Source organism: Fundulus heteroclitus, chromosome 13, assembly GCF_011125445.2.
Source record: "Fundulus heteroclitus isolate FHET01 chromosome 13, MU-UCD_Fhet_4.1, whole genome shotgun sequence".
Taxonomy (NCBI): domain Eukaryota; kingdom Metazoa; phylum Chordata; class Actinopteri; order Cyprinodontiformes; family Fundulidae; genus Fundulus; species Fundulus heteroclitus.
The window spans coordinates 30936212-31080390 of NC_046373.1; the positions used below are offsets into that span (position 1 = coordinate 30936212).

The window sequence follows — 144179 nt, forward strand, 5'->3', positions numbered from 1 at the left end:
TCCTCACCTTTGCAATATCTGCCAGTGTGTTGACCGTGGTCCTCTTGTATGCTTGTTTGATTATCCCAAAGCCACAGTCTGAGGCAAATTCGGTGTGGCCAGCAATCAAGAAGTAGATGCTTAGTGTGGAGTGAAACTTATGTCCAACCCGCTAGATGCCATACCAAAGCATAAAGTTGTTTTTATTTTGTCCAGTGCAGTTGTCACAGTGAAGATCCACATCAGTTTCTCCAACTCTGAAATGAGTGAAGAAGTGGTGCATGTAGCTGATGACGTCATTGCTCCACTTCCTCGACAACATGCCATCATCAATAAGGAACCAGGCTGGTCCAAGCTGAAGTGGGTTTGAGGGGCAGTGCATCTGATGAAGACAGAGAGGGCAAAAAAACAAGCATTAGATCAAAGAACAGCAGTGTGTTGTTAAAGCAGTCTATTGTCTTTATGAGGAAAAAATATACAATTAATGACACATACCCGCTGTGCAAAGTCAAAGCTGTAGTGCATCCTAATCTTACTTAAAAGTAGGGAGGGACCGATGGACAATTGATGGTCGTTGCAGGCCTTTTTGCAGGCAGCAGTCATCTCGTTGTAGACGGCTCTCTCTTTTTGAACGAGGTGAAGATGATCCAGTTGTTTCCGGATTGCTTCACAGCTGTCAATTTGCTCACGGCTGAAAAAACCAGGCCCCTGTGGCCGTGGGCTCTCTTTCTCAAGCATGGGCTTGCTCCGCTCTCATCAAAGTGTCTGATTATGTCAGTCAGCGTGACTGATCAATGCTCTCCTTACCTGGTCTGTAAGTGTGGCTGGATGTCCATGTCTTGGTACGTCTGCAGGTGACCCATCCTCTCTCCATGTTCAGAACATTCTCCCTCACCTGTCTACTGTGGTCGGTGTTCTTAATGAAGCTGTTTGTTCACTAATGTTCTGTAACAAATCTCTGAGAACTCCACATAAATGCAGGATCAGTACGTAGGTTACTTTACGCACATGTGGACTCCACCTTTTACCAAGGAAGACAATGGATAGTGCACTATTTTATTTAGGGGTGTCCGAATAAGATAAGACAAATAAGAAATCCTTTATTGTCCCACAATGAGGAAATTCGGGGGTTACAGTGGCAAGGTAGTAGTGAAAAACAAGCTAATCTACTCTCAAGTTAGTTCTAAGCAACAAAAAAGAATAAAGGCGGAAAAAAATAATTAAATGGATTTTTTTTATTATTTACATATATGATCCTCCTTTCACAATTAGGCAGTAACTTGGCTAGGTCTTTCACACAAGAGCCCAGTAAAATACTTTGAGTTTTGTCGATGCAACGTGACAAACTGCAGAGAGTGTGCATACGTTTGCAAGAGACTGTAAATTACCAGGTCGTGTATCAGGTACATGGTGCATGTTGCAATAACCACAAAGAACATTTGTTACCGTTAACAGTTCACCACGGTGTGCTCAGATCATGGGTAAGCTTTTAAATGAGATCAGAGTAAGGCCATTGTCGCTATGACCTCCAAAAGCACAGAGCACTGAACAGCAGGAGTGTGCATTGAAAGATGGCATGAAACAGAGATTGAGAGAAAGACAGGGAACAGACAGTGAAAACCAATGAGCTCTGTAGTATCCCAGCCAAGAGATCTGCTTATTGAATATGATGTCAAGCCCTTTAAGAGTAGAGATCCTGTCAGACAAACAGATGATTAGATTGGACACAGCCTCAAGTCATACATCTCTGCATCCCTGGCTGTCAGCTTCTCTCTTTGTTGTTTAGTGGTGGATGCACAGACTCGCGTTTTGCACTGCAAAACTGTTGTCGTTATTTAACAGTTAATTTGAATCTTTATTTAACAAACAAACAAAAAAAAAAGCAAATGATCATTTGCTTTTAGAAAACTTAAATATGGAATTTGGAAAGGCAGGGAGCGATGGCAGAGCAAACCATTCTGAAATGTTCTGCAGATAACATAGCTACTATGACTATAGCTACTATACAAAACTGACTTACCACTATTACTATGCAGTATAAGACATTGAAAAACGCCATCAAGGATCTTGCTCATACTTTATACTGTAGCATAGTGGTAATATTATGTTGTAGTATGGTCTTCATCCAGTTTGAAAGTGATAGAATTGACAGCCATTGATGTTGCAAGCAAGTGTGATATGGTTTTGTTGGAAAAAGAAAGCTTGGTGAGGTAATTAAAAGGCAGCTTTGGACGGTGAACTGTGCATTAAACTGAAAAGTTGGCTGAGAGACTCTGCTTCGTTCTCTGTGGCAGACAGGAGACATTGTCTTTAGAAGATGGATGAATAGAAGACAGGCTCTTGGCAGGGTACCTTGACCAGTTGATTGAAGAGGGATGGTGAAGAGTTGACCATCAGAGGCATGTTATCAGACACAAGGAGAGACGGTCAGAGAAGCAGGAATCACATGAAATGTCCTGGAAGACACACAAACCAGAAATTAGAAATAGATGCTTCAGGAATATGGTTACAACCAGTGGTGGCTTCTCAACAGTAGGTGCTTATGCACCGCCCATCTCAAAATTATAGGAAGAAAGAGTAGACAGACTAAACATAAATTATGAAATAAAAAGTAATGATCCATTCTCTTCTTTCATAACATGTCTGACTTTTTGTTCTTAAGCATTCTCATTCCATTTTGGCTTTGCTAGGAATTATTTGTTTGTGTACGTCATTCTTAAATGGTGAGGGTCGCTGGACAGATGAGTGTGTATGTGTGCTTTTGAACATTTGGTTTCCATGGGACTTCATAATGATCTCTAATCGGTTGCCTACAGATTCTCTTCAGGGTGCAGCTCTCTACGCCTGTGACCAGTCAGCGCCTTTTGTGTTGTTCTTTATCTAACCAGATTAATTAATGATATGTGTCAATCAAAGTCACATCCCCGGCAACTAAAATGCATGGGCACAAATGTCACTCAAACATAAAAGTGCTAACAAAATAGTCAGACGAGAACAGCAAGACATGAAAGAATTGAGCAGCAAAAGAACATTCTGTCATTTACCCACAAAATAATAATTCCACAAGGCTTTTGTTAGAAGAAATAAAAGAGAGTAAAGGAACTTGGACTGAACTGACCAGAGTTACATATCCAGGAGCAGGTGAGTGACTGTGGAAAGATTTCTTTTTAAGTAGGCAACAATTTAGTGTTGTACTCCCTGACCTCTATTGCCGCTACTGGGTATAACTGATGTAGATACAAAAACACAGGCTACACACTGCACTGAAGTAGCTCCAGACAGTACCTCTAGGTTTGAAAGGATAAAAACATGACTAAGATGTTGTTGATGGAGAGGACCAGTTGTTTATAGGGAAAGTTACTTCCATCCAAGGTAACAAATGAGAATGACGTAGGTTGATTTTGTAGTAAATTTCTTACTTTTTGCTCCTTTAAATTGTCTGTAAAGATTCTAAACAAAAACTGTTTTTTTTTTCTTTTTTCTTTTTGCATTTTGGGGACACTTATTTTCTGTTCTTATTTGTACAAAATGAAAGAGAATACTATTCTCACCCAAACTCATATACGTAAAATGGAATCAAATGTTCCACCATTAATTGATAACCATCAATTGTACACTGCCATAATAAGTTCTTTCTGCCTGATTTAAACCCATAATAATGCTGCAAGGTTTTTCAAAGCCGCAACATCAATTATTCTGCAATTTCTAATCTTCTGGAGAATTTTAGAAAACTATTTGCGAGAATGACAACATTCAGACTTTTTTCTGTAATCCAGAGAAATATTAAAGTCACTCATTAGATTTGGGAAGAGGATTTCTACTTTGATACCCGGGTTTAACTAAACTAATAATCAAACCAAAACCGATACCTTTGTTGCATGTTAGGCAATCAATAGGCAGAATCAGACTTCCCATGCAAAATTTCCAGAGCAGATTAGTGTCATGATTTGTAAACTGAACCCGAACACAACCCCACACAGAGCTAGTTTTGTGAGTTTTTATTGAAGAAGATGGATAGTGGAAGAGGAAACCAGCAATCAGCACTGGACCGGAGCTGGATGATGGAGATGGCAGGAGCAGGTGGACCGGAGAGAACTGGAGGATTGCGGGTGCTGCGCTGTGGAGCCAGAAAGCCTTCAGAACAGGTAGGTTGGCACTGGGGAAGCAGCAGAACCAGCAGCACAGCAGAGACAATACTTGCAGGCGGGCAGGCAGGCGCAGACGAAGGAAACACAGGCAGGCAGACATAGTGAACTCAGGCAGGACAAGGAAAAGATGAGGTGAGCAGTAATGAGCAGATGATCCGACAGGGAAGAGCTGCCTGAGGGAGGTTTAAATAAAATTGTTGGCAGGTGTGCTGAGTCCCGGCTTGATTGGGCATGACAGGTGAAGCTGATCAGTGGAGTAAGGAATCTGGAGGCTATGGAAGGAGGAAGGTGCCAAAAAATGCACATTGTGCAGCAGGCAAAGCTGCACCATGGGCTATTACTGTATCTCCCTCCCTGTCCTTGTACCTGAAGTGGTTAAAGGAGCAACGGCCTCCAGCCAACGCATAGGTGGAAAGGAAGGGACAGCCACCTGCAGTCACAAGATCCAAAACTGATAAATGACTGATCAGTGACCGAGATGGGGGGAAAGTGTCTGGGTTACAACACAATGTTAGCACAGTACAGGTGATTCATGTTACAGCCAGACAGCAGGATATGTTTCTGTAAGACTCTATCCTAAATCAATTCAGTTCAATCAACTCAATTCAATTTTATTTATATAGCGCCAATTCATGAAACTTGTCATCTAAAAGGCACTTTCCAAAGTCAAAATTCAATCATATAATACAGATTGGGTCAGATTATACAGATTGGTCAAAAGTTTCCTATATAAGGAAACCAGTTGATTGCATCAAAGTCCCGACAAGCAGCATTCACTCCTGGGGAACCGTAGAGCCACAGGGAGAGTCATCTGCATTGTACATGGCTTTGCTGCAATCCCTCATACTGAGCAAGCATGAAGCGACAGTGGGAAGAAAAACTCCCTATTAACGGGAAGGAAAACCTCCGGCAGAACCGGGCTCAGTATGAACGGTCATCTGCCTCGACCGACTGGGGGTTAGAGAAGACAGAGCAGAGACACAACAAGAGAGACAAAAAAGCACAGAAGCACACATTGATCTAGTAATCTGTTCTACATTAGATGGTAATAGCGGGTGATCTGTCTTCTCTGGATGATGTCACAGTTAACGCCAGACCAGGTGTACCTGCTATGAAGAAAAAGAGAGAGCAAAAAGTTAAAAGCTGAAATGACAATGTAATGCAAAACTGGAGAACAGTAGAATTCAGTAGAGCGAGAAAAATAAGCCCTGATATCCTCCAGTAGCCTAAGCCTATAGCAGCATAACTATAGAGATAGCTCAGGGTAACATGAGCCACTCTAACTATAACCTCTGTCAAAAAGGAAAGTTTTAAGATTAGTCTTAAAAGTAGACAGGGTGTCTGCCTCACGGACCAAAACTGGGAGTTGGTTCCACAGGATAGGAGCCTGATAGCTAAAGGATCTGCCTCCCATTCTACTTTTAGAGACTCTAGGAACCACCAGCAGACCTGCAGTCTGAGAGCGAAGTGCTCTGTTAGGAACATACGGGGTAATCAGAGCTCTGATACATGATGGAGCTTGATTATTAAGGGCTTTATACGTTAGAAGGAGAATTTTAACTTCTATTCTTGATTTAACAAATAAATTTTGAGAAATAGCACTTTAGTATTAATAATAAAGCATTACTACAAGTCATATCTGTACGAATGCATTCTAAAGGGAAAACAAAACAAATAGATTTAATTTATACACAGAAACATAAAGTCATTTCAACACAGACAGATTCAGAGTCAGTCACATATGTCCTAATCTATTCTAGTTACGGTGCCTTGCAAAACTACTCACTACCACATCAACATCTTTCATGTTTTATTGCTTCACACTCTGGAATGAAAATGGATTATTTGAAAGTTTGCAACATTTACTTTACATAACATGCCTACAACTTTGAAGATGTGTTTTGTTTTATTGTAAAGCAAGAAACAAATAGGACAAAATAACAGAGTGTGCCTCTATTATTTTAGTGTGCCTGACTTACTGCTTCACAGCAAAGTGGGGCGGATACAAGCAGGTTTTCAGTTTTTATGAAATTATATAAATTTTTCTCATTTCAACATTATATAAAATAAGACTTAAATGTTTAAATTACTGGTTGGAATGTAACTGTCAAGAAGCAGACAGCCAAGGAACCCAATACTCACGCCAGACATGCTGTTGTTTTAAAGAGCTTATTTCTGAAGAGATCGGGAGCAATCAGAGAGCCTCTGCGGGAGCAAGCAGCACACCAGGAAGAGATAAGTGGTGCACTTTTTTTTTTTTTTTTTTTTTAACCGCAGAGGAGACATGCAGGATGGCCGAGGCTTGGCCGGAGTCTGGGAGGCAGGGTTAGGTGGTCAGAGCAAATCGAAAGGTAGACAAATTGGGGCTCAAAACAGTCCAGGGTGTATATATATATATATGTATGTATGTATATATATATATATATATATATATATATATATATTTATTCGTCTTTCACGTCACTCTCCTTGCTCCAACTACACATCCACACTTTGTAGTAGCAGTTAACGCTCCATAACACAACAACCAGTCCTGAAGGGTTGCTGCAATGCGATTTGACAAAAAAGTTCAGATTTCTGAACTTCAGCAAAAGTTCACTCATGTTGACTGCCCCCCCTCTCACTGCACGGATCGAAGCGCAGGCCGCTTCACTGCTTCTGATCGTGCCTTTTGCATACAGATAATAAGTAAATCACCCGCTCAGACCACCTCAACCGCATGCGGTATGAATGCACCATAACACATGCAATGAAACACATAGCGTATTCCTGATGACAGGTTCCTTCTAAAGATGGCCTTGTTAGAGAGCCATCTACCAGAGGAGAATGGAGAAAAGAAGAGAAATGCTTGTGTTTCCTATGTTCTGTCTCTTTTGTTACTGGAGTTTGTTGAGGTAATCATTTCTCTACCGTATCAGAATAGATGTTTAAGCTAAGCTCTGAGGCTGAGTCATCCTTAGAGGCATTTTATAGTGGTAAGCTGCTTGGAGGAGTTAAATGGACCAGTGGGGATGTTCAAATACATTTGGGTGTACATAATATGAAAAACTTACTATATGGAACTTGCAAAGAGTCATACAGTTAATCACCCTTCCTTCCCCCGGGGAAAAAACCCTGACCAAAACCTGAACCATCTCCAACCTGTATATATCCCCCATACACAGAGAACCAGCTGTAACATGCACAGCAAAAGGTCTGATCATCATCCTCCACCTGAGGAAGATGTTCAGACCTTCTGCTCCTTGGAAAGCCAAAGCATGCAAAGAAGTTGTTTGAGATGTTAAGGAGAGCTGGGTCGTTGCTGTCACATACAATCTGTCATAGTCCTGATGCCTCTCCACATATTACGTGGGTTGGTACCATTCAAGTGTTCCTAGATGCACTGCTTGGACCTGTGCTTTGCCTTCTGAATGCCTTTTCTTCAGCTCACTCCTAGCCCTGCTGTAGGCCAGTTTGTCTCCTGATCTGTATGGTGCATCCCAGGTCTTCAGAAGGGACCGCACTGTGCTGTCTACCCACAGTTTCTGGCTAGGAAACATTCTGATTGGCACTGATGCGCTCCTACCTACAAAGAAGTGAATATAGAACAGTACACATGTAGTATGTATGTGTTTTCCACCAGATCAACATTATATTCAAACACTCCCCCTTCTATGTGTTCAAAACAATCATGGACAGGCCTCTTCAGTCCAAACCTGAATGGTTTTGATGATGGGCACTAGTTCTGCAAATCAGGGATTTGTGAGCAGGGATCAGGTCCATAGCAATGGGATCTGACAATCCAAACTGGGAAGCTGCTGCTGCCTTATATGGTCCTGGAATGCTGTAGTAAAAGAAACATGCATTTCCAAATCTTGCTTATTATAACGTAAAGCTTGCAAGAACCAAAGGTTGCAGAAGGTATGTATAAATGCTAGAAAAGTGCCTACAGTGACAATATATGTGGTTTACTGTACACTCACTTAACCTCCAAATGCCACAGCAGGCTAAGCAGATGTTACAAATAATATTACAACAATGAACACTGGGTACAAACAAAAGGTCTCATTCTAACATAAGCTGTAAGTGTGTTTCTGTGACTGGTGCATTCTTAGGTAAAATGTGTTTGTTCTTCTACATTCAGTGACATAATTAGAGGTGAGTAAAATATTCAGACATTTAAGTCCAGTAAGAGGAACAGTACTTAAAAATAATAGTATTCAAATGGAAGTAATATATCAGCAAAGCTACTCCTTGAGGTACAATTTTCCCCCAATTTAACTAAATGGAACTTGCCATACATGTTTCACTTCTGTATGCTGGAGCTTTAGCACTTTATATCAATGTCGTCTTGAGATTGCCTTTGACATCAAGACTGATCTTTAAAAAAAATGGTTGTGGCTATTCTATCCACCTCTGCCAGCATAACTAAAATAAATAAATAAAATTGAATGTGTCACTTATGGTTTTTAATAAGCTTTAATTCAAATTATCCTTTGTGATTCACAATAAGTACCAAGGATGACTGTTAAACATAACAATAAACTCAATAAACAAAATGTTAGGGAGATATTAATTGCTTAGATGAATCTTTAAATTGTTGATAAAATAATCACTAAATCAATCATTGATGGGAGTTCTAGAGAGGATTAGCAAAATGGTCTGTTCTCTTATTGTAATTTGTACCAAATTCTGTAAATCCTTTTACCGACTTTAAGAATAAATGCTTAACATTCAAATGTATGCTTTGCAGCATAAATAATTTTCATTCAGTGTTTATTTTACATTTCTAATAAGAATTGGGAAATTATCTATGAAGAATACATTTGTTAAACTCTGCGGGTGGCAAAATCCTCAAAACGTAATGTTTCTGAAATTTGCTAATAACAGTGCTGCTTCTATGGAATGTGGCGGTATGTCACACCGTACTGGAAATATGTTGACTTCAGAACTTGCCAATTGTGCTGTTTGCTCTATAAACCTCTGTTTTGCGTCTGTATTATTCTACATTTCACTCGTGGGAGCATGTGGCTCTTTGGAAGCCATTCGAGAACCTATTTTACCAACTCTGAATTTCTCGTAGATGATTGCATTTTCAATTCTTGTCAGCTCACTTCCAATAAATATTCTGAGCACCACCTGAAAAACGCACAGATCCACACAAACAACGAGAGTGGTGGCAGGGTGCCACTCAGCCTCGAATCCCGTTGTGTCACTGCACGCCTCTAAATTATTCAGTGTCACTCAAATATTGATATGGAAATCACAGCTGACTGAACTGACTGAGAGCAGGCAGAATGGCAAAGATCCCCTGTCCTTTTCTTTCAAAGCCTCTCAGCTCTGTTTGACTGATACCTTTTGCTAGGAGTTGATCATCCTTTTTTCATGTCCATCTCATACAGAATTAAATGAATTCTTAAAATGATGTCTTGGTCATCCTGGCTCTTTTTCTTGAAAAATGAAAAACATCTTCATGAGTTTGCTCAATTGTTTATGGAAAATGGTTATTGTAAGTGCAGCAGAATCAGCAGAGGCACATTCTGCAGCTATGTGTGTAAAACCATATTGATTCAGCACCATCAGACTCTGATTACAGAATCAGCCCTTTCTTCTCACACCTCCTGCCTAAATAAATACTGACACAACACAATCACTGCACAGCCAGAAGCTCCTCCATTGGCAAAATCAATTCTGCAATGTGTGTATTTAGCCTATGTTACACTGTCAGTGGTGTCTTGTCACAATTCCAGACCAATTAGCTATAAAAAGGTGGTAAACTAATCAAGGGTTGTAAAGTAAAGGCATACTAAGACTCACTGGCTATATTATTTGATAGACCATCCACTGTCCAGCAACCCACAAGGGCTAAGCCCTAGCTCTTGGTGTATGCTTAGGGTCATTGTCTTGCTAGAAGGTGAACCTCATCACAGTCTCTTGTCTTCTGCCTTTTTTAACAGCTCTGGCTGCTAGAAGCTGCAGCCAGTGCTGTCAGAAGCTCTATTCATTTTCCCGTAAACTCTAACCACCCTTCCTTGTCCCTGAAAAGGAAAAGTATTCCTACAAAGTGATGTTGCCAAGGAGTGGCAGCACCTGCCATTTTTTTAAATAATCATCTTTATTTTCAATGCAACATACATTCCATTTAAAGCTATTCTGTGCATTTTCTTTGTTTGGAGATCTCCAAAAATTGCTCCAAAAAGCAATAATGTGGAAACTCTGATATGTCATTTATACTACTACTATTACTACTGCTACTGCTGCTGCTACTTCTACTACTATTAATAATACATTTTATTTAAAAGCCCCTTTTAGAGCACTCAGGGCCACTGTACAAATCCCAACAGCATATCAACAATAAATCATGATAAAAACAACACACATTAAAAAGTTTCAATGAACTAACAATTACAGTGAGGAGGCATTCTCCAACATGTGTTTTGAGTTTAAACTTGAAGTGGAGAAAAGTGTCAGTATTGTGAATGTCCGGGGGAAGAGTCCTAAAGTTTGCGAGCAGAGCGGGAGAAAGCTTTGCTCCCCATGGTGCTGAGGCAGGCAGGAGGAACAGTAAAGTGAATGGAATAAGAGGATCTAAGGGTGCAGGACAGAGTAGCAATGTGAAGGAGATCAGAAAGCAAGGTTTTGCCCTGCTTCCCCCTACTAGCTCTATAGCGCATGCTTAATCTTTCTTTTGGAATTACTAGCATTTTGCGCAAGGCTTGACCTTTTAAGAAATTACTAGCATTTATAAAGCTTATGTTTCTCACCTTTCTTTTAAGGGAAATATGCAATTTAGCTTTATGAGCACGCCCTTTGCACACTAGCAGGGTGGCGCCTCTAATTAACTAGGAGTTAAATCTAGAAACAAATCTGTCCTACTACACAAAATAAGTTCTTAAAATGTCTTATTAGACACATATGTAGAGGGTTTTAGGTTAGATATTGGAATGTCTAATTCAATAATCTAAGTTAATAATCTAAATTAATTTTGAAAACGCATAACCGCGGACTTTTCATTTAAGAATTGTGGTTTATGCAAACATGAGAACAAGTCACTGCATCTGGACTCAGATGTGCAACAAAATTTGGTTCAGTCAGTAAGATCAGACTGTTGGTTAAATCAAACAACTTGATTGATTCAAGCATTTGAATTCATGCTTTTTGTAGTACAAAATGTGTTTACGATCGCCCACTCAGGGATGCCACTTTGTTGTGCCATTACACACTGTTTTGAGTTATTTAATGATTTTAATAAATAACTCTCAGTCTGTTAAGTATTGTCCGGTGAATATCAGCCAAAACAGCTGATATCAGGGCAATAGTTGAAAGGAATGATGCAAGCACAGCAAACTCTGCATACACATGGAATAAATGAGTGACAACTTCACTTCAAGTTCCTGAATATATTAACATAAATAAATGTATATCCAGGGAAGACAGTCATATAATGTGGTTTACCTGTATTAACAATAGATTTGAGGAAACAATTCTTCTTTACTAGGCTAGAGAAACTAAAAATACTAAACAAAATTAACAGGGCTTATACAGGAATTGCAGAGATAAATTTACTACCTTTTTTACTACCTCTATAATATTTTTGACAACCTACACAAAATTGAGAAGGAGCCTATTTTGGGGGAGCGATGGATATAGAGCACTGACCCATGTGTGATGATGGCCATTCTCTTACCCTCGACTTAACTTCATCTGATTTATTTGAAGGTGTTACTGTGACTTTCTCACACACACAAATATTCCAAACGCATTTCCAGTAGATTTAGGAAAGCATTTTTTTTCAGAATATAAACAAAATGCAATGACATTCAAATTTCACAAGCCAGTGTTTCCAATAGAATATTCATAACACAACAAATGCTCAAACTAGATAATTAGCCGGAAGAAAATCAAATAACTAATGTTAAATAACAACACCTGCAACGCAAATAACAAATGTACGACGGAGTATTAGGGCCACACATGAAGGGAATTTTTTTTTTTGCCATGACGAGATTAAACTCGACATGTCGACTTTAAAGTCGCCATGTCGACATTAAACTCAACATTTCGAGAATCTCAAATTCAGAACTGCGAACCCGGGTAGGCATCACTAGGGAAAGACGTTACGTTATTGGTAGGCCACCGCTTCCAGTGATGATTGTACAGTCACACCACGGCAAAGACTACCTTCACACTTAATTAAAATGCAGAGACTGCTGCTGTGGAGCGCGGTTGCTCTTTTCTCCAAACTTTGGAATGTCGAGATTAAGTCGCCACGATATATCAACTTTATTCTCGAAATGGCGAGTTTAATGTCGACAGGGCGACTTTAAAGTCGACACGTCGAGATTAAAGTCGACATGACATTTCAACTTTATTCTCGAAATGTTGAGTTTAATGTCGACATGGCAACTTTAAAGTCGACATGTCGAGTTTAATCTCGTCATGGCAAAAATATTTTTTTCTCTTCATGTGTGGCCCTAATACTCCGTCGTACAAATGGCAGTGTAAACATGCCCCAAAATGAAAAATATTCAGTGCCACTTCAGCGTAGCTGGCTGCCGGTCTCGCGGCTCTTGGGGGTTTCGGCATTGCGATGGCTGGGGGATTTCCTTGGGGTCGCCTCTCCTCTTTCCTTGGAGGGGGCAGATTTCCTGTGTTGGCCCCTCTTGGGCGCCCTGCTTTGGGGACCCCTTCGGGAGTCCGGTGTTATGGGTCCCCTGGTTCTTCACAACCACTACTCAGCATTTTTCTTCTGGATAAATTTCACATACACAAGTGCACTCTCACAAACACCCACAGGTGCTGGGTTCCAGGTACTAAGTGTTACAGGTACAGAAAGCCCGTAATTTATTTATTTATTTATTTACTTTCTTTTTTCAGGTATCACATTATACATGTCAGTTTAAATAAAAATACATATGACTTAGCAATGGTATGAGTAAAGTGTTACTCTATTGTATCTGTTACACTGTGTCCGTTGGTTGTGCTGTTGTTTTTACATCTCTCTTTCCAGGTGATGAAGCAGACGGAAGATGTTTTGTCGTTCTTTCCCTTTTATCTCTTCTTTCTTTCACCTCTTCTCTTTCTTTTTTTCTCTTCTTGTTCTTCCTTTGCTCTCCTACTTTCCCATTGTAGTGTCCACATAATTTAAAATTCTCCCCGCAGGAATCACAATAAAGCTATTTACATGCATAAATCACGCGGAGCACTATGGCGAAAGCTGATTGCTCCACTTGTGAAAAAACAACAACAAACAAACAAAAAAAAACATATGACAACATAGCACTTCGCGTCGCCTGGTTGATTTGCTACAAACCAGTAGATGGAAACACATGTTTTGCATTTTCTTTTTGCGACATTTGGTAGTGCTCCAGGAACAATCTGATCCTGAACACCAGTAAGACCAAGGAGGTATTAATAGATTCCAGGAGGACTGAACATGCTCCTCTCTACATACAGGGGGAGGTATTGAAGCGCGGGGGCAGCATTAGGTTTCTAGGCATACACATCTCCTCCGACCTCTCCTGGACTGTGAACTCCTCCCACCTGGTGAAGAAAGCCCAACAATGGCTCTTCCTCCTCAGGAAACTGAAACGGACTGGACTTCCCACTAAACTGCTAAAGAACTTCTATAGAGCTACCATAGAAAGTATTTTATGTATCAGCATAACTGTATGGTATGGGAGCTGCACAGTCCAAGAAAAGAAGGAGCTTGCACGGGTGGTGAAAAGCTCAGGGGATTGTGGGATGTCATCTGCTGGATCTAGACACAATTTATGCAGAACGAGTCCAAAGGGCCAGACGCATCTCCACTGATCCCACCCACCCAGGCAATGCGTTGTTTGCCCCTCTCCCATCAGGTAAACGCTTCAGAAGCCTGAAAGCCAAAACAAATAAACTAAGAAACAGCTTCTTCCCAAGAGCTGTGAGGGCAATCGCCCCCTGATGGGAGACTGCTGTCCAACGCTTTAAAATCACCACACTTTTACTAGCCCATTATATGTTACATTATTTGTTATCTGTGACTCGTGAAGGACTAGTTCATACAAACTTTTGAATCTTCATCTTTTTAATTTTTTAATCTTTTGAACATTGTAATGAAAAAAAAACCATTGTAACCCTTGTTCATTGCCTGTTTGTTTGTTTGTTTGTTTGTCCTTCTTATGTGTACTCTTAGCCTGGAGTGGCCAAAAAGAAATTTCACAATAATGAATCTTTGAATCAGAATTTTAGATTTTTTTTGTTTTTACTTTTTATTTTCAAAACAATACAAGACAATTCTCAGGAATTTACAGAACACAGTCTCAGGTGTTCAATGCCTTCAAAATGATTGACTAATTTTGTAATTTCTTATACATTGTCAACAGTGACATTTCTCCACAGCTTCACCCTATTTCAGTTGTTGTAGTCTTATATTGTAAGTAATTCTCTCCATCTTGCAAATCTCTTCCACAGATCATCCAATTGTGGGAGGTGTGGGGTTCCACTTGGTATCAATTCCTTGTAATGGCTTTCTTTGTAGCTGCAAGAGGATTTTTCATTAAAATAGATGTCGTGGGTTTGTATGTCTCCATCTGATGAATGTTCAAAATAGAGAAATTTACACATTTTGGGTAATGAGTATCCTACAACATTGTTTAACCGATTATAAATATCTTTCCAATAGCTTGTTAGATTTGCATATGGTCCACATCTTGAATCCACACATTCTCCAGCATGGATGCTGGGTAGTGAATATTCTCTTCTTCAGTTTTGGTGTAATAAAAACATCTTGCTATACATTTCCAACAAAAGGTTTTCCATATTTTAGAGCTAGTTGTGCTCTGTTGTGTTTCACATATTTTGTACCACATGCTGTCGGTTACTACCACCATTAATTATTTTTCCCATCTCGCTTTTTCCCATCTCGCTTTTATATACAGGGGTTGGACAATAAAACTGAAACACCTCTCATTTTAGTGTGTGAGGTTTCATGGCTAAATTGGACCAGCCTGGTGGCCAATCCTCATCAATTGCACATTGAACCAATAAGAGCAGAGTGTGAAGGTCCAATTAGCAGGGTAAGAGCACAGTTTTGCTCAAAATATTGCAATGCACACAACATTATGGGTGACATACCAGAGTTCAAAAGAGGACAAATTGTTGGTGCACGTCTTGCTGGCGCGTCTGTGACCAAGACAGCAAGTCTTTGTGATGTATCAAGAGCCACGGTATCCAGGGTAATGTCAGCATACCACCAAGAAGGACGAACCACATCCAACACGATTAACTGTGGATGCAAGAGGAAGCTGTCTGAAAGGGATGTTCTGGTGCTAACCCGGATTGTATCCAAAAAACATAAAACCACGGCTCCCCAAATCACGGTAGAATTAAATGTGCACCTCAACTCTCCTGTTTCCACTAAAACTGTCCGTCAGCAGCTCCACAGGGTTAATATCCACGGCCAGGCTGCTATAGCCAAACCTTTGGTCACTTGTGCCAATGCCAAACGTCGGTTTCAATGGTGCAAGGAGCACAAATCTTGGGCTGTGGACAATTAGAAACATGTATTGTTCTCTGATGAGTCCACCTTTACTGTTTTCCCCTCATCCGGGAGAGTTACGGTGTGGAGAAGCCCCAAAGAAGCGTACCACCCAGACTGTTGCATGCCCAGAGTGAAGCATGGGGGTGGATCAGTGATGGTTTGGGCTGCCATATCATGGCATTCCCTTGGCCCCATACTTGTGCTAGATGGGCGCGTCACTGCCAAGGACTACCGAACCATTCTGGAGGACCATGTGCATCCAATGGTTCAAACATTGTATCCTGAAGGAGGTGCCGTGTATCAGGATGACAATGCACCAATACACACAGCAAGACTGGTGAAAGATTGGTTTGATGAACATGAAAGTGAAGTTGAACATCTCCCATGGCCTGCACAGTCACCAGAGATAAATATTATTGAGCCACTTTGGGGTGTTTTGGAGGAGCGAGTCAGGAAACATTTTCCTCCACCAGCATTACATCGTGACCTGGCCACTATCCTGCAAGAAGAATGGCTTAAAATCCCTCTGACCACTGTGCGGAAACTTGTATATGTCATTCCCAAGACCAATTGACGCTGTATTGGCCGCAAAAGGAGGCCCTACACCATACTAATAAATCATTGTGGTCTAAAACCAGGTGTTTAAGTTTCATTGTCCAACCCCTGTATATAGCGTTGAAATTTTCCTGTTGGCCATTAGTCCCTGATAATTTTGATTTCTGTTTAGTATTAGTGTTACTATATGCACCACCAAGAATTTCTGCAATTGTGTTAATTTCTTCTGTTATATCTGGTCTCATTTCTTTTTGATAATAATCTTGAATTTGTAAATACAATAGAAGTCGCAGTTTTCTAAATTAAACTCTTTTTATAGGTTCTGAAAGTTTTGAACTATCCCCCCTTTATAAATCTGTTTAAAGTCTGTAATCCTCTCAGTGACCAGTCTTTAAATTTTGGGTTAAAGTTTGTTTAAAGTTTGTGTCATATGCCGGGCAACAAAAAAGTTTAATTTTGTTTTCTAATTTATATTTCTTAACTAATTTGAACCAGGTCTCCAAGGTAAAGTTAGTCAACTGATCTACTTTACATCTATTTGTTGGCAATCATTGCCAGTATACGGCTCCCCGTGGTATTTAATTCTATGTCTTCCCATTTCGTAGTCCAGTCTGTGGCACACCAGTTCAGTAAATGTTTCAGCTGTGCAGCAGAGTAACAATTTTAAAGATTTGGTAATGCCAAGCCTCCTTAATTCTTAAAAAATAAAACCCGTGTTTTCTCAATTTTAAGCTTGTATCCTGATAAACTACCGTATATTTCCATTAAATTTATCAATTCTGGTAGACCTTTATTTGGTTGATTTAAATATAATAGGATATTGTCTGCAAAGAGCCCTATTTTATGTTCATTATCCCCAATTCTAATCCCCTCCATATCTTCTGCTTGCCTTATTGCTTGGGCTAAAGGTTCAATAAGTATTGCAAACAGGTTTGGTGACAGACAACAACCCTGTCTGGTGGATCTCTCGAGAATTAAACCAATTTGAAAGGCTGTCATTTACTCTTATTCTTGCCTTTGGATTTAGTGTTGTAATGCATTGAACTGACTGTGGGTGGAACCCCAATCTATCCAAACTGAGATCGAGAAACTTCCAGCTAATGCTATCAAAAGCTTTATCTGCATCTAAACTTAAGACAATTGCATCTTCCTTTTTTCTGTAGTTCTTCAAATGCATGTAGGGTTCTCCTGATGTTATTATGGGCCTGTCATCCTTTAATAAATCTGGTTTGGTCTTCATCTATTAGGTCTGTTATGAAAGTCTGAAATCTGTTTGAAATTTTGGATGTATAAATGTTATAGTCACAGGTCAATGTTGATATCAGTCTGTAGTTTACACAAAATTCTTTGTTTTTTTTTACCTTCCTTTGGTATAACTGTGATTGTAGCCTCATTCCTTGATGGGGAAATATTTCCTTTCTTAATTGTGTGATTAATAGCTGACACTAACACTGGATATTGTTCTTTCTTAAAGGTTTTTTACTATTCTACAGGGAATTCGTCATTTTCAGGGCACTTATTTGATTTCATCTTCCTTATTGCCATAAATGTATTTCCTTTTTTTAAAAATTTGCATTTAGTATCGTGTTTTGTGTCTCTTCTATGCTTGGAAGATCTAATGAATTTAAAAAGGTTCTGACTGTTCCTTCATCTGTAGCTGAAGATTTGGAATATACATTTTTGTAGCATTTTACAAATACTTTGTCAATTTCCTCTGGTTTACAAAGCAATCTTTTAGTTATGGGATCCCTAATTTTGTTAACTGTATTTAATTTTTGTTTGTTCCTTAGGTAAATATTTAATTGTTTTAGGTCCACCCTCGTAATATTTTTGTTTTAAAAATCTGATTTTATTTTCTATCTCCTCTGATATTACGATGCATCACCTATTTTTCCTTAACCTCTTTAATCTTTCCCACTATGTCTGCCTCTCTTGTTCTTTTATTTAGTTTTTCTAGTATTTCATGTTCCTTCATCTTTTCCTGATACTCCTTAAATTTTTGTTTTTTCCTGCCTTCATAGAGTCCTAGAGTATTGTGGGGTCTATTCCTCCCTGGTCATTTCTTTTCCTGTATATGTTTATTTCATTTTTTATTTGCTCTACTAATTTTTGGTCAATTAAAAATTCCAAGGTTTAGTTTTCACTTCGTAGTTTTGGCTCTCCTATTTAGGTGTATTGTTAAATATAGAGCACAGTGATTTGGCAGATCGCCAGTCCCAATCTCACAATCAGTTATTCTAAATCTGTCCTCTAATTTCATTAGAAAATAATCTATTCTTAAATACATTGAATGAGGCCTTGAGTAGAATGTATAGCCTCTCTCCAGGGAATGACACTCTCTCCAAGTATCTACTAATCCCATCTCTTTCAGATGAATTGTCATGTATTGGACTGTATGTGCTTTACTGTTTTTTGTTCTGCTGGTAGTATTCAAAGTGTGATTCAGCACAATATTCAAGTCACCTCCACCTATTAATATCCCGTTTGATTTCTGGATGATCTTGTCTAACACTGATTAAAAAATAGCTTTCCCGATTTTGGAGGTGCATATATTTAATAGTGTGACCGGCTGTTTTTGTATTTGTCCTTCTTTGCCTTTTATTTATTTCAAGCATTCAAATCTGATTTTGTTAGATATTAAGATAGTTACTACACTTTTACTGCTCCCTGTAAAGGAGCTGTAACAAAGATTTCTAAAACCAAGACAGAATCTTGGCTCAGAGTCGGGAAACAGAATCAGGGTCGACACATGGGCAGGCTAACAGGCTACACAAGATCAGGCAGGTTCGGTGGTCAAGGAGCAATCTGGATCGGTACACAAGTCAGCAGTCAGAAACAAGCAGGAAAATCAGGTGAACAGGGATCAGGCTGGCTCAGATGCAATCGGCACTGATGACTGGTCTGTAGGCTGGTTAAATACTAACAGATCCAGGTGGATCAGGTGAGTGGTAATGAGAACTGGGCGGAGCTAAGCAGGTGTGTGAAATGAGTCATCAGATCAGAAACACCTCTTCCCAAACCTTTTACAACCCTCAATGAATTTGCCCAGAAATTTGGTTACAAATTTAATATAACATAAACACAGATACTGTGTAAAAGGACGAATACCTTCAAATGGGATCTGGAATCTATAAAGTATTTAGGGGTTAGGATAATCAGAGACACGGAAAACTATAGATATTTCAACATCAATTTATATAGAGATCTATCACAATGGTCAACAATAATTATGGATTTTAGTTCAAGAATCGAAGTGATAAAAATAATCAATATTCTCCCCGTACTCCTATATAGTATCTGTTCATTTCTCTAGCAAATCGAATTCCTGTCATGATTTAGGTTTTTATTTGATCTGTCAGTCTGGACTGATTTATTACACTTTTTGCTCCACTCCTCTCAGCAACCTGTCACTATCCAATCAGCCCAGTCCCCTCATTGCTTGGTTTCCCCCAGCGTATTCCTGCCAGGCTTAAGTCGTCCACTCGCCAGGCTATGCGTCATCTGTTTATTTTTAAGGCGTCATTGTGTTAGAGACACATAAAACGTCCTGTCCGGGAGAGAAACCTCCCGGTTGAAATACCTACGTCCACGTTGCATTCCACCTTCGCGCCCCCCACGCTCTACGGTACCGTGCACACTGCAACCCCCCATGCACCACAATAGGCCCATTTTTTTGGGAAAACCTGTCCCTGCCACCACTCAACTCCACCTGCTGCAACTAATTAGTGCTAACTCTGTTCACCTGTCACTCTGCCTTCTTATACCTACCTCACTTGTACACTCCCTGCCAGAACGTCTCATCTTGTTCCCCCGCCTGCATGTGTTGTTTGCTCCAGTGATTATCTTTTGTTTTTTTCCTGTGTTATCCCTGGGAGCAGTCCTCACCCTGCCCTTGCTAGTCTGCTTGCTAGTGCTTGTGTGCACTGGCTGGACGAAAGATTCCAGTTGGATTCTGTGTTTCACTCGGCTTACGCTCACGACGGCAGGTTCAAGTCAGAATCTATCTATAACTTCTGGTCACGTTTGGTGTCGCCTACAGCTCCTGTACAGCTCTGATTCTGACTGCGGCTCCGAATCAAGTCTGGTTCTGATTGCCACTTTGGGTCAGTCTGGTTCTCCTTGCATCTATCTGTTCAAGTCATCCACTACCTGCTCACTGGTTACAAGTCAGCCTCGGTCTGCTAACTCTGCCCATTCTCTGTTACCACCTTATCAATATGCTTTTTATACGCAACTCTGTGTTGGTTTGAATATTGAGTTTGCCACGTACAACACCTTTACACCTTTACAATTCCTGAATCCCAGTTCATACCCCAACATAAACAAATATCAAAGTTCATATGGGTAGGAAGGAGGCCTAGGGTTAAATTCAGAACATTACAGTTGGAGAGGGAACAGGGCAGCCAGTCTCTACCAAACTTAGGATAATATTTTTTACTCTGCACAAATGAGGTATAGTATGTGTTGGTGCTCTTTGGGGTTGGAAGGTCACGTGGACCGGGACAATGAATTGAACCTATTTTTCAATAGGTTTGATACTGCGACCCATCCCCCACAAATCTCTGCTGCTGGCTTCCCAAGAACTACCACTCCACCTTCCCCCACTCCTCCTCCTTACAGACTCCCTGTCTGGTCCTCACCACCTCATTTCACAGCCACCTACTCCCCCCCTCCCCCCCTCCCCCCTGCTTTACATCATGTCCTCCACAACCTGAGGACCTCACCCCTCCCCTACTGTCACCTCTACAGTGTCCTTCACTCCTGACCTGGTGAGAAGACAGCTGATCAGACTCCACTCCGGCAAAGCTGCAGGCCCAGATGGTATATGTCCCAGGGTTCTTAAAGCTTGTGCCTACCAGCTTTGTGTAGTTCTTAGCCTAGTCTTCAGCCTGAGCCTGCTCCTCCGGAGAGTCCCCGTGCTGTGGAAGATGTCCTGCCTTGTTCCTGTGCCAAAGACAGTGCGTCTTAGCAGAGACTACAGACTGGTGGCACTGACATCCCATATCATGAAGACCTTTGAGAGGCTAGTCTTGGAGCAGCTAAGGCCCATGGTCAGGCCCTTCACTGATCCACCACAGTTCGCTTACCAGCCCCGCCTGGGAGTTGAGGACAGCATCATCTTCCTGCTGAACAGAGTCTACACTCATCTGGACAAGCCGGCGAGCACTGTGAGAATCATGTTCTTTCTCCAGTGCTTTCAACACCATCCGTCTGGCTCTACTGGGTGAGAAGATGACTGTGATGCAGGTGAAGGCCCCCAACGTGTTTTATGCACTGAACTTTCTGACCTGCTGGTTTACATAAATCCAAAGAAAACCTTTGACCACCGCTACTTTCATTCATGCATCTGTGGTCAGTTTGAGATTTTCTTTTAAAAGTTAAAATGATTGAACACGATAAACCTCAGACTGGTAGATTTCCGCTTTGCGAAGACCCGCCCTACTCTCCTTCTGATTAGCTAATGTCCTAGCTCTGCCAGATTTCATTGGTTAAGCGCAGCTTCTATTTAAAATCTTGAATAAAAAGTCTACACGGAACATTTTGTGCTCATTTTCCTCACAGCGACGGAGAACATTAAACCCCTGATAATATTACTTATTCAGATCAGAAGGTGGGGAGTATCCCCCCCAGGGATAAAACATGAATGACCAGAGGGGGGGACGTCACAACCAGAGGGGGGCACGTCACAACCAGAGGGGGGGAAAATCCCCCCCATCCCCCCCAGCAAATCGCACCCTGCCTAAATGTATCACTGTGACACTGGTAGATCTAAAGAGTGTCGATTTTCCATGGCGAACATGAACACAGCATCGCACACACAAGAGCATAATGATGTCAGTAGCCGCCAGTCCAGTAAACAAAACATGGTTGACAGAAAGCACCTGAAAGTCTGGCTCCACTTTCCAAAATGTGCTGCAGATTACGCTCACTGCAATATATGTGAGGTGAAGTGCAAGGCCAGTGGTGGGAATACTGCTAATCTGAAGAAGCACCTGGTTACTGCTGTTAATTTAGCAAATTTCTCGCCATATTTAGCAACTTTTCAGACCTATCCAGTGACCTTTTTTCAAAAAAGCGAAAAATATAGCGACTTTCTTCTGTGTTATCGGTGACTTCCAGTGTAAGCACTTAGCACTGCAGTTGTCTTGGTAGAGCGGTGAGTGCTGCTGTGAGCCTTTTCCCAACTTCTCCAAGCACTGTCTCACAGACAGGCAGCTGGCTGCTGCAGCCTCGTCCTGTAACTCGCCTGCAGTCAGGGCAAAGATAGCAGAGAGGAAAGCCTCTCTGTTACATCATTGCAATTGTATTGCACCCTGATTTTCAAGGCGAGATAAAATATAATGTTTTCTAAAACTTACACTAAAATTATTTATTTACACACAGCTTTAATCCCATATTCACCTCGTTCACCGTGTGCCTCCAATAACAGTAGTTTTATATGCTGTGGAGTCTGGCAATGTATTAAAATTCAGAAATTATTTAATAAGGTTTATTTGTGGATTCAAACAAGTTTAGATATTGAGAAATAAATATGTAAAATTTAAAAATTTTGAGATTTTACCAATAAACATTTATCACTACATAAACACACAAAAGTACCAAAAATAGGTACCGTTAAGTACCGGTATTGATTCGCAGGTACAGGGTATCGGTACCGTATCTGTTCAAATGTGAAAGGTACCCACCCGTAATTGCAGCTAAAATTAAAGGCAAACAAACTAAAGCAGACTAACAATGTTGAAGGGAACGTGCTCACACTAATTCCAATCACTTGCATGTCTTCTGGCCATGTGAAAAATTACAGCAATTTTGGTCTGGTGCAGTAAGATTAATGAATTGGCTTCTTCTGTGTAAAGTCCCAAAGGACCCACGGATTTTATACCTTGGTTTGATCCAGAAGGTATGATTACAAAAGAGGACATATACTATTTTAAGATAATGATGGTAGCTGTGAAGCCAGCTATCACAAGAAACTGGTTGAAAAAGGAGCCACCAGAAGTAAAATGTTAGATAGAAGTAATGTAGGAGATTTATAAATTGGAGAAACTGACTTTTCTTCTTTCACTTAAACAGGATGCCTTCAATCAGAACTGGCAAAAATCTTAAAGAAATGTATACTATGGTTTTAAGTGAATGAGAATTGTCACCCCGATATTTTGTTTTGGTTCATCTGTTCATTGTATATCTTGTTTATTTTATCTTGCTGGAAAATAAAAAAATAAAGAGTCAAAAAAAGAGAAACCTGCTCCCAGAGTGGGAAAGTTTGAAGCCGTCTCTCGCAGCGGCTCCATCTGGACACCCCTATCTGCATATCTGGCAACAAACTGGCATGTTAACTCATGTGAGCCAACGTCGACCTTGCCTGTCCCTTAACAACCATGTAATAACACAAACAACAATGGTGGATTTCAAAGGGGTGGTTGTATGAATTTTATACCAACACATTTTGCTCCTCTACTGCATTTGTGTGGACTGCCTTGTCATAGGTCCATACAAACACCTTTATTCTCTGTCCTACATTGTTTTTGCCCTTCTATTATTTCTTCTTCTTCCTTCTTTATTTCTATAGCACTCACTGGTGTGGCATATTTATTACAATGCCTATTACTGCTCCTCTGACTCTGTATGTTTTTATTTTTATGCTCAAGCTTTTCTGCGCAGCTACAGTATTTGGCTTCAAGGGGATGAGTCCCATACAAAAGATTAGGACAAAATTGAAAATGAGTATGTAAACAACGGTGACCCATTCACCTAACCTAATTACACCTGTTCTGTAAGGAGGCATGGTTCAATATTCCTGCAACTATTGTCAAAATAGGTTGTTTGTCTTTTCATATCGTACTTAACTGTATTTATAGTTTAACATCAGACTGTAAGATATTACAAAAACTTTTATTTACATTTACAAAGTGATTTTTATTTTATATGCAAGTTAGGTGATTTATAAGGCAGAAGCCACCCTTCCTTGTCAGTAAGAAGTTAATTTTATGTATGAGGTGGCCAATCATTTCTATTTATTTGTGGAGGTCTTGTTTGAGAGCTTTCAATTGCTTCACACAGGTGGAAAACAGGCCACTCCAGTCACAATAAAGCAATACATTTAGTACCAGTGTAAACAGGTAAGGTACTTTACTACATGTCACTTAACGCAACCTCGGATTGTTTCCCTGAAATCTAATCCACTGTTTCATTAGCTTTTGACAGACAGATAGGTCTGTTTTTATCTTTTACATTACTTGTGGATGAAATCTAAATCCCAGTTAAGCGTGTCAAATGTATGCGATGATACAGCAACAAGCCTGTCCAGAGCGCTAGTGATGGCAGGGTCGGTTGTAATCACAGGCAAATCTAAAAATCACATGGCTTTACCCTTTGCTTGACTGGTTCTTGTCATTTCAACATTTGTCATCAATTTCCACTCTGCAATTGATATTCTCAAAGCTACAGTATAATGAGATGAATATTCTTTGCATCTGCTGGGACAACAGTATTTTTTAGTCTAAACAAACCCCACCTCATTATGGTTTAAATGCATGAACTGGCATGCTGCTTTGCTTGTGATAAACAGCCATGCCAATAAAAATCAGTGGATTGAACCGTGAGTCAGAGAGTAACTCAGGTCACTTGGCATGTAGCACCACACTGGGGTGAGCTTACTGATGGTGGGGGAGGGGAAGCACACCTCTGCTCTGCCAAAGCACTAAATAACAAAAAGGAGGAAGCCAGCGAAGCGCAAACAAAGACACAGCCCAACGTCTATCTCACCACACTGCCAGGAAACTGGGCTGGGTTTAGATATGGGGGCAAGAGGCAAAGGAGGGGGAGGGGAACAGTCTAGAAGAGTACCAGGGAGCAGAAGGAGGGGGAAGAATGTAACAGGGAGAAGGAGACCAAAACTCAGCAGGTGTTCTTGAGCAGCATGTTATGCGTCAGCCTAGACTCGTGCCTAAACACTCTGCAATCTTTGCAGTGTGGACATAGGAATTTTCTGCATGTTTATTTGTCTTTCACCTTATAGAACAGGGCTCTTGATTTTCTGTAGTAATGCTTTGTAAAAGCCTCTACATCAAAAATAATTCCCATCCAAAATGTCTAGTTCTACTCAAAATACAATTGTAATTTTAAAAATCAGTTAAAAGCCGTTAAATCAAGTTCACTTAGCTGTTGGGTCACTTGACCACAAAGCATACAAATAACACAGGCCCATTAAAAAAAAAACACACACACACACACTGCACAGCAGAATCAAAGAATCTCTTAGCCGTGACCATGTGTTCCTTGAAAGAAGATGAGGAGTGTAATAGTCAGCCCGCCTCAGTTAGGCTTCTGACATCTGCTAACGTCTATGCCACACATCTCCTATTCTCAAAGCTTTGTGGGATACCGGTATTTACTATTTCTGAATTGGTAGAAGTGACTAAAAGGGAGCTCAGAGGTGGCTCGATGGCAGATCAAAGGCGGCTTTTCCAACACAAACCTTTCTCCTTGTCTCAAAAAAGTAATTCACATGCATGGTATTGTTTTCAGAAATGTCTTCATCCGCACAAAAACTCTATAAGACAAGCCCTTGCAAAAGAGCAGGCCTGTTTGTGACACTGCCTGTCGTGATCCTCAGCTGTTTATGTTGTTCTCATTCTGTGCTCCCCGCTTTGATCCTGATTGACATTACGTTAATTGTACTCACCTGGTTTTAATGTTGCTCATTACATCTCCAAAGTATTTAAGTTCCTGTTTTCTGTTTCTCTTTCATTGGATTCTTCTGTTCTTTCTTGCCTCGCTCCAGTTTATTTTGTCAAGTCTTCTACGTTTTTCAGTTCCTTTCACAAAACATTGCTTCAGCATCAATCCAGTTACAATTTACAACGTCAAACCCTGACACTGATACAAAAATACAACAGAAAAATTGATAAATCACACACACACACACATAAAGAATGTGTCTCACTGAAAGAATATATCTGACTTAATTGATGCTTATACCATCCTTCATAGTATTATTAGTATTTACTTTCAGATGGAAAAAGTTTCTGAAAAACTGTAAGACCCACAGAATCAGGGGACCTGATTATTCAGCCAACATAGGAATGAGCGTTTCAAAATGTTTATTAAAGGAACCGATGTCGCTGGAGCTGGAACTGACCTCTGGAACTACTGTGGGAGAGAGGACAGGGTTAGTGGCCGAGAACAACTCAGTGGAGATGTGAGAACACTGAATAACAAAGCTTATAGTTAGAGTGATGGTCCTGAGCTATCTCTGTAGCTATGCTGCTATAGGCTTAGGCTGCTGGAGGACATCAAGATCTATTTATCTCCTTCTCCTGAGTTCTCCAACTGTTCTCCAATTTTACATTATTTGTTGTCATTTCAACTTTTATCTTTATGTTCTCGCTGTCTTTTTTCTATACATAGTAGGTACATCTGTTAGCTGTGACACCATCCAAGGGGACAGATCAAACGCCATTACCATATAACAGAGAAACATTCCTGGATCAATGTGTGCTTTTTTGTGTCTCTGCTCTGTCTTCTCTAACCCCCAGTCATTTGAGGCAGATGGCCGTTCACCTGGTTCTGCTGGAGGTTTTTTCTTCCTGTTAAAGGAGAGTTTACATCTCCATCATTGCTTCGTACATGCTCACTATGAGGGATTGCTGCAAAGCCATAGACAATGCAGACGACTCTCCCTGTGGCTCTACGGTTCTCCAGGAGGAGTGAATGCTGCTTGTCAAGACTCAATGCAATCTACTGGGTCTCCTTAGAGAGGAAACTTTTTGACCAATCTGTGTGGTTTGATTGACTTTGACTTTGTAAAGTGCCTTGAGATGACATGTGTTGTGAATGTTCGCTATATAAACAAAATGTAATTGAATAAAAGCCACTAACCTTATCAGATTCCAGGAGGTTGCACTAGTTCTGAGATAGTGATCCAGAGATCCGTCTGGGTGATACGGATTATGGACTGACTAATTCTCTTCACAAAGTTAGGTTTTCCAGGAGGTCTGAGGCTAGAGGCGAATCTCAAATCCAGGTGAGAGAATTGGTAATGGGAGGCACATGGGAGACGCATTCGGGGTCCAGGCTTTGAGTCATTCATGAGAGGCAGAATTATCCAGGCAAGGTCAGGGCAGGAAGGCTAGGTTGAGAGATGGTTCAGGTAGTCGAGGTCCAGATGCAGAAGCCAACAGGAGAATCCGACAGGGGCAATACAGACAGGAGAAATCACTGGAACAGGTCAGGTCGATATCAGGCAGATAAACAAGGAACGCTGGATGGTCTACTCACACTGTGGTTTTCAAAAATCTGGCAGCTACACACTGGGAGAGCCTGGAATATATGATGCTTGTCCCAGGTGCAGTGACTCTGCTTAATTGGAGCCAACACAGAGGTAACAGCTCAGACTTTGATTACCAGAGAGCAGGAGCAGGGAAAGACGTCACAGGACTACAGAGAGGCTTTTCTCTTGTTTTAGACACCTTTAAACAAAAAAATATTGTTTCAGGGTGTTTAAAACATATGGACACATAGCCAAATATTTTTGTATTTAAATTAATGCATACACTCACTGGTCACTTTATTAGGTACACATGTCCAACTGCTCATTAACGCAAATTTCTAATAAGCCAATCACATGGCAGCAACTCAATACATTTAGGCATGTAGATATGATCAAGACAATCTGATGCAGTTCAAACCGAGCACCAGAATGAGTAAGAAAGGTGATTTAAGTGACGTTGAACGTGGTATGGTTGTTGGTGTCAGAAGGGCTGGTCTGGGTATTTCAGAAACTGCTGATCAACTGGGATTTTCACACAGAACCATCTCTAGGGTTTACAGACAATGGTCCGAAAAAGAGAGAATATCCAGTGACCATCAGGTCTGTGGGCGCAAATGCCTTGTTTATGCCAGAGGTTAGAGGAGAATGGCCAGACTGGTTCAAGCTGATAGAAAGGCAACAGTAACTCTAGAATCTGACAACTATAAGAAATAAAATACACAAAACATCCATGCAATTCTACTGTGAAATAAGCAGGTGGCTGTTTAAAAATTGAAGCCTCCACAGCCGAATTCTTCATTACAAAGTCCAGCTCCCTGAGCAGGTGTCGTAACACATGACACACCTTATCGTTCTGTAGAAAAATTAAGCTATTTGCTAACTGCAGCAGAGCTGTCACATGGATCCAGTAGTGTTGTTCCCTCCTGTTGCAGAAGTGCCTGTTTTCACCCTCAACTGCCTTCCCTCCTTCCCTCCCACCCCTATCCACGTGTTTCACTCATCTTAGGAGCTGCTCTACTTCAAACACGTGCTGTAAACCACCCTAGGCACCCCCACCCCCACCTACTTTGCTATCAGTCTATTTTCCTTTGTCCGGTCCATCTTTCTCTGTGTTGTGTGATCCACTCAAGCCTGGGAGACATGTGATTGCTCGGCTGGATACCGAGAACTCCGGGCAACAGTGTTTTTAGAGGAGGAAGAATGCGAACAAGGAAAACATTGTGACACAAGCACATTCTGTACAACTTGAGAACATGACGATTCTGCCAAAGGACAGACTGAGTATTCTGAACAGGAATGTGTGTCAAGTAACTGTTTACATGCGCCATAGCTTTTAAAAGCAGAATATTTTCGACTGAACTTATCAAAACATTTGCTTGAGGTTTTCTATTATACATAAAAGCTGTGGACAAAAAGCTTTTTAAAAAATATCATTAGAAGAAATCTATTTAGCTGAACTTTAATTTAATATGTTTTTTCCTTAAACACTTTTTAAGGAAGTAACAGTTAAATAATCATTATTATCTTAATGATAATCACACAAACTTTTTCGTCGTAAAATTGAAGATTTTTATCTCACAAAATCTTTCGCACAGTACTTCAACATTTGCGTTAGTGAACATTCTAAGGTTGATCATCAAAATACATGGTTTTAAGCTAGTATTAATAGTAGTAGTTAGCCTGGTCCCTGAAAATGTCAACTAAAAAATCTCAATGCTTTTCCAACCTAGATCTGGTAAATGGGTAGAGCTATTAGTTCTGATTTTTCAAAGTCAAATTCTGTTAAAGTGTTTTGGTTATTGTTTCCTTACCTGTTAGAAAGTTAAAAAAAGAAAGAAAAAAAAGCGGAAGCTAACAAGCTAGTCATACACACAAAGCCTTTTTAGATGACTTTAGAAATTGAAAAAAAAACTATTGAACAACTGCAATGGGCCTGCAAAGAATTTAGTAGCTTCTTTACTGAGAAATTCCAAAAGGTTAGAGTCTGTACATCCATATCAAGTTTAGTACCAAAGTTGTCTTCAACTAGAACTGGTTTTGACAGATTGTTTCCATCCATCCATCCATCCATCCATCCATCCATCCATCCATCCATCCATCTTCTATCATGCTTGTCCCTTGTGGGGTCGCGAGGGGGGCTGGTGCCTATCTCCAGCATTCACAAATTGTTGCATTTCAGCCAATTAAATTACACAAGCTTAGAAGAAATCAAACACCAACTAAGTTCCTCCTCCTGCTGTCTCGATATTCTTCCCACATTTTTCTTTAAGAAGGTTTTGCCCTTCATAACATCTGATTTTACTCAGATAGTCCCTTCAGTCTGGTGTATTCCCCCAGTCCCTAAAAACAGCAATTATCAAACCACTGATGAAAAAGCACAATTTGGACAAACTACTACTGTAAAACTACAGGAACATCTCCAACCTCTCTTTATCAGTAAGATTATTGAAAATTCTGTGTTTAACAATTAAACACATTCCTAACGATGACCAACTGCTTTGATGTTTTCCAGACTGGTTTCCGTGTTCACCACAGTACAGAGACCTCCCTTGTCAAGGTGTTTAATGGGATCCATGTAAATGCAGACTGTGGAAGAAGCACAGTGCATGTATTATTGCACCTCAGTTGAACATTTGACACTGTTGATCCCTCTGTTCTGTTAGAGCGCATGGAAAACTGGGTTGGCCTTTCTGGTACAGTACTTGACTAGTTTAAAGCCTACTTAAAAGACAGGGACTTTTTTGTGTCAGTAGGTAACTTTACATTAAAGACCACAAATATCACATACAGGGTTCCCCAAGAGTCCATCTAGGGTCCTCTTCTATTCAATATCTACATGCTCCCTCTAGCTCAGATCATAAAAAATAACAACAGTTACTATAACTATGCAGATGACACACAGCTCTACATCACCATGTCACCAGGTGACTATAAACCAGTTCAGGCACTGAGTAAATGCTCAGAACTAATCAATGCATGGATGTGTTAACATTTTCTACAGCTGAATAAAAACAAAATTGAAATAATTATTGAACCAACGGAGGAGCAATCAAGCATTAATTCACAGCTTCAGTTTCTTAAGCAAGTGACCAATAACCAGTCCCAGAATCTGGGTGTAGTAATGGTCTCAGACCTGAACCTTCAAAGGCATCTAAAGATATTAATCCTGGAAACAAGAAGGCCAACTTTGTAAAAGGACAAATGTCTCAGCAGGATCTCAAAAAAGTAATCTATACATGTATCTTTAGTATAACTGATTACTGTAATGATGTCTTCACAGGTCTGTCAAAACCCAATTAGACAACTGCAGTGGATCCAGAACGCTGCTGTCCACGTCCTCACCAAGCCTATGTTCACACTGCAGGTCTTCATGTTCAATTCTGATTTTTTTCTTTGCTCAAATCTGACTTTTTATTTTAGGTGGCTGTTCATGCTACTATTATATGCATCCAGCATCAGACTCCTGTCTGAACGGTTCTAGACTGCAAAGTGACCCACATGTGCAGATAACAAAAGGAGATGTCACACAACAGTGCAATGTTTACAGACGTAACGGGGAATGTAATTGTTTCTAGAAGTGTTGAATAGAGGCGCAGATACTGGCCGACATCTCTCCTTGTTTTTATTAGAACGCTGTTGAGCAATGAGAGCCGACAAGATTAAGACCACATCATAGCAAGATGAGGTAAGATAAGAGGAAGGAGAAAAACAGCTAGATGATGTTTCTCTAATTACGTCACATTTGCCCTGAGACAGCCCAGTTTCCCTGCTGGTCAGACAAGCTGAGTACAAACTACAATGACAACAACCACAATGCCAATCATTTTGGAATATGACGACGTCCCAGGAGCTTAATTTCTCGTGCTCCACTTAAGAAACACAGTGTAGAACAGCATAAATGTTGGTTGACATAAAAGAGGCCAAAATGAGCGGAAAGAAAGCAATATTAGTAAGGTAGGAGAGGCTGTTCTCTTCTCTCGCACAATGGTTCGAATGTGAAGAAGAAACCCGCTGAATCTGCGTAGAATTAAAGGTAATACTAAGAAAAAACCATATGTATTATTACAGGCTTATGCTTTAAATTGTTATAGGACTTACTGCAAAAAATAGACTTAAAGGAGCTATGAGTACGATATTTACTGTAGAATCAACCTAAATAACTCTCATTTCCTACTTGAGATGGAAGTAACATTCCCTATAAAATTGGTCCTCTCCATCAACAATGTCTTAATCACATTTTTTTTCTACTTTCAAACCTAGAGGTACGGTCCAGAACTACTTCGGTTCAGAGTGTAGCCTGTGTTTACTTCCTGGTTCCACAGCAAATCTTATGACATTTCCCAGAGTTAAATGGTCAATGGCTTGTACTCGTATAGCGCTTTTAACTAGTCTTGACGACCTCCAAAGCGCTTTACACTACGTTCAGTCATTCATCCATACATTCACACCCTGACGGTGGTGAGCTATGTTAGTAGCTACAGCTGCCCTGGGGCAGGCTGACAGAGGCTGCCATGCACCGGCGCCACCATGCCCTCTGACCACCGCCAGCAGGCAACATGGGTGAAGTGTCTTGGTATTTTATTTTTGGCAAAAGAGCAGCCAAACATGGAAGCTATTAAGAGAAGCAGAACAGAAATAGAACAGAATACATCATACCGATCCTGTGTTTCAGAAAGGTTTCACACCGTTTAAAAATGGCATATTTGATTGTTGTGATTGGCAAGCTGTTGTACTGATTTGAGCCAGAAGGTGTCAGTATTACTTATAGCTCCTTTAAAAACGGCTTCTTTTCTAAAGTTGCAAAGGGAATCATCCCACTGTAATCAGACACTCAGATTCCATCTCACCTTCTCACACACACAAAACACACACACACGATTGCAAATGTGAGAGAAACAAGTGCCCAACAAGCAAACCACCACACTGTAATACAGACACCATATTTAATCATCACAAATGCATGTTTCTAGCTGGTATCTATACACACCGAGACTTTCCTACTCATAAAATAGTTGTCAGGGAGGATGGGGGGGATTGAGCCCGATAATAGCTCTTGGAAACTCCAAGAAAAAAAGGTTCCAGCGGTAGAAAGCAAAGCCCAAAAAAACGACTTCACGTTCATAAACAAACCCAAGATACCAAAATTGCTGACTCATAAAAGGTACAAGTGACTTCAGAGAAAAACAAGCCCAAAGTCGCTTATAACAAGCGGATTATGCAACACTGAAGCTCACATGAACACCCCTCATGGATTGTATGATTTTCATTCTTCTGAGAAAAATCCAAATAAACATAACCTACCTGCACAGACGTTGCAGTCGCTGGTATTGGGTCTGAAAATTCAAGTGTTGGCTCATTACCACCAACAAAATGTAAAGATCACATAGGTGTCTTTGGTTAGATCTCATAGTAAAGTCCTCTTGGTAACAAGCTCGTATCCAACACTGACATTTCTCAGCCATCCTTCGGGGTTTTGGAAAATCAATGGAAAAAAGGTGGCAGCCCAGGGAGAGGTGCAATAAATAATACTACATATTTTTCAGTGATGTTTTCAAGGTGTTGGTAGTTTGTACCTGTGATACTTTTTTGGTTGGATTTGCTGTTCTTTTTATGTATCTCTCTACAAGATAACATCCTTGGAGTCTGCTTTAACATGTACAGTCTCTTTTTCCTGTACTCTATTTTTGTCACCTTTTCTCCCTTTTAGCATTTTGTCCCATATTTGTCTCATCCTTTCTCTTTTACCTTTCCATTTCTGTTTCCATTGAACTTGAAATAATCCCTAAATAATATCTAATAAAGTTTTTTGCACATATATTAAGCAGAGCACTATGATGAAAACAGTAATGCTCCACTTGTGAAAGTAAATCTTTTGGGCTCTCCTTGTCATCAAAACAGCAATTCACAATAAAAAAATAAATCTATCCAGGTCGATGTCCAGGAAACAGAAGCTTTGGTGAATGTTCAACAATGCCAAGGCAGGAAACAGTATCAATGTTGTGACAATGCAGGCATGAAGAGGAACACTGGAAATCTACTTACATGAAGCTTTCAATACTCTGGCACTGTCTGGCGGTCTGCAGCAGCCTTATAAAAGGAATGAAATGGGTGTGTGATTGCAGTAGCAAAAAGGTAGGCTCTCAGGTGCAGTGAATACTTCCTCATGACAATGGGCAGAGGATGTGTGGCAGAATGCAGAGTGGACAGATTCATGATACTTAAACAGAGTCAAAGCTTTGTTGAGTCATCAATGTCCTCACCTCGCAGCAATAATGACCTGATGAAATTCTTTAAAAATTGAAATTGATTCAATTAAAAATAAAATCATTGTTATCCTCTAAAAAAGTAACTATTTGATTTTCAGTAAAGGAGGAAGCATTGGATGTATCAGTAGAACCTGACTGTGATTGTCTGTCCATGGTGTCCTCTCGCCCAATGGCAGCTGAATATTTACCCAAACCTTCTCTTTATCAAGATGATCAAATAAATGCCAGAGCTACATCCAATCTTGCTTTCTGATCTGAAATGCTTTAAAGATTTTCTCTAATCATGTCTGACCTTTTCAGTAATGACCTGTTTGAAGAGACTCAGTCATGTTTCAGAGCTTATTATGGCACTGAAACAACACTGGTGAAAGTCACTAATGAGATTTTAATGACCTCAGATTATGGACTTGTCTGTACTTGTCCTGTTATAGCTCAGTGCTTCATTTAATCCAGTCAATCACAATATTCTCTTAGAAAGGCTTTAAAAGGCTGTAGGGATCAAAGGAATGGCAGGATAATTTTTCCGATTTTTGCCACAATCATCCCCTTCCAACATGCTCCGACTATCGCGGTGACTCTTAAGATAATCTTAAGAGATATTCCTGCCATATGTAGTGTGTTAAAAGTGATCTGTTCTGCTTGGGATGACCTCAAATTCAACATGTTGAATTGTCTAGGTCCAATATTCTAGCGTGGGGATTTTCCCGAGGACAAACAAGCATGCAGCCTGTTGAATGTGATGTGTTCCAAATCAGAAAGGTAGGCGAAGGTAGACTCAAGAAAAAAAAAACCCACACAACTCACCTCTATATCATAGTGTAGTAAACGTAGAGCCCCTGTTCATCCTGTCACCACACCTTTAAACAACAGATTTTTAATGTATTTTCTCTGTTAAAATCAGTCCACAAACACTCACCATTATTCTTCCTTGTCGTCCATCTTTATTTACTCTAAACTCATGTTTAATCTCGAGAGGTTTAGCGAGGTTCCCATCTGACTCTCAAATGTCCTGCGTGAAACCTGTTTCTTGGAGCCACGGGGCATGTCCACTTGGACTCCCTCATCAGAGAATTCAGGAGCAGGAACATGTGGAAAGTCATCCTGGACACTCACCGAGGAACTAAGGAACAGGGACACGAGGCAGATCCACCTATACACCCTAATTGAAGAACTCAGGAATGGGGACATGAGGTAGGTCCACCTGGAAACCACAATTGATGAACTTGGAGACTTGAATGTGTGGCAGGTCAACCTGGATCCCCTCATCAGAGAACTCAGGAACAAAGACATATGGATGGACTTAGGTAGGTGGTGCCAAAGAAGATCATCTCTGAATTGTTGACGCTGATGATGATGTGGAGAATGACTGATCCAGTGGTCTAGATGAAGGGATGAAAATGATGATGATGACTGAGCCAGGAATGTAGATGGTAAGGATGAAGAAGGTGGCTGAGCTAGGGGTGTAGATGAAGATGATGATATGGATTTGGAGACAGGTAACCACCAAAAGAACAGTGACAAATGAAAACAAACAGAGGGCTCAGGTAGAGCAGAGAACAGGTGGAGGCTATAGGTTAAATGAGGATACACAGGTGAATATAGTCTACCAATTAACCGGTGGCTTAGGCTGAGGGCGAATAATTAACAGGGACAGATAGGGAAGAACAAAAATAACTAAGAATCTATTAACTAAATACTCAACATGCAAATACGCACAAAAGGATACATACATAAAGATAGCATGATCCTAAAACAACAAAATCACAACACAAACACCCAAGGAACATGACAAGATCAGGTAGTACTCTAGTGGAAATGAACCACAAAACAAGTTAATTCATGATTACACCAATGGAGCAATTACAGGTTCACATAGTGTCAGGTTGGCTGGATAGCTTTAATCTAAATCAACAAACTCATCATTTGAAATATACTTTTTACTAAATTAAATATCTTGATTTCATATAAACTTGTTCAATCTGACAAATTCCAGACAAGAAAGCAAAAGCAAAAGCTTTCTTGTCACGCTGTCATCTTGTCTTCACTTTGATGATTTTACCATCAAAGTGATGACCATTTGTACCAAAGAGAGGACATGTTGCTAGTCCTCAGTTTGTATTTTCCTGCGGGTAAGGTGTAGGACTAAGGTTTGAATTAAGTTTAGGTTGAGGTTAGGTAATATATATTAAGCTTGGCATACTCTGTACGATTTTTTCAGTCGTTGTTCTCAGATACAGCTCAAACTGTACGACGGAATGGCAGGGTTTAAAAGTTCACTGCTCACGATATCTGTTCCCGACACTGTGATGCGATCTGGGTGCGCACACCCTTTCCTCCAACAAAATGCTTGCTACATATGTAGGTGAATTTGGTAACTTTTTCCGGGTTGAACTGTTGTGTTGGCTGACCGCACCGGTGAACCCAGCGCACACATTTCTCCTTGGCAGTCTTGAAGAAAACATCCTTCATATGCGGCCGATCAGCGTACCTCGAGTCGCTGTTGCACGTTCCATAGCAACAATGTTTAAAAACCATGGTTTTAAATTTGGAAAAAGCAGTCGTTTTAACGAGTAAAACCAAGGGTAACGCACGTCTCTTTTACAGCGACAGCGGCGGACTATGCAAACTTGCCCTACTGCGTACCACATGATGTGACGTCATCGTGACGTTACGTTTCTAAAAATAGCTCGCTCGCGGTACGCCATTGCAAGTGCGGTATTTCCCCCACAGACCACCAGGGCGGCCGAGAAAACCTTTGTTTGACCTGAAATGACTCATTTAATAATCCAAAACGGTTTGGAACACATTAATTAACTGAAAAATGTTGCATAGTATGCCTTTAACCTCATTTGAATTTGAAACAAAAATGAAAAAAGGAGTGTGAAATAAAAATAGAGTAGAAAAATAAAAGTCCAGGAAATATTTAATGTTTACAAAATAAAAGTGTCACAAAATAAAACACCATTATAAAATAAGTAACATAAATAAATAAATAATACATAAATTAACAAAAAATTTATAAACGGAAACTATATATATAATTAAATAAATATAAATTAATTAAATAAATTTTAAAAATAACAGTTAATTAATTAATGTTGAAATCATTTAAACAATAATTACAAAACAAGCTAAAAACAATTAAATTTTTCATTGTTTCATTTCATATTTATTTATTTATTGAATGGATCAGTTTTTAATATATTTTCAATTACAATATTTATTTATTCAATTATGAATAAAATGGATCTCCATACAGCCTATTGATCTCCATGCCTATTGTTGCTTCCAGCCATTTTCGAGGGTTGTGGGAACATCCTGGAAGGCGACGCAAGCAGATTAAGCTGCTCAGTCATGTGGGGTACATGTTTGCTATGTCATAACTAATTCGATAAATGTGTTTCCTTCTCCCCTTCAGCAGGTCTACTGTTTGTCACATACCTACTCTTATCTGGACTAAAGAGGCAGCACAGTGAGAATCATGTTCTTTGACTGTTTTTTCATTTAACAATTCTGGCTTTTTTGCTTTGTCAGATCTCCAGAAGACTCAGATGGAGGCCTTAAAAATCACCTGGATTAAAGACTAGCTGAGAAAACGACCACAGTTTTTGAGTTGTGAAGGGTCATTTGTCTAACCAGCACAGGAGCACCACAGGTGACGGTACTCTTATCATCCCTTTACGTTCTATACACCTCAGACTTCCAGACTCCTGTAATTTAGAGAAATACTCGGATGACTCTGCAGGACAAGAAACTAACTATAGTGAGTTAACAGACTGCTATGTGGTCTGGTGTTCATTAATATAAATTAAACAAAAGGAGATACCTATAAAATTTAGGAGAAACAAGAATAGATCAAACACTATTTTCATGATGTGAGAGGACCTGGAGGTGGTGGAAAAGTATAAATACAACGGTGTTCACCTGGAAAGCAGACTGGAGTGGACATTCAACTGTGAAGGAAAGGCAAGGCAAGTTTATGTATAAAGCACTTTTCAGTAACAAGACGATTCAATGTACAGAAGTCATCTGTAAGAAGGGGCAAAGTACTGTACTTCTTGAGGAAGCTTAGGTCCTTCAGTGCTTGCAACAAGATGCAGCATATCTTCTATAAATCTGTAAGGGAGAGTTATCTTCTGCCAACATCTCTTGGGGTAGCATCATCAGAGCCAGTGACTTATAAAATCTCAACAAAAGTAATAAAAAAGGCCGGTTCTGATATGGTGACTCCGCTAGATCCTCTGGAGATGATTGTGCAAAGAAGGATTCTTCATAAAATAAACTGTTTGAACAACCCTGAGCATCTTCTTTATCAGCAGCATCTTCAGTCAGAGGCTTCTACAGATTCAGACATACCTTAATAGAAGATATTTTCTACCAGGAGAAAAACTTATGTTTTATTTATCCATTTAACATTTACTTTACCAGCTAGGTCAGTTGAGAACCAATTTTAATTTTCGAAGATGACCTGGTCAAGAGGCAGCAACATGTCTCTAAAAATAAATTACCTGCATCCATCCATCCATACATACATACATACATACATACATACATACATACTGTCATGGTTGAGTTTTGGTTTAACTTCATTTTTCTTTTATTTTCATTTTTTCATCTCTTTTGGGTTAGGTTTGACTTTATTTATTGTTAGTTTTCGTTGTCATCAGTTATTTTCTGTCATCTTCACTTCACCTCCTCAGCAGTCAGTCACACCTGTTAACAATTTACCAGTCAATTAGCCAGACCCTTGTTCCACCTGTGAAGTGCTCTATTTAAACCTCCCTCTGCCTTCAGTTCAGCACTGGGCCGTCATCATTCCACACCTCTCCATGCCAGTCCCCGGTTTTGCCTCAGAAGAATTGTTTTTCTTGTTTAAGGTTAGTCCTGCCAGTTTCTCTAGACTGATACTTTGCTGTTTGTCCCTGGAGAAGTTCTGCTCTGTGCCCTGGTGTCTCTCAAGTTCTGCTAACCTGACTAGCCGCCCTGGAGAAGCTCAGCTCTGTGCCCTGGTGTCTCCAACGAACTGCTAACCTGTTGTGGCTACGGGGCCTGCTAGCCGAGCAGAACTGAGCATTCCCGGCTGCCTGGATAGTCGTGACTCTCTTTCACTTCGGGTCGTCAGCTCCTGCCATCATCTACATCCCTGACCTTCTGCAGTCCTGAACCTCCGGTCTTCATCACTCACCACCCAGCATACTTCCTTCAATAAAGACTCAAACTTTTAGTTCCGTGTGTGCGTCCTGAGTTCATCGATAAACAAACCCTGACACATACATACATACATACATAACCAACACATGCATGTATATACACATACTTACACTACATTCATTCATGGTTACATAATACTTCTACTTAACAGCACAGGCTATTATAAAGCTTCACCAAAAAAAGCACATCATGTGAAGTCATCATTTAATTCATTCCACAGTTTAACACCAATAACTGAAACACATTTTTTGTAACTTAACTAATATATCAACAGTTGTTTTGTTTGCATTTCCCCATATTTCTAAGTTTTGCTTTTTTCTTTCTGTTCAAACGAGTCATTACTTACCACGTATTCTTGCTGCAAACTCCACAGAGTCAGTTGTCAGAGTCAGTCAACCCATTATTATTTTGCATTGTCAACACGGATCTTTTCAAACTAATGCCTTTTTTGCACCATTATCTTTGCACTACAAATATGGTTAAACATTCTTCTGTAAACTTTTTTTAAAAACTGCTTTTCTCCTGCACTGTACATTCATGTCTCTGATGGACGCTATATTGTAATGTTATTTTATTTCAATTGCAATCTCATTACATTGTTGTAAGCTGTATGCACTCTGTGCACACAAAACATTTGTTGTGAATTTGTGGTTTATAAATGAAAATTTTACTTTTATTGCACATTAGTTGGATATATATTGTAAGTAAAGATTTATACTGAACAGTTTCATTAAGCCCACTTAACCACTACAAGGGTTTTCACTACTTCTCTAACAAAGTTTAAACTTCTACAATCCAGGATACTCAACAATTTCATTTTCTGTTTTTATAAAGTCACATCAACTTTAGTTATTTTGAAGGCCACATTTCTTAATCTTTAAAAGACTTCTTTAGGTACAGATGACAAAAGTACTCTTTTCCCTGTAAAATAAACAACAGGAAGCTTGTTATTCATCTTATCATGACTGTTCCTTTTCACCAATAGTTCAGCAGCACGTCAGCAGCCCTGGGGGTTGGTTGTTATCCTTGCTCAGAGCAGCCGGGCCAAACAAGTTTCCTAACATGAGCTGCATGAACAGAACACAAACAAAATAACAGGGCGGCGCAAAAGCATTCCAGGAGCGCTAAGAATAGCAAAGTGGACCTTGAGCTCCTGTCACTAAGTTCACCAACTGGTCTGAGGCAGCACAGAGAGCAGGCCTCTGTATAAAAAGCAAGTTGGGGCTGAGGAAAGCGAACAGTTACTGGACACTAAGTTCATTTGCAGAAATAAAGAACTGCTGTGGTCTGAAGGATAACTCTTATTATAAATTCTAACTCATTTGGTATGAATGAATAACTGAATTAATTAATTACTTCATCAAAGAAATAAATGGTACAATGGCTTACTTTTAAATAGTTTACTCAACTTGTAGCTTTACTTTAACACAAAATTATATGTATATGTATTAAAATAACATAAATGAAGAATCAAAAATATTTATTATGTGTTACCATAATAAAATGTACGATGAGACAGACACCGACTCAGGATGCACACAGATTACATATAACACGCAGACACAGCAAGGCTTAATGTTTCCAGACACCTTTTTATGAAATCAGTTGATTGCACTGACCAGCAATACTTCTCTCTTTGCATCATCCATGTGCGTTCCGTCACGTAATGACGTCGGATTTAAAGGCTGTCCGAATTCGGCACGGCAGTCCAAAGCTCCTCTCCTCCCCACGATGAATAGACCTGAGCATTTCTAAGTCTCATCTGGAAAAAAAAAAAAAGAACAAAAAACTCAGCACATATATAAGAGCCTCGCTCGATTACTGATCTGTGGTCCGTTCTAGTTAGCAACATTTACTTCCTGTTTATTGCAGCCAAAGTCAACATTTGATGATGTTACACCATGCGTCTCCTGATTAATTCGCTACAGAACAGTAAATTGGAAACAAGTCTAATGTGCATTTTCTTCTTTTTTGTGATATTTTAACAGTTTGCTCAAAATTCGCATGAGAATTGGATGGAAACACAGCTACAGAAAGGCTGCATTTCCCATCTTGATACCTTCACGTCTTTCTGTATACAACAGGTGAACATACCAGCCTTTTCTACGTTGCTAATCCTCCGTTTGTTTCTGTTTAGCTGCCATAAACACACTGACTATTCATCATGACTGTTTACAATACTGAATGCGGGCATTCTCTGTTTACTGAATTTCCACTGATTATGCTAAGTACCGCCCCGCTGTGTTTTTGGCCAATACTGCAATTAGGTCAGCTTCAAGTATAAACGTCTTTGCTTCAATGAGCTTGTGCCCAGTCCATGCAGACCTTTGTGACAACCCAATGCACAAGTATAACTCAGCCTTCAGGTGTCAATTAGGTTTAGGTTAAGATCATGGTTAGGTATATACTGGTAAAGGTTGGGGTGGGTTTAGGGTTAGGGTCAGTGTTAGGCTACAGAAAGGGCTGGAAATGAATGGAAGTCAACAGAGGTCAAGACAAGGTCCTTACTTTAAAACAAGGACATACGTCTGTGTATATGTGTGTGCATTATTGATTGCCCTTTGTGTTGGTATAGCTGATGGATGGATTTTTACTTAGTTTTTACTGTGCTCTATAAATTAACAGTGCTTGATGGCACATTATTAACACTGTAATGACTATAATATGACCACTGACGGCAGGAAGTTGACATGTAATACTAGTGTCTCATTAAAGGGAAATAAACCACCAGAACACACATATTTGTGATCATATCAAGCACCAAGCGCCTCTAGAATGTGACAAGAATATTAGTTTTTTCGTGAGTTTGTACTCATTTTACGTTATTTGCAGGGGTCTTGCCGAAGAAAAAGCCTGTCAACTGAAGTCATTGTGCAGGTTTGACTCAGAAAATGAGATGTCTGCCCATGCTAATTTATGCTGTGTTATGGGTAGAAACTGACACACTCTACTAGGTCCTTACACTGTAAAAACTGTCTTTCATATGTCAATTTCAATTTATTCTGTTAAAGTCGTAGCTATTAATCAATTTGTCTTTTCAACGAATAAAAAAAAGACAGCTGAGAAATTCTTGTTATTAAGTCAAGCCGACCGTGGTCACCTTTAAGAAAATGAGGAACAATTTTAACCCAGATAGTCTACAGTGTTGATTCAGAGTTGGGTTCTATTTAAATTAGCTATCTTTCTATCTTTTGTAAAACTCCAGGGAAATATTTAATGGTAGCAACTACTGGTGTGAGGTTGAAACAATTAAAAAAAGATCGGTCAGTGTGACCCAGTAGAGCAACAAGAGACACTGCTTGAAAGTATTCTTAGTTCAGAAGATGTTACTTATTCCAGTCAGTAAAAAAAAAGAAAAAAAAAACAATTACAGATCATCTCAATACAGGGTTTCTGGGTGAGGACATCAAGTTAATGGGGAAATCGCAATTGCTGCAATCTTCCATAAACACAAAGTCTCTTCCTGCACTGTGAGATGACACAAACAGCAACTTTCAAAACTATTCACATTCCCTGAGCATTTCCTAATTTTGTCACATTGCAACTACAAACTTCACTGAATTTTATTGTGAAGAAAATGAAAATGACACAGGGCTTTTAATCTTTATTTTTTTATTCAGGATAGATTACTCTGATTCCCCTAAATAAAATCCAATACAGCCAACAGCCTTGAAACGTCACCTCATCAGTAAACAGTGTCTATCAGTGGATATTTTAATCTGAGTATAACTGCAGTTTATCTATGAAGGTCTCAGAAGTTTGTTAGAGAACATAAGTGAAAAATCTGCACCAAGAAGACCAAGGAACAGTTATTAATCATTGTGAAAGTACAACCTGTGCTAAGGCAGATCTTTAACATGATGTTCTATGAGCAAAGTAACATTTAAACAAAAGAAGTTCAAGATAATTTAAACAAAAACAAATACACATTTTGACATGTCCAAATGTACTGGATTTTATCACTGAATAAACAATTGAACCTACTATGCATCTAAGGACAGTTACAATGACCCTGTGTAACCTCAAGAAGTTAATGAAAGCAAGGTAGAACACCACATTTCAGAGTGGTTTTGCAAAGAGTACAAACTGTTCCTTTAGTGAGCACCTAAGCTTTTAACATAGCTGTTGGTGACATGCTGCAAGACTTCCTCTCTTGACTTAACTTTTGTCTTGATCTTTGTCAAGTAGATACAGCTGTTGTGTAAGCACTTTACAGATACAGTTCTTTCCTCCCTTTAACCATAGCATTCAGTATGAGATACTCAATGTGACACATCCTGTTTTGTTATCCTAGTTGCTCCCAGTTTATGCTGCATTCCAGCCTGTGCCTTCTGTTTTTACAAAAGAATGTTGCCTCATTACATCTCAGTTACAAACTACTCCTCTGTCAACAAATCCAAAACCATGCATTTCCGATATTTCATCAGAGCTTGCGAAACCTCTGTGACTGCTCCTTCAACACCAATTTGCTTCCTATCCAGGACAGTTTGGTTAGTCTTATAGCTTTGAGTCTTCTTTCATATCAGTTAGTTGGGAAAAAATAACTATTACCAGGCAACAATTTGGGAAGAGTCATAAGAATGTTAAACAAAAACAACATTTTAGCATGAACACCTCATACCGCAGGTCAAGTATGGTGGTGGAAGGAGTAAATAATTGGGCTTGCTTAGAACGCACATGACCTACAGTTAAGTAGACCACGATCTTCCCTGTTTACAAATGTATTCTATAATTAAATGTGGGACTATCTATCCAACTGCTTACTCTTCGCCCAAATGGGTCATCAACAGGACATCCTCATCCAAACGACATAAGGACCACAGTGTTGTATTTCTTCTGTTCTCTTTTGTCTGTAGCAATTACATAAAATTTGGTACAGATTTTTATAGGATTTCTTGTGATGAATGGTGTGAAAAGGAACCCGATCTTTAGCCAAAACACTGAGATTTCTTTTAACTGGGTTTATTGAAGGGCCGATGACCAAAAATAGGATCCAAAAAACAAGGGTAAGGCAGACATCCAGACACAGGCAAACTGACTGGGCAAAAACAAACAGAACAGGTTATCAAAAAACAGACAAAAGGTGCTGGGAGCTCTTACCGAAAACAGACTGCTAACAGGGAGGGACGGATGCATAGGAATGAGAGTACGACGTACCGACAGACAACTGAGGGGGGAGTGAGACTTAAATAAGCAGAGAAACAGGTGAGCGGAGGGAATTAATTAACCACACGCAGGTGGAAACAATAATGAGACTGACAGGAGGATAAACCTAAGGCCGAGAAAGAACAAACAAAGACCGGACTACCTAAAATAGTACACAGACTAAACAAAACCCTAAAACAAGACAGAATCTACAAAGGATATAAACCCAAAAGCGTAAGAGAAGCAACACAGACACTAAACCAAAAAACAGAACATTACAGAGCCCCCCCCTCAAGGACGGATTCTAGACGTCCCTGAAACACGAACCAAGAGTCCAAGTAAAATAATAACAACCCAGACCGGGCGGGAGGAGGGAGGTCCTGGATGGCGGGCCTTAGTCCAAAACACAACAAAACTAATCAAGAGCAACCCAGACTGGGCGCAAGTCAAACAACAAAAGTCTGGTGGGCGTTCCAGGCGACGGTCCCGGCGTGACAGACGTTCCGGCGGGCGTCCCGGAGGACGGCCCCGGCGTGACAGACGTTCGGGCGGGCGTCCAGGAGGACGGCCCCGGCGTGACAGACGTTCGGGCAGGCGTCCCGGCGGACGGCCCAGACGTGACAGGCTCTCCGGCGGTCGTCCCGGCGGACGGCTCCTGCGTGACAGGCTCTCCGGCGGACGGCCCCGGCGTGACAGGCTCTCCGGCGGTCGTCCCGGCGGACGGCCCCTGCGTGACAGGCTCTCCGGCGGACGGCCCCGGCGTGACAGGCTCTCCGGCGGACGGCCCCGGCGTGACAGGCTCTCCGGCGGACGGCCCCGGCGTGACAGGCTCTCCGGCGGACGGCCCCGGCGTGACAGGCTCTCCGGCGGACGGCCCCGGCGTGACCGGCTCTCCGGCGAACGTCCAGGAGGCCGTCGGCGGATCAAGGCGACAGACGGCCGTCGACGGACCAGAAACCTCGGAGGTCGTCGGCGGACCAGAAACCTCGGAGGCCGTCGGCGGGGTCTGGAGAGGAAGAAAACAGAGCCTGGCGCCGGATTACGGGTTAAGGAAGGCGCCTGACTACAAGCCAAGGGAGGCGCCGGACTACAGGCTAAAGGCGGCGGCGCATGGTTAACGGCTTCAGGCGGTGGCGCCTGATTACAGGCGACTGAAGAGGGAGCCTGGCTACAGGCGACGGACGAAGGAGCCTGGTTACAGGCGACGGACGAAGGAGCCTGGCTACAGGCGACGGACGAAGGAGCCTGGCTACAGGCGACTGACGAAGGAGCCTGGCTACAGGCGACTGACGAAGGAGCCTGGTTACAGGCGACTGACGAAGGAGCCTGGTTACAGGTGACCGACGAGGGAGCCTGACTACAGGCGACCGAAGGGGAAGCCTGACTACAGGCGACCGAAGGGGAAGCCTGACTACAGGCGACCGAAGGGGAAGCCTGACTACAGGCGGCAGACGAAGGAGCCTGACTACAGGCGACGGAAGGGGAAGCCTGACTACAGGCGACTGAAGGGGGAGCCTGACTACAGGCGACGGAAGGGGAAGCCTGACTACAGGCGACGGAAGGGGAAGCCTGACTACAGGCGACGGAAGGGGGAGCCTGACTACAGGCGACCGAAGGGGAAGCCTGACTACAGGCGACCGAAGGGGGAGCCTGACTACAGGCGACCGAAGGGGGAGCCTGACTACAGGCGACCGAAGGGGGAGCCTGACTACAGGCGACCGAAGGGGGAGCCTGGCTACAGGCGACCGAAGGGGGAGCCTGGCTACAGGCGACCGAAGGGGGAGCCTGGCTACAGGCGACCGAAGGGGAAGCCTGACTACAGGCGACCGAAGGGGAAGCCTGACTACAGGCGACCGAAGGGGGAGCCTGACTACAGGCGACAGACGAAGGAGCCTGACTACAGGCGACCGACGAAGGAGCCTGACTACAGGCGACCGACGAAGGAGCCTGACTACAGGCGACAGACGAAGGAGCCTGACTACAGGCGACAGACGAAGGAGCCTGACTACAGGCGACAGACGAAGGAGCCTGACTACAGGCGACAGACGAAGGAGCCTGACTACAGGCGACAGACGAAGGAGCCTGACTACAGGCGACAGACGAAGGAGCCTGACTACAGGCGACAGACGAAGGAGCCTGACTACAGGCGACAGACGAAGGAGCCTGACTACAGGCGACCGACGAAGGAGCCTGGCTACAGGCGACTGAAGGGGAAGCCTGGCTACAGGCGGCTGAAGGGGAAGCCTGGCTACAGGCGGCTGAAGGGGAAGCCTGGCTACAGGCGGCTGAAGGGGAAGCCTGGCTACAGGCGACTGAAGGGGAAGCCTGGCTACAGGCGACTGAAGGGGAAGCCTGGCTACAGGCGACTGAAGGGGAAGCCTGGCTACAGGCGACTGAAGGGGAAGCCTGGCTACAGGCTGCTGAGGTGGGAGCCTGGCTACAGGCTGCTAAGGTGGGAGCCTGGCTACAGGCTGCTAAGGTGGGAGCCCGGCTACAGGCAGCTAACGTGGGGGCCTGGCTACAGGCCGCTAAAGTGGGGGCCTGGCTACAGGCCGCTAAAGTGGGGGCCTGGCTACAGGCTACTAAAGTGGGAGCCTGGCTACAGGCTGCTGAGGTGGGAGCCTGGCTACAGGCTGCTAAGGTGGGAGCCTGGCTACAGGCTGCTAAGGTGGGAGCCCGGCTACAGGCAGCTAACGTGGGGGCCTGGCTACAGGCCGCTAAAGTGGGGGCCTGGCTACAGGCTGCTAAAGTGGGGGCCTGGCTACAGGCTACTAAAGTGGGAGCCTGGCTACAGGCTGCTGAGGTGGGAGCCTGGCTACAGGCTGCTAAGGTGGGAGCCTGGCTACAGGCTGCTAAGGTGGGAGCCTGGCTACAGGCAGCTAACGTGGGAGCCTGGCTACAGGCTGCTAAGGAGGCCACAGGGCTACAGACTACAGAGGCCACAGGGCTACAGGCTTCAGGAGCCACAGTCAGACCCTTAGCCACCAGGAGTCTCAGGATCAGCTCCTGGAGGGTCTCAGAAAGAGACGTCCAATAAAGTCTCTCCCAGAGCTGACTGTCCATGAGGGCTATCTGGGGTCTGGACTTGTAAAGAACACCATGAGGCTCTAGGTCTCCAGGGGGTCCCGGTTGTTGCATCCCCTTCTGAGGTCCTGGATGACCGAAGAGCGAAGGATCCCCCTGGGTTCCAACGTCGCAGGTCCGCGATGGACCACTCTGGGTTCCAACGTCGCACGTCAGCGCCGGACCCCCCTGGGTTCCTACGTCGGATGTCTGCGACGGACCCCCCTGAGTTCCCACGTCGGACGTCAGCGACGGACCCCCCTGGGTTCCCACGTCGGACGTCAGCGACGGACCCCCCTGGGTTCCCACGTCGGACGTCTGCGACGGACCCTCCTGGGTCGACGCGTCACGAGACTTGAGCAGAGGCGGGTCCTCCAGAGCCCCGTCCTGGCCCTGGGGAACAGGTTCAGGGACCGAGACGTCCGCCGGACCCTCGGGGGCTGAGTCAGGGGCCGAGGCGTCTTCCAGACCCTCGGGGGCTGAGTCAGGGGCCGAAGCGTCTTCCAGACCCTCGGGGACAGACTCAGGGGCCGAGGCGTCTTCCAGACCCTCGGGGACAGACTCAGGGGCCGATGCGTCTTCCAGACCCTCGGGGACAGACTCAGGGGCCGAAGCGTCTTCCAGACCCTCGGGGACAGACTCAGGGACCGAGGCGTCTTCCAGACCCTCGGGGACAGACTTTGGTCGGCTGTAAAATGACCGGAGGGCTGACCTGTAATGTCCCTCAACCTCCTTTAATTTCTCCTCCAGCTCCTCTGAGTATTGGATGAGTAGAGCCTCCCTGAGACGTTTAATGAGGGGTGCAAATGTCCTGATCTTGTCCTCCAGGGCCAAATACTCCGAGTAACTGACACCACTAGGGGGAGCTGGGCGCCACTCCACTGCGGGAGGCGAAGAAGTGTGGTCCGCCAAACCGGAAGTGGGCTGAGGTTGAGGTCCGACAGCAGACAATGGCCGAGCTGGCTCCTCGGACCGCTGCGCGCTAATGGTGGATGAGTGGCAGGCAACTGAGTGTCTCTTCCTCCGACGGCGGGACGGCCGAATAAGCGGTGAGGCCAATTCAACCTGGCACGCCGGAACCGCAAGAGCCCGAGGCGATCCCTGCGGCTGTTCTTGTGGTGAGGGGGACGGAGTCAGATCGGGAAAAAGGTCCGGGCGAAGACCCCGCACCACCTCTGCATCGACCTCCAGATGAAACTCCGGGTCCGGAAGGCACAACTGCGAGGGAGTACCGCTGCTACGTAGATGACGTATGGGACCGTCACCGGGGGGACAAACCGCTAACCTGGTTCCCTCAAAAGACGATCCATGCAATGATCCTCCAACCGCCTCCAGGAAGAGGTCCGGTGAGTGAGCGTCGTAAGCCTGTGAGCCGGGCAAAGTTTCAGCTTCGCAGAGCGCTGCTCTTCCAGAAAAAGAAAAACTGTTTGGCAGCGGGTTCGGCAGTGTCGGTACGTTCTGTGATGAATGGTGTGAAAAGGAACCCGATCTTTAGCCAAAACACTGAGATTTCTTTTAACTGGGTTTATTGAAGGGCCGATGACCAAAAATAGGATCCAAAAAACAAGGGTAAGGCAGACATCCAGACACAGGCAAACTGACTGGGCAAAAACAAACAGAACAGGTTATCAAAAAACAGACAAAAGGTGCTGGGAGCTCTTACCGAAAACAGACTGCTAACAGGGAGGGACGGATGCATAGGAATGAGAGTACGACGTACCGACAGACAACTGAGGGGGGAGTGAGACTTAAATAAGCAGAGAAACAGGTGAGCGGAGGGAATTAATTAACCACACGCAGGTGGAAACAATAATGAGACTGACAGGAGGATAAACCTAAGGCCGAGAAAGAACAAACAAAGACCGGACTACCTAAAATAGTACACAGACTAAACAAAACCCTAAAACAAGACAGAATCTACAAAGGATATAAACCCAAAAGCGTAAGAGAAGCAACACAGACACTAAACCAAAAAACAGAACATTACATTTCTATTTGAAAATTACATACAATTTGATAAAAGATGGTTCAACGATTCACATGGAGGTGGAAGTATAACCGGTTTCTGCTTCACCTGACTGTAACAGGCAGGCCTAATTAAACCCCTCAGTTGATGAGACAAATTTATATCCTGAGTTGCAACTAAACATTGCTGGGTTAATACAAATGGCTCGTCAGAAATGGCATGCGTACACAGCACATTCTTGTGTCGTTTTTTACAGACTGGCCGTGATTACTGTAACAATAATAGGCTACATTCCTTGAAGCACAATAAAAGAACACAATAACATCAATGATTTACCTGAGAGGGAATATAACGGCGTTATTTCAGTGCAATTGGCTAATAAAAATTAGCTTGAATACAGTACACTACAAAAGAGCATCACATTAGCATGTAATTTAGCATGCAGAGTGTTTTACATTATTAATCAAACTGAAGGTAAAGAAACTGGTCTCAGGGACTTCCCCGGTGAGCACTTATTCACTCTTTGCATGTAAGTTAATAAAAACAAGTTTTATGTCTCAACAATATTTATTTACATTCTCTGCTGTATAATCAGACTCAGCTCTTGTGCCTTTTTCAGGCTGGCAGTGATTACTCAGCCAGCACCATATAACCAGGCATACCGAGACGAGCCATGCTTGCCTTTACTGACATGTAAAGGCAAGTGGAATTATACAACATACACCCTGTTACATATACATAAAATCAGAGAAAACATACAGCATCTTTTATTTGAAAGATTTACACTTTGTTTTGAAAATATGGGAGATAATCTACCTAGATACAAAAAACTGTTTGTCATTATTTATGTTTCATCCTACTTTGTTGTTAGCCTTAATGGTTTTAGGTATGTGATATGCTCAACAGTTAAAATAATCATAAAAAAATAAGCAGTGAAAATGGCCTTAAAGTTCGAGCCAAAGCCCTTTCTCCGAATTAAAAGGAAAAAAACAGATGTGCTAAATCTAGAAATTACTTGTTATACGTTCAGCTACAAAATAGATGAAACAGAGTCTTTGTGTGTGTCCAAATTCAAAGGCTGCATCCTTCGAAGGACCTGACCCAAGTAGACCGGGTCCTCCCTTGGCCATGAAAAACACAAAGACCGCAAGAGACTGGATGTGAATTCGGATGGTCTAGCCTTCACCAGTTGTCCCCGCCCTTATGTCAGCATAACATCTGTTGCCTAGCAACCGAGACAGCATCAAGCACAGCTCTGAAACCAAACTAATGGAGCCCGAAGGCTGTCTTCACTAAATGTACCGTCTTCACTAATTGTGCATGGTTTTTAATTTCTCCTTTACATATTCCTGATGGCTTAATGTTGTTTTGTGTAAAATTTTTCTTGTTTTATTATTATATAATTGTATCATTAAAAATTACTTTGAACATTTACAATAGCTGATTAATGAATATGTTCATATATATAAAATATACCACCAAATAAAATGAATTAATGACAAATACCCTTTGTTTAGTTTATTAGTAACACATTTAACAACGTAAACCCTATTCCTAATTCCTGAACAAAGCTGAAATCACATTATTTGCAGAGAATAATAATAACTAAACATTAACATAGGATATCATCTGACTGAATTACTCCTGCTTTAAACTCATTGCAGAAGCCAGCAGGAGTTTTAAAGCAATGTCCCAGGAGACAGGGGCTCTGTCTTTGCATCACGAGTCTCAACCTCCTGGTTATGTGAAAGCCGGCGAGGAGAGCCAGCTTTTAGTGTAGCAGGAGCTGGAATGTCCAAACCCGTCTGAGCACCTTTAAAATTAGGCAGTATGTCAACACATCCAGAAGATATTTCATGTTTACATGGCTAAATTCTCACCTAAAACTTTTAAAAAGTTACCTTTATGTCAAAGAAGGTCTAATATATCCAACTATATTCCCAGCTTTTCACTCCTCCCCACCATGGCTGTTTCAGGTTAAACAATTCTCTTCAACCCGCAGTGAATCATGGGATAGGATTATCCATTAAGGAGACACTGGACCCATGCTTCAAATCAAGTAAAAGAAGGACACGTTTGTGGGCCACCTTTGAAGGAGTCTTAGAAGGATTTGTGAATTCAGACTATGTTATGCCTGTTTGTTAAAACCCAAAGCTATCAAAAGTGTTTAAAAAAAAGAGAATTGTGAATGACCCTTAGTAGGCTATCCTGTGCCTGTTGCCTTTCCCAGATATGGAAGATAATCATTTTATCTTTTTATTTACAGCACTTTTCTGTAATTTATTTACAGCACTTTTCAAAGAAATGCTGTTGACCAAAGTGCTGCAAACAAAAGTGACACATTACAAATATAATTCAAAATTAAAAACATAAAAAAACATTACAAGACTTGTAAATGTACCACTCTCAGTTCTGGGTCATCCTGCTAATTAGTGGAGCAGCTACACCTGCACTGACCCTAATTACCTGCACAATTTTCACCTGTCATTCTGCCTATAATCTACCTGCCTCCCACAGCTAGTCTCTACCAGACCTTTAGTGAGTTGTCCAGCATTCTTGTCTGCATCACCTATTTATGATCCAGTCTTCTTGTTTTTTATATCTATAGCTCTCTGATATCTGGACACGACTTGGACTGTTTTTCGACCACAAACATTTGCCCAGTCTTTTTGGGCCTTTCTGCCTTCTCCTGCCTACCTACCCATGGGTGACCCTTGCTTGTCTCATGGACCAGCTTTCTGCCTCCAGATGATTCAGCTTGTCATTTGCTGCTGTAAGCACCCTGCTGCGCTGCCTCTCTCCAGCTCACCCTGGATTCTGACAACCAGCAACATGCTTTTGTTTATTTGGTTTTATTTAGATCTTTTAAGTTCAACACTGTGCCTTGCTGAATTCTCAGGTTCTCTGTCTGGTGCATTACAAGCAGAGGAAATATGAAACGGCACCACAATGGTCCCTCTGATAATTAAGGCAGCTGAGAGCTTCACTAACTCAATACAGATCCAAAAGGTACTTCAAAGCCAATGGCCAGTTCATATGAATACATGAACATTCAAGTGTTGTTTGTAGGTAATACAACATGTGTGCTAAGAAGGTTGTAGTGTCATGTGTGCATATTTTTTAGCTCAGGGGTCACAAACCTTTTTGAAATTGAGAGCTACTTCATTGGTGTTGTGTCATACGAAGGGCTACCAGTACTGACCTTTGAACGGAAGAGTCAAAGTTCACATTATTTATGTCAAATAAATACATCTATCATAGTTTGTTATAGATATTGTCATTTTTAAATCTATATACATGCAAGTGTGATTAAACAAGAAGAGTAACAGAATAACAAAGTTTGGTGGTTCTTTTAGAACAGGCTCGTGGGCACCACATGTGGTCCTCGAGGGCTGCTTGGTGCCCGCTGGCATCATGTTGGCGACCCCTGGTCTAGCTGATGTGACAAGCAGGTGTGTCCTCACAGCTGGAGCTCATCAAGGCCAATTAGAGGAGCTTATAGAGAAGTGGCTTCCCTGAGGCAGATAACAGATAATTCCAACTCTCAAAATGACAGTCAAGCCTCCTTTACTGTGCTACTGTTGACTTCCATGTGCTCTTTGTTTACCTCTTCTTGTCCTCCTTTTAGGAAATGTCATAGTTTCTGGTCCTCAGTCCGTCCTCTGGTTCCAACTCCTCTTCCTCCTCATCTCTCAAGGTGCATTCAAACCGAACGCGAACAAGACAATTGGAGTGAGTGATTTACACTTTATCCCTATGTAAACTACTTGGCCCCTGTGTCAGGGGACCCTTTCCTCTTTATGGTATTTCTGATTTACCTGAATTGGCTATAGCTACAGGGACACACCTTTCAGTCACACTCTGCAATCAGAGACTGTAAGGAACACACGCACACCAATCTGCACACAGCCCTGTAGTTACGACACACCAAAGTGCTTCACAACTTGTGGAACATCAAATGACAAAAGAATCAGTTTAAAAATATCTCATGCAAGAGAGGTGTGAGTGTGCAAGGGCAGTTTATTTCCACATATTCAGAGCAACTAGTACAAAAGCCAGGTCTCCTCTGTGGAACATATATTGTTTAGCAGACCTTAGTTATCTAGCTAGGGTACGAATAGTCAAACTATCACTGAGATAACGGGTTACTAGACAGTTTAAAGGTTTAAAAAGCACCAAGAAAATCTTTAAATCAATTCTAAAGCACACAACCAGCCAGTGCAAAGCCGGTAAGGGAATACTAGCAGATAAAAATCAAGCTGCAGCATTTTTGACCAATTACAGTCAGCCAATCAGTGATGTTCCAATGTCAACATAGACTATTGCAGTAGTCCTGACTGAATGAAAAGAAGGCATGGAAAAATTTTCATAGTCACCAAAAGAAAGAAACAGCTTCATCTTTGTAATTCTTAACAGAAAAAAGCTAGCTCTCAGGACATCATTTATTTGTTTGTTAAAGTGTTAACTGTTACCTACAATAACTCCCAGGTTTCTGGTATAGGTCTTATTTAATTGCATCTAAATTCTGACAAGACCGAAGTTTTAATCTTTGGGCCAGAGTCCTCAAAAAATAAACTTCTTAACCAATCACTTAATCTGGGTGGCATTAACCTGGCCTCTGGTAATAAAGTAAAAAATCTTGGTGTTATTTTTGACCAAGACATGTCATTTAAATCCCATATTAAACAGGTTTCCAGAGTTTCCTTTTTTCACCTCCGGAATATCGCCAAAATTAGAAACTTTCTGTCCAGGAGTGATGCTGAAAAACTGGTCCATGCATTTGTTACTTCAAGGCTGGACTATTGTAATTCTTTACTATCAGGAAGTCCACAAAATGCAGTTCAAAGTCTTCAGCTGATCCAAAATGCTGCAGCAAGAGTTCTGATGAAAATCAACAAGAGGGACCATATTTCTCCAATTTTAGCTTCCCTTCATTGGCTTCCTGTTAAATCAAGAATAGAATTTAAAATTCTCCTTCTAACGTATAAAGCCCTTAATAATCAAGCTCCATCATATATCAGAGCTCTGATTACCACGTATGTTCCTAACAGAGCACTTCGCTCTCAGACCGCAGGTCTGCTGGTGGTTCCTAGAGTCTCTAAAAGTAGAATGGGAGGCAGATCCTTTAGCTATCAGGCTCCTCTCCTGTGGAACCAACTCCCAGTTTTGGTCCATGAGGCAGACACCCTGTCTACTTTTAAGACTAGGCTTAAAACTTTTCTTTTTGACAAAAATTATAACTAGTGGCTCATGTTACTCTCAGCTACCTTTATAGTTTTACTGCTATAGGCTTAGGCTACTGGAGTATATCAGGATCTAATTTTCTCACTCTATTGAGTTCTACTGTTCTTCAATTATGCATTATGTGTTGTCATTTCTGCTTTAACTTTCTGTTCTCTCTCTTTTCTCTTCATAGTAGGTACACCTGGTCTGGCGTTCTGTTAACTGTGACATCATCCAGAGAAGACAGATCACCCGCTACTACCATCTAATTTGGAACAGATTACTAGATCAATGTGTGCTTCTGTGCTTTTTTGTCTGTCTTGTTGTGTCTCTGTTCTGTCTTCTGTAACCCCAGTCGGTCGAGGCAGATGACCGTTCATACTGAGCCCGGTTCTGCCGGAGGTTTTTCCCTTCCCGTTAATGGGTGGTTTTTCTTCCCACTGTCGCTTCATGCTTGCTCAGTATGAGGGATTGCAGCAAAGCCATGTACAATGCAGACGACTCTCCCTGTAGCTCTACGCTTCTCCAGGAGTGAATGCTGCTTGTTGGGACTTTGATGCAATCAACTGGTTTCCTTATATAGGACATTTTTGACCAATCTGTATAATCTGACCCAATCTGTATAATATGATTGAACTTGACTTTGTAAAGTGCCTTGAGATGACATGTTTCATGATTTGGCACTATATAAATTGAATTGAATTGAATTGAATTAATTTCTTCAAGGGCCAAAATCTAGGTCAGAATTCCCAGAAATGCAAGACCTCTGTGTTGTCTTCAGAAGATTTAGTGCGATCCATGACTTAACTTTTTCTACACACTGAAAAAGTTCTTTCAAAGGACTACTGGCAGCCCGCTTTAACAGTACATAACATAGAGAGTCATCAGTGTGTAGCAATAAAATGTGAATCAACCTATCAAATAATTACATTTTATTTATATTGCACCAATTCATGAAACATGTCATCTCAAGGCACTTTACAAAGTCAAATTTAATCAAATCATACAGATAGATTGGTCAAAAACATTTTCTATCTAAGGAAATTCAGTAGATTGCATTAAGTCTTGACAAGCAGCATTCACTCCTCCTGAAGGAGTGTAGAGCCACAGGGACAGTTGTCCGCATTGTCCATGGCTTTGCAGCAATCCCTCATACTGAGCAAGCATGAAGCGACAGTGGAAAGGAAAACTCCTCCCTTTAACGGGAAGGAAAAACCTCCAGCAGAATCAGTTATTTGTAAATCCCTTTCCACATCCACAATAATAGTGTCTAAAGTGCTTAACAAAATTAATATTCAACAATAAAAACACACAGGGAGATAAAAGAAAACATTAAAGCAGGTTTAAAACATAGTAGATGAAACAAAATGGATAAAACAAGGTGAAAAAAACAGAAGTTCTGTCACAGTTTCAAGTGTTAAAAGCCTGGCTTAATTAAAAACCCTTGAGTTTTGATTTAAAAGGACCAAGTTCAGTTATAGATCAAAGATCAAGTGGAAGCTGATTCCAGAGTCAAGGTGCAACAGTAGAAAAAGCTCTGTCACCCCAACATTTGCCCTTTGTCCTTAAAACTGTGAGTAAACGTTGACTGTCTAACTTTAAGGACATGGAGCGAATAGAATAGACAAATAAATCACATTAATAGTGGAGGGCAAGTCCATTAAGAACTTTGCAAACAAATAATCAATGTCTAAAATCTATTCTAAAACAGACAGGAAACCCATGTAGTAGTTTAGACTGGAGTAAATCTTGGGAGCGTGTATTAGAAGGCGATCTGCTGCGTTATAACCAAGCTGGAGGCGACTAAGGGATGTTGCAATAGCCGATTCTGGAACTGATATAAGCATGTATAGCCTTCTCCAGGTTTCCAACTGTTCAAAGATCCACACTACTGAGGTTAATTGTCTGTCAAATTTTAAATCCTTGTCAAATATGACCCCCAGGTTTTAGACACAGTCACTGAAATTAGCAGTCAGCAGCTTTGTAGCCAAATAAAATTATTTCTGTGTTTTGTTTATTTAAAAAACAGACAAAATATCAAGCTTAACCATTGTATGATTGCAGAGAGGCAGCTAAAAAAAACAGTGTTCTGGATTAATTCATTCTTGGTTTAACAGCAAACAAATCTGCAAATCAGCCGCTTTCTAAAACTAGAACACAAAGGGGTAATATAATGAGAGGTGGGTATTCCCTGCATGGGACCTTGTTTTGTTATTCATTGTTTAACCACTGCACGCACACACCACACAAGCCAGTGTACGTCAGTGTGTAAAATTCTTGTTAGTTTTTTGTAGTTTACGTGGTCATATCTTCAAGGAAAGGCTGTCAGATAAAAGGAAAAAACAATGTTCTAATATTACATAAGTAATCCTGTTATGTTTACATACAGTTCATGTTCATGTTTACCACACCATGTTTACTAGGAAGAGAAATAAACAGGGCAAATTGCAGAAAACATTTTTAATAAGGCAGAAAAAGCTTTAAGACATTGAATAACAGCTTCAGAAATTAATGAAGTTTCATCTGAAAATCAAAATAATAATTTAAGAATGCAATTGTTTGTTGTGTCCTACTCTGAAAAGGGGAAGTCATTTGAAAGAGTGAGCACAGTTACACCAGTTTCCTGTGGCAGCTCTGTGTTTGGCTACATGTTGTTAGTCAGTTGCATAAATTAGCTATAGGTTCTTTTGAGTTTGTCTGCTAGTACAGATACAGGAACTATAAAAGAAAGAGTTGCCATGATCAGACCTGATTCTAGCAGACTTAGAGTTTGTCTGGCAGGGCTTACAGGAGGCTTAGAGTCAATGTAGTGTAAGGCAAAATGGAGCTACTGAAGCAAAACACTAAACACACCCAGAGACCCAGGAATCTGAGAGCATGGTCCCCTTCCCCCATGCAAACATAGACACAAGTTGAGATGTAACACTTTAAGCACACAAGAATGAACAGATGTGGTTGCACCAATTCAGACGCAGACTCGTAAAACAACATATGCTTCCTGTTTCTTCTACCTGGAGTAGCAGGTGGGACATCTCTCCTTGCCCAGTGAGGCAAGTAAAGCAGAGACTCCTTTTTATTATTATTATTATTAGATAGACACAGAGATCAACTGAGTGGTCAGAAATATATCTGATATTGTCAGTTATGTCTCCTGAACATATGTGAGATGAATGGGTAAGGTTTTCAACAAAAAGCCATTTGTTTCTTTATTAGATGTTACTTTGGAGTGAGTGTCAGGATACCCACAGGTTGGATTATTTATTGTGGCTCCCTGGGGATCCTGCAGTCTGATTATGTTTCACCTTTTGTATCATTCATCCATAGATCCTCGTTTTTGCCATCTGTCTAGTTTTTAGTTTAGTATTTATGTTAGTGGTATATTCAAGTATCTGTTAGATTCGGTTTCTGTTTAGTTAGCTTATGTTCTTTATTATTTTCTGTAGTCTGTTAGATCTGCTCCTTCTTATCCATCCATCCATCCATCCATCCATCCATCCATCCATCCATCCATCCATCGTCTTCCGCTTATCCCGGGTCGGGTCGCGGGGGTAGCAGCTTCAGTAGGGAGGCCCAGACCTCCCTCTCCCCAGCCACTTGGGCCACCTCCTCCGGGGGAATCCCAAGGCGTTCCCTGGCCAGCCAAGAAACATAGTCTCTCCAGCGTGTCCTGGGTCTTTCCCTGGGCCTCCTCCCGGTGGGACGTGCCCGGAACACCTCACCAGGGAGGCGTCCAGGAGGCATCCTAACCAGATGCCCGAGCCACCTCAACTGACTCCTCTCGACGTGGAGGAGCAGCGGCTCTACTCTGAGTCCTCCCCGGATGACTGAGCTCCTCACCCTATCTCTAAGGGAGAGAACCCCGGAATAGACCTTACCAGGGAGGCATAAGACTGTGATTACTCTGTAGTTGGAACACACCCTCCGGTCCCCCTTTTTAAATAGGGGGACCACCACTCCAGTCTGCCAATCCAGGGGAACTGCCCCCAATGTCCACACAATGCTGCAGTTAACCAACACAGCCCCACAACATCCAGAGCCTTAAGGCACTCAGGGCAAATATCATCCACCCCTGGGGCCGTGCCACCAAGGAGCTTTTTAACAACCTCGGCAACCTCAGCACCAGAGATGGGAGAACCTGACCCAGAGTCCTCAGGCTCTGCTTCCGCAATGGAAGATGTATTGATGGAATTAAGGAGGTCTTCAAAGTATTCCGCCCACCGACGCACGACGTCCCGAGTCGAGGTCAGCAGCACTCTACCCCCACTGTAAACAGTGTTGGTACTGCACTGCTTCCCCCTCCTGAGACGCCGAATAGTGGACCAGAATCGCCTCGAAGCCGTACGGGAGTCTTTCTCCATCGCCTCTCCAAACTCTTCCCACGCCCGAGTTTTTGCCTCGGCGATCAGCTGAGCCGCCTGCCGCTTTGACTGCAGGTACATATCAGCCCGATAGGACTCCTTCTTCAGCTTGACAGCTTCCCTCACTGCTGGTGTCCACCAGCGTGTTCGAGGGTTGCTGCCTCGACATGCACCGACAACCTTACGGCCACAGCTCCGACTAGCCGCCTCAACAGTAGAGGCGCGGAACATGGTCCACTCAGACTCAATGTCCCCCGCCTCCCTTGGGACATGTTCAAAGCTCTCCCGGAGGTGGGAGTTAAAGCTTCGTCTCATAGGGGACTCTGCCAGACGTTTCCAGCAAACCCTCACAATACGTTTGGGCCTGCCAGGTCTGACCAGCTTGCTCCTATTTAGTTTCAGATTTTTGCCCCATGTCTGGTCATTCTCTTATTCCCTGTTAGATTCAGTCCTCCCCCTGCTCCTGCCAGCTCACAGCCTTCTTTCCCTTCGTTTAACTGAACCTTACCCATATCACCTGTGTGCAGGGGTGAAATTAAGGAAACTGTGTACTGGCAAAATAATTTAAGGTGAAACGCAGCACCGGTAAGATGGGAGAGCAGCTGCCAGCTATAAAGACTATATTCAGAACCAGTCACTGCTGCACATTGGATCAGAAAAAAGATCCGCTAACCAGAGGCAGTCTGAAACACCACACTTTGTTTAAAACTTTTTTTTAAAATTAATTCTGCATTGTTTCTGAACTAAATGCTGTGTTTATGTGCCTGAACGCTCTTACCTACTTCTCCTCTCCCGCCCCTTCCCTCGGAGCAAGGGGCTCTTATCAGAGTCCAGCCTTCAAAATGTGTTTCATGTCCTTTCGCCTGTAGCAAAATCTCCCAAATGAAATCATTGTAGAGTTAGTAGTTGTGTTTCATGCTATTTTATTCAATGTTAATGATATAGAACGAGTGGTGCTTCGGTGGGTTGCAGCATCGCTTTGCACTTGATTCCGGGGTGCATAAGTCACACGTACTTTTAAGTGGTATTTTGAGGAACTTGTAACATTGGGGCATCAGCTCAGACCCCTCATTACTCCTCTTCTCTCTAAAAGAACTCTTTACAGTCTTTATTTATGCATATTTTCCCACAGTTTATTTCTCACGTGCCAATGTAAAGGGGGGGGGGGGGATCCGCCCACCTGAACACGACAGAGTATGATGGGACCGGACAATCTGCTCCCAAATAGCATTTTTTTTACTGAGGCGCAGAGCTTCAAAAGTTGCGCAAATACTCACAGAATCCGAGATTGCAATACATAAATAAAAGTGCTATTTCCTATAGGCTGCAGCCTTTAAGACTATTAGTGGGCTGAAAGTGAGACAGAAAGTGATCATTCCATTTGCCCAGACCACAAACCAAACATCTCATTAGAGAACAACTTTAAACAACTTTCGCCAAGCATGATTAGGCACTAGCGCGCCCTGCGCAATAGAGGAGATATGTCTGATCAGGGTGGAGACTAAGATGAGAAATCTGTTGCTGTGAAAGGTGATGACAAAGGTTAGAGACTGTAACAGTCTAGAAGTGCATGGAGCTGAAAAGAGGGAAATCAACAGCAGCTCTATCATGTGTAAAGACGCAGCATGAGACCCCGAGCGGGCTTCAAGTGTTGCAGCTGAGGGGAACATGTTGGACCATAGGGAGCCTTGATGAACTTCAGTTATAGGCCTTGTGGACAGGTAGTCAACAAGCGGTAGGAATAACAATGGTGTACCAAAGAAAATTATGGAAGCCAGGCAGCTTTGAGGTCCTCAATCTCCTTTTTCGTCATTGTCTCCAAAAATAATTCAAAGCGCATGTGCAAGAAATAAAGTGCATGGAGGCATAGCAGCAACAGTGGACTAGCAGCAGCAGAACATCTTAGTGAACAAACTGGATGCCTTTTTATATAGCAAAACCTCTCACAATCAAGCATGAGTTCAGAATAAATAAACATGGCTGATGTGGAAGAAGTTTCCATCTCCACGCTTTCTGATTGGCTACATGTCACATTCAAAAGGCTGCTTGCTTGTCTGTCTTTGGGTAACACTACACATGCTTGAATATTGGAGCAAGACAATCCAACATGTTGAATATCCCAGATTTGAGGTTGGAGCAATACCGACGTCCTTCCGAGCAGACTAAATTACTCTTAGCAAAGCACACATGGCATATAAGATTATCTTTATTATCTTTTTACAATACGTCTGTGAAAAATGAATCTACAAAAATGGAACTAGGTAAATATTAACAACGGTAAACCTTTAATTTTAACTTCTGAGCAGACGTCTGGGCCTCCCTACTGAAGCTGCTACCCCCGCGACTCGACCCCGGATAAGCGGAAGAAGACGGACGGACGGATCTTTTCACAATAATTGGAGCATCCTTAAGAGTGTCAGAGGTGGAAGGGCAAAAATTGGGCTAATTATCATGCTGTATGAACATTACATGAGCATGCTCCATTTTATTGTTGATGCCCATCCTCCGATTAACTAATCTGCACAAAGTATGTCCGCATAGTCCCTTTTAATGGTTAAATTGTGAGCCACAAAACCTTTGCCAAACTTTCCATGTGAGTCAATGCCATGATCTCCATATCAGATCTGTCAATGTCCAGGTTATTAATGACCCCCTTTGGTGCTGATGAGAGTGCAGGTGGAAATTGAGATACTGTTGACCAGTAAAAAGGAAAAGGAAGAAGACAAGGACGACATGTCAGTAAGCATAAAAAGAAGAGGAAAGGCTGGAGTCTAGGACTTTTTAGGGAACTGGAGTGGGGACTTTGAATGCTGTAACCATGACAGGAAAAGCTGGAGTTGGTTGACAAGATGCAGAAGAGGAAAGAGGACATACTGTGTGTTCCGGAGACCAAGTGGAAAGTCAACAAGGCTAAAAGCTTGGGAGCAAATTTCAAGCTGATGTTACTTGGTGTAGGTATTATCATGCAGGAAGAAATGTTTTGGAGGTGAAAAGGGTGTCAGAAAGATGATTTTGAAGCTAGAAATTGAAGGTGTGATGGTCAGTGCTGTTAGTGGTTATGCCCCACTAACAGCACTGTGAGTTAGAGGAGAGGGATAAATTAAAATAAAGAGAGTTAGATGAAGTGACGTAGAATAAATCCCCAGAGATGAGAGAGAGAGAGAGGTGATTGGTTTATGGTTTGTGATTGGAAAATGAGATAGAACAAAGAGCAGAAGAAATGTCCTTTGTGGATAGGAAGTAGCAAAGATTATTAAGACTGGCATAGGGAGGCTTTTCAAAATGAATAGTGGAAAGGCAGTTGGTCCTGGTGATATACCTGTGGAGACATGGACCTGTCTGGGACAGACTGTAGTAGAGTTTTTGACTAGCCTGCACAATGTGATTCTAGAGAGTAAGAAGGTGCCTAAGGAATGGAGTCTGCTGGTACCAAGATGTGCAGATATTTGGCAATGACAGTGGAATAAAGTTGAGTCAAACAATGAAGGCTTTCTGCTCTCTGACAGAAGTTGTCATCTTTGGACCTGAGGCCTTAAAAAAATAAACTTCTCAATAAGTAACTTGATCTGGATGTCATTAAATTGGTAAACTGGTAATAAAGAAAAACAAATTGTGTTATTTTTTACCTTGACATGTCATTTAAATCTCAAATTAAACAGATTGTCTGTATGATTTGATTGAATTTTCTGCAAAATGCCTTGAGATGATGTGTTGTGAATTGTTGCTATATAAATGAAATTGAATTGAATTGAAAAGATCATGTGACACTTAGATTGCACACAGGTGGACTTCATTTCACTAATTATATAACTTCTGAAGGTAATTGGCTGCACCATAAGCTTCGTAGTAAGGGGATGGATTCATATGAACCTTCCAATTTCCACATTTTTCTTGTTGTAAAATTCTTTTCAATATATATTTTTCCCAATTCACTTCACCAATTTAGAATATTTTGAGCAGATCCATTACATAAAATAAGTTTTAAAATATTTCAATTACAGGTAGAAATGTAGCAAAGTAAAAAGTATGGTTGTGTGAATATTTTTGAAAGGCACAGTAGATCTACATTTAAACTTCTAATAAACCTAGAACTAAAAAACATTCATTTCAAACCAAATATCTACCAAATTCAGCCTAGACATCTGTGCACAGTTTAGACATTTGACAAATTTTCAACAAAAAATGCTTAGCTGATGGTTGTTTTTACACGCTGTGTTGGAAAATAAATGTTAACAGACAAAAATGCTTTGAAGCCCTTAAGGTTGAACCCCCCCCCCCCCCCCCCCCCCCCACACACACACACACACAAAAACAACAAAATATATAGATATAATTTTACACCTGATCACATTTTTTCCTGTAGGTGCATGCATTCCACCCTACAAGCTTGAAAAAACACAACTGTGTAACTGCATGTAGTTGCTCCAGTTATGGCATTGTAATTGGTGCAAAACAGATGTAAAGCATCATCTATAGTGAAGACATAAACACATTGTGCACACCTGCAAATAACTAACTCAGTTTATGCAGCTGCATAAATGTTAAATGTTTTGTCAATTTCAGATACTTAGACACAGAGACCAGACTTATCAGTGCTTGAAACTACTGCTGCAGATAAGAAACAAATAATGAAAATGGCTGTATCAGATGGACATCTACTTGCTTCTTCTGCAATCGCTAGCTCCAGGAACCCACCAGAGTCAAGACTCCTTTGTTTAGTGCGGGTGCAATTCCATTGAGTTTTGTTTGCTAAAGCTAACTTAGCCATCGACACAGCTTCATCTACCATTTGTTTGTGTTTGCACACACACACACACACACACACACACACACACACACACACACACACACACACACACACACACATATGCACCTGCATCATTGTAATATTTCTACATAGAGGGTTGCCTACTGTTTGGTCGTTTACTAAATATTGGTTAAGTGGTTGTCAGATTTTATTGAGTCGAGGATGTTAAGTACAAGTTATGGTATTATGTTTAATACATTCTGATGTGATTTAAAGAGAAGTTGTTTGTTTTTATTTTCCATATATGTGCAGTGCCCCCTGAAAATGTCAATGCTCAGATTCACTGTTTTACCACCACACCTTATCTAGTTTGGTACTGAAAGAATAATACCCTACATAGACTAAATGTATTTGGCAATTGCCGCCTGATAATCAGATGCTAATTTAATCACAAATCACCAGGTTCTTTTAATAAACGCATTCTACCACTGTTTAATAGGAATGGATAGCCAAAAGTGGATATTTCCTAGTATTGATTTATGCTTGCATTTAAACATCTACACCTAGAGTCTTAATGTTAAGTAAGGAAGGAAGTAGCTCTACAGTCCTGTTATGTTAATTAGTCTGCCCAGAAACTGCTTGTGGGGGTTGATTGACAACACCTGATTACAGGAATATTGAAAGGCTCCATCATGTTTTTTTTTTGTTTTTTTTTTTGGTAGTACTTTGGATACTCTGTAGAAAAATGGCATGCTGACAGAGTGTAAGAAAGTACAAGAATGATCTGTGAGTGGGTGAGGGTGAGTTGGGAACATCTAGCAGATTAACCTACTTAAGTGATCTCGATTTACCGGTCGATCTACGTTCCTACCCTCATCTATGGTCACGAGCTTTGGGTCGTGACCGAAAGAACGAGATCCCGGATACAAGCGGCTGAAATGAGTTTTCTCCGCAGTGTGTCTGGGCTCTCCCTTAGAGATAGGGTGAGGAGCTCAGTCATCCGGGGAGGACTCAGAGTAGAGCCGCTGCTCCTCCACGTCGAGAGGAGCCAGTTGAGGTGGCTCGGGCATCTGGTCAGGATGCCTCCTGGACGCCTCCCTGGAGAAGTGTTCCGGGCACGTCCCACCGGGAGGAGGCCCAGGGGAAGACCCAGGACACGCTGGAGGGACTATGTCTCCCGGCTGGCCTGGGAACGCCTTGGGATTCCTCCTGAGGAGCTGGCCCAAGTGGCTGGGGAGAGGGACGTCTGGGCCTCCCTACTGAAGCTGCTACCCCCGCGACCCGACCCCGGATAAGCGGAAGAAGACGGATGGACGGACGAACGAAGTGATCTCATGTCTCGAGGGAGATTGGGGACATGGAATTGGAATGGACCCAGTTCAGGACCTCCATTGGGGATGGAGTATCCATGAGCAGTGGCCTGAAGATTATCGGTGTTGCCGAGGTGGCAACCAGAAGACCTGCTCGTGGACACCAGCGGCGATGAGAGGTGCAGGAGAAGGAGACTGTTGGGGCTTGGTTATTGTTGAGGACTCCTGAAGCAGTTGGTAGGCACCGGGTGACTAGCAAATCTAAAGATTCTGTGGTTGCGGAAGAAAATACTTTGGCAATACCATGAAGAGATGATTTCGGTTGACCTCAAGAATATCTAGAAAACCGTTTTGTGATGCTGAAAGGGGAAACGGGCCATTCCAAACGGTGCATGCTTTGGGAGGGGAACTGCAGGCCCAGGCTGAGGACTTTGTAGGGCAGTAGAAGGAGCACTTTGATGGTCTCTTCAGTCTGGTCATTATGTCCTCTGTGAAGGAGGCAGAGCCTGGAGACTCTGGAGAATGTGGTTCTATCACTGTGGCAGAGATCACTGTGGAGGTTAAAAAGCTCTGTGGAAGCAGGGCACCGGTGGAACCCATGTGGATGGGTTCTCAAGGCCATCCACATGGATTCTATCCATGGATAGAATCTCAAGGCATAATCGGTGAAAGGAGTGTGTCTGGTTTGGGAACCTCTGGATCTTTGATTTGGTCTTTGATTTATTATGGATTAATTGGTTCTGTTAGCATCTTTAGGCCTTGTCCTCCAGCATGCAGTGGAGCAGTTTGCAACTGAATATGAAGATTTAACATATTGTATTTCAGTTGATTGAAAATCTCATCCATGTTATTCTTATGATGTATAAGAGAATATTTTGATTTAAAATTATTTTCATTCAAGCAATACCTAAGTTTGTTTCTGATAGGAAATGAGAAACACATATCTTAATAGGTAAGAAAGCAATATAAAATGAAGATTAATTTAGAAAAAAGTCTGTTTTATTTACATCATTCATTAAATGGTATTCCAAAAAGGATGTATTCCCTTCTCAAAAAGCCCAGTAAAAAAAACAAAAAACTTCATTAGCATCACAGCATTGAACCCCTTCTAACTGGTGAGCTGCTTATTACAAGATTCCTCTGGTGTTAAATGATTTATCATTAGAATAGGCCCCAATGTCTTTAAAGATGAAAGTTTTCATTGCCATCACCCTCACCTTTTACTCCCCCCAGAAAACAGATCCGATATGTCAGGACTGTCGGTGAATGGCTCCAACCTGTTATTGTTACTCTTAGTCAGAAGAAAATGTTCAAATAAAAGAACTATTTGAAACCTAATCTTGCCAAAGGTATGTAAATTATGATCTTAACTGAATATTTATGGGCTATGACATAAATTTCAAGGAGCTGCATTTGAAAAGATTCACCCAGCTCCAGTTTGTAAAAGTAACACTGGTATGATTCAATCTATGCTATATCGAGCCCAAGTACCACCCTAACAATAACTTCAAAATGCCATGATCTCAGCACTGGTGCTGGTCTGATTCATCACTCAACAGACCTGCACAGCTCCACCCCGTTTTCATCACCACTCATCTGATCCACCTGCTCCTGTCACTATATAACCAGCCTTCAGACCAGACATTGGTGCCAGATTATTTCGAGCCATAGGGGAGCTTTATGCCAGCGTTCTTTTCCTGACTTCCTGATTGCTGACCTGTTTCTGCCTCTCGACATCTGAGCCTGCCTGATCCCTGCCTGACCTGACTGCCTGCCTGTTCTGCCTGATCTGACTGCCGTCCTGTGTATCGTTCCGTAAAAGTAACATGGTCACTAACCAGCCATCTCTGTTTCCGGACGTTGCTGCCACAGACACTGATGCAACCTGTAGCAGTTTAGCTTTTAATAAACTGTTGAATATCTTACACTGTTTGGTAAGATACCCTTGCCTGGTTTGAATTCTGGGTCCTCGTGTTCTGATCATTAAAAGAAGCCGTAACCTAGTCTTCATTCAGAAATTACATTAAAAGTGGTGTACTAGTAATTTATCCAGTGATTCATTAGAATACCCCTGTGTCTTTGCTATTTGCAGCTCAATAGCTACATTTACATGGACAAAAGTAATTGGAATAAAGGGCTGATCGGAACAAAAATGTTCCATGTAAACAAGCCAGACTATTGTGACGGGATTAAGTTCAATCGGAATGAAATTGTAATCCGAATGAGAGGGGTGGTTTATGCTGATTGATAATCCGATTATTCCGAATATGGCAAACTGAGCCTAGTGCGCATGAGCACCCAACATAAATGTGAAGTATTTCCGCGGAAAACCGTCGGGTAGCAAAAATTGTGGAGACTCCCGGTGCATCCTTTCTGTTTGAAGCATTAAACAGCTCAAAATTATTTAAGTTGTTTATTCAGTAACAACTCAACCGTAATTAGAACCTCCTTGCAAGTCCAGCCTTGATGGTCGGAAGACAAATAAACTTGTATAATACTGCTTTGTTTACTATTTTTTGTTTAGCAGAGATTATTCTCCTGTGGAGTTTTTTTTAATGGAAGTTTGATAACAGCGCATGTCAGAGCAGTTCTATCTTGAATAAAGCCAGGTGCATATAAACGCACATTATGGTCCGATTAATTGATGGTGTGCCCATATAAACGGTACAATCAGATTATTGATTTGTTTTAATCTTAATACATTTCAATCCGATCGTGAAATATTGTGCATGTAAACATAGCTAATGATAAACTGTTTCATTTCATCTTACTGTTTACAGCAGCTCAGAAACTTCTGTTTGGTAACCAGAACCTCATGCTCCACGAGCAGTGTATGTTTTTTCTCTGTTCTTTATGCCTTCCATAGTGCAGGAAGAGAGTGGATGCACTATTACAAACCTACTGTAAAGGAGAGTGATATTATGAAAACGTTTTTCTTGCCTACAGTATGTTGCCTTTAACTTGAGTGAATTGTAATCTAATTATTTGTGGTCTAGTGACAGGCTTTTGTTGGTTGTCACTTTAAAAAGCTGACTGCTGTCACTGTGTTAACGCTTTCTGTTTCAACACATACTGTGGACTTAGTTTGAGTCAGCACGGAGGATCATGGCTAATAACAGAGTGTTGGCAGCCTGAACGCTGCGGACGCTGCGGACGTGCAGCTTTGAGCTGCTCCTGGATCAGCGGAGTTGAAGGTTTCTTTGCACAGTGATTAAGGGGGAGGACCAATGGCAACAAAGGAGCCGGAGAGGAAGGTGGCCCCTCCCCCCCCCCCCCCTCACTCTCTCTCTCGCTCTCATTCTCTCTCTCACTGTGTGCTTTCCGCATGTATATAATCCCTGAGTTGACCCAGAAAACAAACTCCTCTGAAGACGGAGAAGCAGCGCAGTTTGAATCCGCCGCAGGGCTGCATGTAGCCGGAGCACCAGCTGAAGGTACTGAGCCGGCACTTTGCGAACTTCTCCGAACGGATTTCACTTAAAACAATCGGGTAGGTGATCGCCTCGGTGTCTTTTATTAAGAAGGTAGAACGGTAGCACTTCTTCATTGTGCTGGCCATTAGTGTTTCTATTATCGAATCCAGTTGGATCTTTAACATGACTCGTAGCTTGCGTGGTCCTGTAAAATGATTAAAAAGGTGCTTGTGTAACGGCGATCTGACTAAAAGGCGCATTGACAGTGTGTACAGATTGATATGCAGCCGCCGACAGGCTGTTTTCTCACCACGAAACAGGTCAGATTGTTAGAAACAGCAGCAGCAGTCTCCTCAATGTTGTTAAAATACATTCATGGATACCAAGCAACGTGTTTCCAGGATCTTCCTGTTCAGAGCCACTACAACAACAACAACAACACACACACACACACACACACACACACACACACACACACACACACACTGGGAATCATTCACAGCACATCAGTCATGTGAGGAAATATAGGGCTGTGTGTGAACAGGATGTGTTGTTGCTGTGGTAATCTGTGGTAAGCAAGAACACCAGAGATGACTGTGAAGGCAGAGGCAGTTTGTTGTGTTTTGAAATCAAGAGGGGAAGTGGTGTGTGTGTGTGTGTGTGTGTGTGTGTGTGTGTGTGTGTGTGTCCTCCAGGCTGCAGTGTTGCTGACCCCCCCCCCCCCCACCCCCACACACACACACACACACACACACACACCCCATGTCCAGTGGTAATTCTTGGATGGTTTGCTTTTGGAGGTTTTGTAACGCTCCCTGTGTGATTCAAACAGTTCCTATAAAAAAATATAAATTAATTAAAAATAAATTAATTAAAAAAAGCTGCAGTCAAATAATATATACCCATTAAACTTTTTCCACATTTTGTCCTGTTGCAACGTAAACGTAGGTTGAGCAACGTGGAGAAGTCCATACATGTAAAGCGGAAGAAGAATGGTACAAAGTGTTGTACAATAAAACGTCTGAACTGTGTGTTGCGATTTTGTGTTCTGTCTTCATCACTTACCAGAATATTGTGTGGAACCAGCTTTTAAATGCAATTACAACTCTTAGGTCTTTTGGGGGTATTTTCTGATCAGCTTTGCATATCTGCAGACTAAAGCTCAGTTAGGTAGGAGACTAACTTCAATTTTAGACTCTTGCCAAAGATCCGTGATAAGATACAGGCCTGGACTTTGACCAGGCTATTCTAACACGTGGCTATGTTTTCATTGTAGCTCTGAGCTCACGTGTCTAGTCGTGTGCCACCTTTTCATTCAGGATTTTTCTGGATTTTAGCTCCCTCAATCTTCCTATCAACTCTAACCAGCTTCACTGTGATCACCAAAGAAAAGCCTCCCTTCAGGATAATGCTGCCACCACCACCAAGTGTCACTGTGTGGATGGCGTGCTCATGGTGATGTCCAGTGGTAGCTTTCATCACACAAAACATTTTGCACGTTGCCAAAAAAAACCTATATTTTGGCTTCAAGTGAGCAGGTTACCATCTGCCACTTTTTTCACTGTGCCCCCCTACATGGCCTCGTGGAAAACTGCAAACTTATCTACTTATGGTTTTCTTCTTTTCCCCTTTCCAAAAAAGCTAAGGAGGATGAATATTTTTGGAAAGCCTTGTTTTATTATTCAAAAATAAATTTATTTTAAAATCTTCCCCAGCTGAATCTAGATACTAGGCCTTTCTGTACTCGGTTGGTTGCTAGTTTAGTTTTGTCAGTTCCTTTTACTTTCTCTACAAGATATACCCATGAAGAACCTACTCTGAGTTGTTTTTTTTCCAATTTTCCCATAATCAGCTAACTTAAACGATGCATGTAAAATGGTGGTATTCTAAGCTTCCAACACTGACATAATTAGAAGAATAATTCTAGCTATGTGTTCCCATGTCTTTTCAGGGAAGACCTGACAACCATGGCTGAACACATGATGATGCCTGTGAACCACAACTTCCGGATGGGGATGAATGGACCTCCACAGCACCATGGCCAGCCTAGCCTGCGCGGGCTGCCAAATGGCCAGGTGTTGCACTATAGCAGGAACCCTCAGAATAACATGGAGGGTGTCATGAGACAGAGACCAAACATTATGGGACCGGGCGGCATGGGAAGCCCTGTGAATGGAGCTTCAATGACCAACCATCACAACCAGATGATGCATGGGAACCTGATGTATAATGCCCAGGGCCCTCAGCAGCAGCACCATCACCACATGCACCCCCAGCAGCAGCAGCAGCAACAACAGCAGCAGCAGGGTGGACACCCACAGCAGTACATCCCGGGCAACCTCACATCCCAGCAGCTTATGGCGAGCATGCATCTACAGAAACTCAACACTCAGTATCACGGACATCCGCTGGGATCAAGCAGTGGTCCCCACCTGCACAATGGCGCTCAGTACCGCATGGGCCCAGCCCAGCTTTCAGGCATGCAGCACATTGGCGGGCCTTTCGGGCTAAACGGAATGGACATGGATCTAATTGATGAGGAAGTTCTAACTTCACTGGTGTTGGAGTTGGGTTTGGATCGTGTTCAGGAGCTGCCTGAGCTCTTCCTGGGACAGAATGAGTTTGACTTCATATCAGACTTTGTGTGCAAACAGCAGTCGAGCACAGTGAGCTGTTAAGGAGCTGTTTGAACTGGACGCCCCCAAAGAATGCCTGAGTGGCCACAGTAGCACAGCAAAGGCAGACGATCTCTTTGTTCTGCTTGGGTGTTTCTTTGTTTATGTATGTGACACTGGATGAGAACGCCTTTAAACTGACCTGCCTGCTAACAGATGGAGAGGTGTAATGAGTAAAACGCAGGAAAAAGTGTCAGGTTTCTCTTTTCTTTGAGCTGGTGCCAGGAAGATCTCTCGCTTTTGGCTAAATTGAGGCATCCAGATGTAGCCTGTAACCATCTGGCCCTCAGCACATGTGCCTGCAGTACCAAAGCTTTTGAATAGATTTTACAAACACAGTAGGGGAGGATGGCCTGAAGAGTCTAAGGCTACGTCCACACTGCAGGGAAATGCGACCCAATTCCGATCTTTTTACCCGTACGCGACGCATATGCGTCTTTTTCATGGCAGTGTGAACCGCCCGATTCCAATCTCTTCACCCCCAAAGAAATCAGATTTGTGCCACTTCCATATGTCGTACTAATTCAGATACATATTGGATGTATTTCAAAGTGTCCACAGTCCAAACGGTCATGTCGAATCATCCATCTTTCAGTCACTCTCCTGTCTCTCACTACACATCCACACAGCAGTAGCAGTTAGCGCTCCATAGAATACCATAAATAGCTGTGCTGCTGTCTTCTTACCTTACTTCATCTTGCTATGATGTCGTCCTAATATTGTCGGTTCCCATTGCTCAGCAGCTTTCTAATAATAATGAGAGATGATGGCCGGTGTCTGTTTTTTTTTTCTTACGTTTTTTTTAAACAAAACTTTATTGAACAATTCTAGAAACAATTACATTCACAATTACTTGTGTAAACAGTGCACTGCTGTGTAACATCTCCTTCTGTTATCTGTGCATGCATGTCGATTTGCAGTCTTGTTTCAGACGGAAGTCTGATGGCGGTCGCATTTAATAGTAATATGAGCGGCCACCTGGGGGGAAAAAAAAACTGATTTCAGCAAAAACTAGAAATTGAGCATCAAGACCTGCAGTGTGAACGTAGCCTATGATTCTGCGACGATTCTGTGGCATTTGTAAATGTGTTTTGGCTCTAATATACACGTTCATCTGGTAGCAAACATCTTACAGTTGAATATAACTTAAAAATCCTCTGAACTCCTTTATGCAGAAATGAGGGGATATGGAGTTAAGAAAAAAAAATATATTTGGATTTTGAAGGGTGGCCCTTTGAGATTAAAAAAAAAAAATCTAAGCATGTAAATGGCAAGTAAGTAGGGTTAGGTAGGGTGCAGAATTGCAAAATTTCTAAGCGACATCATCGGGTTATGCTGAAATGTTTGGGTATTCATCTGGAATTTCTTTTGATTAAATCAGAGATGGAATGACTTTGAGCTTGATCAGACCCCACCTGTCAGCTGGTTTAAAAAAAAAAACCTCTCAAAACCCCCATCTTTTTCTGATCAGCTAATGCAGCATATTCTGCTGCCAGGTTTCACCGATAACACTGTTCGATGTGGAAGTCGTTACTGATATTAAGAAGAATCCAAGTTAGCTTTGTTAAGCATTAGTCAAGTCAGTGGAAATTCAGAGATGTAAGAAGCTATTTAAAACGTAACTGTCCTGCAACATGTCAAATGTCTGTGGTTCATTCAGGCTGCAAGAGAGTGAGTGAAATAGAGAGAGAGAGATAGTAAAACCCTCAAGGGATAACAGGAAGGCTGAATGGAGTGAAGAAAAGTTGATATCTGACGAGCTTTCAGCATCCGTCATGGATCATGCTGGATTTGGAAATGTTGGCAATCTCTGAAACTGGTTATGGTAATGCTAGCCGCACAGATTTAATCATCCTCTTTAAAAGCTGAAGCTAATTTCAAGTGTCAGCTTGTAATCATTTAGTAAATTAAAATGGTAGAAAACTGTTTTACAGTGACTGATCTATCTTAAACTCACAGTGTGACATCGTCTCTGCTTCTGAAACAAATTACTATTGTTTGCTAACACCGGAAAGACCAGAAGAAAGCATTTATAATGCCGTTTGTACACCTTTTTTATATCAATGATATTAAAGTGAAATCGGAATTGGCTAAAATCAATATCAGGAGATCAAAGCTTTACAAAAATCTGGGATGGGAAATTGGCTGCAAAATTATGATTGGTGTATCTAGATTAAATGTGTCAAATGTGATCTCTGCTCTTTAGCCAAGAAAAAATATCTTTTGGCACATGGACTTTAATTATTGTCCTGACATGTCACTGCCACAAGTTAAATGCATTAAACCTAATACATGCATAAGTGTAATGTATAGAAACAAACAAAAACACAGATTAGATCACTTTTGTATTGTATTTTTAAGCAAATTGTTAAACACAAAAGAGTGAGTGCTTGCAAGCTGTGCATCTGTATGTTTTTAGGTTGTTTCTATTGTCTATGTGTGTATGTCTGTGCATTAGTGCATTTAAATCCCGTCGAACGATGTCCACCTCCGCAAATCCATCGCCCCAGTTTGCTGAAGCTGCCAGGAGGCTGTGCCGTCAGAGACCTGAGCGTGTGGACACAGCACTCACTTGCAGCACTTAGTTTAATCATTGTTAAAAGCTGCCTCTACCTGTAGAACTGATCTACTGGAGCTTCTAAGCGAGGAGCACAGATGTCATGTTTGCTGTAGACTAGCTTATGTGGCTGCTTTTCCTGCTGATTAGATTTAAATTACATGTTTCTCACGCTTGTCTTAATTGAGGTCGTTGTGCACGTTCTCTGATGACTCAATAATTGGAAAACAGACACGTTCTCTGGTGCTTCTTTTTTTCTTTCTGTGTGAAAAGTCCTGCTCACGCAGTGCTATTTCTGGATCTGTGTAAGAGGTCGGCACCACTCCGGTGCACTGCATTAATCTGCTCCTGCACAGCCGTGCTGGTGTCCCCAGTCTGTGGAGATCTGCTGTCTCCTAGCCTGCCAGTCAAACAGTGGGCATTAAAAAGCTGATCTACAGACAAGTACAAAGTACCCACTCTGCAGCAGGAGAACCTCACACTCAACTGATAATGATTCTGGCCTAAGCCAAACAGTGGCCTGATTACTGCAGCCTTCCTGTATTGTGTCTTTGTACTGTAGACTAGAGGTGAAGTTGATCTTAACACATTTAAGGTACTTTGTGGGGAAAACTGATATAAATCGAAATTGGTGGCTGATTTTTGACGTGATGACAAGAGATTATAACCTACATTTTCTTACAGCGTGTAGATACAGTAGACCAATGTCATTGGGGGCAGGGTCTAAAGCTTTCACACCTAGTAGGCTGCATGTTTAACTGAAGCGTGAGGGATGCAATCACCTTCCAACCAAGCTACTGAGAATGTACAGACCACTGCTTTGTGGAAACTTGTCTTAAAATGGTAGATTAAAGTGAGATTGTACTCCCAGTTTAATGTGGGTACCCCTTGCAACTTCCCTCCCGTGTCTCCTCCTTTCCCACTGCCCTGACCTTTTGTAATGTTATTGATTATATTTTAAGAAAATGTATTTATTTTCAAATAAAATATTTATTTTAAAGACCTGTTTTTTTGTTTATTAGTGATATGTAATACCACTGTTTGCTATCAGACTGAGGACAGAAGGACAAAATGCAGCAAGATAAGACATGTTTTTAAAGAAATGTGTGTAGAGGTTCCACCTTTGCTGAGTTGTTTGGCTTTGAAACAGCCCCACCCAAAATGTCATAAGTAAACAAGGATAAAGTTCAAACTTCACATCCTGCTGAGCAGCAAGTCAGCACTAGAAACAGAACCATGTCTTTCGGTTTCTAATTGCAAAATTGCTCAAAAGTATAACATATTTTAGACTTCAAATTGAGGTACAGTTCTTTGTTGAAGTATTCATTCAATACTATTACACATCTCCACGTCTCTGCAAACGCTGACTTTCAAGTCTTGCCACAGATTTCTTTTTGTTGGATTTGGTTTGAAATTAAATTAGGCCATTCTAAGACATGGTTAGCCTCTAATCTAATTCCATTGTAGCTACTGGAAGGTCATCCTCTGCCCCAGTCTCTCTTTCCATCTTTTCATGAACTCTGACCAGATCCCTGTCTTGCAAAAAAAAAAAAAAAAAAAAAAAAAGCCTCCTCCTATTAATCGTGCTGCACCTACCTTCTTGCACCATGGGAATGGTTCCTTCCGGGTGATGTGCAGTGTTTATTTTCTACCACGCAGTGTTCTTGCATGACACAAAAAGGTAATTTTTTTTCCTCCTCTGAGCAGAGCACTTTCCACATGTTTGTTGTGTTGCAGACATGGCAAGTGGCTTTCTTTCAACAATGGATTTCTGCTCAACAACACGCTTGCCACCAGATTTGTAGAGTACACAACTAATGGTCATGTATTCTGCTGTGGAGCTTTGGAGCTCCTCTAGTATTAGCATGAGCATCGTGGCTGCTTCTCTGATTAATTCTCTCCTTCCCTTGCACGTCAGTTTTGGAGGACATCTTGATAGGTCTGCAGGTGGTTCAACAGTGAATGTGAAAGAAAAGTATATTTCAACTCAGTTTGCAGCAAGGCAAACTAAATAATTAGTTCATGCTTGCAAACCTCTACAATATGCTGCTTTACAACATTTGAAAAAATATTTATTTTAAGTTCTAAGCAACATTTTAAATAACCTGATCATTGCAAACAGGCAAATTTGTCTTGTCAAATGCGCTGCGCATGGCACATATACAAAATGAGTATCCATCTGTATGGACTGGAAGAAGATTAATTATTATGAAGTCAATTTGCCATGAGACAGGATGCAGGAAGGGCGTTTTGTTTACTGTGAGACCAGGACAAAACTAGGGCTAGTATTTGCTTAGCACCAGTTCTGTTTCTAAAAAGAAAAGCACAAACTCAGGCCCCATAAAACTGGTTCTGTTTGGTACCTGTAAACCAAACAGAACCATAGTGAACCATAGAGACGATCAAGCATTTTAAAAGTGAGCTTCAATTTTAAAATGCCCAGATTAGTTTCTATTCCAATTCACTTTATTCAATACAAATAAAAACACAAAGCCTGCACATGAATAAACTGAAAAGACACATCTTACTGTATGTAATTGTCCTGTTTTTGTTGTAAAGATACTGTTCATAAACGCTGACAGGTAGAGTGAACAAATGCTGGTAATTAGCAATCAGATCACATTTGCTGTTTCTAATTGGAAAGCATTTTCACTAACACTGTTGCTTCAAACAGAGCTTCTAAATTAGATATAGTAAAACATCTGTACAAGGATGCTGAGATAGCAACAGTGAATGAAGTTGTTACATTGTTTTACTGCACATTGATCCTTTTCAGAGCTGGCTGAGTTGGCAGTATTAGTTTGTGTGTGTGTGCAGGTGGAGACTGATGACCTGGATTTTGTAGTAGGGTAAGCTTTGTTTAGCACATTTCTGTTGCCTGTTAAGAGGTGTAGAAAAAATCAAGAAAAGAAGCAGAGATATATACATTTGAATAAAACAAATCAACAAAATAACAAAACAAATCTACACTATAGGAATATGCATATACACATACATACTTATACACAGACAACACATGTTTCTCTATATGTATGGACACAAAGTGACTGGAATGAAAATTATTGTATGTATGCAAATATTGCACAAGTTATTATAACCTTGAACAATCTGACAGCAGTGGGGATGAAGGAACTACAGCAGCACTTGTTCCTGCACAGTGGGTGTCTCAATTGGCCTCTAGAGGAACTGCTGGAGGTTGTGAGCTGGACTAACATCCTCCTCTTCCCCACCACATCCATAGAGTCCAGTGTGCAGATCAGGAAAGAGCTGGCCTTTCTAACCAGCTTATTCATTCTCTTCCTTTCTCGCTCTGTACTGCCTGGGGCCTGGCAGACAACAGCATGAAGGATAGCAGAGGCTACCACAGAGTCATAAAAAGTTCAGAGCAAAGGCCTGCACACTCTGACCTCAGTCTCCTTAAAAGATACAGGTGACTCTGGCCTTTCTTGTACAGGTAAGGTACGGTAAGGTAAGTTTATTTATATAGAAAAAACATTTGGATAATAACATTTGTTTTGGGCAGGCAGACTCTTGTTTTTCTGTCTGCCTTAAAGTCTCACTGGTTCTTCTCAATGGCGATTCCAAACTGCCAAAATTGTGATCATTCTTCTAGCTTTCTCCATGATTGTTCCCACCCTACCAGCAAGTTCAGAAACGGCAACAGGCCTGCAGTTATGCTTACACAGCATTTTAGTCTGAGTGCTGGTAGCGGCCATATCTCTCACTTCAGGCAGCCTTGACATGGGCCGAAACAGCTGCCGACGTTTTCAAAATTTCCCGATACTCCGGGTAACCGCCAGCTCCAAAAAAACAGAAATCCTGTTATCATAAATCCAATTTTGAACAGATTTTTAACATGCTCGACTGACTAAATGGACAGACAAACAATCCTCCTCCCACCGTGTGTCCAGCACAAGGCACAGGGGACCTTGAACTGTCTCTCGACCAAGTCTGTCTGCCTGTGCCCCTGTTTGGATACCTCTGCCTGGAGTGTGCCTCTCATTAACGACTCAAAGCCTGGATCCTAAATTCCCCCCTAGCCAAAGCCCTACTGAAAACCTCTCTCTGTCGACAGGCTATCTGTGTATGACCCAAGTCCTGACATTGGATTGCCCTTCTGTCTCTGCCCTGCAAACTAACTGCGTCAAGTGGATCATTCAGTCAGTGATTTGGATCACCCAGACAGAGACTTTGGATCCAACTATCGGAACCAGTGCAACCTCCCGGCTTCTGAGAGGTTTAGTGGCTTTTATTCAGTGCTCTCACGTTCACACTGAGATGTTCTCTGCCACTAACTCTGTTCTCTCCACCACATTGGTTCCAGAGTTCACTCCTGTCAGTTCATGTTACAGCAACCCCAGTTCATCCAATAAATCTTTTAAACATTTAATTTCATACTAATGAACTTCAGTTCTCTAACTTAGATCTTCAGTGAACTGAAACTGAAACCATTTCTTTTGTTCTTTTGTGTGCACATTGTTCCTTAGTTTCATTAATCTTATTTTACTCCTACTCCTACTCCTACTAATTTTACTTAGTAGTTTTAGTTAAGTTTCACTAGCCTAGTAGAGAAGATTTGTTGATGAAATATATTGTTAGAGCTATAGTTGGTAATACTTCAGAAACACTTTTTGTTATACTGGGTGAAATGGTTCTTCCATCCTGAAGTATTCAGATAAAAGAACAAAAGAAGCTGCTGCTGGTCTGTAAAATATTTGACCAATCTTTCCCATTCAGTCCGAATGGAACTCACTAGCCAGATTCCTTCATGTCTTACCCTGGCCACGCCCCCTCTGTCCCTCCTCCTTCCTTGTGCACATTCATCCTTTTTCACAGTTGGTGGATATATTCAGCATCTTATGTATTATTTGCCCCACATGCCAATCGTTATAACGTGTTCATGTAGCTAGCACGTTCCTTATTAGTTTCCTCTTATAAGCTGTGCATGCACACTTCTAGTGTTTATATATCCAGTGAGCTTCCATTCACTGTAGCTCTGCTGCTCTCACCTTATACTTTGAAAAAGGCAGAGTGTCGCAAGAAGCAAAGTGTCTTACACATTTATGAGGAGAAGAGGAAGGCCTCAGAAGAAAGATATAAGACCGGAGTGTATTTGGGAGATTATTTCACACAATCTCCATAAGGGAAGATGTTATAAAATGTTGATTACCTGTAAGAGCAGTTAAGACAGTCTGCACATGCTCAGTTATTCAAAAAGAGACTGGTTTCTTACTTGCATTTCCGTAAAAATCATCCATTCCACCTTTAATACAGCTAAACAACATTATATAACATGTTCCCCGGATGAGCATTCATTTCTGTTTGTAAATTCTTATACTTGAAGAGAAGTTCAGAGTTTGCTGTTAGAAGAATGCCAGTGCTCGAATCACTCTTTCAACTATTGCCCTAATACCAAAGCCAATTGGGCTGGTATTCACCAGACAATACCTGACAGAGTGAGAGTTATTTGATAAACATTAACCTGCCTATAACTCTTGCTAGTCTGTCAGGCTAGGAGTGGGGCCATATCTCACCAGGTGGAACTGCGCAGAGTCCTCCCTTCCCCTGGCTCATCTGAAGGCCAGTTGCTACAGCAGATTTCTGCACGCCTGATGAGTGAAGAGTTCTCAGGAAGACAGTCTGGGCTTCTCCTGCTTCCATATTGATGCTCCTGCTGATTGGTTGTCTTGATGCTGGGTGAATGTCTGGGACCCTGGCCACTAGAATGACCTAGGCCTGGCCTTGTCCTGCATTGAAGGAGTTGCAGCAGTGCTGGTTGAGGGGCTTCCTGCCTTGTGTCTTAATCCCAGTTATTCAATGGCCTACTTCATTTTGTCCACCCTACTCTGCCCCACCCAACTCGGCTTTACTCAGAATGTGTTGTTTTTCAACTGAACGAGAAATGCCTGGAACAGGGTAACGCCTCCTGAAGGTGTGGCCTTAAGCACCCCTCCTACGTCTTATTTGCAACATTATCACTTTAGAGAAATATGTGAGAAATGATAAAGAATAAAAAAGTAAATTAATCATTATTATTAAAGTCATAAATAAAAAATGTGAATGATATTTGCATGATTGTATTTGCAAGAATGTCAGTTTTTAAAGGATAAAATAGTCCACGAGCAAGTATCGAGATCACACATCAGCCTGAACTAATAATAAAATAAGGCAAAGCTTCTCTATGCCTGCACAGGTTCAGTGTGTGTGTGTGTGTGTGTGTGTGTGTGTGTGTGTGTGTGTGTGAGTGACAGCAGAAGTGTCGAAGGAAATGGGACTGTCTGATTTGGTGAGTAAAACTTCTGACTTTTGACTGTAGGGAAAAAATTTTTTATAGGTTGAATATTGAATATTCCTGCTTTGCTGAATCAGTGTTGGCAGAGGAGCACGCAGCTCCCCTGGCTGCTCTCAGCCTTCTCGAGATGGCTGAGAATAGTAGGGATTTTGAACCAAATGCTCGTTACAAACAAAACTTAATAGTTTTCAGGTTGTGTAAAATAAGAGAAAGCCTCACTAAATCCATGGCTCTGATACAATGCAACCATCTACATATATAAAGTTGAAATGTTCCTGGACTTGTGTTTTTTTTCCCTTTAGAAGAGGTTCATGGTTCATAAATTATATTTCAGTTTGACCCACTGTTCATGGTGGTCCTTAATATCAATGTCATCGCTCTTCAGTTTTCCTGGACTTGTGAAGAAAAGCTCGTATCTCAGTGTCCTCAGTCAATCCCTGACAAGCAGTGTGAGAATTCCAAATATCGGCTCGAGCTCACTCAGTTTGACCCTGCTGCTGAAAAACCTTGGCTGGCCCTGAAAAAAAAAACAGTTGCTGTAATGCTCACAAGCGAACAGGGTCAAAGAGAAAAGGGGATGTTTTTCTGCACTTGTGGACTGGGCGCTGCTTTTTCTTTGCTTTGCTTTAGACTACCTTCTGTTGCCATTGTATGGCTATCTTGATGGTATACCAGGGGCAGATTTGACCCTCAGGGGGTAAGAGTGCTAAGTATTGTGTCGTCCTAAAAGTCCTTCCAGTCTTGGAAGGATGAAGGAACTTTTTTTTTTTCATTTAGGTTGCAAACTATGATGTTCCCATATGTGACAGGATGTTGCTTCAAATGTTCATGCAGGGCAATATGAATTGTCAGAATAATACACAGTTGATTCATTCTTCATTCATGTCTGCATGACGTCCAATCAATATTAGTTTCATTTTGTCATTGTATATACAGCATGACAGCTCAGTTTTGAAGGTTTTTTTTTAAATACATGTTTTGATAAAGCTGTTTCAAAATGGAGAAAATGATTGACTTAAATTGACAGCAGAGGCTGCGCATTACACACCAATCGAAAAAGACAGCTCTTTAGCCAGGGCTCCAGAGGTTCCAGATCCGCAGTTGTTGGATTCTTTAGTCTGAGAATCAATCTTCCTGAATCAAGTTCAGCCAGTTAAAACCTTTTCTCCTAAGTAGAACTTAAGCACGCACAAGTAAAAGAGGGTTATCTCCTCTAAATATAAACAGGAAACTGTATCACTGAGTGACATCCTAAAGCAATGTAAACCTTTAAGGAATAAACATACGAGAAATAGAATGCTGCTGAGTCACCTTTAGAAAGCATGAGTTTGTTTAATCGTTAAAACCCTACTTTGATACACTACCTCATGCTGTGTCTTAATATCTACATCTATGTGAAAACATTTAAGCAACCTATGACAGCCCGTATGTTATTCTAACATATTTAGATGTCTAATATCAATTTTAACAATACTGAGAAATTACGCTATATAGATAAACAATAATAAACAGACACTTAAACATTTGGACGAACAACAGGTTGTTGCTATTGTTGATAGAAAAGTACATGTTGGTCCAATCAGAAAGAGACTGAATAAGATTAACTTTAATGGAATGCATGAAAGGAGGAGCGCTTTGATCTTTAACATAAACATGAAGGTTAAACTGAAGTGTGCCCCAGAGATCAGGACTTGTGGAATAATGTTCTTTAGACAGATGAGTCTAAAACATGTGGACACAAGAACAGAGGATATGATTGGCATAAACCAGCTACAGCAATCCATAAAAACAACTGAATTCAGGAAAAGAAACCTTAAGTGTTAGTTTGTAAAACATGTTTACCTGTAAAAAAAACAAAACATTTACTTTTCTGAGATCAATAAGATTAGACATCAACTTGTGAAAATGTACCCTGAATGAACTGAACATTCATTGGGATATCCTTATTTTGTCTAGTGAGAGTACATGTATGAAACATATTCTCATATTTTAATTTACCTTGTGTATCTTACAATGAGTAGTATAAAGGCATGAGTAGTTGCAAAAGCTCTGGTAATGTAAATCATCTGATTCCAACTAGTTCCTCTTCCTAGAGCTTGTTTTAGTTTTTTACAGAAAATATGCACAGTTCCCAGAGATCAGTGTAGCATGACCTGAAATGTTCAGGAGCTAAGGGAAAGTCTTACATAACAGTCAAGCTCATTCAAAGACTGGTTAATTCCTCAGCCTTTAACCGAAGAAAGACTGTGAAACCATTACATGTGGAGATGCAAAAAAAAATAAAAAATAGTGCCAGACTGGCTGGCAGCCTGTAAAGAAGTTCTTCTAGAGCTGTTAAACATGAAGACATTAACACTGCAACTTGAGATAGATAGGAGGACCAGTTATCCGATTCTGTGTTTTAGTGATACAGTTTGAGCTCTTGATTTTGTTTTGATAAGAGGACAAGAGCAAAAAAAATAGCACAGCTTGTTAGTGTTGTGCACAAATGTGTTTAAATCAAAACACTCATAAATTATGTTAATATTTGAATGAGACTAAAACTTTATCTTGTTTTTTTAATTAGGAACTTTAACTGCTCATGATTCAATCTGAATGTATTTAGTGATGTATGTGAAAGTGATTTTTTTTGCAAAATGTTGCAACATTTTCTCTAGTGAGCAGGATCAGGTCCAGACTTTTGTTTGTAATGAAGTATAGACAAAAGTAGAAGGCTTTCTCATCAAATCTCAAATCATATCTGAATTTGCGACTGTATTTCCGGTTCTAAACTCACCTTGTTTTAACAGCAGATGAGAAAGGCTACTGAGAGTGATGTCTAACTTTTTCTTATAATAGTTTCTATGAAGGTGAAGGTACAATGAGTTGATGTTGATTTTATGCCTAAATAAAGTCAAGACTTTTTGAAGTGACCTGTAGTGCTTTGAAACTAATGGTAGTTAAAATATATATCTCAGCAGTCCTCTGTTCAGTATTTCTTCGACTTTTCTTTTATGCAATCGGATAACAGAATTAAAAAAACATATATGTGAACAGCTAGCTAATATTCAACACCATTTACCAATGATAGCATGGTATTTTAAAAAGCTTCATCTGCTAAATGAATATGAACTACTTCATATTTGGCCAGTGAATTTAGCTCCAACCATCATGGTGGCAGACTGTAAACATTAATTATTCAGTTTTAATCTGTGCAAGCTAAATTTAGCTCTAATTCCTGTGAAGGCCTGATTCATTTCAATTTAGTTTGTTTATATAAGCATGAAGACCGTGACAAGACAAACAGATCAAATTCACATTCAACAACAATGAATCCGCTTTGACTCAAATTTGGTAAAATTCCATCCAGATGATTCTGATATAGTCCAGTCACAAAGCTAGATGCAGACAGAATTTTATACACACTAATTGAGTCCCAACCTTGCCTGCAAGCTGAATTGTTGCGGTATTAGTGTTCACAAACACTTGAAAATCCATCTTGTCCAGCTCCTGCCTCAGCCGATCGACCCAAAACAGGTTGGGCCAATCATGTTGTACCATTATTATTTAACGTGGAACATACAGCTGTAACGTGAGTTTGGCTGTGAGGTCCCAAGCCCAGAGCCGGACCAAAATAAACATGGCAGTGCAGGAGGACACATGCTTAGCTGCTGCTATCACATCTGTTTTGTCAGAATGCATGATTGGAATGAGTGTCACTATCCAAATAAGCCAAACTTGACCAGCATAGCTTGTTCTGGTTTCTTATGGTGCATGCTGCTTGACATTTTCATTTGATACTGGGACTGGCTAAAACCAACTTTGGAAGGTGGGCACTAGGTGTCACTTTGCCCAAACAGCTCAGAAAGTTATGCTCAATGTCCCTTCTTTCCCTGAAGGGATTCAATGGGAGCAGACCCAGGCTGATAATTGCTCCAATCGAAAACATCTTTTTGGGTGTGGACTTTTTAGCCAAAGCGGAGGTGCATCAGCGGGTGCCATGATAAGTGCTATACAAATAATGCAGTGAGTAGAGAAGGAGGTAAAAAAGGAGCCTGTATGCTTCGTCTCACAGCTCTAACATAGGAACCTCATGATGTCCTTTACCAGTGCTAATAAGTTATAAGGCATCCTACAAGCCTTTGTGTGACATGACATATAAGCACAGCCCACCTCATGTAAAATGTCTGGAGAACAGAGAGCACACACTTTGTAGTTTATTTTCTTAAGGCTGTAGGCCCGGATTTGATTAGAATCATCTGTGTGTGTTTCTGTCGCATAATGACGTATGAGTTAAAGGCTGTCCGAAATCAACACAGTAGTCCGAAGCTCCTTTCCTATCCACAATAGTGTTCTCACTGGTGACCCCATGAAAGGTCAAGGAACAGGAGCTAGGCGCTATAATTAGATGTTTTCGGATTTCAATTTTAATTATAACTGAGGTGGAATGGAGACAGCGAAAAACAAACAAAGACAAAAACACTGATTGGATTTGCTATACTTTCTGAATTAATACAGCTGAGTATCATCAGCAGAACAATTGAAGTGTATCCCATATTAAATAATTATTTTACCAAGTCAAAACATTTAGATTTACATAAAGGAGCCTTATAATTCCCACTATTTGCTGCATGCTTAAGTTACCGTACCTGTGATTTTAAGAGCAACCAAAAGGACACTGAGCACCCCCGGTGCTTAACCATGTAAACATTTAAAAATAAATACAACATTTGAAAACAAGATGGAATTTATGGTGATTTTTTTTTGTTATTACCAGCAATTATGGACAATCAGGAAAAGATAATTAATTTATAGTAATCTGAGAGATATATTACTAATGAGTAGTGAATAAAATTGGTCAATGAGGACAATGACTAGACAATGAGGAATCACAGCTTCAGGATCAGATAAGAGGCAAAATAAGAAACAACAATGCAGAAATAACAGAGAAGTGTATTTTTGCGCTTCTCTGTCCAAGCTGAGTGACAGTTAGCGAGGCTAATGTAATTAGCATCTCACTAGCAAGCTAATAAGCTTAACCATGATGGCTCAGCCAATAGCAGAGACAAGTAAACTGGCCAGTTATTAACATCACAGATCCCATATGAGCTCACAGTTTCAAAATGATGCCAAACTCAAACAAAGGAGAGCAACCTGTGTGTGGATAAGAGAGAGAAAAAGTGGAGGGTGACCAGACGTCTGGTCACCCTCCTCTTTTGCCTAGTTGTCCTGTTTTGGACAATCTGTCCCCAGCAAAAGCTGTCTCCAGAAATGTCTCAGATTTCAGGGTTTTATGAATGAGGGGAAAAAAGCTGTGCACAGCAAGAGCTATTTCTTGGTCCCACTGCTGTAAAACATAGTTTGCATCCAAGATATTCTGTTTATAGCCTAAGCTCCACTTCCTAACTCCTGTTCTTTTACCTTTCATGAGATCAACAGCAAGAACTCCATCTTCTAGAGGGAATAAGCTTAGGAGTGCTGTGCTTATTTTGGACAGCCTTTAACTCATATGTCATTAAGTGACAGAAATAAACATGGATGATTATAGGTTTCCAAACAGGGACAGAGGCAGGAGACAAGTCCAAGGTTCAGGCTTGGGTTGTTCACAAGAGGCAGGAAGATCTAAGAGGTCAAACAAGGAATGCTGGACGGTCTACTCACACAATGGCTTTCAAGAATCTGTAGGTTACACACAGGGAGAGCCAGGATACATATAATGTTTCTTCCAGGTGCACAAACTTCCAGTAATTGGAGCCACCGCAGGTGTAACAACTAAGATCTTGATTGCATGTACATCACAGAGAGCAGGAAGTGATGTCATGGTACTGCAAAACAGGAGCTTTTCAGGCAGGATCAGACAGCACTCATTACACTGTACTGCTTCTAGAAACAGTACAAAAGCCACAAAAAACATCTAGCCATTTTTTGGGAGTAAGTAAATTATTTAATTGGTGTCTGGAAGATGACCCATTTCAAAAACATCCTGATTATTACATTACAATCAACAGGCACTGCCCCTCACCTTGATACCCAAGCAGAGCTCCTGTTAAGATTTGGGTTTTTGTTTGTTTTGCCTTTGGACATTTCTTCAGTCTGTCACCTCTTAGCCACCAGCTACTATCCTGTCAGCTCTGCCCCAGTGAATTAGCCCACATCACTCCAAGTGCTGCCAGTAATTAGATTCAACTCTTACCACCTGTTCACCAGCCCACATATACCCACCTAAGCCAAAACATCCCCTATGTCGGATCGTCCTGCGTGATGTACCCTGCTCTACCCTTCTCTACCCTTCTCAGAGAGCCTGTTTGCTCAGCTAGTGGGACTCTTCAGTTAAGTTGCCTGTGTCTACGTGCTGCAGTTCTACCAGTTTCTGTTTGTCTGCCTCACTCGCCACTACTCATCTTCACAACAATGTATCTCTGTGTCTGGCTGGATATAGGGTTCACCAGCTGAAAATATTACAGCGATGTCCGCTTCATCAGCTGGTTTTACAGCTGTGTGTGCTGTACAAAAACAAACATGATTTGTCACTGATTTAGCACAACCTAATGCTAACTGAATGCCACATATAGCCCTGTGTCCATTTAGAAACTTACCATTCAGAAACTGTTGCTCTATCCTTGCTGGTTGTGCAAGATGCTCCCCTTCTTCTGCTTCTGGGTCTGACTCATGGCCAAAGATATGTGATTGTACCATTGTGCCTCTGTTTGCAGCCATTTTCACGTGTATAAAGTGCAAAAAAGCTCAAAATAGGTGGAACTGAGGTGGTACAATTTCATTTTCTGAGAAGGATTTTTTGTAAGAATGTAATAAACATGTTTTGTATTGCCCATAGACCTATCATAACTTGTTTAAAATGAAGTATAATAGATGCTTTTTAAGCTTCCTCTTTGAAGGTTGAATAGAGGCAAGTGTGAACAAAGCCTGCCAGAAAGTTTGAAACTCAACTCAGAGATCTTCCCCAGGCCGAGTTGGCAGCTGGAGATAAAGAATATGCATGGGGCCATCGCTTATATAACCTAGGTCTGTAGCTTTACAGCCGCAATAAATGCTGGGAGAGGTAGTTTGTCAGGTTTTTTTTAGGTGAAGAGGCTGAAAATGAAGCAAACAGCAAATAGAACAAAATAACAGAAAACTTCAGCTTTCCTCATCCCTACCCTCACCCCACGTGGCTTTGGATGAGTCTCCATGAGTTTGCCATTCCGTGCCACTGGAATGTTTGCCCATTACCCAAGGAAAAACTGTTCCAGCTCCTCTTTTATTTTATTCTTACCACATATTCTCTTTTTTTAACCTGTCCTGTCTGGCAGTGTAGCATTAAGAATTGCTGTCTTAATGCCAAAGAGAGCCCAAAAGATTTTACTTTCACAAGTGGAGCATTACCGCTTTCGCTATAGTGCTCCTCTTGATTTATATATGCATAAAGCTTTATTAGAATTTATTCTGGACTATTTGATATTCAATTGAAACAAAAACAGAAAGGTAGAAGGGAAAAAGATGAGATGAAATGCTGAAAGGGAGAAAAGGTGAAAAAAATAGAGGAGTGGAAAAGGAGAGAACAAGATAACATCCTCGGAATCTGCTTCTACACCTACAAAGAGAGATATAAAAAGAAGAACAAAACAAACTGATAAAGTATTACAGGTACAAACAACCAACGCCTTGAAAGCATCACTGAAAAATACACAGTATTATTTAATACGAGATTTCTACACAGCTCAGCTAATAAAAGGGGTTTTCTGTATAAAAGTGAGTCTGTAAGTGGTTGAGTTGTAATGACCGGGGTCCGAGCCCGAATTCAAACCACACACAGAGCCGGATATTTAGGAGCTTTATTGCCACAAAGAAGGTTGGATGGATCAGGACCGGGCTGAAGAAGACTGGAGATGGTGGAGATTAAGCAGGCAGACGGGTACGGTGGTCCTCAGGGCCACCGCAGACGGGACGCAGGAGCACTGACAGAACGAGCCTGATGAGCTCCGGAGCTGGGTCCAAAGCGTGCTGACGAAGTGGGACAGGTGGTGCGTCGGAACAGGGACCAGGAAGTGAAGGAGGACTGTGGCTGGGGTGCGTCAGGGTGAAAGCCAGGACGTGCTGGTGGATCGAGACAGGAGGGAAGACTGGAACACAAAGTAAAGAGGTGAGTGGGAGGCAAGATCCACTAACCTGGGATGGCGTGAGGTAGCAGACTGGCTGGCGAGGAGTGCACAGGCTGGAGAGCAGAAGGGAAGCTGGACATCTGGTGATTGAGGGAGTGCAGAGTCTTGGAGATCAGGCAAACCAGCAAAGACAAACCGAAAGAGGAGTGCTTATATAGGGATGGACTGACAGGAGTAATTAGAGCAGGGAATTAGTTGCAGGTGACGCGTTGATCAGTGGGGAGGAGGTGATCAGGCAAAAGACTGAGCTAGAATCATTACATGTGAGGAGCCAAAGAACCCCCACCCCCCACCCCACGAGGGCCCAGAAGACTCCGGGGAAAACCGAACCAGAGCAAAGTTTTCCCAGAGGGAGCTGCGGCAATGAGCCAGTGGTCTCCGCCGGCAGCCAGATACGGCGGGGCGGATAAAGAAGGGAGCCCAGAGACCCGAGGCCCAGGGGCACCCCGCCCCCCGCGTGGCCCCGACGGAGCCATGGGGCCCAGGCCCCACAAAGCAGCTGTCAAGAGTGAGCCAGCACACACCCGAGCACCCAGCCCCCACACATGGAAAGAAAAATCCCCCATCCGCTCACTAGCAGAACACACCCCCTGTAGGGGAGAGCATCTGCCGTGAGATGTTAATATCCATACCCCCCTCCAGCTTGACAGGCCAAGACCCACCAGCGCACTAGAGTCCCCAGGTAGGGCCAGACACCCAGGCATGCACTGACCCAAACCCCCAGTGACATACTCCACAGGACCCAAGCACCCGAGGCCTGGCCAGGACATCCTCCCAAGGGCGGCAAACCCCGGGAAGCACAGAACCCAGGGACCCACCCAGCTGATGGGAGCTCAGGGACCCATCCAGCTGATGGGAGCCCAGGGATCCAGCCGGCTGATGTGTGTCACTAACCCACATCAGCTGGCGCAGAACCCCACCAAGATCATTGCAAATAGCTGCCAGAGGCCGCATGAGGCCCCCATAGCCCCACCCCAGTCCGGGGTGGGGCTCCCAGACCGCCAAGACCCAGGTACCCACAAAATTAGCCACCACACCCCACAGGACACATCTGACAGCCCCCCAGTCCCACTAGGCATTGGAGCCGATCAAAGGAGCCCACAGAGATCGATGTGACGTGGATGCAGATGCTGTCTCAAGACTAATATAATTCAACAAAAGTTGCTGTTTAATAATCAGAATGCTTTGCTTTTCCAATTCATGAGGATAGTTTTCTTAGCAATACATAGGGCAATGCATGCAAACTGATTTTTTTCCCCCAATGTGCTATCATCCAAGTTACCCAGCAAGCAAACTGAGGGGGAAGGGGAACTTTTACATCTAAGACACCTAGAAACGTCTTCACTTATCTGGCTCCAGAATCTCTGAACAGGTGTAAATAACCACGGTGCATCAATGTAATTGTCGGGATGATTGCTGGTGCACTGTGAACAGATATTAGACTGTGCAAAATCCATCCTGAATAATCTTAGAGCTTTAGTGTACTCTATGAATGATGTTTTATTGTATTAGTTGTAAGTTTGGGCTTTTAGTAATTTTGAAAGTTCTTAAATATATCTTACACCAGGAGCTTTTTTAAAGCTGACACATAATTCCGCCTCCCATTTCATAATAGGAAGAGATATTGAATCATCCAGATTAGATAGTGTCCTGTATAATTTAGACAATTATTTTTGGGGGTTTAGATCAAGGAACTCCAATACATTTATTGGCATTTGTAAACCACCATTAATGAGTTTGAATTAATTTTTTATTATAGATTTAATTAGTTGATATTCTAAGAATTTATGCCATATTGTATATTTAATCTATGAAATGTGATAAACTCAGTTTCAACTTGTTTTAACTGTAAATAAACAATATGTGAAGTTAAAGTTCTATAAATAGCTAACTTAGTTTCACGAAAGCCCTGCTTATTCTCTATTTTAAATGTAATGGAACAGATAATGCTGGTACATATATGGTACACATAATATAATGTAAAGAAATGAAAATGTAGTTATAGGAAGATTCGGTGAACAAGCACTGATTCTAGTGATTCAGTACACTTAAAAAGAACTGATTGCCCATCACTACTACACACTTTCCCATGCCCTGATTCTGAAAGCCAGAAGATTACTCTTCTCTCACCCTGTAGCGTAGGTGACACATGCCAGTATTCACTTCTGTTCTTCTCTCAGGTTTGCTAATGTCTGTCTTTACTCCAATTCTTCAGCTAAGTCTCAACATGTGCAAAACCAAGTCTTGTAGCTCTTAAGTTTTTTTCACTGCATGACTCACCTCTGTGTTCTACTAAAGTGAGCGCTTCACATTTGAAAGCAAAAGAAAATCAATGATTCACAACTATCCAAGTTATGTGCAAGACAGTTACTAATCAGTCGTCAAATCATGAGAAAGTGCTCCGGTTATGAATCAGATAAATATTTGTCACACCCTGTGAAGAAGAAACAGCTATTTTTGTCAAGTCTTCACACCTTGTAGAAAGTTAAACTAGATACTCTAGACATCTGATTAATAGAAACCTTGAGAATTGCTGACTTGTCATTTAAAGGTTACCTTTACAATTTAGACTAGACCTAGTTAAAATGTGTTCACATTTAAATGTGCCCAATGTGATCCTAAAAGACAACATGGCCTGCTATCAATGCCATATTCAAAATGTATTGGTTTAACATGTCTTAGTTATGATGCTAACTTCAGGTTGTTAATTTATTAACAAAATAATGCTTTTTATTTCCACAAAAGAGCCTCCATTGCATTGCCTTAAATATCACTGTTCTGTTTTGCTGTGTCTGCACATTTTCATGACCCTTACATGGAAATTGTCAAGACAAACTCTCTGGTAGTCTGACTGAGAACGGTTGCACATATGAGAAAAAAGGAAAATCTATATATAAGAAAAACATACCTTAAAATGGTCACAATATTTATTTCGAGTGTGCCCTTATTACGTAATGGCCACACATTGGGCATGATATCATCAAGGTACCAAAAAAAACACGTGAGAATGACTACTTGATGAACAAATGTCTATCCAAGTAGAAGCAGACTTGAGTGAGCGGTGTTTGACATTTCGCTGACTTTTCAGGTGAGTCAAAGGTAGTCATAATTACAGGGTGGGTGTGTGCAAGATCTGTCTTCCTTGAAATGGGCCTCAAACAAACAAAACAAAAACAACCTTAACGTTAATAGCTATTGTATACCTAGACTCTACCAAAAGAACAAAATAAAACAAAACAAAGCAGAAGGAACTGTCTGAGCGTGTGCAGTCTATAGTTCATATTCCTTAAGTATTTGTTTCTATTGTGGATCTCACTTTTGTGGGCTGGTTAGTGGATTTTGTTCTTGGTTCATTCTCTGTTGATTATGTTTTTTGATTTTTTTTTTTTAGAGCTGTCAGTTATAACGCGTTAACGCGTTAACTTTGTTAGACCATAACGCCGACAATTTTTTTTGTCCCCGTTAATCGCGCGTCAAAACACACACACCGTTCCCTAATGTTTTTCCCCCCGCCGCGCTCTCCGGACTGTGTTTCTTTTACCCTCGGCACTTTCCGTAGTTTCAAGAATGCTAGAGAACTGTAGTGAAACAGACCCACGCTCACTGTTGCCAAATACCTTTTATTTCATGCGACTTTGGGCTTCTATTTTCTAAAAGTGCTTCTAAATTTCATGAGTCACGGGTTACGTTTGTTTTTGGGACGTTTCTGAAAGTGAAATCATTTATTTGGGCTCTAAAATAAGTGACGAAACAGCGGTTATTAAGAGACCTGCCTGCACTTGACACTTTGAGTGTATCCAGCTGAAATATCCCTCCGCCATAGGAGCTGACGGTAGTAAAGGCAGACAGAGCAACTCTGCACGTATTTTCTGCAGTTTAAGGTGCAATAACCGGTGATAACTGCTGAAAGTAGATTACTTGGTGCAGATCACCATTTTAAGCAGAGAGTGGTTCTGAAGATGAGTTTTTGCACGTTTATAACATTGCAGAAACCCAACCCATAAACCGTACTTTAATGCTTATTAATGTGTTTTCTCTGTATTTGACAAACTAAGGCTGAATTACGTTGCCAAACGAAGGACCTGGAGTTACTAAACAGTTGCTAAACATTCTCATTCAGGGTACTAAGCTCCTGCCCAGTTGCAAGCAAAGTGTAAGACTGGAATGACCTGGAAATTTAAAACCTTTTTCCAGGCTTAAACTCTATGAAAATGGATATAAACAACAAGCAAAAATATTAAAAGAAATTATTGTTGTTGGTGTGAAAGCTCAGAATTAGATATGTGTGAGAGAGATAGTGAAAATATTAACAAAACTTATGACTTTATTGAAATGTACAATATTTATCAATTTATATGTATATGCCTAGTAACATGTCTATCTTTGTTTAATAGGCAAAAAAATATATCGGCATGAAAACAGGTATTTATTTACACATTTGTTTACACATTGTGTAAACATCAGGGCGTCATCATTAGTCATTTAGCCATCATAGTCCAGAGTTTAACATATGGCACTAGGATGTTTTCATTCCAATTCTGAAAAGTGCTTGAAAAATAAAATAAAAATATTTTTTTGTACAAGCATGTATTTTATTAGTGTCATTTATTGCAAAATTGCATATTAAAACGCCCAAACAGGCTATTACACTTTAAGAAATAAAAGGATAAAACAGGTGATTAATTTGCGATTAATCTCGAGTTAACTATTGACATTATGCGATTAATCGCGATTAAAATTTGTAATCGTTTGACAGCCCTATTTTTTTTTCTTGTTTATTTGGTATTAAATTATGTTAGATTTCTTCTCTGTGTTCCTCCCTGTTCGACCATGTTAATTATTATCCCTCACCCTCTTGTTATGCCAGAAGCTGATTGAATATGATTATTATTATTAATTATAATTTGGTATTATAATTTAAATAATAAGTCATCCAAACTCAAATTTTAGCTATAACAAATATATTTTAAATGGTAGTGATGCCAGAGCTAGAAGCTTGTAATGATTTATACTAATAATGCATTTATTAATTAGCTGTTATAAACTCAGTTGTGCCGGAACAAATGGTCTGACCGGACTCTGACCGATCAGATTTATCCAGCAACGGTGATAACTCACATATAACTGCAATTAGAGTTTAAACTGTTACCCTTTTATCACCAATCCAATGAAAATGTCTCTGTGTTAATATCAGATGGTAACTCCAAAGGAGGTTAGCTCTGAATTCTGAATAACCATGCAACTCTGAATTGGAATGAACACAAATAATTACTATTCCGCAGTTGTTGTTTTGTATAACCAAAAGCAATTCCCTGTTACAGATTTGTAACCACATTCAAGACATCGGCATTTGACGTAGCAGCATTGACAGACAGAACAGTTTTGAGAGTCCCACTGGACGCTTTAAATGTTTTGCATATAGCTAGTTCAGCTGAGCTAAGTACAGTTCAGCTACACGACACCCTCCCAAGATGGCGACTATGATGACGTAGGGTCTGCAACCTTGCGTGATGCGTGAGGGGAGGTCCTAATGATGTCACCACGCTTATGCTAATAGGGGTTGGTACCTCACTTCGAGAGGGAGTGGCTAACTGGTGAGTTTGAAGAAAGACTGCAAACTAAGTTTCAAACAAAGAGATTTATTTGGCTGATAAGAGGAAGCGAAGAGAGAGGGGAAAAGATGGAAGAAAATGGAAAAAGAGTTAAAGAAGCGACCCGCGGCGGGGTCACTTAAGAACCACAAATCAACAAAGCCAAATTCACCTTCAAATGCGTGCACATTCAACAGAACAATATTCAACAGTTAATACACTCCGCCGTGGAGTAAAAGGCATTTAACTAAATCCTAACACCTGCCCAGGCACTTCTAAACCACCCTGTAGGTGAAAAAGAAATAAAAGAAAAGAAAAGGGGCATTTTCTTTACTATGACGATGCCTTGCGGGTGTCTTGTAGCGCTCCGAGTCCGTGGATCTGGAACAAACGGACAAATAAAAATGGTTGAAACCATTGTAGGTGTTACATCCATCGCAGGTGTTGTGTTGCTCTGGCTTAGCTTTAATCACCAAAACATTTTTTGCATCACTAGAATTGCCTGGGAGGGGGGGACAAGCTCATAGCTTACTAAGCTTCCTTAAAGTTTCACAACTACGATTAATATAGCTAATAATGTTTATATGAATACTGGTGCTATGATTATCATCTAGTGAAACTGTAGCAACAAATGATTGTTTGACATCTGCTTTCACCTTCCTCTAGCTGGAATTCCTGGAAATCCAGAATCTCCTATCCACAGTGTGCTGAATACAGAGCAGGTAGGTAAGGGCATGGGGTTATGGATTGAATCTGAAAGGGTTTGAAGTATGAGGAGGGAAAACACTGGTGCAAACACTGTGATGGTTGGATTTCAACTACATTCACAGTGGGGCATGGCTGGTAAGCTGGCTGACCTAGGGATGGGTAAGTAAACACATATCGTGGCCATTATTCTCTTGTGGATAATCTCAGGGGGATTGGATCTAGGTTTGACTGAGGCATGGGGATGCTGTCCTCTTCATGGGCAGTGTGCTGGTCCTTCATGACAGTTGGCTGAGGCTCCTCCACGTCATGTCGATTTTCACTGGATGCCCTCTGGTTTCCACCTTTGACACTCTCTCCTGTTCAGGTTCTGCAAAAAAACATTCCCCTCCGGTCAGGTTCATTCTCCCTGGCAATATTTTTGGAGTCACAGTTAGCATGGGTATCAGGTAAGTGAATCTCTGCTTTAAGTTTCTCTACTTGAATCCACAACCAGTAAGGAGGCCAACCTTCCTCTCCACTATAGTCACTTAGAGTCCGGTGTCTCACCTGTGGATTGTCGAGTGTCCAAAGCCTTCCCAGTTCTCCTTTGTGGCTTAGCTGTGTTCATGACTGAGCCCGGTGAAGACCTTATAGGTAAGTCATTCACTTGCAGTGGTAGGTTTCCGTGCAGTGTACTACAGTGTTTACTGTAGACAGGGTTATCACCCACCTGCTCTCTCGCAATGAAGATTTGCTGCTCCGAGTATGGCCTAAGCTTTCCAGGGCCCCACATTCACTGAGATTGCATACTAAAACTCTATCACCCAGCTGAAGGACCACACTTCTACTCTTCTTGTGATGCTTTCCCTTTTGAGATGGACTGTTGTTTTGCCCACCTCCCAGAATATTCTCATCAATCAACCAATCAACCAATAAATCAATCAGTCAATCAATCAATCAATCAATCAATCGAAATTACAGTTCCAGTACAACCGTCCATCACATACATCACATACATTTGAGGGGAACGTTGACTGAGGCCTTGCATTGCCAAAAAACACAGCCGTTCGCCGCAGCCGTTAGGTGCTGCCTTTAGGCGCATTCTTCCAAACTGCCCAGGACCCCGCCCTGACGTGGTTTCCTTAGGGCATTGCCTTTTGACTCCATGGAAATATAGGAGCCACCTTTGGGAGAGAGAGGGGGGAAAAAAGCATATTTCACACTTTATCCTGAAAGAAAGGGTACAGTTTAAGATATCAATAAACCTCAGCACGAGAAAAGCTACATTTTTTGTCCATGAATGCTGTCCATAGGCCATTGTCCTTGATATGATGGAAAGTTTGTCAACTGGCGCCACAGTTCTGAACACATCCACAGGTGTCCGCGGGGGGAGGAGGGAGTGGGGCAATTTCTGTGCCCTCCTGTCATAACATCCAGGGGAGATTCTAGATTAAAATTGTAAGCCAAAATCCAAACACACTATTTGTCTTGAGAACAAGCTGGCAAATTTTTTTTAGGTCTTTTATGTCGCTGGCTCCACGTGGCGAATCCAGTATTCCAAATTTGTTGGGCTTTTTCCCGTGTCTCACTTCCAGATATATCCCACTAATCCAAGATTATCCAAGATTTTATCCCGTCTATCCTCTGAGGAGTTCAGCCACCTACGTTCCAACGCATCCAACGTACGGTTCTGCTCGTTCACAGCCTTAGTGAGCGCATCAAATGCGGCCGGCAGCCTGATCATGGCCATAATTGCCACTGACATCATCTGAAGTTGCAGATACATCAGATAACCTCAGAATCCAAATAGAGAAAACCAGAGTATCATGAATCCAAACATGTATACATCTTCAACATCCTCGACTGCCAAAATCGAGAGACACACCGTTTTCCACCTGTTCCAGGAATCTAGCGTGTATCCCACCAAGTGTGTCCCGTCAGGACAGGAAGAGTCCCCTTTTCCTGGTCTTCCATTGGAAAAATTTTTATCAATTGCATTGAGAGACCAGCTGACCAGATCCATTGTTTCAAAATTCGGTGATATGAAGAGAGAGCTCAGAAAAAGAAAAGACAAGACACAACAGAAGCAGGGATGTCAGGGAGGGGGGGGGGGGGGGCAGCCAGGAGCAGAAGGAAAGTGTGACCACCTCCACCAAGAGAAAGAATGGAAGTGATCTTGGTCCTTTGGTCTCAACCTCCTGGTCTGTTATGAGGCTGAGGAGGATGTCAACCAGGAGGCGGAGATCCTGGCTATAAAAAAAATAGTATGATAAAAAACCAGTGCCCTCATGCTTTGTGCAATTATAGGCATGGAGTACATGGAGCAGGTAGTCCTTTCAGTTCTCTTTTTCTTTTTCCACCTGCAGTAAGGTGTGAATTAATCTTTCAGCCAGATGGCCCTTGGGGTTATACAGGGAGATTCTTGAATGTGCCACACCAGCTAATCGCTTGAGATTTTTAAAAAGCTCATACTCAAACTCTCAACTCTGGTCATGGTGGAGTTTGTCCGGGTATCAAAATCTCAAGATGAAATAATCGAAAAGCGGTCAATCACTACTAGTATATACTTAAACCCACCCTTAGTTGGCTCCAAGTGGAGGAAATCGAGACACACCAGCTCAAGGGATGGGCTTGATGTAATAGTTCCCATAGGTGCTCTTTCATGGGTGGCTGGCTTCATCTGTTTGATACAAGAGCACTTTCTGCTCACATACTCCCCTCCATCTTGCTCTTCATGAAAGGCCAGTAAAATGCTCCCTTCTAAGCTCAGAACATTTTCAACATCAACATGACTCTTGGTATGGAGCTGGGTGAGGACTGTTTGTTTGCAGGCAGGACCAGGTACATTGGCCCGCACTTTTCCTGTAAAGAAAGCCATCCTGTGTAATCTGCCCCACTCTCTTAAGACTCTCCTCGTGTGTACATCAGCCTTCCATCTGTCTTCTTCTGTTAGATGTATGTTGCTTTCTTTTAATTCCAGAACTTTTCCAAAGGCAGTGTCTCTCCTTTGTTTTTCCTCTCATCATGGTTGATTGCCTGCAGAGGCTCAAAGTGAGGTTGACTTTGGGATGTTAAGTTGAGGGCTGCCACCCATGCCACATCTTCCTTTTGTGCCCTCCGGCTTTGTTTCCACTCCGCACATATTGCTTCCTGCAGAAGCATTTCACAACACTCTACCATAAAGGAGTCTATATTTATAGAGAAACGCAAGCAGGTGTCGACATAAGTGTTGGTTTTGCCCAGCCACTATTTGATGTCAAAGTTGAAATCGGCAAGTTGCCCACTGATGACCCACTGAGATTAGCAGTACTCAAGACATGTGGAGGGGATTATTGTCCATGAAAAGTGTGACATGTGGGGCGTATAATAGATAATACCGAAATTTATCACATATCACCCACTTCAAAGCCAGGAATTCAGGCTTTTCACTGTGTAGCTGATAATTCTGTTCTGCTGGTTCTCACTCTCATCCTTTCATCATGGTTCTGAAAAAGAACTGCACTGAGACCTATTTGGGGGCATTTCTGTGAAGTGTGATAAAACAAATAAAATCAGGGTATGGCAGCACTCGGAGTTCGGTCACCCGGTCCACCAGCTGCTTGAGGATCTTTTGGTGTTCTGCAGTCCACTCCACTAAGTTTCAGGAGGATGGCTGGTGGTATTTTATCTTTCCTTGTGTGGGTTTAAGCTGAGAGGTAGTGGACTTTGAGGAGGTCGTACAGGGACTTAGCTATATGTGAGAAGGCCTGCAAATAGGTTTGATAATAGCTCAAAAACCCAAGCAGCTGCCAGATGTCCCCAACTGTCAGTTGTTTCTTGTGTTTCAGTGCTTGTACTGCTTCAAGGTGCTTGGGGTCCATTTTTTACCCCTTCTGACACCATTCGGCCAACATATCGAACCTCTTAGCAGAAGAGCTCACATTTATCTGACTTTAGCTTTACCCTGAAGTGCTGCAAGGCTTTGAGGACTCTGCATAACACCTGCACATGCTCATCGAATCATCTGGAGAAGCATGAAATGTTGTCGAAGTAATGGATATAGCACTCATCCCTCAGCTCATTAAGCATCCTCTCCATGCTCCTTTGAAAAGCTGCTGGTACATCGGACAACCCAAATGGTATTCAGACCCACTCATATAGCCCCCATGGGGTTGTGAGTGTGGTCGAGTACCTCAATCCTTTGGCAATAAAGCCCTGATGGTAGGCTTTCCTCTGGTCCAGAATCGAAACCTTAGCATATCCTCCCAGGGATTTAGTGAGATCTTGGATCATAGGCAGGGGGTGCCAGTCTGGCACCGTTTTGTTAGTCAACACAGAGCCGTAAGGACCCATCTTTCTTCTTTACGCATATGAAAGGAATTTTGTAGAGTGACTAGAATTTACAATCCACCCTTTAGCGGCTAAAGGGTGCAGGTGTCTCACTGCATGTTCATCCAGGAACGTCTGGCTAAACTTTAGCCAGACGTTCCTGGATGAACTCCTTCACTTCCTTGTCTGGCTTTAAGATGGATACATAGGACCTATGGACTAGGATGTCATCCTTAGTCCTGATCTCTATCTGTAGGGAGGGAATGCTACCTATGTTGTCACAATTGCAGGAGAAGGCTCCACATTCCTCATAGAGTCCTTTACCACCTGTGTTTGCTCTGTGTTCGGGTGACTGATATCAACAGTGGGATCCGAGAACTCAGGTGGAGAGATGCTGGGGAATGTAATGCCATTAACCTAGACTGTGATTGATGGCACAGATGTGGCTCTCTTCCTGATGTGGCTCTTACACGTCAGTCTCCAGGGCCTTTATGATATGTTGAATGGTTCCCAGGGGAGTTCTCTTTGGCAGGGAAATCTCCTGTATTGAGTGATTAGACATGGACACTTTAACATAAGGTTGACTGGTGTTATTGACTTTGACAAGGCCTTCCCCCACACCCAGCTGTTCTAAGGCAGTGGGCTCATATAGAACAAGAGAGTCATAGATGTCAAAGTTTGGGGGTATCCTGCACCACACTTTAACTGTTTGGCTAGGGGGATAATAGTATGGTCCCTACCCACTCTTGTGACTGGATCATTGAACATCCCGGATGGCACATTGCCTCTATCTACTCCTCCTTTACCCCAAATGCATTGCAAAGGAGGCTGTTCACTGTGGTCACTGCCTTGCCCGAGGACTTCTTTCTCCTAGTAACCTCCTCCAGTATGTTGACTCCAAGAAGGGGCTGGGCCAGTGGTAGCTGGCTGACGAGGAAAGGAGCGTGTATGGCCAGGTTGTGGTTGTCACTCCCTGCAAGGTTGACTTTTAGCTACTGGCTATGCTGTATGGCACAGCATGGCCAGTAAATGCATAGACACCAAACTCCACTTCTCAAAGCTCTAATAAGGGTCTCCTTGCATAATTGGGGATGTGGGTGGCATTCCATTGATCAATTATGCTAACTTGTGAGCCTGAGTCAAACAGGGCTGTTGTTGGGTTGCCTCCAAGCAGACATTTTACCAGGCTTTTCTTTCTAATTAGGGGTGCTTTATGGGTGGCTGTTCTGACTGATAAGGGTATGTGGCTTTTGCTGTTCTTCTTGCTTGTCATGTCACAACACATGTCATCTCAACACACTTTACAAAGTAAATTCAATCGAAACATACAGACAGATTGGTCAAAAACTATCTAAGGAAACCCAGCAGACTGCATCAAGTCTTGACAAGCAGCATTCACTCCTCCAGAAAGAGTGTAGAGTCACAGCGGACAGTCGTCTGTGTTGTCAATGGCTTTGTAGCAATCCCTCATACTGAGCATGTATGGAGCAACAATAGAGAGGAAAACTCCTTTAACAGGAAGGAAAACCTCCAGCAGAACCAGGCTCAGTGTGAACAGTTATCTGCCTCGACTGACTGGGGGTTAAAGAAGCGCACATTGATCTCGGAATTATATGGTAATCGTATATTATCTGGTTGAGGCTGCACTACTGTGCTATTAGAGAAAGAGTGGCGTTGTGATGTAGAGTGCTGCATTGTAGCAGATGGAGAACAACTCTGTCTAATATTTGTACTAGCATCATTCAACACTGTAGGATTATCAGTAGTATTACCATTCACTAGTTCACATATAAAGTCATTCAAATCAAGCAACCAACTCATACATTTGTCATCAAATCAGATTAAGGTGTCAGGTTGCAGGTAGGAAACGACAAAGTCCATGCAGCTTTCTTCATCATTCGGATCTAATTCTTCTTCATTTTGGCTGTTGGTAGCGAAACATTTTGCAACCAACGGATGTCGTTGCTTGAGAGCCTGAACAGTTAACTGAACAATCGAATAAGCTGTGAGAAATACTTTGAATAATTAGTACAGGTATACCCCAATGCTTAGTTGTTGGCCTGCTTCTTTTCAGAATGCAGAAATAATTTTAGATAATTGTGTTCTAATATATTTTTGCAGATGTGGGCTAATAATACAGTTTTATATGTTGAGTGGTGTGAAAAAGTAACTAAATAATTTTCAGTATTAAATGATTATTGTATTTATTGAGATGGAAAAAGTTAACCAAATTAACCAGGCCCTATGTGAAAACATAATTGCTTTCTGAACCTAATCATTCGCAATACCTGCTAATTGATCTTATAGATTGCACTGGAGGAATTTTTGCCCACTCTTTTTGCAGAATAGTTTAAACATTGCAGGGTTTGGAGCATGAACAGCCTGTCCAAGGTCATGCCATCAGCCTCTCAATAAGATTAATAGTTGGGTCTTAACTGGATCAGTGGTAAACCCTAATTTTCTTACTTTCAAAGTTATTTAGAGGTAGACTTGACAGTGTGATAGGGTGACTGTCCTGTTTCATAACCCTAATACATTTGACCTTAATGTCACAAAATAATAGTTTTTCCTTGCACAACATGCTTATGTTATTGCTCTCATAGTGACTCAGAAAGACATAAACTAATGAGGAAAAAGGTCCTTTGTCACCCCGTCCTTTCATTGCAGAAGATGTCGCCATCACCAGGTTCCAGATTTCTCAAACAAGGGTATCCAGGGCCCCGTTTCAGAAAGCTGGGTTAGTGGATATTCAGGGTAATTTCTTGGGTTCCATTTCGTTTCAGAAAGCTCAGAAGCCTTTACCCTGATTCAAATTATGACAACAAATTACTCCATGAAACAAGTTTTTCCTACTTCTAAGCTGAGATCTGCACAAGGAAGTGTCAGGAAAGGCGCGTCCTTTTCTGGAGGAGCCTGTATGCTGGAGAACAAATACGATACAGAAATCTCCGTTGGGAGAGGCTGATCAGGTCTTGATTAAATGTCTCATAATATCTGGATAAATATATTTACAAGCGTTACAGTTTTTGGTCACCGTCATTGATTTATCTCAATATTCTCAGCCTGCACATTGCTCTTCTAACACAAGGGCATGCTCTCAGTTATGAACAGATTCTTTGTGCTGCACTTTATTTTTATGCCAATGGCATTTTCATAACGTAGGTGACACAGAAAACCTTTCTGAGACAACTGAGTCGCGCTGTCAGGAATATTACTGTTGCACTCAGTTATAGTAGAGTTCAAAGGTGTTCCGGAATCAGAGACCCACAAGATTAATGAAAGAACAAAAAATCAAAACAATAATTTATTCTGTATCAAATATTGAGACTTCCATCTCTAATTTTCCATTCATATATTTTAGTATCTATTCATATATTCCTCCCCCCACCCAACACCTTTAGGGCTACAACACATTTCTTAATTTAAATAATGCCAGCTTACTTCAACTTAAAATATAAACATAGCCTATATGATTAATATAAAGTTAGGTTGGGACATATTACACCTACAAGAAAATCAGTGGCAACACATTTTTAGAAGGATGGGTGAAGCCAAAAACTGGCAAAAAATATTAATGAACATATCAGTTATCTTAATAACACTATCCCATCGTTAATTTGATATGTTGATTATAGCCAATTAATTCTTTAGTTGGTTAAGGTTAAACATATCATACATTTTATATATATATATATATATATATATATATATATATATATATATATATATATATATATATATATATATATATATATTAGGGCTGGACAACGATTAAAATATTTAATCGCGATTAATCGCATAATTTGCCTGATTAATCACGATTAATCGCATTGTATTTAAAAACTCCAAGAATGAATTCAAAAGTAGTGTAAAGAGCACTTTTATTTTAATGTTCTGCTGCCATATGAACAAAAGTGTTGTAACATTTGTAGCACTTATCAGTAACACATATTTAGTGTAAAGCTCAACTTAGACATGTAAAACAAAAAATAGCAATAATAATAAATTAAAGCTTATTGCCACTGACAGGGAATTTTCTTTATGAGGAAAAAATCTACCAAAAACAGGCAATTTCTGAGGTAACCGCAGGGAGCAGCATTACCATTTTATGTTCAATACCAAAGTTTAACTTGGCAGTGGTTACAACTAACTTGTTTCTGTCATATTTGTTGCTGGAAGAACTTTAAACTGAAATGCTTGCTAACTCGATATGCTTGCGTTGCTTGCGTTTATTTGACGTTAACACGCGGTTTTTTGTTGTTGCTTTCTCGCGTGCATATAGTGAATGGCAGGGAAAAACAGGCAAAAACACATGGATGCTTTGAAACGAGAAGCGACTTCACCGACGGCGTGGATGCAGACCCCGCTCCACTCCGCACAAAACTTGTTCCGGCCGCCAACTCACCGCCTCGCCTAAGCAAATTCCTGCGGGAAACACCGCCTTCCGCATGTCGGCTTTGTTTTTTTCCGGCCAGCACAGCTTTGTTCCTCTTTGAATCTGAGGTTTGGCTGACAGCGAGGTTATTGGCGCATTGTCACCACCTACTTTTATATATATACACATACATATATATATATACATACATATATATATATATATATATATATATATATATATATATGTATATACATATATATATATATGTATATATATGTATGTATATATGTATATATATGTATGTATGTATATATATATATGTTCACACATCTGAAAACAGTTTAGCTCGTTACAGAAGCTACAAAACTGACCTTCCTTTGAGCAGATTGAGTTTCTGAAGCATCACATTTGTGGGGTCAATTAAACATTCAAAATGGCCAGAAAAAGAGAACTTTCATCTGAAACTCGACAGTCTATTCTTGTTCTTAGAAATGAAGGCTATTCCATGCGAGAAATTGCTAAGAAATTGAAGATTTCCTACGACGGTGTGTACTACTCCCTTCAGAGGACAGCACAAACAGGCTCTAACCAGAGTAGAAAAAGAAGTGAGAGGCCGCGTTGCACAACTGAGCAAGATGATAAGTACATTAGAGTCTCTAGTTTGAGAAACAGACGCCTCACAGGTCCTCAACTGGCATCTTCATTAAATAGTACCCGCAAAACACCAGTGTCAACATCTACAGTGAAGAGGCAGCTGCGGGATTCTGGGCTTCAGGGCAGAGTGGCAAAGAAAAAAGCCATATCTGAGACTGGCCAATAGAAGAAAAAGATTAAGATGGGCAAAAGAACACAGACATTGGACAGAAGAAGACTGGAAAAAAGTGTTGTGGACGGATGAATCCAAGTTTGAGGTGTTTGGATCAAAAAGAAGAACGCTTGTGAGACGCAGAACAAATGAAAAGATGCTGGAAGAATGCCTGACGCCATCTGTTAAGCATGGTGGAGGTAATGTGATGGTCTGAGGTTGCTTTGGTGCTGGTCAGGTAAAAGGGATTCTGTATAAGGAAGGCTGTCACTCCATTTTGCAACGCCATGCCATACCCAGTGGACAGCGCTTGATTGGAGCCAATTTCATCCTACAACTAGACAATGACCCTAAACATCTCCAAATTGTGCAATAACTATTTCGAGCAGAAGCAGGCAGCTGGTATTCTATCAGTAATGGAGTGGCCAGGGCAGTCACCAGATCTGAACCCCATTGAGCTGTTGTGGGAGCAGCTTGACCGTATGGTACGCAAGAAGTGCCCATCCAACCAATCCAACTTGTGGGAGCTGCTTCTGGAAGCGTGGGGTGCAATTTCTCCAGATTACCTCAACAAATTAACAGCTAGAATGCCAAAGGTCTGCAATGCTGTAAATGCTGCAAATGGAGGATTCTTTGATGAACGCAAAGTTTGATGTAAAAAAAATCTTATTTCAAATACAAATCATTATTTCTAACCTTGTCAATGTCTTGACTCTATTTTCTATTCATTTCACAACGTATGGTGGTAAATAAGTGTGACTTTTCATGGAAAACACAAAATTGTTTGAACGGCAGTGTATATATACAAATGTTTGTATATCTGGAGCGTATAACAAAAGTAATTTCCCTCTGGGATTATTAAAGTATGTCTGATTCTGATTCTGAACATAAGAATAACTTAACATTACGTGATTAAACTGCATTTTCATACTTGATCTTGATTTGCTGCCACGTCCTTTTTATGCCAGAAGGTGGCTAGCGAGCCACCCCTGCAAGCTACTTGAAATCCAATATTCTTCACATTCTTCCTGCCTGAGACAAAGGAGGAGAGACTCTTCCCTGGACCAGCAGCAATGGGTCGTCTCAATGGTGTACCGCGAGCCAGCTATTTTTAGAACGTGATGTCATATCACGTGGTACGCGGTAGGGCAAGCTTGCTCTGTCCTCCGCTGTTTCGCTGTAAAAGACTGTGCGTTACCCTTGGTTTTACTCGTAAAACGACTGCTTTTTCCAAGTCTAAGACCATGGTTTTTAAACATTGTTGCTATGGAACGTGCAACAGCGACCTGAGGTACGCTGATCGGCCGCATATGAAGGATGTTTTCTTCAAGACTGCCAAGGAGAAATGTGTGCGCTGGGTACACCGGTGCGGTCGGCCTACACAACAGTTCAACCCGGAAAAAGTTACCAAATTCACGTACATATGTAGCAAGCATTTTGTTGGAGGAAAGGGCCCAACCGAAGAACATCCTGACCCAATTCCAGCGACATCAAGTAGTGAACTGGTAAGAGTTTTTTGAATACCATTTACCTTTTGTCAACCGAGCAGGCGCTTCAATCGAATGAAGCGCCTGCTACCATGATAGCATATAGGCGATCATGGCAGCTGAGATGTAAACAGTTGTTTTGTAGCTACCTATTGGCAACATATACCGATTCCTGGACGGTGATTACAAACAGAAAAAAAACGGTTTTCCGAGCAGGGAAAAAAACGACTTACCGTTCGAGTTGATCGAACGGTAAGTTCACTCAAGCCATCGTTTGAGCTGAAGGTTGGTGTGTTCTTCGACAGTTTGAGCAGTAAACCGTGCGCCTGGGACATTGTCTTGCGAAAGTTTAACGGTTATTAAGTCGGTTATATTGCTGTTTCTGTTGCGCGTGTAATGGCTGGTGGCTACGGGCGCTCTCTACCTGTTTGTCCTACCAAAGCGGCAAGGGGTGTTGCTCTTGAGATGGTGACGGCACGTGCGCGGTACGCCATTGGGGCTCAGGGTCCACAAAAGCCCACAAGCTGCACAGAACGGGTGTTCTGTGAAACTCATCTGCCCTCGCTTTAATGGAACGAAAAGGGGGGGAATTCTCGTCCTCTGAAGAGCGGAGGACCCGACTAAATTCGGAGATTTGTCGACCCGACCGAAGTTAAGTTGCACTCTGACTCCTGTGCAACCAGCCGTGGAGTAAAGAATGCCGAAAGAGCTTTGTTTATCTTTGTCAGCTGTTGCAGGAAAGCTGACGCAAGACGGCAGATCGGTCGCCTTCCCTCACCAGACGGAGGATGTAATGCGTACATGGTGTTTTTAAACACAAAGAGCTAACGGGTGTAGCTCATTGCTAGCATTTGGTATCAGGTCATTGCTAATATGATTCAAGTGTGTTTTTTTGGTTATAACAAACGTTATCGCTGCAGGGGTTTCATACATTGATGTGATATTAATGTTTATGTTATCCGGCCCACTCATTATGACTAAAAATAAAGCTGAAGTCCTTAAAGTTAGCCAAAATGCTATTAGCTTCTGGTGACTTCAAAAAGGGTTTGTTAAAGCATAAGGCTTGTTTGTTTCACTCCGCCATCGTTTGATAGTGCTATGAGAGTTATTCCCGCATTAAAATTGAATATTATTGTCGATTTAAAGGCGTTTTGTTAACTTTAGGAGTAACCGATTTTAGCGGCCGATCGCTGCAGCGACCCCTAGCTCCCGGAGGTAGAATCACATTAATATAATTGAGCGTTCATAAAGTTTCCAGATTCTTACCGAAAATATTATTCTTTAAAATGTTATTTCCTCAAAAATTGTTTTGTGTAACTCGGGATTTGCATTGTGAATGGGTTGAAGCACATACCATATGTTGTTCTGAATTAGTTAAGCTAATTTAACCTCAATTCACATTCTTTAAGATGAACTTTGGTTCTTTAACTCAAACAAAATGTTATGTCATCAAATAATGTTTTGTTTACTCAGGATTCGCATTGTGGATGGATTGAAACACACGCTAAATGTTGTTCTAAATTAGTTAAGCTAATTTACCTCGATTCCATGTTCTTTAAATCAGATCTGCAGTCAACCAGGATTCAAAGAATTATTCTGATGATGATCAACCACTTTTGTTTTGTCTTTTGTTTCTTTTGCATGTAAATAGTTCCTTAGCTTATCTTCTTTTTTTATCTTCATTTTGCTTAGTAGTTTAGTTAATTTTCACTAGCCTAGTACAGATGATTTATTGATTGAAATATAGTGTTAATTCAGATAAACAGCATTATATAGTGATGTTCTCTGGATGTTCATTTTATTTCTGTTATTAAATTCTTGAACTTGAAGAGAAGTTGTCACTCCTTTATTCTATGTGTGTGCAGAGTTTGCTGTTAAAAGATCACTAGTGCTCATATCATCCCTTTCAACTATTGTCCTGATATCAGCTTTAGAGCTGATATCCTCCAGACAGTACTTAACAGACAGAGAGTTATTTATTAAACATTAAATAACTTTAAACCGTGTTTAATTGCACAACAAACTTAACCAACCTCTACACCTGGTGCCCCTTGTTTGTGGAATGTGCAAAATTGTGTAAATTTTGAATCACTCTGATATGCATTATGAGCCAGGAACTATCATGAGTGAAGGATATGACATAAGTTATTTCAAACTTTTATTGTGGGGCATAGGAACTTTATTGTAAAAAGAGTTGCTACAATTGCAAACAAATCACTGTTAAGCTAATTTTCATGTTTATGTATAAAAAATTGCATCCTGAGAAGCAAGGAGTTAAAATGGAAGTGTTTTGTTTATTTTGTATTAGAATCTAATCCTGCCTCTCACCTTTTTAAACTCAAGTTGAAAGAATCATGTTATAATGGCTATCTGTTTTTGTGACAGACTGGGACCAGTATCCAGGGGCACCTTGATGGCATCACAGAAAGCCTTCAACCATACCTGCTTGCAATAGGGACTCAGAAGAGCGTGATTCACAAGTTCTTCATTGTGATTGGCAAACATGCAATACCTTGTAATTCACCAGGCTCCCTTGCCTCTTTTGATGAGCTTTCTAATGCTCATTTTGCCATTGGCACTTCATATGAGCACAATCTGGTCAATGTGTACAACTTCCTGCAGACCACTATTTATGAGATAGATGTAGAAACAACCGATCCGTAGTGGTGAAGAGAGCCAAAAGGCGAAGCTCTCGATTTACCGGTCGATCTACGTTCCTACCCTCATCTATGGTCACGTGACCGAAAGAACGAGATCCCGGATACAAGCGGCTGAAATGAGTTTTCTCCGTAGTGTGTCTGGGCTCTCCCTTAGAGATAGGGTGAGGAGCTCAGTCATCCGGGGAGGACTCAGAGTAGAGCCGCTGCTCCTCCACGTCGAGAGGAGCCAGTTGAGGTGACTCGGGCATCTGGTCAGGAAGCCTCCTGGACGCCTCCCTGGTGAGATGTTCCGGGCACGTCCCACCGGGAGGAGGCCCAGGGGAAGACCCAGGAGACGCTGGAGAGACTATGTCTCCCAGCTGGCCTGGGAACGCCTTGGGGTTCCTCCTGAGGAGCTGGCCCAAGTGGCCGGGGAGAGGGACGTCTGGGCCTCCCTACTGAAGCTGCTACCCCCGCGACCCGACCCCGGATAAGCGGAAGAAGACGGACGGACGGACGGATGTTGAAACAACTAACGTCAAGCCTAGGGTTGCAGAGTTGAGGGCTCGGATGCTTTGTTGAATACAGTAGTCTATTTTTTCCTAAGATCTTTGACACAGTATAAATTTGAGTTGGAATGTTGTTTGATGTGTAAGAGGTCCCAGACAATGCTAATTCCCTGACAAAGCACTTGATAGTGATCCATGGACTTTGCTCTTGTAAGATACTCCGTCTTAAATGTGGTCAGGCTTGCTGTGCTCAAGTTTATGGCACATTTTCTGGGTTCAGAAAGCATATCAACAAAGCACACAAACCCTCTTCCAATCGTGGTGTAGGCCAATCTACACCTGAAGAGTCATTTGGAAGTCATTGTGATTTGCCCTCTGCAAGTGCTTCTTCTGATTCTGTTCTGCTTCAAAAATCTCTTGTTAGTTGTGCAGCAACAGCTTCCCTGGAAGAAATTGTTAATGATATTCAAAATCAAGCAAAAGAATCAGTGAAACACATTCTGTCTTTACAAGTACCTGTCAAAAGTGACATTGTATGCTAAATTGATCAGTGTTTTGAGAAAATGGAAAATTCTTTCATAGCATTAAATTCTGAATGTAAAACAACCATATTTTGCAGAGAAGTGGGGACGTGTAGACCCATTAGAATATTGGATACACTGCGCAAACGAACAACAGAAGGCTACGATCAGGTTGTTGTTACTGATACATTTTTTGGAAACTTTAAAGTTTATTTACCACATAAAATTTTCTTAAAAACTCATCTGATGGAGATCTTTTCAAGACCCATACTCTATTTTTGAAGCAGAATCATGCTCTTCAGTTTCAACTTTTCCATGATGATCTTGAGACTGCTAATCCTCTGCATTCAAAATGGGGAATAAATAAATTAGGAGCTATACAGTTCACACTGCAGTGTGAGTACAATTCTGCCTCCAAAATATTCACTTGGTCTCTTTGTTTCATGTCCAAAACATCAAAACATATGACTTCTCTAAGATACTTGGTCAATTTTGCAGGATATTAAAACTGTGGAGAGGGATGGAATTAAGGTTCCCCTGTATGATGACATGGTGACAACCTTGGTCTTCATGGTCTGTTTGGTTTTGTTGAGTCATTTAGTGCCAGATATCGTTGCCGATTTTGTCTTGCCGAGAACGAGGACTTCCAGACAGAATTTACAGAGGATAAGATAATTATGCAAAATCAAGCCCTTCATACTGAACATTGTCAGAAAATGGAGGCAAATCCCAGACTTCCATATGTGATAGGTGTTATGCAGTCATCCATTCCAAATGTATTGCAGTACTTCAGTACATGTGAACATTACTCAGTTGATATGATGCATGATATCTTGGAGGAAGTGACACAGTATAAAATGAAACTGATTTTGTGACTTGTTATAGATCAGTAAACATTAAAGGAAGTGGACAGGAAAATTAGGAGCTTTAACTATGGCTACATGGAAGAAACAACAAACCACCTACAGTAAAGTTGTTAGAGGACTTGAATAACTTGGGGTTGAATGCCATATAGGTTTGGTGTCTACTTCAGAATCTACCACTCGTCTTAGGAGACCTGGGCCCCGTTCTTGGTACGTTGCTTAAAACATCCGAGATCAAATGACACATCCAAGGTGATTTCATCCGGCTAACCATGATCCGGCTAATTGGGTTCTTCCAACACACCTGTTTATGATTAGAATGGCTGGATTGAGTTATCTGAGATAACTGCGCGTTCATGTGTCGGTTTAAAAGGGGAAATGTGTCGATAGTAGAAACAATGATCAGCAACGCTGCTATTGGCAGTTCAGCATGGCCAAAGAAGGTGCACAGTTTTTCTCCCAAGCAGAACAAGAGCTTTTAATGGAAAGTTATGCCGAATTTGAGTCATTAATTAAAACGACAGGGAACACCTCAAAGTTTGCTAAAGCCAGGAGAGAGGGCTGGCAAAAAGTAGCAGAAAAATTACATGCATAAGTGCTGTCCATGTTAGATGTTTCTATCACTTTCTACAGTATGTATTTGTGCATTTTAATAATTTCATATTTACTTAATAATTTAATAATTTCATATTTACTTCCACAGGACCCACTAGAACATGGGGACAAGTAAAAGTGAAGTACAAGAATATTCTACAAAATGGTAGCCTTTAATTATTATACTTTATTTTAAAAAGCCTCTTGTTATGCCAACAGATCCAATAACGGTGTCATTCCTTAGACACTGGAAGTAAAGCACGCATACAAACTGGGAATTTTAACAAAAAAGTATTTATCTATATAAAAAAAATAATTTTTTCATTTTCCAAGTCATATACAGTTTACACAGTCAAAAACTGTATTGTTCCGTGTCTAGATAATCCGTTAATACATTATACGGCTCGACAAGGAAGCAAGCCTTTCAAAGTAAAACTAAACTTTACAATAAAATGGCCTGAACAAATCTTCTTACTGAATATGATAAAAATAAAAAGCAAACCATCAAACAAATAACTTTAATAATTTCTATTTATGGCTCTAACACCACTTTTTCCTCTTTAAAAGCCACTGTTAAATGATGTGTTTGTCTGTTTATAACAGCCACCAAGAAAAATCTCTCTACAATTACACTGTTGCGCTGCGCTAAAGGATCCTGTCTATTGTGCAATACGCAATTATTTCGAAAAGCTCTGAAATTATTCTTGCACCTTCCGCAACAGGTTTCAATCGTACAAATGGGCAAGACATGGCTACAACAGACTTCCCTATCTCCTCCGCTTATAAAGCTGCGATCTAATCCTGTTTACATGAAAGAAGCCTGCTCACATGTTGCTATGACAGCAAGTCCAGGATAAGTTTCGAAGAACCAAATGATCCAAGATCATGCCAAATCGTCAACAATCAAATCCAGCTAACTGAGTTAGTGACGTACGAAGAACAGGCCCCAGGTTTGTACAAATGATTGGCACTGGTATTTACTACTGCTGTTGCTTCAAATCGTGAATATTGTATTTTCACCAGTTTTATCAAAAGTATTACTATTTTCTTGAAACACTTGCTCACTGAACACCACATACTTAAACATTTGTTTACACACAAGAAGCTGCTGCCAAAGCATCATTTCATGGTGCATTATCCTACATGTATGCTCAAAATAGGGCCAATTCTGCATAGTTGGTGCATGTACTATAAAGCCAAACACTTAAACTTGAAAAGTTTCAAAAATGTTACAAAATATTGGAAATAAAACATCAAAGTCATATCACTTTCAGTTGGCATACATTTGACCCCAAGAGATTGATAATTAGACCAGGTAAAATCATGTCTTTAGAATCATTGGACTAGAGCTGTGAAATAGCAGAGACTATTCAGCTGCCAATCAACACCAAGGTGCTAAATGTTAGATAGGCCAAACAGCATGGACATATGTATTGTGCTGATTGAGTTGTTTGTGAAAAAGTCCATTGTAAAATGCCAGTTTTTCATAAGATCTGCAGTGTTGTGAAAGATGACAGGTTACTGATGCTTACTTTTGCCCAGGAAACAATGTTTCTGAATGAACATTTTAATGCTTTTCAAGTTCTTTGTACAACTGATGGGCTTTATGCCAATTTATGTCGAAGAGCTTTCTGTGCAAAAGCTTTTGACTTACCAGTGTGATACAGTCATGGTGATGCCAGTTTATAGATTGTCCCATATGGTTTTCTGTAAACAATAAAGGTGGTTGTTAAAATACTGATTTTTGATCTATTTATTGTATGTTTAAAAAACTAGTGTACAAAGACTGTATACTGTTACACAGTAAGTGAAATAAAATAACAATTAACAATGAGTAAAAAAAACTATTTAGAGAAACCTTTAATCTATTAGGGAATTAAATCTATTCTATAAAAAGTAAAACTCTGTTTATTCAGAGGAAAATTTGACACCATTTTATGTAAAATTAAGTTATATTGTGAGTAAATTTATTTTTCAGTCAGTAAAATTCTTCTCCGTTTAGAATAAAAATTTTATCCATTCAGAGTAAATTATGTTCTTCTTCGATACTTCCTTGAGCAGAAAAACTCAAGGTTAGCCCAAACAACCTGCTCAATAGCAGGTTGTTTCACGGAGTCATTTATTGTCATAATTTTAGGCAAGGCAAATTTATTTATATAGCACAATTCAGTACATAGACAATGCAAAGTGCTTCACATGGTTAAAATACAGGAAAAAAAGCAGAAAAAAAGCAAGTAGGAAAAAGCAGTTGGATTATATAAATAAATAATTGCATTCGACTATTTAACTAGTGCAGTCGAATGCAGTCCTAAACAAATGTGTTTTTAGTCTTGATTTAAAGGAACGTAGGCTTTCAGCATTTTTTGTTTGCTACAAGCCATTCATGTGACACAGCAAATGTGGAAGAAGATGATTTGATCCAATAAGACCAAAACTAGCCTGTATGCAAAAAGCAAAGATTGAGCCTTTGTCTCACAAAGCCTTTTAGATTTCTCACAAGTATAATCTCATTTGGTACTATTCAAGTGTGTGTATGTACAGTCGGTTTGCAGTGTGCATGTGCTTACAACAACCATGAATGACATGAATTAATCATTTTTATTAATGGCTTTTGAAGAGAAAATTAGACCGTTCTTACCAGGAGCCATAATTACAAACTGTTTATTGTGGAAGAGCTCAAATCTTACTGTCAATCTGTCAAAGATTGAACTATTATATTTAAAGGAGTGTAGGTGAAGCTTTCAAACTTGTGAACTCTATCAAGTGTTAAGCATGGTAGCTTAAGTATCAGCTGTGGGTCTCTTTTACTGCCAGTTGTTCTGTGCGTTGCACAAGGTAGATAACATAATAAAGAACAAAGCTCAAAATTTTCAACTAAACTGAACAAGAAAAGGCTCAGGCAACAAACAATTTAAATTAACTCTACCATTCTGACCAAGAAAACCGATTAACTAAATATTAACGCGCATATTTTATGCACTATGTACAGTTATGACCCACATTTGAAGAACAATTATGACAAAATGTAGTCAGTCCTTTAAAAAAATCATTGATGTAGCTTACTGTATTTTTTTGACTCTTGAAACACTATTTTTTTTATATAAATCATTAAAAGCCCCAAAATATTAGCAAATTCAGGGCAATATGAGTAGTATATAAACATTTCATCATAACTTTGGTACAATCATCTCTAGCAATAAGGTTTCAACAATAAAGAGCATTTTGACACATCTTAGTAGAAAGCCCTTTCGTTTTTTTATGTATGTTTATGGTCATATCCAAATCAAGGTCTAAGAATCAAGATAACGTAAATGGAAATGAAAACATTTACAAAAAGCAGAATAAAGAGACTCAACACACTAACATCCTTTTTAACTAGAGCAAAGATAACCTAGGACAGGCAAGGTAGCCTTTGAAAGAGAGACTGCACGTCCACTTTCATTTAAAAAAAATGTTTTTAGAACAATAAAAAGGTTTCACTTGCAGAATCTGGTTTTTAACTCCACAATCAGAATTTAAAACTCTCCAGTCATGATGCCCCACTTTAGCCAAGTGGGCCACTGTCTTTCAAATAGAGGTAAGCACTGCTAAACAACCAAAGTCAGAATAACTAGCATGCCTCTAGAACCACCACTGTGCTTCATTTCATTTATTGTCACGTATAAGCACAGTTCACTGAGTAGACTTTGGACCAAGGCCATCCTCTTGGTTTTGTAGTTTCTTGGCTGTCCAGACGTCAGAAGCCCCCCTCCTCACCCCTCCACCAGTTCCTAAATGCGTCAGCTCTCCTTCCTCTCACCCCCACCCCTTTCTTCTCTTTATCCATGCTTTCTCCCTGCAACACCTCAGTCAGGCTCCAACAGCTAGCTGTGTCCTTGAGGATTCTAACTATAAGCACCCCTCCCCCTCACATGCCCTCTCTTTATTCTTCTCACTGTTTTTACATCCCAGCTGCTAATAGCTGCTGATTGCATTCTTCCATAAAATACCAAAATAACAGTGTTACAGGGAAATGTCTTATTAAATTTCTCAAATTATAGGTTATTATTGTTCTCACAATGGAAATTGATGAATTTACCAAACATGATTCTTTAGTATGGTAGAACACCAGTGTTGTTGATCAGTCACTTAGTGGACAACATATTCAGCCTTTCAACTAGTATTGACCACTTTGTCCAGGTTCCTCAAATCGTGTGCTTTTGTTTGCATCTCTGCTAAGAGGGTGTGGCATAGGTGATTCATTGGGCATTGCCTAGGATTTCACTGGGCCCCACACCGGTAAGTAAACAACATTCCAGTATTACCCTCATACACATCTTATACTAATGCAAACTCAGTGTTATTACCAACTGCCAACTGCCAAAGCATTTTTGAATTTGTTAAAAACAATTCAACAATCTCAGCAACTTGAAGATGGCAAAAATACAACAATATTGTATCACAGAAATGACCTGATATTAATATTACTTCATCTTATGCTACACATTAATCTACACATAATCTCTGCCTGCATTAAAGAAAATTAATTGATGTCAGCATTAGTGACTAGAACCGTAGTTCTTTTGAGTGTAAATAATTGTGGCTTTAGTTGACACTAAGTGCACTCAGATGTTAGTCGGAATACTCCATGGGACGATCATATTGAAATAAACTGGAGTTCAAAAACATTCTGGCAAAGGAAAGCTTCCTCACTCGAAGGATGAGAGCAGATAGTTTTTTTTCTAGTTCATGCGTGTCTATAGTGTGTCCGAGGGGGCATTTGAGGTATCGGGGCTGATGTGCAGCTCCCAAATGCATTTCAAGAAAGGTTTAGCCCATCATCACAGGTGAATTTTTTTTATTTTAAATTACGGCAACAATTACAAACGAGTTAAAATTTTAAACAGGACCACATATATCTAATGACTTTTACTCAAATGCATACGTAGGTGCATTAAAATCTGCGGCTCGTTCGGCAGCGCTATGCAGGAGTATTTAAGCAGCGGGCTGACAGCTGGAGGACGCCAGAGTGTTAACCTTGTGTGGTACACCTCAGTTGGCCACTGTCTCTTGACAGCTTACATTCCCTATGTAATCCTTGTTTCCTGTCTCTCTCAGGTTGCCTCATGCTTTGGATCCCGCTCCAAGCACTCTCTCGTGCCTTGACGTCCCAAGTCAAGCCATCTGGCTCTCATCGTTCTGGATCTCGTTCCAGACGCTTCCTCGACCAAGCCGGGCTGAGGACCTCACCAGATCTCCCTGGTTCCTCCAGGGAACAGTGGTGTCCGTGGTCATCAGAGCACTGAGAGCAGTAACCTCCACTCTGGAGAAGTGGCTCCAACAGAAACCTAGAGAAACATCAGACATCTCCCAGACAACCTCCCAGGCCTCTGGTAGAGGACCCAAGTGTGGGAAATGGAACACCATCCACCTGCTCAGGAGTATGATCGGGAGGGTGAGAGAGCAGTATATATATATATATATAGATAGATAGATAGATAGATAGATAGATATAGTCAGTTGGGCAAGACCATTAAGGCTAACTGCCCACCTTATCATATACATGATGAGAGCACATAAGCAGGGAACCAGCAGACGTCGCCCAGTCAAACAAGGCCTGCATCAAGTGTTCAGCAAACAGGACACTTTGATGACAAATGGACTACTGGAACAAGAAGGCAGTGGACTCAACAAGACAATAAGGCACTATTGGACTACTCCTCCAGTAACCATAGTAAACGAGGATATATGAAAAGACTATGGGAAGCATGGATACTTCGATACCAACATCCACAAATGGCAGCTGCTTTCACAACTAGAGATCCAACAGATAGTTTCACAACTAGATCAAGGGGGAACTAAGAAACACAGTCAGACAGGGGGAGTTAACATCAACCCCCCGAGATTGGACACTTAACCCCAATGATGCAAGACCGACTGAATGACAGAATGTCAGAGCTAAGAGATGATGTGAATACAGCACTCAGTACAATCCCTACTGTGACCATCACAGAGACCAATAAGCTGACATACAGTACAGCACTAGTGATCCTTGAGAGCGGCCATAATGGACAATGTCCACTATGGAAAAGAAGGATGGAAGCCAAAATCAAGGAAAGACAGGAAGAAGTAAGCCTATTGTCAGAAATCCAGAAGGGTACATGCAAAAAGGATGCACCCTTTTTGAGGGTGACTTCAAGCCTTGGCCAGACTGCAGAGGTACACAAAGAAGATAGAAGCCAGAAGGATAGACAGGCTGTTTTCCACTGAACCACCTAAACTTTACTCCCGGTGGGAGGGTAATAACACACAAGCCAACCCACCAACCAAGGTGAGCAATACTGGAAATGGATATGGGAGAAAGAAGCATCACATAACAATGATGCACAGTAGCTAATAAATCTAAGAGCAGACCACCATAATTTCCCTGAACAAAGTCCAATGAACATTACAATGGCAGACATCCAACAAAGACTCTCAGTTAGCACAACTTTTTGTTTAAGGGATTAGCTGTTTCACTAACTTTGGAAATCGGTAGCTGATCATTTAGCTTTGGCTACATTAGGTTTCGCTATTGTTGTGACCGCTAATAGAAGTCACAAGTTTCCATCTATCTTTTCTGGGCATGTCTGTTAATGTCTACATTAGGCACACTATTGGTTTATTATGAGTTCACTATAGGAAGAGCAGCAGCTTTCTGCTTGCTGACGGCAAGTTGTGTTCAGTTTTTATCAGTTATTGGAGGTGAAAACAAAGGTTTTGTTTGGCCTGAGGATGAATGGCAAGTTGAGGAGTTCTCTGTTTCTCCTGATGGTGACAGACAGTTCATTTAGATCTAAGAATCTGATGGTTCACTGAAGGATTTTAGAGCTGTTTGTAAACATCATGCACATGTGGTGGATTCCTTTGTTTTAATAGAGTACATTAATAGCCTGTGATTGTTCTTGTGTGTACTAGTTTTACGCTTTTAACATGAGTTTCATGAGAGCATGAGATTTGGGCTGGTTTTTATGTTGTATTGTGGCTGAAAACAGTATGATCTGGTAACCTTGAGTGACAGTCGTCTTTGCAGTTAGTGTTAGCTTCCACTATTTTTTTCAACTGTTCAACAGTTTAGAGTTACTAAAGCTAATAATTTAGTTAATGGAACATGGGCTCATGAAGCTAACTTTTTGGCTAAATGTGCCCACCAATGCTAGTTGATTACTACAGTTAGTATTTATAGTGAAGTCTTTGCCTAATTTTAGATTTGTATCATTAAAAGAAATGTTGAGATCAAATATGCTCATATTTTACACTTTTTTCTGGATGTTCAAATAAGGTGCAAAAGTTCACCCAAAAGAAGTATAGGCAATGTAATGATTAGATTTGTCACAACTGTGATGAATTTAGGAGGACCCAAGAAATACCCGAAAACAAGTGAGTACAAAAATAATATCAGTCTTTATTTTGACGCTGCGGCTCGGTCCCTGGTTCGGCTCGCACTCTGCGACTGGCCGCTCCTGAAGGCAGAGTCTCAGGTTAGTGACCAGCAGATATTAACAGGCTTGTTAGAGAGAAGTGAGGTCACTAACCTGGACGTGCTGAGGGCAGAACTCTGACTCCTTGTTACGAAGGCGTCCGAGAGGGGGTTATCCAGGGCTCTTTTGTCCAGGTCCGGTCCAGGTCTTTGTCAGGGGGAAATCCGTTTAGTTCAGGCAGCGGTCTCCAAGGGGGAATCCAATAGAGCGTCCAGGTCCAGGTCCAGGTCAATCCAGAAGGCACAGACAGAACAGGGGGGGCAGGCGAACTCGTTTACTCACGGACAGGCTGGGGTCGGAATCACGGAGAGGCAGTCCAAAACTCTGAGGCTGACAGGCAGGACCCAGGCAGGCAGACAAATCCAAAGGGGCAGGCAGGTATCCAAAAAACAGAGGCAGAACAGGTCGAGAGGCAGACAGGCAGACAGGAATTTCAAAAATGCTGGAAGCGCTCACCGTATGGCTAGAGACGTTCTGGCACTGGAGGCTACGAGGAGCAGAGCTTTTAAGCAGCCAGGGTGGAGACAGACACAGGTGTGCTGATTGCAATCAGCAGCTCCAGTGCCAGAAACGTTACAGAGCCCCCCCCTCAAGGGCGGATTCCAGACGCCCCAGGTTGGTCTGGATGGGCTCTGTGGAAATCCCTAATGAGGGATTTGTCCAAGACGTGGCGAGCCGGAACCCACTGTCGTTCCTCAGGACCATAACCCTCCCAGTCGATGAGGTACTGGGTGCCTCGACCCCATTTACGGGACTTAAGGATCCTCTTCACGGTGTAAACCGGAGTGCCATCCACAAGGCGGGGGGGAGGTGGGGGCGTGGTGGTGGGAGACAGACTGGAGGTGTTGACAGGCTTGATACGGGATACGTGGAAGGTGGGGTGAACCTTCATGGTTGAAGGCAGACGGAGACGGACCGCCACTGGATTGATGATTTTGATGATGGGAAATGGTCCAATAAAGCGTGGCGCCAGCTTCTTGCTGTCCACCCTCAGAGGAAGGTCCCTGGTGGACAACCAAACCCTATCTCCCACTCGATAGGTTGGAGCAGGAACCCGCCGACGATTGGCTGCACGGGACTGACTCTGAGATGCGGCGAGTATGGCCTTCCTGGCCCTTCTCCAGGCTCGCCGACATCTCAGAGCAGAAAGACGGGCGGACGGGACTCTGGACTCAACCTCTTCAGTGGTAAAAACTGGCGGTTGGAAACCGTAAACCACATAGAAGGGAGAGAGGCCAGTAGAGGAGGAGGGTGTAGCGTTTATCGCATGTTCCACCCAAGGTAAATTCTGCGCCCATTTAGAGGGGTCTGCCTGGCAGAAAAGGCGGATCTTCGTCTCGACCTCCTGGTTCATCCGTTCAGTTTGTCCATCTGACTGGGGGTGGAAACCGGAGGAGAGATTTACAGAAATCCCCAGCATTGCACAGAACTCCTTCCAATAACGAGCCACAAACTGGGGACCCCGATCTGACACAATGTCAGAGGGCAGACCGTGCAGCCTGAAAACCTCCCTGGCAAGGATGAACCCCATCTCCTTGGCAGAGGGAAGCTTGTTTAAGGGGACCAGATGGACCATCTTAGAAAAACGGTCAACCACCGTGAGGATGACCGAGTGACCGTCTGAGGAGGGGAGACCCGTGATAAAGTCCATAGAGAGGCTGGACCACGGTCGAGGAGGGACTGGGAGAGGATGAAGCAAGCCAGAGGGGGGACGACGAGACACCTTAGCCTGGCTGCAGGTGGAACAGGCTGCGACAAACTCCCCGACATCTCTGACCAGAGACGGCCACCAGAACTGAGACCTGATGAGGCGAATGGTCTTGCTCACGCCTGGATGGCCGTATAACCGGGAGCTGTGACAGAACTCTAGCACCTTAGATCTGAGTTCAGGAGGGACAAAGAGCCTGTCCTTGGGGCAGGCTTCGGGCATCTGGACAGAGACGAGGGATTCCCTTACCTCCCTCTCAAGTTCCAGGCGGGAGACAGCACACCTCACAGAATCCGGCAAGATGAACCCCCGTTCCTCCTCCGGATCCCCCTCGTTAGCCTCGAAGACCCTTGACAAGGCATCCGGCTTGGTGTTTTTAGACCCCGGTCTGTAAGAGAGGGTGAAACTGAACCGACTGAAAAATAGTGCCCACCTGGCCTGCCTGGGGTTGAGTCTTTTTGCTGTCTTGAGGTACTCCAGGTTGCGATGATCAGTCCAGACTAGGAATGGTATCTTGGAGCCCTCGAGCCAATGCCGCCACTCTTCAAGGGCCAGTTTAACTGCCAGAAGTTCACGGTTGCCCACATCGTAGTTCTGCTCAGAACTGGATAACCTCCTGGAAAAAAAAGCACAGGGGTGCACACGACCATCCTCCCCCTGCTGGCTGAGGATGGCTCCGACTCCAGAGCTAGAAGCATCCACTTCTACTATGAACTGCTTCTCAGGGTCAGGAGAAACGAGGACCGGGGCTGAAGTGAACAGCTCTTTAAGGCGCCTGAAAGCCTTGTCTGCCTGGTCATTCCACATATACTTAGTTTTACAAGAGGTGAGGGCGTGGAGAGGAGAGGCTACCTGGCTGTAGTTTTTGATAAACCTCCTATAAAAATTAGCAAATCCCAGAAACCTCTGGAGTTGCTTACGGTCCACCGGAGTAGGCCACTCCGTTACGGCCCGAACCTTGGCTGGGTCCATGGCAATCTGCCCAGGCGACAGAATAAACCCAAGGAAGGAGGTAGAAGTAGTATGAAACTCGCATTTTTCTGCCTTAACGTAAAGTTGATTTTGAAGGAGGCGGAGGAGGACAGAGCGGACGTGTTGCTTATGAGAAGCCAGGTCCTTGGAATAAACGAGAATATCATCAAGATAAACGAAGACGAACCGGCCGATCATGTCCCCAAGAACCTCATTAACCAGGTTCTGAAAGACTGCTGGGGCATTAGTTAGGCCAAAAGGCATCACCAGGTATTCGTAATGGCCGGTGGGGGTGTTAAAAGCGGTCTTCCACTCGTCTCCCTCCCTAATCCGGACTAAGTGGTAGGCGTTGCGGAGGTCCAACTTGGTAAAAACTTTAGCCCCTTGGACCTGGTCAAAAGCAGAGTTCATCAAGGGAATAGGATATCGGTTTTTAACCGATATGTCATTTAGGCCCCTATAATCAATGCAAGGGCGGAGGGAGCCGTCCTTCTTTTCAACAAAGAAAAATCCCGCCCCAGCTGGAGAGGACGACGGACGGATGATGCCTGCTCTTAGGGACCCATTAATGTAGTCCTGCATGGCCTGGGATTCTGGATGGGATAATGAGTAAAGGCGGCCTCTGGGTGGAGCGGCGCCTGGTAACAGGTCGATCGCACAATCATATGGGCGATGAGGAGGTAAACTCGTGGCCTTGGCCTTATTAAAGACCTCCTTTAAATCATGGTATACGGAAGGAACTCTGGACAGGTCCGGGTAAAACTCGTCTGCTTTACCTTCGGGAGAGCGGGGAGGGTGAGCAGAGGACAGACAGGACTCGGAGCACGAAGAGGCCCAACCCGTAATCTCGTTACGCCTCCAATCAATCTGGGGGTTGTGTTTGCGGAGCCAGGTAGCGCCCAGGATCACTGGAACCTGCGGGAAGTCAATAACCATAAAGGTGAGTCTCTCCTTATGATTACCTCCCAAGGTCATCTCCACCGGCTCAGAGACGAGGCGTGATTGGTTGAGCTCGTGCCCATCCAGGGCGAGAACACTGCGGGCTGAAGAGGCGTTCTGTAGTGGGATGTTAAGCTTCCTGGCCAGGCCCTCGTCCAGAAACTCAGTGTCGGCTCCTGAATCAATAAAAACCGAGAGCCTGTGGGACTGTGAGGAGAAAGACAAGGTAGCAGGAATTAAACGGTTAGGTGGGACAGCAAGCTTGGTGTAGCTCAGTAGGGATGCCCCACCCCCTACTGAGCTTGGTCTTTTAACGGGCAGTTCCGGACTTGGTGGCCCACCCCTCCACAGTACAGGCAAAGTCTCTGCTGTTGCCTGCGCTGGTACTCATCCTTGGTTAAGCCCACCTTACCCAGTTGCATGGGCTCTGGCTCTGAAAGCTTAGGCGAAACCGGTGACGTAACAGGGGAAGGAGCCGAAACTCGAGGGGGAACAGAAGACGTCGAACGACGTTCCCTTCGCCGTTCCATGAGGCGGAGATCCACTCTGTTGGCCAGCTCCTCGAGCTGCTTCAGGGATTTAGGGTACTCTCGAGTGGCAAGCTCATCCTTAATCTTATCGTTGAGCCCAAAAATAAAAACGTCCATAAGGGCATACTCGTTCCAGAGGCTGTCGGCAGACAACAAATGAAAATCAATAACATAATCTGCCACAGACCTATCTCCCTGTCTCAGGGTCAGAAGCCCCCTAGAGGATTCCCGGCAGGGCAGCAAGGGACTGAAAACTCTAACAAGCTCCGTGGAGAAGTCATGATATGAGTGGCAGATGCGCGAGTCATTTTGCCACTCGGAAGTTCCCCACAACCTGGCTTTGCCGGCTAGCAGTGAAATCACGTACGCTACTTTGGACCGGTCTGAAGGGTATGAGGAAGGTTGCAATTCAAAGTGTATCTCACACTGTGTGAGAAAAGCCCTGCAATGTTCTGGATCACCGGAGAACATTGCCGGCGGGGAGAGACGGGGCTCCGACGAGGATGACGTCACCGGAAGTGACGGAGGGCCAGAGGAAGCGGCTTGCGGAAGTGAAGGCTGCGTGCTCCCCTGAGTACGAAGATGGCCTAAAATCTCCGAGACGCCGGCTTCTAATTCAGAAATGGATTTCTCTACCCCCGCGCGCCACTGGGTTTCGGGTACAGGGTCCATGTTTGGCCAGAACGTACTGTGATGAATTTAGGAGGACCCAAGAAATACCCGAAAACAAGTGAGTACAAAAATAATATCAGTCTTTATTTTGACGCTGCGGCTCGGTCCCTGGTTCGGCTCGCACTCTGCGACTGGCCGCTCCTGAAGGCAGAGTCTCAGGTTAGTGACCAGCAGATATTAACAGGCTTGTTAGAGAGAAGTGAGGTCACTAACCTGGACGTGCTGAGGGCAGAACTCTGACTCCTTGTTACGAAGGCGTCCGAGAGGGGGTTATCCAGGGCTCTTTTGTCCAGGTCCGGTCCAGGTCTTTGTCAGGGGGAAATCCGTTTAGTTCAGGCAGCGGTCTCCAAGGGGGAATCCAATAGAGCGTCCAGGTCCAGGTCCAGGTCAATCCAGAAGGCACAGACAGAACAGGGGGGGCAGGCGAACTCGTTTACTCACGGACAGGCTGGGGTCGGAATCACGGAGAGGCAGTCCAAAACTCTGAGGCTGACAGGCAGGACCCAGGCAGGCAGACAAATTCAAAGGGGCAGGCAGGTATCCAAAAAACAGAGGCAGAACAGGTCGAGAGGCAGACAGGCAGACAGGAATTTCAAAAATGCTGGAAGCGCTCACCGTATGGCTAGAGACGTTCTGGCACTGGAGGCTACGAGGAGCAGAGCTTTTAAGCAGCCAGGGTGGAGACAGACACAGGTGTGCTGATTGCAATCAGCAGCTCCAGTGCCAGAAACGTTACAACAACCATAAGTTTTTACAAAACTATTGTAAAATAGTTTTGTACAAAAATATTTCAAATATTTATTTGAAATATTTGAAGCAAAACAGCATCATGTTTTTAGCAACCTCCACAAGTATCTAACTTTGTGAAAACAGTATATTTTTCATTTGTAAAGAAGATCAGAGGGAGACAATTTTTTTCTTTATACAACCTGGAGAGCAAAAGCTCCTCAGACACCTTGGATCCTTGATGTCACTGGATGACTCAGGCTCTCCTTCCAGAGTCCTGGTGCAGAGACACTATTGACACAGCTTCAGCAAAGAACAAAAGAAAAAAAAGTTATGTGAAGCAGTCAGTTCCCCCTCCCTGGTCCCTCAGACAAAATGGGGGATTGGTCTGATAGTCTCCTGAGCTCTGCTTTGTAAACAGAGGTCCCTAAAGAAGCCAGGCAGCCAGGCAATGTGCTGCAGAGCAGGGATAAAATCAGAATTAAAGGGGGAAAAAACAGGCTGGGAAATAGAGCTTCCCTGGGAGAATGACTGGCTAAAAATACATCCTCTCTGTGCCTCTCTGAGGTCACTCTGTCATTTTGATTTGATTGGAACACAGCCATCACAGCCATCTTCCTCCTGAGCCTCACTAACAAGCATGGTCTTACTCTGTCAGAGATTGCTCTAGCAGCGTCCATATCTCAGGCACTTATTATCCTCTTAGCTCCACTCTGTTTCTCTCATTAAGCTAATCTACAAGGCATTTGAAAGCTGGAGAAACAAGTGAAATATTTTTTTTCAGTAATGCAATTCTTTAGGCTTTTTTTTTAAATAGATTTATCTGCAACAGTGAGGAGTAAAACTTAGACGTCCAATCTTGAAAAAATGCATGTGGAATTAGTTAGTTGAATATTTTCCATGTAACAACCAGATAATTCAATATATTTTGTTAGAATTTTATGTGATGGACCAGCAAAAAACATTTCATAACTGTAAATTGGAAGGAAAGAAAGCTTGCAAATAAAAACCTGAAAAGTCTGGCATCCATTTGTATTCAGTCCTCTTCACTCTGATAACCTAAATAAAATCCAGTTCTACTATTGGTTTCCGTAGACAGGATCAATTTGTATTTCACAGAATGCAGCTGTTTGTTAAGAGAACATTGGAGAACAAACAGCATCATGAAGACCAAGGAACAGAGCACACCGGCCAGGGAGAAAATTCTGGTTCAGTTTAAAACAGGGTTATGTTCTACAACAATCTCCCAAGCTTTGAACATCTCCCAAAGCTCTGTACAATCAACCAATCATCTGAACATGGAGAGAGAATGGACCAACTTCAGACCTACCAAGACATGGAGGTCCACCTAAAGTGATGGCTGGGCAAAGAGTTCATTAATCAGAGAAGCTGCCAAGAGCCACGTGGTAACTCAGGAATAGCTGCAGAGATCCACAGATCAGGTGAAACAATCTGTTATGAGGACAACTACTAGCTATGCACTCAACAAAGCTGACCATTAGGGAAAAGTGACAAGTCACACAGGTGACATGGCAAACATGTGGAAAAGGGTTCTTCACAACCCTGTTTGAGGTAAAAGTTTTACAGAACTCCTGAACATGTAGATGTCATTTGTACAGAGAAAGGTAATCCTGGCAGCATCGTGCTGTAGGGATGCTGTTGTTTGGTATGTGCAAAACATGTGTACACATATTTTTTTGTACCACTGAACACAATTACAAGGTGGAAATGCAGTAGTGTGACCTGGGAATGAGAAATATTGAGCAGAGAAATTGTTTTGACTTCTGTCTTCTTTTTTTTCTTTTTGGGCATACTGTTTATCTACAATGGGTTCGTTTTATGTCTTCGGGGATATGGGCTTTTCTTCCAAGCAGTAATTGAGCTCTAACTGTTCAGTCAACTGCCTCTGCGAGGAACCAACTTTGCAGCTGACACAGCAGCAGATCATTAAAGACATTTAAAACCACCAAAGCTATTAGAAGAGATGAAATAAACAACCTAAGATCCAACCATGTATCCAATGTAAAAACAGTATTTCTAAAAAGGTGAAAAATAAAAAAATAAAAAAGTGACTTAAACTGTAGAAACTGAGCAGCTTTTACAGAACTATATCATAAACTTGGAAAAAAATATATATATATATATATATTTTCTAAATGGAAATTACTAATTTCCATTGAAAACGTTTTTCATCATGTTCAGTTTCTACTTCATTCTTATTCATTCTTATACAGACTGAATACACAATAAAGCAACATATGCTATTATGGCTTTGTTTTGAGGGGAGGTTATAAGTAGTCAATATCTTACCTGTAGTAGATAGTTCGCTCCATCTTAGTCCTTTGCTAAAACAGTTACATTTTCTTTCTAACATCAAGTCAGATCATGGTCATTCTGCTGATTTAAAATATGTTAGATCAACAAAATGCCAGAGGCATATATTTAGACTATTTCATAAAGATTTCAACCAACACCACAACTGCATCACAGTTATTTGCATAAAGACCAATGCTTTCTTATACAGAAGGGCATAGTAGTCTCTGATCACAAACAATGACTTTCCGATGGAAGTCACAGCAAAGCTTTTATTATTCTGGCATGCAGCTGTATGTATTTGCGTGAGTCTTTCTTGAATAGAGAATTTCTACTGATGGGTGTAGTCAATTGAAACTATCCTGTAAGTGACTGCGATTTATCACTGCACTTTATCCTGTACTGTAATTCACTGTCAGGTATCCTGTAGAGTTACTGCAATCTTTCTGAGCTGTGTGAAAACGAAATTTCGTTCTGTATGCACTCTGTGTATACAAAATGACAATAAAGAAAGTCTAAGTCTAAGTCTAGCTGGTTTCCTGCAGCTGGCACACCTGGTTGCAATTACCATCATCAGACTGTTTGGACTGTTGGACAACTACACTACACCCAATCACAAAACTTTGTGATAGAGCCAAGCCCCACTGTGCTTCTCCTTCTGTTACTCTTAATTTTCCCTTTGTGGAAATATAATTACCGAATGTTTTTTGTTTTGTTTTTTTGCTTATGTCAGTTTAGCTCACTCTTCATGTTCTCTGCTCCTGTTGGTTTCCACACGAACCCTGGATCCCTCGAGTCATTATCTCTGTAACAGAAAACTCACCTGCTCCACAGTTGTCTTCTGCTTCTCCCTGGTCCTAAGTATTCGCCTCCTTCCATTGCTCTGTTTAGTCTCCCTCTGAGTCTCAAGTATCTCCCTGCAATGCTGTCTGTTTGGATCATCTACAATTACAAAGATTTTCCTCTGCATCTAAAGTCTTGCCTCAATGTCTCACGGTAACCCTCAACACTATCTTCCAACTCCTGAACAGTAAGTTCTGTATATTCTCCTCATTCCAAAATGTAGCTACTACAATATCCCTTACCCCACCTAACCAGTCCTCTGTCGTTTGTAGGTGGTGCCCGTCCCTGGGTTATATCGTTCTACTCCATGCATTAATTTAGTAAATTTGTACCTTTAGCATTTTCTACTCTCTGTCTCTAGAGGGATTCTGCATGTGGGTCAGGAAACTGACCTGAAACATTACAGAAACAACATGCAAATCTGATCCAGCAGATTGGCTCAGGAACTCTGCCTCAGAACAAACCACCTTGATAATCAAACTGACCACTATGTTACCTCCGGCCCTGTTCAGCCAAAAGTGGAAACACACCAGTGACTATGGGGGTCTATACTGGTAGGCAGATCTCTCAAAGGTAGCATGACCCATTTGACAAATCTACCATCATTGGTTGGCACAACTAACCTAAAAGTTAGCTTAAACTTTATTTCGCACACAAAGATATTAGCTTCACAGACAAAGATAAAGAAATTTGAGGAGGCTAAAGCTAGTCGCTAACTGATGTGTCTTTAGACAAGGCGTGTTACACAGCACATGATGAACATGCACAGCCCTGCATATTTCAGGAGATTGCTGTATTAATACGGGATAAAAAAAACATTTAAACTTTAACTTTTACAAGGTAGCAGAAGCTTATGAGAAAGATATTCTCTCTCTCTGGTCCCAGAGCACAACATTTCTAAAAAATGTTGTGCTCCAGTGTTGCCAGTTATTGTGGGAGAATCAAGCAATAAGATCTATTACCTCTACCTTGTAAACAGCATAAAAGTGCTGAGAAATTGGAGAATACTAGGAGAATTAAGCAGTGACGGAAATAGGTCTTAAATTCCTCCAGCAGCCTAAGCTTACAGCAGCATAAGAACAGAGATAGCTCAGGATAACCTAAGCCACTGTAACAATAAGCTTTATCGAAAAGGAGAGATCCTTGCCTTAAAAAAAAAAATGTCTGCCTCATGGACTAAAACAGGGGGTTGATTCCACTGGAGAGAAGCATGATAACTAAAAGATTTGCCTAGAAACTCTATCAACCGGGGCACGCTCGTGGCGCAGCGGGTAGTGCGACACATATACAGAGGCCTTAGTCTTTAGTCAGCCTACTTTCATAAAAAGCGAGCCACTAGAGCTGCGAAAAATCACCCCCAATAAAAACTCTACGAACCACAAGTAAACCTGCAGTGTGAGAGCAAGGTGCTCTGTTAGGAATATATGGAGAAATCTGATGTATGATGAAGCTTGGTTATTAAGAGTTTTATATCAAGATGTTGTGACTTCCAGCTCTAATTGTCCATTCATGTATTTTCCCCCAACAGCATTAGGGCTATGGCACATTTCTTAAATAACACAACCTTTACGTCAACTTGAAATATAAACATAGCCTATATGATTGACATAGATTGAGGTTGGCACAAATTATACACCTACAAGTATAGCAGCTTCAACAAGGAAGGTTGAAGCCTAATGCCGGCAAAAAGATGAATGAACATATATGGACCGCTGTGACCGCGGTGGTGAGTCAGTGCCCTGGCCCCGGGAGGAAACTCATGCAACTGGCAGCACTTTGGCTCGTCAGCTGGTCAACCGGATTTTTTAGTTACAAACACACCTTCCTTACATTGACAGCATATAGAAATGAAATAAACTTATGGGAGATAACATCATTGTGGTCGCCACCTTCCGTATGAAAACTTCAACTTGAATTCCCACAGGAAACTCTTCAGTAAAGTCCCCATAAATTAACTTCAGCCGCTATTTTCTCTCTCATCCTTTGTTAGTTTGAGGTTGAATATGGGATGTTTGCGCTCCGCAGCTTCTGCAGTGACTGCCTCCTGTTTGAGCTGAGATAAGGAGGCTGATCTGGGGCTGCCGCTCCTCTGCTTTCCTCCTCTCAAGAGGAGTAGTCATCCACATGCTAGACATGCTAGCGGGGCTCATGGCTCGTGCATCAGCTGAGGGGGAGGAGGGAATGGGGAAGTGGAGGAGGAAGGCTGTTTGCTTGATGGTGTTCTCTGGTTGCAGAATATGAATTACATAGAAAGATAACCCGTTTTCTGATTTGAGCATTTTTGAGCAAAGAGACAAAGATGACCACCCATGGACAGGTCCTTTGGTATTTACTTTCGACATTCATACGGCCTCATCAGTCCACAACAGATCATATTATACCCCCCAAAACATCAGGATCTGACCACAAATTGGACCAAGCAGACAGAATGGTGAAGACACTGCAATGGATCCAGCAGCAGCTTGAGAAGGCATAACAACTTTGTGGGAACACAGAGTTATTACCTTCTCCACTGTTCCTGGGGGAATGCAGGATACCTTCCGAGGTGCCAGGTTGGTACCCACACTGCTGAGGTTCAGCCCATGGCATTATTCATCCCTTCTGCCAATGGCCTCACCAGACCCAATTGTCTCCAGTTTGCCTGCTGCTTCGTCTCCATGCTGCAAATTCCGCCATCATTAAGGAACTTCTACATCCATGGCAGTGGAGCTTCCTATGCTCTTTGCCACATCAGAAGCGGCTGCAGATTTCTCAACAGCTGAAATGACCAAGTTATCAGCCACTGTGGAGTTTCTTCATAACGGCAGTTGCAGCAGGTCTTCCCAAGCCAGCAGCAGCAGTGGGGAACTCCACAGCCACTGCTTCCACAGTCTGTTTCGAGCCCCCAGAGGGCACCAGAGCCCACTCAATGTTACCAGAGAGTCTCACAGCCAACCCATTGTTGCCAGAGAACCCCAGAGCTTCCTCAGTGTTCTCACTAAATCCTAGAGACTGCTCGTCTCTATATCTCCTGTACAGTCATCGTCCTCACTGGGGGGGTTCCCTGGGGCTCCTTCTGCTCTTCCCTGGGATGGGGGATGCAGCTATCGTGGTGTTGGTCCCTCTCGGGCCCCTTTGCTCTGGGGGTTCTTTTGGATGTTGGGGGTTCTGGTTTCCTGGCTGTCTTCATCAGCGCTCTGGGGGGGGGGGGGGGGGGGCTTTTTTTTTGGCTCCTCACAACCAGTACTGAGCATTTTTCTTTTGGATAAACCTTACATACACAAGTGCCCTCTCGCAAACACCCAGAGGTGCTTACAGATTCACTTCTGTCCAGAAAACCCTGTAGTTGGCATTAGCTGTCAATTTATACATCTCGTTTTAGAATATATTATGTATTTTTCAGTGATGTTATCAAGGCGTTGGTTGTTTGTACTTGTAATACTTTACCAGTTGGTTTTGCTGTTCTTTTTATATCTCTCGCTCTCTCTCTGCAGGTGTAGAAGCAGACTCTGAGGATGTTATCATGCTCTCTCCATTCCCTCTTCTCCATTTTTGTCACCTTTTCTTTCTTTTAACATTTATCTCATCTTTTTCTCTTCTTTTTTTTCGTCGTCTACCTTTTTTGTGTCCATTGAATGTTAAATAGTCCCAGAATAAAATCTATAAAAGTCATTTGCATATATAAATCAAGCGGAGCTCTATGGCAAAAGCAGTAATGCTCTCTTTGGTATTACGACAGCAATTCTTAATGCTATACTGCCAGACATGATAAAAAAAAATAGAAATGTATCTATGCATCTGTGTGTCTAAGCTGCATGATAGCTAGCGAGGCTAAGCTAATTTGCAGCTAACTAGCTTAGCCACCACAGCTAGGCAAACAGCAGGTTTAGACTGGTTAGCTGGCCAATAATATATATCACAAAGGCCACATGAGCTTATACTTTGGAAATGGCACCAAATTGGAAAGAACAGTCCATAAAACTTCAGAGAGACTTTACAAGTCACTTGTATGTGCGTAGGAGAAAAAAAAAACAGACAAGAGAAATGGAAGACAAGCCAGTAAAACAGTACTACTGCTACTAAAGGTCAAAATCGCTTCAAACAGTAAAAACACAAACTCTTAAAGCTGATCAACAAACCAAATTCAAAACACAGTAGGGGTGTCACAATTCATCGAATGATTCGACGACCTCGATGCTTCAGTAAATTATGTTTACCTATTCTGCACGATGTGTTCTGGCCAGTTGGCTACCGCTAATGCCCTGCTGTTGCAGAGATGCCAAATGCGGTTATCAACTATGAAGGGAAACAGCGACGGGCAAAAAGCAGCGCAGAGAAAGAGACCTAAAGTTTTAAAGGTTTAGAGTCACCTTAAAGCACAGATCTTCGGTCCCAGAGGTTCTGAGTTCAACTCCCACAAGCTGCCATTCTGGGTCCCTGAGCAAGACCCTTAACCCCCAATTGCTCCCCAGGCGCCGCACAGTGGCAGCCCACTGCTCCCCAAGGGGATGGGTTAAGATGCAGAAGTGAATTTCTCCATTGTGAGATCAATAAAGTTCAATTATTATTATTATTATTAAACAGAAAATAAAACTGCACAGTGAGCCTGCTGGTATCGACTGAGCTTCTAGCTGCTGAAGATTAGCTCACTTTTAGGCCCCCACCATTCCTCTTTGTTTGAGGCCAATCACATGAGGATACAGGATCATACCAATATGTGAAAACAGAGAGGTGCAGCCGTGATTAGACGGCGAATTTATCATAGTATCCTGTAGTCTAACTTGCATTCACTGCATAAATGAATGAAAAATAACTCTAAGCAGGTTCCACTACACACCTGCAGAGACACATCAGAACTAAGAGTTTGGTTCTGTTTTTTTGTTAATTTATGAAACAAAAAAATATTTGACCAACATCATTCTGTGAATCGACTGCTGTTTTTTCCTTATTGTTAAATTGAACATACATTTTTATCTGATTATGCCTCATCTATTAATATAAGCACAATTTTTTCCCTTTCTGAGAAAAGTATTTCTCTTCTGCTGTACAGCCTAACTTTAAATTTAGCTTTCTTCCTATTGATTAATATTGTCTGCAAGTCTGGTGTCTTCTCTCTACCCATTTGTACTGCTGTTGCACCCAAATTTCCCCATTGTGGGCTTTAAAAATGCAATATTTCTCGTGTCTGAATTTGTCACGCTTTAATACAGTTGAACCCGATTTTCAGCCAGACACAGTTACATTTTAAAGAGTTTATTGAAGGGGTGAATAATGGCAGATGAAGCAGGCAAACAGTCACAGTCTTGGCAGAGAATTCTGATAGAAAGTGCTGGTTTACCGGGATGAGCAGAGAACCAGGGTATGTAGGTGGTGACAGAACCAGCAGGCCGTGTGGACCGGAGAACCATTAGAACGGGTAACCAAGCAGCTGAGACTCACAGAGGAACAGGTAGCATAGCAGCATGGAGACCCAGGCAATGTCAGCTAGGAGAGTTCAGCTGGTAGGCACACAGGATCCAGTAGAGCAGGAAACAGGCTGAGCTGCAGCATGCGGATGTGGGTAACCTTAGCAGGAGAGTCCAGCTGGCAGAGCACACATGAGCAGGTAAAGCAAAGGCACACCACACAGAGAGCGCTGAACGGAGTAAACGATGATAAGCAGGAAGAATTGAGTGAGTGAGACGTTCTGGCAGAGAAGGGTAGGCAAAGGCAGGTATAAGTAGGCTGGTGAACAGGTGAGCTGAGTAACTAAGTAGTGGGAACAGGTACAGATAATCTAGAGTGGGGTGGTGGCTGGAGGCAGACTGAGATTGGAATGATAACTGCTGGTGGCTGAAATGGTGAATAAATGAACAGAAAAAGTCCTCAGGAGTGTAAAGTTAAACTAAACAGAACCATAACTATGACAGAATTAGCTATTTACTTTTGTGATGAATGTGAAATTATTTTTATTGCTTGTCCGTTTTAGTGATACAAACAGGAAGAGTTTAACTTGATCCTTAAGTACACTAAAAGGGTTCTGTTTTAATTGATTAGAATTGTGCTTTTCAATATAAAAAACCCATAATGTAATATGCAAGTGAAACTTGAATTATTTGCATTTTTTCATTTATTTCTATAACTCATAAAATAAGCTTATAAGTAATTAAGTGAGAAATCTGCAGAATACGGCACGTCTTTTAAAAACGGATTACTCAGTCGAGTATTTTATCGATAATTGATAAAATACTCAAATACTAAAATAATATTTTGTGCCACTGTGCTAAAACATAGTTTAATCCCCTGCACATATGGGGAACTGAACACAGCTATTCAAACACTAGCACACAAAAAAAACACAATAATCTGAACTGGATCATTAAACCTGACGAAAAATAAACTTTTCTTTAACTTGTAATTAAAGGAACTTTGTGGGAGGCTAGAATTGGCTGGGTCAGCTCTGGCTTATGGTACTCATCCGTGCTCTGCGGAGCTGTGGCTGCTTTGTTTCCTTAAGGGAAAAGCAGAAGGGTTACTGCTCCTAAGTCGCCTATGAAAGGAGAAAATACCATCACCTTGGGGACTCTGTGTTCGGATTCAATAATGTTAGAGGGCAGGCTACTGATCCAAGTTCTTTGACCGGGAAGGAAAATTCACTAGGTTTCAGAGATTCTTCTTTAAAGGTAAAAAGGGAGCATACGATTTACTGGATACACAGACAGCTAAATCTTGAAAGCTGTCTTAAGTGTCAAAGAGTAAAGAGAGCAAAAGTGAATGACACCAGTCCACAAGTTTGGGACCCCGATCTGAGTTGATATTCTCTGTCGTCTGAGTCGGCAGCTGGAGAGAGAGAGAGAGTGGGTTGTGGATGCACTTCGAACCTCAGTTTATGACAACAGCTTTGCAATTAATGCCAGCAAGTGTAGGTTGTTTGTCTCTTCTTGGATGAGGCTCAACATAAATAATATTAAAAAAATAAAAATTGCCATATCCATATGTATCCACTCCCTTTGCTATGAACCTTTAGAAAGTTCTGGTGCAACACATTCCTCTCAGAAGTTACATATAAAATCAAATTAAGTACACTTGTGTTGTGTGCAATCTAAGAGACACATGACATGTCAGTATAAACACCTCTTTCTGAAAGACCCCACAGACTGCAACACAACTAAGCAAGAGCCATCACATCATGAGGACCAAGGAGCTTTGCAAACAAGTCAGACAAAGTTGTTGAGAAATACAGGTCAGGGTTGGGTTATGTCCAAATCACTGATGTTTCTCCAAAGCACCATCAAATCCATCATCTTCAAATGGAAAGCCCATTGTACCACAACAAACCTGCCAAGAAACGGCCACCCATCAGAACTCATAGACCAGGCAATGGGGCATTAATCAGCACAGTCACCAATGAGTTAAGCAATTGCAACCTGAAGTTTACAGTTACTTTGTCTTATTTGTTCTTTGTCACAATAAGAAAATCCCATCTTCAAAGTTTTTGGCATGTTCTGTAAATTAAATGGTGCAAACTTCAATCCGTTTTGATACAAGGTTGTAAGGCAACGGAATATGAAAAATGCTAAAGGGGGCGAATACTTTTGTGAGGCTCTGTATATGTGTGTGAGTTCTTTGTAAAACAAAAAAGCCTGGATGGTTAAACCTTTTTAAACCTTACACTGGTGCACTTCTTCAGTGTTTTTGCTGCACATTGGTCAGACTTTTTCTTTCTATACCAGTGGGTGCTTCCTTCTGATGCAGATTAGCTGGAGGTCATAGTCTATTCATAGTTTTATGGAACCCTTCATCTTGTAAATGTAAGGTTTGCTTAGCTGAGTCATTATTGCTGGAGGATGTCCCTAGCAATCCCTGAGTATATACCTGTATATAGTTAGGCCCAGAAATATTTGGACAGTGACACAATATTTTTCATTTTAGCTGTTTATGAAAACATATTCAGGACACAATTATATAATCAATAAGGGCTCAAAGTGCAGACTCTCAGCTATTGTGTCAATGCACAATAGCTGAGAGTTTTCACATCCAAACCTGTAATTCCTAAGGGTTTAGGAATTACAGCTTTTTAATATGTAGCCACCTCTTTTTCAAGGGACCAAAATGAATTGATTGGACGATTGACTCAGAAGACTGTAAAATAAAAATCAAGGCTGCATGGGCTCTTCCCTCGTTAACCTGTCATCAATTAAACAGTTAAAAGGTCTGGAGTTGATTCCAGGTGTGACATTTGCATTTGGAAGTTGTTGCCATGAACACACAACATGTGGTCAAAGAAGCTCTCAATGGAGATGAAACAGACCATCCAGATGCTGAAAAAAGAAGAATTCCTTCAGAGAGATAGCAGAAATGTTAGGAGTGGTACATTTTGAGAAAAAAAGAGTGCACTGGTGAGTTTGTGAAGTCAAAAAGGCCTGGATGTCCACAGAAGACAACAGTGGAGGATGATCGCAGCATCCTTTCCAAAAACCCTTCACAACATCCACTCAATTGAAGAACACTCCAGGAAGTAGATGTATCAGAATCTAAGTCTAACATGAAAAGAAGACTTCAGGAGAGTAAATACAAAGAATTAACCACAAGGTGCAAACCATTAATCAGCTGCAGAAATAGAAAGGCCAGAATTGACTTTGCCAGAAACACCAGAAGAAGCCAGCCCAGTTCTGAAACAGCATTCTTTGGACATATGAGACTAATATCAACCTGTACCAGAATGATGGGAAGAACAAAGTTTGGGGAAAAATTGGAACAACTAATGATCCAAAGCACAACACATCTTCTGTATAACATCGTGGAGGCAGTGTGATGGCACGGCCATGCATGGCTTCCAATGCCACTTGGCCACTTGTGTTTATTGATGATGTGACAAAAGACAGAGGCAGATGAAGATGAATTCTGAAGTGTATAGGGATATACTTTCTGTTCAAATTCAGCCAAATACAGCAAAGCTGATTGGACGGAGCTTCAAGGTACAGGTGGACAATGATCCAAAACATACTGCAAAAGCAAAGGAGTGGAATATTCTGCAATGGCTGAGTCAATCACCAGATCTCAACCCAATCAAGCATGCATTTAATTTGCTCAAGACAAAACTTAAGGCAGAAAGACCCACAAACAAGCACCAAGTGAAGACAGCTGCAGTAAAGGCCTGGCAAAGCATCATTAAGGAGGAAACCAGCGTTTGGTGATATCTATGGCTTCCAGACTTCAGGCAGTCATTACCTGCAAAGGATTCTCCACAAAATATTGAAAAGTAACATTTTACTTATGGTTAAGTTTGTTTGTTCAATTTATTTCGATCCCTTAAAGTCTGCACTTCAGCTACATTGTAGTTCTTTCATTTCAAATCCAACTTGGTGGCATGCAGAGCCAAAATCATAAAGATTCTGTCACTGTCCAATATATATATATATATATATATATATATATATATATATATATATATATATATATATATATATATATATATCATTTACCTACAAAAAAGAGCCTTCTAAAACTATTCACATTATAGTCACATATTCCCATCTAAATCGTAATTTATGTGAGTTTTGTGTTTTCTTACATGTTGAAAACTCACAAGTGTGGCATACATTGGTATTCAGCCCCATTTACTTTTAAGCTACTAATATAATCTAATGGAACCAATTGCCTTCATAGGTCAGTTAAGTCGCCTAATGTGTATACCAGGATTAGGTTCTTAAACAATATCCCAAACTTTGAACATCTCACAAAGCTCTGTTCAATCAATCATCTGAACAAATTAAAAATAATGTACCAACTGCAGATGTACCAAGACATGTCCAAAAAAAAAAAGAACCAAAAAAAAAAAGAAAAAGCAATGGCACTTATTCAAAGATATTACGCTCTTCGTCTGAAGAGCTTTCTTAGTTTAAAACTTGTGGAGCAGAAGTTCTAAGCTTTTAAACTGTCTGGGATGTGCCATTTTGCAGATGTAAATTCAGATGCAGATTGGAATCCCCAAACAATAGAATGTTCTTAGTGCTGATGTGAGCCTGGCTCACTGAGAAATGTCAATCTTTCACAGAGCCAGAAATGGCACAACTCTGACCTTTATGAGAAAGTGGCAATAAAAAGCTGTTATTGAGACCATAGGTGATGGTTGCAGTTCTTAGGACACATATCTGTGAAAACAAACATGTGAAAGAAGCTAATATGGTAAGAGTTTTGCCATACTCATACCTCTGAGCAAACTATCCCAATGTTAACACATGGTGGTTGCAATGTCAGGTTACTTAGCGTGGGGTAAATGAGAAGATGGTTGGAGTTAAATCCAGGTCAACCCTGGAAGAAAACCTGTAAGAGGCTGTAGAAGACTTGCGACTGGGGTGAAGGTAAGGTGAACCTTCTATCAATAATTAACAATTTTCCAAAGGAAAATTAAGCTTTTAAAATTAACTGCAGCCTTGCTCATTATGAACTTGTTCAGCAGATAAACACACAGCCTAGCTCTTCTGTTATAAAACATCTCTTTTAGCAGGTCTGTCATTAATTAACCTTGTACAGGTGGCAACTGTGAAGAAGATTGTTTATATTCAGTATCATTCATTTCTTACCATTTAACACTATCTTGTATAAACTTGAGATTTTAAAAAGAAAATATGCCATTTACTAGCTTAGTGAGGCTAATCAAACTGCCTTATAAATGTTGACTGACACACATGCATTTCTGATTGCTCCTCTCTGACGACACCCAGCCATGAGAACAAAAAACACAACGTGACTCTCTGTGTGTGGGCAAGTGGGGAGGAGGGAGGGAGGCAAAGTTTCTGCATGGTAAGAAGAATTAGTCAGCCACCCCCGTGCTGACTGACACTAACTCACAGCTGCTCCTGCTCACGGTTGTGCTTCAGCTCAGCCAGCCACACAATTTAAAAGCAGAGAAGTACACAGAGAACAGAAAAGAACAATTCACAGATGTTAGTCACAGGGATGAAAGAAGAACTGAGCTGCAAATGTGACACGAATCTCTGAGGTGTAGAATGTTTTTGAAATGTGTTTGAGAAATTGAAAAATTACAACCAAATTTTAGATTTAAGGTATGAACAAAACTGCCTCTGTAACTACTGATAAACAAACTTTCTCATATGGCTCCTTTATCATTTTCTCAAACATAAAACTGCATTATTAGTCAACTAATGCTACAGGCCATTTAGGTTTCCTCTGAACTGAATACATTTCCCTAAATTGTTAACATTATCTTAATGCATTATAGTGTAAGGGATACTGATCCATTGTTGTATTTGTTCAAACCAAACATTTATGCATGTTCTGAAAGGGTGTATGCTGTAGATAAATGGTCAGACAGGGACCCTGCAAAGCAAAGCTTAGAGCAGGCACATTCATGACCAGACAGCAAAAATCTGTCAGCCTCCTGGCAACGTGAGAGGACACCTGGAGGTAATGTAAGCAGCCCTCCCCAACCCAAACCTTCAACTCCCTTCCCCCTCTTCTTCCTTTTTCTCTTTATCTCTCTCCTTACCCCCTCCCAGTGACTCATAACGGAACCTTAATAAACCAATGAGTGGGCACAATTTACAGGAGGAGGCTAAAAACTGTGCTTAAACACTGTTGCCCCCTGCTGACTGTAGTATGTCACAGCAACAAGCTCCATCTAACAAAAAAATGTCTATTTTGTTTTATTGGGACATTAGAGAAGTAACAGTTATGCCACCTGTTTTCTGTTTGCAGGTAGGTGAACTGACAGTTACATATGACTTGGGTAATTTACAATTAAAGCACAAAAGGATAATTTGCCACCCATCGTGTGTTATGTAGTGTATCTTAGAAATGTTTGACAGTTCTGGGTTTGCTGCAGTTTATTCACTGAGGTGACCTATTCAATCTGACTTGAATATATTTGACAATAACAAAACTATACTGATCACTTATGCAACATCTTGTGCAGGTGTGTCACATTATCTTGAGAGAAGGAGTATGTATTTGTGCCTTAATCAATATCACAAACTGTGAGTTAAACATTGTATAGTTCTGTAAAAAAAAAAAAAAAAAAGCATTTTGTTGTGTTTTTTTTGTGGCTTATTATATTTGTCATACTTAAGTATTTCATAAAACATTTTTCATTAAAAACACTATACTATCAGACAAAAGTAGTCCGTGTAAATACGAAATTATATTTTGTTATAATAATTAGCAATGTGTCTTTCAGATGATTGTGGAGGAATGTCAGCCCATTCTGCATTGCCAAATTGGGTAGCACTTGACAATGAGCTACACAAAATTTGATTAACTACTAGGACCACCTTGGGAACTAATCATGTACTAATTGGTAGTCAACCAGTACTTACCAGTCACCACACAACTCAGCCATATTAGGGGACTAGCGGTTAGTTACCTTGGAAACAAAGAGGAATTAATGGCTAGTTAACCAGTACTTACTAGGGAGCACACCATCCAGCCTTAATATGGGACTATTGGTTATTCATAAGGTTAACAAAGAGGAATGAATCAGAAACTAATGGGTAGCTAACCAGGAGAGACTGGGAAACACACAGTCCAGTCTTGTTAATCAGTACTTACTGGGGAACATACAGCCAAGCCTTATTAAGGGACTTCTGGTTTGTTACCAAAGAAACAGAGGAGAAATTCTCCATGTGGATTCTGAATAAACCCTCCTCCAGTGAGGTCACAGCTCATAATAGTTTCCTAGTGATTACTGATTTTATTGGGTTCTCTCTTTTGTAAACCTATTGATGAAAGACATTAGCAATTATGTTTTCTTCTACTTCTGTCATGGTATGTCTGACTATTATTGGAATGGACATTCTACTAAACTGCTAAATATTTTCTATAGAGCTACTATAGAGAGTGTGTTCATATCAGCCTTGCGGTATGGTATGGGAGCTGCACAGTGCAGGAGAGGAAGGACTTAGCATGGGTGGTGAGAACAGCGCAGGGGATTGTGCAATGCCGTCTACAGGATTTGGACTAAATTTATGCCGAACGAGTCCAAAGAAGGGCCAGAGGCATCTTCACTGATCCCACCCACCCAGGGAATGCACTGTTTGCCCCTCTCCCATCAGGTAAATGCTTCAGAAGCATTAAATCTAAAACAAATACATTTAGAAACAGCTTCTTCCCCAGAGCTATGAGGGCTATCGCCCCCTGATGGGAGACTGCAGTCCAACACGTTAAAAATAACCCAATGGTTACTAGCCCATCATCACGTTAATGTTATTGCCTATTTGCACAGTATTATTTCAGAATATCTAAATGCACATTTCTGTAAATGAAGCCTCAATTCAATGCACAAACACAAACACGGTAACCACGCCCGCCGACAGGGGGGACAAACGGGTCAGTTGTCCCGGGCTCAGGACAGAGGGGGGGCCCAAAACTGACACTCTGACCAAATGGTCAGAGTGTCACTTTGCTGCTCCCCCTCCCCTCTCGTACATGGCTCAGCGGCGCCAGCCAATCAGCACGCAGGCTCAGCCTGGCCCACCCACTATCTCACAAACAACCGTGCTGCTGCTGCTCAGACTCAGAGAGAGAGAGAGAGAGACCGCAGAAACGGAAAAACATGAAAAGGCAAAGAAACGCTGTTTGGCTATATTTTAATACCGTAAATGAAATCAAACTGTATGTTTTGTAAAAAGCCAGTTAAATTCAGTGGAAACACAACAAATGTATCTAAGCACATGAAAAACCATGAGCAAGAAAACGTCGAGCGACAGAAATGGAGAGAGGAGACAAAACTTCCGTCAATGCCCCGACAGACCCAGACCCACAGACTGACGTCACTGACTGAGGCGTTTCAGTCCTCCAGAGAACATCCAGGTAGTTAAGAGTGGTCATCTTTAGCAACACTTCATTCAATTCAATTCAATTCAATTTTATTTATATAGCGCCAAATCATGAAACATGTCATCTCAAGGCACTTTACAAAGTCAAGTTCAATCATATTATACAGATTGGGTCAGATTATACAGATTGGTCAAAAATGTCCTATATAAGGAAACCAGTTGATTGCATCAAAGTCCCGACAAGCAGCAGTCACTCCTGGGGAACCGTAGAGCCACAGGGAGAGTCATCTGCATTGTACATGGCTTTGCTGCAATCCCTCATACTGAGCAAGCATGAAGCGACAGTGGGAAGAAAAACCACCCATTAACGGGAAGGAAAAACCTCCGGCAGAACCGGGCTCAGTATGAACGGTCATCTGCCTCGACCGACTGGGGTTACAGAAGACAGAGCAGAGACACAACAACAGAAACAAAAAAGCACAGAAGCACACATTGATCTAGTAATCTGTTCTACATTAGATGGTAGTAGCGGGTGAGCCGTCTTCTCTGGATGATGTCACAGTTAACAGAACGCCAGACCAGGTGTACCTACTATGAAGAAAAAGAGAGAGAGCAAAAAGTTAAAAGCTGAAATGACGACAGTCATTTCAATGTAATACAATGCAAAACTGGAGAACAGTAGACTGAAGAACAGTAGAAATCAGTAGAGTGAGAAAATTAGACCCTGATGTCCTCCAGCAGCCTAGGCCTATCACAGCACAACTATAGAGATAGCTCAGGGTATGAGCCACTCTAACTATAAGCTTTGTCAAAAAGGAAAGTTTTAACATTAGTCTTAAAAATAGATAGGGTGTCTGCCTCACGGACCAAAACTGGGAGTTGGTTCCACAGGAGAGGAGCCTGATAGCTAAAGGATCTGCCTCCCATTCTACTTTTAGAGACTCTAGGAACCACCAGCAGACCTGCAGTCTGAGAGCGAAGTGCTCTGTTAGGAACATACGGGGTAATCAGAGCTCTGATATATGATGGAGCTTGATTATTAAGGGCTTTATACGTTATACGTCATGTTAACTTTCAAAGTAGATTATCTATCATATGTTACTGAAGCCCACACAGAAAATGTAATTAAGACCTTGAAAGAACCCAGTACATATATCCTATTAAAAAGTGTTATTTAAGATAAGATAAGATAAGATAACATTAGCTAATCCTTTATTTATGGAAAAGACAGTCCAGAGGAGGATACACCAGATGCAGAACTTGGAGGTCAACATTATGAATGGCCGCGGGTGGCTAACCAACAGCAGCAACGGCATCGAGTCAGAAAGACAGGTGGAGAATGAGGTTAGTTAACCATACTCAGACACAAAACATCGGGGTGGCAGCCGAAGTCAGGTCGATCGAAGCGAAGGCAAGAGCTTTTGCTCTCACTTGAATGTTAATACACGGCCTAATAATCCCTAAAAACGTTAAAAATAACTTAAAAACCGGTAGCGGAGAGCAGCTGCTGCAAGACGCGCCAGCGTCCACTCAGCTGCGCATGCGTGCAAAATGAGTCAATTATATAAAAGGCTCAGAAGTCTATGGGCGTTGAAAAAGGATAATCTTCCAGGAATAGACCTCATCTGGTCTGAGTGAATTAAGGTTGCTATAGTATGTGTATACAGTCTGTTTTTTAAATTATGCAGGTTTTGATGTCATCAAGACATGCCTGTAGTAGAAGTAATTGACTGGATTCATCAGGATTTATGGATAAATATAGCTGAGTGTCATCAGCATAACAGTGAAAATTAATCCCATGCTGTCTCATAATTTTACCAATCTGAAGCACATATATAGTAAAAAGAATTTATCCAAGGACTAAACCCTGTGGTACTCCACAAGTGACCCTAGAGTTTGAAGAGGATTTAATATTAACATGAAGAAACTGGAATCTGTCAGAAAGATTTATTTATTTATTTATTTATAAACATTTATTAGAGGATCAGCCCCATGAGATGAAGCATCTCGTTTTCATGGGGGTCCTCAGTAACATATCCAAACAATGTAGAAAGGAAAACAACAGAGTAGATACAATATACAAGATACAAGAAAAAGATCACACCGCACTCGCGCGCACACACACACACACACACACACACACACACACACAAGCTCTCACTAACCCCTCAACACAGAAAGAGTAAAGTAAATCACAGTAATTCCCAAACTGCAGTATTTATACCACTAAACAATAAAACCTTATATAATCTTAGACTCAGCATGATGGTGATCTGAAAGTCAAGCATATCAGAAATGGTAATAAGTAGGGCATAATACTCCCAAATATAACTGACAGAGTTGACATTACTAGATACGTATATTTCTACATATAAACACATTCATACAACCATAACTAACATGACACATATTACTGCTAAGTCTAGAATACTAAAAACATAGACAAGTGGTCTGAAGATGTGTTAACAAAGCAGTTCGGAACAGAGGAAAAGACGTAAGCGAACGGATAGATGCAGGAAGGCTGTTCCAATCACGAGGGGCTTTAACACAGAAAGCATGTTTCCCAAATTCTCTCTTAACTCTGGGGACAGTAAAGAAGATCTGTTCGTTGTGACGGAGATTATATTGTGAACTGTAAGGCACTAAATATTGGGATAAATAAAATGGATATTGAAAGTAAATGCATTTAAATATAAGTTGAAACCAATGATATTGTCTTCTGGCTGAAGGTGCAAGCCAGGACAGCTGGTCATACATAATACAGTGATGTGTCCTATAGGGGCAGCGAAGGATGAATCGGCACAGGCTGTTGTAAACCACATCGAGAGAGTGTAGGTAAGTGGCAGTAGTGTTAGCATATATAATATCTGCATAGTCCAGTATAGGTAACAGCAACTGGGAGACTATTTTTTCCTAACCTGAAAATTAAAGCAGTCTATCGATTGATATAATGTTTTAAGACGAAAGTTAAGTTTATTGTTAAGTGTGTGTATATGAGCTTTGAATGAAAGATCACTTTCTAGCCAAACACGAGATATTTATATTTTTCAGTTGATTCTAAAGGAGAAGAATCCAGAAAATGCAGATTAAGATTATTTCTATCTTTCTTCTGGAAAAGCATACAGTAAGATTTTGATTTATTCAAAAGAAGTTTATTAAATGACAGCCAGTGCTGTACAGAATCGAAGTCACACTGTAGGGAATAATTTATGTCAGAAATATTCAATTTGGAGCAATATATGATTGTATCATCTGCATAAAGATGAATGTCACATCCTGAACAGCAAAGTGGCAAGTCATTAATAAAAATGGAAAATAACAAAGGCCCAAGTGAAGAACCCTGTGGAATGCCTTTATCTACGCCTATAAAACTCGACTGACTACCCCTAAAGGACACACTCTGGCGGCGGTGATGAAGATATGAATTAAACCACAGAAGAGATGAACGGGAAAAGCCAATAGAGTACAATTTATCCAGGAGTAGATAATGATCAACTAAATCAAATGCTTTAGTAAGATCTAAGAAGATGGCACCAGTACTGATGTTGTTATCAAAACTAGAAAAAAATATCGTTCGTAAGTTTCAAAAGAGCAGTAGTAGTTGAGTAGTATTTCCTGAAACTTGACTGGCATTGAGATAGTAAATTATTATCAGAAAGATGATTAGATATTTGATCGAAGATAATTTTCTCAAAAATTTTCACAATACTATTAATTATTGAGGTAGGTCTATAATTGTTCATATTTTGGGTGTCCCCTCCTTTATGTAATGGAATGACTTTGGTACACTTCCATGCCAGAGGCACTTCATTGGTTATAAATGACAAATTAAAAAGCTCAGCCAATGGAGAGGAGAGGACATATGAAGAAATTTTAATAAACTTACCCTCAATGCCGTCAGGGCCCGATCCACTGCTAGAGGATAGCTTGCTAATGGCCAACTGGACATCAGCTGAGCTAACCTGTCGAAATGTAAAAGAGCTGTCGTAGGGCTGAGAATTAACATTCGACACTGGGTGAAAG

At 41.7% G+C, this 144179-nt stretch overlaps 1 protein-coding gene and 1 non-coding gene across 3 annotated transcripts; both read left to right on the top strand.

The window, feature by feature from the left end:
* The first annotated feature begins 51728 nt into the window (after positions 1-51728).
* LOC105918439 lies at positions 51729-52837 on the top strand. Its single transcript, XR_004932276.1, has 3 exons — positions 51729-51878; positions 52005-52114; positions 52734-52837. It is a non-coding gene; the product is annotated as an uncharacterized LOC105918439 (transcript).
* A 15210-nt stretch (positions 52838-68047) lies between these two features.
* Positions 68048-74388, top strand: LOC118556018 (cbp/p300-interacting transactivator 3-like). Of its 2 annotated transcripts, none has more exons than XM_012853524.3 (2): positions 68048-68233; positions 70108-74388. In XM_012853524.3, the coding sequence occupies exon 2, from the start codon at positions 70124-70126 to the stop codon at positions 70832-70834; it is 711 nt and encodes a 236-aa protein (XP_012708978.2). In that variant the 5' UTR covers positions 68048-68233; positions 70108-70123; the 3' UTR covers positions 70835-74388. The 2 variants fall into 2 exon arrangements, with proteins under 2 accessions (XP_012708978.2, XP_012708981.2); XM_012853527.3 differs by having other exon boundaries at positions 68048-68177.
* The last annotated feature ends 69791 nt before the right edge of the window (positions 74389-144179 follow it).

Excerpts from the sequence above, each read along its gene's own strand:
- LOC118556018 (XM_012853524.3), top strand. The coding sequence starts at position 70,124 with ATGGCTGAACACATGATGATGCCTGTGAACCACAACTTCCGGATGGGG.